This window comes from Xiphias gladius, chromosome 1 (genome assembly GCF_016859285.1).
Source record: "Xiphias gladius isolate SHS-SW01 ecotype Sanya breed wild chromosome 1, ASM1685928v1, whole genome shotgun sequence".
Taxonomy (NCBI): Eukaryota; Metazoa; Chordata; class Actinopteri; order Istiophoriformes; family Xiphiidae; genus Xiphias; species Xiphias gladius.
In genome coordinates, this window is record NC_053400.1 from 16,083,131 (window position 1) to 16,227,309 (window position 144,179).

The 144,179-nt window shown below is 39.4% G+C and overlaps 4 protein-coding genes across 4 annotated transcripts in view; 3 read left to right on the forward strand and 1 right to left on the reverse strand.

Annotated features, from left to right (window-relative positions):
• Nucleotides 1-14,284, forward strand: part of LOC120789161 (CUB and sushi domain-containing protein 1-like) — a 298,034-nt gene extending 283,750 nt beyond the window's left edge. Inside the window, exons 69-74 of the mRNA XM_040125711.1 lie at nt 591-752; nt 2,165-2,277; nt 6,865-6,952; nt 7,265-7,391; nt 10,113-10,175; nt 12,724-14,284. Coding sequence (XP_039981645.1) covers nt 591-752; nt 2,165-2,277; nt 6,865-6,952; nt 7,265-7,391; nt 10,113-10,175; nt 12,724-12,883 — 713 coding nt within the window. The 3' untranslated portion in view covers nt 12,884-14,284. The remainder of the gene's footprint in view (nt 1-590; nt 753-2,164; nt 2,278-6,864; nt 6,953-7,264; nt 7,392-10,112; nt 10,176-12,723) is intronic.
• Nucleotides 14,285-44,871: 30,587 nt separating this feature from the next.
• myom2b (myomesin 2b) lies at nt 44,872-74,377 on the reverse strand. Its single transcript, XM_040131430.1, has 38 exons — nt 74,295-74,377; nt 71,481-71,538; nt 71,007-71,161; nt 70,654-70,740; nt 66,342-66,430; nt 66,017-66,067; nt 65,748-65,912; nt 65,151-65,312; nt 64,765-64,906; nt 63,996-64,195; nt 62,760-62,813; nt 62,493-62,620; nt 61,777-61,960; nt 61,440-61,614; nt 61,216-61,337; nt 60,874-61,061; nt 60,489-60,615; nt 60,091-60,269; nt 58,927-59,041; nt 58,462-58,624; nt 58,217-58,323; nt 57,076-57,120; nt 56,526-56,662; nt 56,144-56,288; nt 55,552-55,614; nt 55,069-55,136; nt 54,522-54,635; nt 54,127-54,214; nt 53,273-53,311; nt 52,128-52,233; nt 51,208-51,274; nt 50,668-50,764; nt 49,896-49,932; nt 48,580-48,602; nt 48,349-48,404; nt 48,177-48,266; nt 45,858-45,983; nt 44,872-45,445 (listed from the first exon to the last, which is right to left on the reverse strand). The coding sequence occupies exons 1-38, from the start codon at nt 74,375-74,377 to the stop codon at nt 45,257-45,259; spliced, it is 4,224 nt and encodes a 1,407-aa protein (XP_039987364.1). The 3' UTR covers nt 44,872-45,256.
• A 6,240-nt stretch (nt 74,378-80,617) lies between these two features.
• Nucleotides 80,618-86,883, forward strand: rnaset2 (ribonuclease T2). Its single transcript, XM_040131443.1, has 10 exons — nt 80,618-80,775; nt 81,988-82,065; nt 82,297-82,351; nt 83,659-83,708; nt 84,156-84,213; nt 84,623-84,687; nt 85,615-85,728; nt 85,959-86,004; nt 86,172-86,246; nt 86,436-86,883. The coding sequence occupies exons 2-10, from the start codon at nt 81,995-81,997 to the stop codon at nt 86,604-86,606; spliced, it is 705 nt and encodes a 234-aa protein (XP_039987377.1). The 5' UTR covers nt 80,618-80,775; nt 81,988-81,994; the 3' UTR covers nt 86,607-86,883.
• Nucleotides 86,884-89,741: 2,858 nt separating this feature from the next.
• Nucleotides 89,742-107,623, forward strand: rps6ka2 (ribosomal protein S6 kinase, polypeptide 2). The gene is made up of 22 exons (XM_040126952.1): nt 89,742-89,924; nt 92,971-93,087; nt 94,374-94,455; nt 95,228-95,308; nt 96,015-96,094; nt 96,967-97,073; nt 97,155-97,192; nt 97,301-97,443; nt 98,777-98,847; nt 99,346-99,434; nt 100,016-100,080; nt 102,730-102,832; nt 102,987-103,132; nt 103,487-103,609; nt 104,204-104,293; nt 104,460-104,618; nt 104,928-105,089; nt 105,338-105,414; nt 105,781-105,898; nt 106,023-106,079; nt 106,438-106,518; nt 107,456-107,623. The coding sequence occupies exons 1-22, from the start codon at nt 89,820-89,822 to the stop codon at nt 107,621-107,623; spliced, it is 2,262 nt and encodes a 753-aa protein (XP_039982886.1). The 5' UTR covers nt 89,742-89,819.
• The last annotated feature ends 36,556 nt before the right edge of the window (nt 107,624-144,179 follow it).

The following is a 144,179-nucleotide window of genomic DNA, read 5'->3' on the forward strand; positions in this document are numbered from 1 at the left end:
AGTGTTGACTCTATGGGTCTTCTGTCTGGACAAACAGTCTCGTTTCAGATTTATAGGTTGACAGTCAATTATCCCCTGTGAAGAGAGTGCAGGTAGGCTCAGAGCAAGTCTAATAAATCAGTGAGAACATTCACGTGTAATACCTTGTAATACCTTGTGATTTTGAAGTAGGATTTGATAATCAATATAGGCATTTAGAGGGAGCCAGTGGAGAGAGACTAACGTCAGAGGAAAAGATCAAAGTTATGCGATTTTTGTAAGAATACTTAAGTTACTGAGTGTTGAATAAATCATGATTATGTAACGTGCCAGTTAACATGCCAGGTTTGAATAAGTCATAATTCTGAAAGTGTGGGATTCAGACAGCCAGGCACTTACCCACTGCAGCGGTCAATTATGAGGGAACCAGAGGTAGGCATGTTTTGTCCGTGTTTTGGCAAACACAAGGGGGTAATCCTAACCCTGACATTTTTTTGGCTATCATCCCTGTTCAGGACCTCTTAACTTGTCCTCTTAACTTGTAACTGGGAAAAGTTGTCTGCAGTCTGCAATGCTGCAGTTTATCTTTTTTTACCTCCTCTCCATTACAGTTCCGGTGGATGTTTTCTCTCAAAACTCTGAGTGGAGCGGTTTCTACGAGTATCTAGGGAAGCGACAGGCCACCACATTTACAGTTACTGGGTTCAATGCTTCCAGTGGCAGAGTTAACGTCACATTACTGGAGACCAGCGGAGTGTCAATCAGACTGTCAGGTAAAACAAGGAAAACACTGATATTATTTAGAGTCACTCTAATCAGTTTTGCTCTGAAAGATCCATCATTATATCATTTTCATTTTTCAGACCTTGAAACACGGATACATAAAACTAATCCAGTAAACCAATTTCTTGTCAGTTTTATTTTCTTAGATTTAATTTTCATCACCAAAGCCTATCTTGATTGTTAGAAGTCATAAAATGTATGCAAAATTGAAAATAATTACCCCCAGTGACATAGAAGAAGATAAGAGCACATAGAAATGGGTGGAAAATACTTAATTTCATGTGCTATTAAATGATAGCTAAATGAAAATAAAATGGACCTGTCGAACTGAGAACCAGTCTTGTAACGCCAACTTTATTTTCAGCAAGATAAAAAGAGCAATCACATCTCAAAGGTTTAAGAATTGCAGACTTTAAATGCAGTGTAAATAACACGAGTGGAAGCACTACTGTAGGTGTAAATACACAGTAGGATAATAAAGATCCAGCTTTCATTCACTCCTATCAGAAATGCATCACTGTAGGTTTGAACTGGCGCAACTCTATATTGCACCAATTCTTACCTACATGTCAGCTCTCAGTCGGCAAGGTAGGAAAAGGGTCTAGTGCAAGAGCGGTAGAGAATACAGAGAATAGAAACAGGTCATTAATACCTTAAATAATAAAACATGCAGAGGCACTGGGGGGAATTATGAACAAGTTATGTGCCTGGGCCCCTCTACGCCAGTGCATCTGCAGAATCACCACACCAGTCTAAAGGGCCAATTTATTACCTGAGCAACATAGCCTCCCAGAGCAGCACCCCAGTGCACCTGATCTACTGTTTATCTGTACCAACTGTGACGTACATAGAGTATATTGCAAAATGACTGGCAGGTTTACAAAGCAGGTAAATCTGCACTGTCGAATGAAAACCTTCAAAATAGTAGTGTTTAAGCATCTGACTCTTCCACTAACACTCATGTATTTTTTGACATTTCAAAATATTTCACAATCAGCAGTTCAGCTAGGGCTGCCATAACATAAAATTATTTCATTTTAAATCTGTGATATTTCTTTTACATGGACTTGTCATATAGAACAGCAACAGTTCGTTGCACTACAGTTAACCAGGTAGTGACATGTAGCTGAAGGGTAAACGTCTCTTTTTACCCAGTAATGTGTCAGGTGCTTGGTGAAGGGAATAGAGTATGATAATTCAAAACGTCAAGGTTTCTCCTTTTCTCTGAATGTCACTCAACCTGTCTGTCTGTTTGCTTGCCACCTTGTCTGTCTGTGTCTCTTCACCTTTACCTCAATGTCTTTCTCTTTTTCCTGCAGAGTGCCACACAATTTAGAAGCTAATGTGCTGTTATTGACACTGTACCAGGATCAGGCACTAATCTCTCTCTGTCTCTGTCTAGGTACCTATAAGTCAGAGGAAAACCAGCTGCTGTTGAAAGTCTACCAGGTAAAGGGACCGACAGAGCATTACTACAGCAAGTTTAAAAATGACAACTGGGCGATGGATGGACATGTAAGACAAACCTCCTTATTTTTCTATATCAAGCATTTCAAACTAAAAAGCGGTTTTGCACGTATCTTTAATAGTAATCACAGTCAGTATCCCAATATGAATGTGTATATTTCTGAACAACAGAATTGTAATAACAGGATATAAATGTTTCATTAAACTCCAAAAAATTACTACACTGAATTTTTGGCCTTCCCTCCTGTGTAACAATAATGTAATAATAATAACAGTACATCAGATGGGGTCAGGAGAGGTGCATTGAAATTCCAGAGAAATCCTCAGTCAGATTATGCAAAACAGATTTTGTAATTCAATGAAGTATAATTAACATTTTTTTTAGAAAGAGGAATGAAATGGTTTACCAAGAGGCTTTTGTTTCCATCTCTTTAGCAAAGAAATTTGTTATTGTATTAAAAATTCTCACCATTAGGTTAGTGTAGCACAGTATACCGAAACCAAAAAAACATCGCAATACCCTGCCATTTTATATACCCCATTTTATTACTATCGGTATTTTAAGAGCAACAGTGTTTTAATTAGAGGTGCATTTCCTATGAGTTGCGTCAATTTGAAACAGCGGGGCAGCGTGCGTGTACAGCGCTCTGCTTCCACTCCTTCCAGGCCAAGTGGGTGTGCTAACTGTTTTTAGCTTTCATGGTGACAAAACCTGAGGCATGGCTGCTAATACAAGTCCTCTTGGCCACCGTCCACGGCTTGTCAAGAAGGCAGACGCGCAAAGCGAATAACTGCATTATTTTCGCTTAGACCGCCAAAAGTCAGGGCAAGCCCACAGACGCCACTAAGTCGGTCCGTAAAAGATGTTTTAAACCTATGCAGACCAAGGAAGCCAGCTTGGCAAAGAATCTCGCTGACAGACATGCCGACCTGTTCAAAGAATTCAAAGGGCGACAAGTTAGCAAAGGTGATAGATAACACAAGTACATCATGCCTATGCCTTCAAAAATTAGTCAAACGAGTGTGAGTTATTTTGTGACAAGCAAACTTTTTTCACCATCAGAGTTTGACAAGGCAATTCAAGGCAATGATAACTGTTCCATTTGGCTAACTTACGGCGAGACACTACAGGCAAAAACATAGTTTTTTCATGCACTGGTCAATTTTAAGATTTTGGGCTATTTTGCTTCCATAAAATGTCTTCTTTCGGACTCGTGGAAAGAAAACATCCAAACTACACGTTTAATTGTTTATTTTACTACGTTCTGTGTATTTGTGTGTGTAGATTTCAATTACAATACCTATCCTTAAAAGCCATCTTCTCAAAATACGTTTTTTCTCATACACTGAGCCAGAAATCACCACTTCAGTAGCACCTGCATACACCAAATTTTCCAGTTTTATTCCTGTCTATATTCTGAAGGTTTTTAGTGAGGGATTTGTTCATATATCATTCATAGTCTGATTTATATAACATTTTACTCCTAAAAACATGGCAAAAACAGATTTCTTATGGCAGTGATATATGTAAACATAACATTTATGAAAACGTGTAATACAAACTATAATTGTCTTAAAATAAGTAATCAACTAGGGAAGTTTCATGGTGATATCTATTGGTTCAAATTTTTATCTTACTCACCTGCAGTGTCTTGTCTTACCAATGTGGCAAACATCTCTATTAACACTGACTTAACCATAACTTGCACGCTGCTAAAAATGAGGCGTTCACAAGTATGCAGATCAACAACACTGTACTCGTAAAGGTTATCATGGGATGTACATTTTTGTCAATAATTATTTCTACTGCTAGATAATGTGCTCAGTAGAGTGCAGACCTCAGTAGAGCGCAGACCTCTGCCAAGGAGGTGAACTGAGTCATATCTGAGTGTTTTCTGTTGTATAGTAAGTATAGGGGAAGTCAGATTACTGCATCCCATGTAAAAAGCTTCAATAACACTATGACCTTGATCTATTTATTTACAATAATCCAATTATTAATGTTATAAATTTAATAATCCATAGTACATACTTACACGTATGACAAAAAAGCAAACAAGAAAACACAGCGCAATCAACAATTTTAAGTTTTTAAATTTTAAGTGTGGCACTTGGTGATGAAGCTCAAACCCAGGATTATTAGCCTGCACACTACAGTAGTGCACTAAAGTAGATTGAACACAAATGACTCAATATACCTCCTTGTTGGAAGTCTGTGCTTTACTGAGTGCATTTTCTAGTTTTCCATTTAGCCAAATTAGATTTAAAAATGACAGTTAATGAGGACAGGGTCTCTCTCTTCCATGTTCAGTCATCTATTATTCCATTACTTTTCCTGATGTTTTAGGTTTTGCCGTGGTATCGTTTCAGTATTAGGATCAAGATAGTGTATTTAGGCAGGTATCATATCAAAGTCAGAATCTGGTATCATGACACTACACTACATTAGGTGACGTTGCTAAATATATTTCCATGATATGCACATTTGTTACAATGCACACAATGTACTTTGAAAGTGCTATCAGTTTTGTCTAAATGAAAACCTTTTTTATTTGCCAATCCACAATATTTACTTTCTTCTACTGGTTTATAAACAGTATAATGTAGTACAAAATGAAGACATGCAATAGTTAACATTTTGCTAAGTTGGCCACTATAGAGAATGGAGGTTTATCTCTTATCTAATTCGCATCTCTCATCACAGAACTGAACAGATTCCCCAACAACTTCATCTGTTTGTATCGTAATGTAGCATCTGCGACTTCACCCACTGAACTGTGAAGGGACATTTTAAAGGAACAGTTTACTTGCTTTTTTGCCGAGGGTTAGATGAGAAGATCAATTCAACTTTCATGTCTGTGCCATAAATATGAAGCTACAGCCAGGAGACAGTTAGCTTAGCTCAGTATAAACACCAGAAACCTGACCAATGATTAAAAAAGAGACCTTCTACCAGCGCCAGCACTAATGCTCACTAATTCAGTTATTTTGTTTAATTATCCCATATAAAGACAAAATGAAAGAAAAAACAGTGTGAAAAACAAAAGTTTGGTTTTGCCAGGTACGTGACTTCCTGGAGTCTTGGGCTGTGTCTGAAATCATACCATATTTACTATTTACTATACTACAATTTTGCACTGTATTTATCCTTTTCTATTTTATTTGAGTGTCTGAATTTTGGGGTGTCCTTAATGATTCCAACAATGGAATCAAAAAAGTAGTATCCATGGTATGTACACTACATTCTGCTAACAATCTCATAATGAAATGCGTTGCACTTTATAGATGAGAAAGTTACCGTTGTGCAATGCTACAGTTGTTAGTGATGACACAAAACGTTGATGATTTGTAAGTGTCTGAAATCTTACTTTACCGCTCACTACAGAGTGACCTCCTACGTGTCTGTCACACAGACAGTAGTAAAGGAGTTAACGAGGGAGTGATTTCGGACATGGCCTTGTTGTGACCATGAGGTTGCCAGACATCCCACAGAGACCCCAGGAAGTTACTGGTCCTCATAAACTCCTCATAAATCCACAAATCTGGACAGAGGTGTTGTTGAATTACTGATCATTTGCTCTGTCCATTCATCATTTCTCTTCCCTGGTATGCAGAAACCTTTTTTTTCTTTCTTTAAACTGTGAATGTATTCAACCAGGCACATTGTAATATTGTATCCGTGTCTAGAAAAAAAGAAAGAAAACAATATATAGAAAGAAAGTCGGCTTTGTGCGATGTTCCATGTATTTAACTTGGTCTGATGTCATATTTGAAGTTGAGACTTCTGATCCTGTTTGAGTTGTTGACAGAGAAGACCAGAGAAGGAGGCACGGAGGAACCAAGTTGGTAGATTGTAAAAAGATAGTAGCAGGCAGGAATGGAGGAAAAAAGGATCTAAGAAAGAAGGAAGGAAGGAGACACGTAGACAGCCAATTTATCATCTTGTGAATGACAGAAAGAGTGGAGGAGGAGAAGAGTCAGGCTGATGATGGCCAAGTTGTGTAGTTCCTGAAAAGCAATCTTTTCAAAGTTAGAAGATGAAATTTCGATTATGGATTTGTGGGTAAAACATTGCTGCTTCAATCTCCAAACAAAAAATGGTGGAGGGGGCAGAAGAAAGAGGTGGGGAGTGCAAGAGGTGGACAGATGCTGCTGATGAGGGGAGAGGGAAGGGTGAAACCTGGCACTCAATTGTATACGGCATAATGTAAAATAATTGTTTATTGAGTTTACGAAGTGAATGCATTTCGATTATTAAAAAAACCCATTACTTTATACATAAATAACATTTGCTGACTAAGAGCTGAACCCACTTCTTACTAAGAACTTGTAAATCCTAAGCATGACAACATTAAGCTGATTACTGTTAGCTTGATGTTGTCATCCATCTGTAGTCAACTGTAAAGAAAGATAAATACATATCTACCTGTCGGTTATTTAAATATTTTCACCCTATAACCACACCTGTCTCATACATCCAATTTGTGATCCATAAGCCACTTTTTGACACTTTGTTTAAAATGCTGCACTGTGTTCATGGTGACATAAGAAAGAACTTCCTAGATAGAGAAACATATGTAATATATCCCACCGTCTGTGCAAAGTGCTCATATTCAACTCTGTTTTGTTTTTTAGGTTACAGCAGAATCAGACCAGAAGACTTTTGTTTACCAGGGGCATATTCACAGTAAAGACTTTGGCAAGTTCCATCTGACGAGGCAAGGTAGGTCTGTCTGTAACACCAGCACCGATGCCGGCCACAACGAGCGATACAGACTCTATGTTCCTGTAAAACATACTGAAAGAGGAACATTGTGGAAGCAATATTCGGTCAAACTGAAGAAACACTGAAAAAGTTTTTTTTTATCTGTGTAGTGTAAAATAAATTTGAATTTCAGACTGAGTAAACATGTGAAGCAGAGCTCAAGTATACAGAATGAATGAATGCAAAAAGAATCTATTACACATGCGCAAAAGGGTGTTTATGTATCTGTATTCATGCATTTGTGGGTTTTTTCTGTGTCTGTATCCCCAGGTCTTGTAACCATTGCAATGGACCCACCTAACCCCTATACAAACAGCAGCTCTGTTGCAGCAGCCATCTTAGTTCCTTTCTTTGCCCTCATCCTGTCTGGATTTGCCTTCTACCTCTATAAGCACAGGTAGGCTATATCCTCGACCTAAATCCATCAGAGAAGACAACCAGCAGAGTAGAATACAAAACAGCTGTTTTTCGTTCTGGCTTTGTCTGCTATAAAAAAAAAAATAAATAAAAAAAATAAAAATGTCAGGTTTGATGCCCTCATTCAAAGTAATCGAAGTAAATAATGTATAGTAAGTATAGTAAGGTAAAATGTAAAAATAACACACATAAACAACATCTTGATCATCTTTAACGGGTTCCGCTGATGAAGAAATATAAGAAAATATCCACCTTGAATTATTTGCTTATGTGACAATGATTTTCAGTGCATTTGAGGGACTTCTTTGAATGTGTAATTTTCTTTTTTTTCATTGCACCACCATTCGCTTTGTCTAATTCAGTAATTTATTTTACACATTTCACTGAAACACACACTGTGACTTATTTAAAATATTTTCATTGGGTTGCGTTTCATTATGGTCTCTTAAGGCTCCTGTTCATGAAAGTCTTATTACTGCAAACTTTATCTACCTTTTGTTAAATGTGAGTGGAAATGGTGGGACCTTTAATTCTGAGGGTTTGACACCAAAATATTAGTCTGTATTTATCAAGCTTCTCAGTGTGAGAGAGTAGTCCTAATAAGTTTTCAGTGTCATATTTTGTCCTGCTTTTAAGCTTCGGGGTAAAAATATTTTATCAGCTGTATGAACTTTAACTTTGGAGAACTATAGAGCTGCTCTAGTCATTTAGGGGTTTACAGTAGGTGGTGACTGAATTAAAAACAAAACAAACTTCAAAGATATTTATTAGATTAAAACGCCTTGTGATTTATTTTGTTTGGGATGTAAGGCCCTATCTGCATAACTCCATAACATGTTCCTGTCATTTACTTTTTAACTGACAACAAGGAAATACATCTACAACAGAGGTCTTACAAACGCAATGGCAGTTATTGGACCTGAAAGCATCAATTAAAAGAAAATCTTACTGAGAGTCAGTGTCCAAAGCTTACTAAATAACTTCTAAGTCCCAATTTGAAGGAAAAATAATTGTATAACTTTTTCAAACATACAGCACAATTCCTCTGAGGGATTCTGAGATGCTTGATAAATATGAACACTGATGCGCACTTTATTATTTATGTTTTAGACAGCAGAACATTTTCTCCTATCAGTTGTAGCTACACTTGAGGTATTTTGAGGTGATAGGTTTATGTGGCTTTTTTGTTATCCTCAAAGAGAAGACGAATCAACCACAACACAACAAAAAACGCCCATTAATGCAAAATACATGCAGAAATAGCCGTTTTTAAACAGTTTGCATGTTTTACGCTGGATTATTCTAACATTCTTTGAACGTAAGCATATGTTACACTAAGGACATTTGGTACACTATACAAAGAACTAACGCAATATTGTAATCTTAGACAATACACTGTTATCCTTTTCACCTTTTCCTTCTACAAAGCATATCATGCCCTTTTATATTTTGAGACACATCGCTCTAATTTAATGAAGGTGCAAATGCAGGGGTGCTTGCCTATAGACTTATTTTTGCTAAGCAGAGGTGCAGACGCAGCCTCGGGGAAGCACGCACAAGTAAGTAGGATAAATTGTCAGCAGGTGGAGTTGTATTGCACCTCCCAGCCGTGACACCCTGGCAGTTTCTTTATGGGCCAGGCCAGTTCACCTACATTACAAGAAAACGGTCCAGGTACAGAGTAAAAAGTCAAATATACATCAGTCTTTATGCAGTAGTCCAGGGCAGATATTCTCACTTTTCAAGAAGACAGTAAAATCTATGTGATCATTTCATCTACAGTGTGAATGATAATGCACCGTAGTTCTGTAAAGGACAGTATTTGTACAGTTAGATGTAATCTTGTGATCCCTATAGTTGTTCAAAATCTTGAAAATTTTGTTTGTTTAATCCATGCTTGACTGGATGAGTACCTCCTATACAGATCACATTTACATGACCAAAACTTATTGTCATCCTAAAACACAATAGAAATATATACTGAGTGGACCAGATATAAGTTTTTTGGAAGAACACACTGGTTTACAGAAATTTGAAAACTCAATTATAGCTCTAAAACCCCAAACACACCCTGAAGGTTTAATCTGTTTGACCTTAGATATTAATTATTGTTCCTAGAAAGTTCACAAAAGATTTAAAAAGCCTTAAGATGTGAGATAATTCAGAATTATATTGAGGTTAAAATGTCATCACTAATGTTTCCTGTTTAAGACTTGTTTAAGATTCTTCATGTTCTGAGTTCTGCACTTCACTATCACTTAAAAGTTTTCAAAGTTTACAGAGTCATCTTACTCTTCTTACAATAGTCATTATTACAGGTTAATCCGGTGGCTTGTTATTTATGGCACCTGTATGCTACAGTACTCTATATCTAGTGAGCCTTTTAGTGTCCTGACCTATTGATGTTATTGAGAAAACACAGCCAGTTGGTAATGTGCTTTGCTATGTGCTAACTAGATAGTATGGTAAATCCTGTTATTGCTAGGATGGTGACTGCTGTGTACAGGGCCATGCAGACTTACACAAGATACTGACAGCACACTTATCATAGTATACATAATGTATGATCGCTGATGAGGCTAGTAGACTAGTAACTCTCTCATTAGATTACTTTACACTTTGATACACAGCCTGCTTGCCAGTTAGCAGTGTGCAATGCTAGTGCTAGTTGATGTATATTAAAGCTGATGGTTGTATGCAGGACATTGTCTGCTGAGACAGATGACAATGAGAGACCAAAAGACACCTGGGGGCCTGGCGGCAGGTAAGACTGACACTTGTCATTCATCTGGTTTGAAACAGCAACCAGACCTCCGCCCGCCGCCACATCCTCCGTCAAACTGTTCATTTCTTTTAATTTTTAATTTTTAGATTTTTCTCATTCTGTTTAGTAAGGCTGCACAATTGAAAAAATTATGAAATTCTGATTTTCTGATCTGAAATGGAATTTTTATCAACGTAAATAAAAACTAAAACTTGTACACTAAAGTTAATATTAATTTTGTGGTACACGGCACAAGGAGAAAACTTATATCAGCTAAAAGTAACTGGGTTGACATTTGTACTCAGGGAAAAAATGACAATATCGTTTTGATTTTATTCAAAAGCAGTGCAGCCCTACTGTGTCATAACAGCAATCATTAAAAGATAGACGGAGGACATTTTATTTTGTCTTTGATCTCATTGTCACCTCTCTGTCAGCATGATGCCATCAAGAACAAATATCTGACCTGCTGTAAACTGGTCCAATCAAAGCAAGTGATTTATATACTTCTCTTTGCTGTTCATTTTTTATCATTTCCAACTGTTACTGTCATCTTGACTTAACAGTAGGTGTATGGTAAAGCTAATTTTGCTAACATAACAATGTGTAGCCCAACATAATGGCAAACCAGCAGAAAGGGAAATTATTTATCACATAACGATGTAGTAGCTTTAATGAGAAACTAAAAGCAAGGTGTGAGTGTGTACACCAGTTTTTTTCCTGCTTTGGCCCATACATCTGCACGGTATCTATAATACTGTCAGAGCAATTATTCTACCAGCAAAATTAAACAATTGCACCTACAGCCACAACCAGAAACTACTGCAGTGATTTGAACTACTGCCATGCAAGGAGGTCTGCTGTGTTTTTGATGTGTGTGCATTTTGTAAAGTAATGGGTTGAGCATGTAGGGTAGGCTTAGTGGTTCCCCAGGGTTGGATTTTCTACCATTGCACGCACGCACAAACACACACACACACACACACACACACACACGCTCTCTTAATGAGGTCAGAGTCAAGCAGCGTTTCAGCTGCAGCTCTCCTCCCTACTAATAGTTCCACAGGGTTTGAGAGTAAGTGATTATATCTAACTGGATTATAGGGCCTGATTATCCAAAAATGTAATCTGCGACAAACAGACAAATTAGGAGGGGGTAGTCATATTTCAATGTGTATCCGTTTGAACCCCTGCAGTACGTTTCTTAAAATCCTTATGCAGGCATATTGAGTAATAATATAAAGTATTCTTTTGAACTAAAACCATTGGAAACCATTTGCAGGATGATAACAGGTATCATGCATGCAGACAAACTCGCAGCAGCAAATAGGCACTGGGCAGCTGAACCACTGAAGTAGGCAGTTGTTATGGTTCATGTCCTCACTCCTGCCGTCATTTTTAAAGCAATTTGTAGGATTTTTTTTTTTTTTTGAACAGAAATTTGCTCTTGCTAACTTTGCACCTTTAATCTCAAGGGTAAAGCTTCAGATCAGCATGATTAACAAGCTGACAGTTTACAGGACATGGAAGGGTATTTTAAGTGTACTTTTTTGATTAAACATTGGTTTTGGAATTTGTTAATGAACCAATGACAAATATAGCCAATATTCTTAATTGTTAATCTATACCCTTATAATTACATGCAGTTTTCTCTCATGCATGAGTACTAGGACATTGTACTGTCCAGTAGTTCTTCACAATCACATTTTCAATTACTTCAAATACATTGGTCTATCTTGCAGTCAGTTGAAATATTTTCTCTTACAGTTTCGTTAAGTGTTTTTTGAATACTTGGGGGCACAAAGGCTCCAAAACAAACTCACAGAAGCATACGAAATCCAGCAGATGCAGAGCAACACGAGCATCCCATTAGAGTCAAGTTTCTGGCCACATGACAAATGTTATGTAATGTGCCTTGGCCTTTTGGCTCTGCTTTGAATCATCGACTCCTTTTTTCATCAATCACTGATTCACTAGGGCTCATTGCTGTTTTGTGCTAAGCAAGTACCATACACCTGGAGGATTAGAGCTTTTTTGTTGGAGTTGACTGCCTGTGATTTAATATTTTAGAGCTGGTGAGAGCTGTGAGACTCAACCGTACAGTCTATGTGACGGAAGACCAAAGCATTGATCTAAAAGCTGCATGGAACTGCAGACTTCTTTGTTAATTCTCACTGGGCTCAGCACTAAAAGAGACAATTTACTTGACAATGAGGCAATTAGAAATATCACTCACTGCAGATATAAGATTACGGTGTAGGTACTGTCACTGCAAGACAAGCTTGGCTAACCTTGTCATTTTTTCACTGTGTCCTTGGTGACTGTTCATACATATTGTATATTAAAACATCAGCAAATCTGGGCAACTTAACTTTGCTTTCCTAAAATGATTGCATTTTTTACTTGTGACATTTTGTCTCAGAGGCCTACGCACGATTGGTTGAGATTTATGTTTCCAAACATTGAATGCGATTTTGCTATGATATCTTTTTGAAACAATTCTTCTGTCATTAACACAGTGTTACCTCCTTCTCTTCCTGTTTTTCAGGACACGTCCCAAGGTCCAGTTCAATGGCTATGTCGGCCATGAGAGCTCCAACGGTCAGGCATCATTTGAAAACCCAATGTATGACACCAACATGAAGCCCACTGAGGCAAAGGCAGTTCGATTCGATACCACACTCAATACAGTCTGCACTGTGGTATAGTCCAGCAAACCCGCCATTAAATGGTGGTTCAGTCCAACTTCCATGTTGCAGTCTGCGGTGGGGTTTAACCAAACAAAAAAGAACAAACTTATGATTTGGACACGTCACCGCGAGCAGTCTGTGTTGTAGCATACTTGTCCTCTGCCAGCTTAATAAGCATAATAATGCAGTTCTGCTCCACCTTTTACCTGAATAACAGTATGATCCACCTCTCCCTAGAGTCTGAAAGAGCTAAATAAGTTGGAACCAATAACCAAGGGAGTAGACAATGACATCCTCAAGTAAGATGAAGTCTGTTGTTCAGGGAATCAATGCTGGGGGCAGAATTCTTCTAAAGCACTGTTGCAATTCAAACATCAAGGAAAAACACAATGAAAGACGGTACAATTAGTTGAACTTCCTCCATGACGACAACCAAATTGAACAGTGCTCGTCCCGTGTCAGCTGACTGAAATTTGACCCAACCTCTTTATGGAAAGGGCTTTTGTATGACCTGTGTCATACAGCTCTCGAATGCCCTCACTGAAACCTGAACAGTGGTTTACTTTCAACCTAACCCCATACCCTCAGGCAGAATTTGCACAGTAGTATAGGCTTACCAACTCCCCCTGCTGTAGGCCAGATATGAGTTTGACCAATGTGAGGTTCTACCTTCAGGGGAAGAACATATGCTATTCCACCCCTCAGCCCCCTTCAGACATTGAATCGTAATTGGACAATTCCTATATGTCAACACAAAAACCATCACTGGTTCCAAAACCTCCTACTGGACTTCCATCATGCTGGACTTGACAGGACTGGACTCTCTGATGTAATGACAGCTTACACAGTCCGTTTTAATGGAATCTGATATGATTATACAGGCTGCTGCAAAGCTGACAACCGAATTCAGTCATTGCAGTGACAAGTTCCATCACACCAAATCCTTTAAAGAAAAGGATACTATCATCCACTACTGGATACTAATATTTAATTAGTACTAGGAGTGGTGGACTATTGGAATACACCAGGTACAAATAACATTTGCAGATAAGTTTGAGTAGTTTTAGCCTAGTTGGAATGAATGGGTTAGGTTTAATATAGCAGGACAATCACAGAGTTAGGTACGTTGAGTTGTCAATTAATCATGGCTTTTCAAATAGGTTACTGTGATTGTCTTTACCTTCTGCCACTTGCTGTATTGCCTTTTATGACACTGTCTACCTACAGTCTTTGGCAACATTTAGGCTAAAACATACCAAATCAAGCATTTGCAAATGCTATTTTGCCCAGGTATAGTACTAGAACTTGTGAACTAGTTCTAGATGAGTTTTGGACATTTTAACATATTCTATAGTGCTACTACAGACTAAAAATTAGTCAAATACACAATATTCTACATTAGCACTAGGCAGACTGTGCTGAACCAGAAAACCAGACATTTGAGTTGCCAGGCTGGTAAACACAATGGACTGGTTTCCAGAGGCCTGTCTAACACAAAGAGTCAGACAACCGATTCTTGTTCTTGGACTAGCCAGGATTCTGTGTGGAAGCCTGGAGACAATAAGCTGACAAGATCTTCGACTGCTGCAATCAGCTGTGGCCAGATCCAGGAAAATGATTTGTCTTCTCGTAACTCTGGTCGGGATTATCAGTCAGTCAAGTGATGACTGATTTTTTTTTTTCTACAGTATACTCTCCAGCTTCAAAATCAGAAATCAGAAACAGATGAACAGATTTACAGACAGACTGGTTGACTGACAGAAATTAGACAGACGGACACAGACGAATGGACAGATAGACACCTCTGTCAGTCATGCTGGAAAAAAAGAGACAAGGACAGGTTGCTATGGAAACAGAGACAAATAGTTGTCTCCAGTTGTCTCTTCTGGCATTTTTCTTCAGTGAAGATATTGATGAACAGACTCTATGTTTAGAAACCCAGTGGCCCCCTGGGACTTCCCAAACCACTGCTGCTGGGGACCCCAAAATATAAACTTTATATAAACTCTTAAACCGCACAAATTTTGCACTAGTGTGTTTTTCTGACTGGGTTATGAAAAAATGAATAATTTTTGGGTCTGAAGTGGGTTTGAAAAATGAGTCATTCAAAAAAGAGAATTTTATTCAAAAACTTCTATCTTTAAAAAGATGACAACATGAATAAATACAGGGTTACAGAGTGTTTGTATATACACATTTATATTTCACACTCCCTGTTAGCAGAAGGTGTGACCACATGCTATACCGCTGTTTGTTTTGTTGCCATGACAACATGTTAGCCAACCAGAAAGTTGGGATCAGTTTACCTGTGGACCTCTGAGCTTCTAGTGTCACATTATGGCGCCACATTCTGGCTGTTTCTGAAAGCTCATACTGAATGTTGCTATAACTATAATATGTGGAAGAAATATACAAAACAGCTCACATCAATAATATGCAGTGTGGCTCCCAACAGGTACCACACTGCTGGTTTTATTTTCTGAGATACGTCACTCCTATGATAACCTAAATAGTACACGGTTTGAGAGATTTTACACAAAGATGAAATAGTATCTGTATGTGGACTCATTTTTCTCAGCGAATGACTTGTAGTAGCAGACAGTATAGGTTTTCAGAAACAACATGTGACTGTTTCTCTAACTCTTTAAAAAGATGTGTTGTAAATGTTCCTTACTACTCACATTATCATGCATCATCTTTCAACACATTTTGCATATATGATGCACATAATCGTATTTCAACACACCTTTTTAAAGAGTACATAGCGGATGCGTGATCTGTTTGAGAACTGGTCATTTAAGGCAGAGGACAAACAGAAACAGTATGAAGACAACATGCACAATTATTGTTGTCGACGCTTATTGCCCCCGGAGCCCCTCGATTGTTTGAGAAATACCTCGTGTGCAGAGAGTGAGTTACATCCTGCTTATCAATGCTGGAACCTCACTGCAACAAATACACAAGCTTAGCGAGTGCGACCTCTCTTTCCGCCTATTTCCTGGTATTTTGAGTCAAAATGTCACACTAACACCGTGAGTCTGCAGGATCCAAGATAATTCACTTGTTCCAAATCACTTGCCAAGCTTGTTATTTCTCGCAGTGTTCTCTCAAAATATTTTTATTTTTCGAAAGATGCTGTACTTGGTTTCGATCACAGATGTAACTGCTTTCAGTGTGTGTCTTTCACTGTCTTCAGGCCTGTTTCCTGTTTGTTTCACACTCCATGCAAAACATTCTGGCATTAGGTTTACACTTAAGGCATTTGCTTTACCTGCATGATTTTTATTGTCCAATTGAATTTTCCTTTATGGTTCTCATGTTTTCAGTCATTAAACCTGTCCATCGTACTGTCATATACTCACAAACAATAAATCACACGTCCATTCATTTACACATACAATATCAAATGGCGAGTAGAATGTATGATAGTCAGATAATGAAAATGTCCAACTGATAAAATTATTATTTTTTCCATGAAATACGTGTTATATTACAGTGTTATTCTCCAGGCCAAGACTCAATTCACTGAAATCAGAGAGTGGATTTTCCTGAAAGCTCAAATACTGAAAAAACATTTGGCATGAGAAAGTTCTCACATCCACCTATTTTGAAATAAGCAAGAATGAATTAACAAGTAAATTGCAGTTTCTATTTTTATTTTCAGCTCATTTAATTGAAAATGACTCTACCCCAGACCTGAATGCTGCAAATGAAATGTCCTAAAAAAAAAAAACAATGGTGATTATGTTTGGAAGCATGACAACAGGATATTGTTGGTATTATAATATCCACTGTCAGTCTGACATTCACAGTCTTTGCTTTGGGGTTGAGGTCAGACAGCCACAATCACATACCCCAGATATGCAGAAGTCTGTAGTAGTCGCTAAAATACTGGCATTAGTTAAAGAGTGCGACAAGAGAGAAGACTCACATTCAAAATCCCTTCACAGGCATGAACATCTTTAAACAACAATAGAGTGTCGTCTCACAGGATTGCGTGCCTCCTCTTTTTTTATTGCTGGAGTGCACCCAGTGCCTCTATTTTAATTGATTTAATTAATTCAGCTGAGATTTCCTATGGAGTCAAGAGTGCATAATAGACCCTGAAAATTAGAGGCTGCAAGGTTTACATAAGCACAATAAAAAGTCAAATTTTTAACAATTAATGACATAGATCTGATCTCCTAGTGTGCCCGAATAAAAAAATCTAGACTCCTGCGTATTCTGGTATGTAAAGATCAGAGAGTTTCTGAAAGAGGTTAGATTTCAGATCTTGCGTACCCACAGAAACTCAATAAAATACAAAGCAAATATTTGTGCAGAACCTTTGTGCAGGTTATGACATATAGGTCATAATAAGATCTCAAGCTCACAGCAGAGCTCTAAAATGTACATGTGTAAATGGATATACAATGTTTCTCTTAAGGATGCGAGATGAGCTCAATTATATGACTGCCTGCACAGAAAAACTTTCATTTTAAGAAAGAGAGTTTGACTTTCCCCCCAGTAACCCTTCAATGTTTCCCTCAGTACCCAGCTGTGTAGTGTCAGATGTCATCTGCCACTTTGATGCCTGTTTTTGTCAGTAGCTGTTTTCACTCACGGTTTTTTCCTGTGTATAGTCGTAGCCCATTCAAATATAGATAGCGTCTGAGTCAGTTAAGTATTCGTTTATGTTTATGCAAAAGTTTGCCAGTGTACTAGTGCAAAGTGTATTGATTTGAAGATTAGTTGGTTTTCTGGGTGGAAGTATATCTTTACATTTCATTTCCTTGATTCTCTCTGGACTCTTTTAGAAAGACTATTGCCGTATATGGTGAGTCAAGGTGGAGGTGCAGAGAAAGTTGAAGTGAGAACGAAACCCTGGATTATTAGAATTACTAACCAGATGAAATATTACATTTTCTTATTTAATATATAACTAGAAAAATGCACTCAGTAAAGCGCAGCTCTCCCCCAAGGACAAAGTCAAATAACATACACCAGACGTCACAGACGAAAATTCAGATTCATAGTAAATGATCTGGACCTGCCCCAAAATGTAATGGGATCTTCCCTGGCCCATGCCCTATCCATCCACAAAGTTTGTTGCGAATCAAATCCTTTTTTAAAAATATTAATTCATCCAACAGGGTCATAAAAGTAGATCTCTGATATGTCCAGTTTAAACTTGAAAGAGACCGATCTTGACCTGGTAGCTGGAGATAATTCATTTTCTTGATAATTTGATCAAAGGAATGCGAATGATGGAAAAGACACTCCTCTATGAGGTCTACCTGTGTTTCCTCATATCACCAATAATTAGCAAGAAAAGGAGATCTGTTCTTGCGGCCCTGATTAAAATCTGTTGCGTAGACATGATCTTACAATGGACAACATTTTATGAAGCCAAAAGTGTGCCATAATGTATTTTAAATCCTAATAGGATCGGATTTTATAAAAAAGAAGGAACATTTCTGGTGTAAAGTAATTATCTTTTTTAGTATAGCTATTCGGTTTATTTCTGTTGGAAAACGTAGAAAACACAATGGGGGAGGCAGCACATAGTATAAGGCTGATCCAGTGCGATACAGTGACTTCTGGTGTCGGAAATTTATAGCAGCCCTAGTACGCTCTCTCACTCAACATTTTTAAACCAAGATTTGTGTTATATAACTAAACATGATACATCCCTGCTCTGAGACACCTTGACAATCTTGACGACTTGACCTTTGCGATAATGTTCTCTGCCTTCAAACTTTTTTTTTAATGATTTCTCTAAAGTGGTATTGTCAGTAGTCCTCATTGAAACAAATGGGCCTGGGAAGCTACAAGCTTGAAAAAAAGTACGAGCCAAACATGTAAATGCCACACATTGTCATTTCACACAGTGTCACATGGCACAGACAATCTTCTAGATTACATCTCCACGTAAACTAAATTACATAATCTGCGAGTCATTTAAACATCGATGCAAATGCACAGCAGAGTGATGGCGCTGAACCTTTCCTGTAGGTATGTGTGGGAAAATCCAGTTTAAGTCTTTGTTGGATAGGAACTTTGTCATACATGTGTTCATGTATGGCTCGGTGGCCATATCAACCTGTAGATGGACTTTTATCTGTACTGGAATTTTATTGCAAGATGGAAATTGAACCCTTCTGTTTGTGTCTCTACTACTTTCCATACCCATACACTACATATATCTTGGCTGCTCTCAGTTTCACTTTTTAGTGTAATCGAATCAAAATATTCAGCCTTGCAGTTCATTTGCCCTCGACAGGTATTCAACTTCTTCTCAGTAGCTTGGACAGGACAAACCTCTCATGCCGTACGTTCAGAGTTTGAGCTTTGAGGACAATCGACAACCTGGTGAGTTAACTGCAGCCCTGCTTCCTTTAGTGCAAAGGATGAATAATTGTCATTTCAGCACATGGCAGCTTTTAGATTGGGACACCAAACATGTTAATGCGATATTCACATTACAATGACAGGATGCATTCTCAGAAACATATATTGACATGCAGTAAATGGCTTTTTGTTGCTTATGAATGTGTATTGAAAAATATTGTTTCTTTTTTTGTTGTTGTTGTTACAAATGGCAGAGTCCTTTACCAGGAAGTTGCCATCATCATTAATGTTTTTGTTTATTAAGCATCATAATCACCATCATTATCATCACTCTCACCTCTCACCATCATCGTGTGCTGCTGAACTTGAAGTAGGTGCAAAAGAAAAAAAAAATTTTGTACAGAAATCTATTTTTTATGGAGAATTTGTAAAAAAACAAAACAAATTATTAAACATGCTGTACTTTTTATGATTAATGATGTAGGTACAACAAAATCTTGTTCATTAAAGTCAATGTTTTTACTGTTACACACCATGTAAAAATCTATGATTCAAACTGAGTATCAAATATTAATATGTCATATGATCTCTTTTGTCTATTATGGCTGCTTTTACACAGGAACAGAAAACTTTGTGGGACCTGGAGTTAATCTTCTTCGTGCTGGAGAAACACTCTTCTTTGGGTCCACTTGTAAAAAAATTGCTATTCACAATGTAAAACACTTTTGAGTCATAAAATGATGGGTTAATTCCAACTCCTCTACAGTGCGTGGCCGGCAGAGTATGTGTTTCTTTTGAACACTGAAATTTTGAAGTTAAAAGTCATTGCGAAAATATGGTATATAAGTTTTGATTGACTGCCATAAGAGTGAGCACTGGTGATTCCTCACATTAAAATATCTTGTTTATATACATTTTTGGAATTGATTTTAGATACACACACACTTGACACTGAACAAAAACACCAGGGGGGTTAGTGTCATAATGTCATGTCACAGTATGTCATGGTTGGGTTGAAAGTAGCAGTTCCTTTTAAAGACAGTGTTCTTGTGTAACAGCAGCCCTGTGTGACTGATCCTAATGTCTGTATCTGGTAGAGGGATGACTTCCACAGGCACAAAAGATTTTGGATGACTTGACCCCTTTACGGCCCAAAATCTGACCTCATGGCTGTCTAAACAAGGACGAATCTGGTTGTTCTTGTTTACACATTATGGAATTTAAAGTGGAAAATAAAGTTTAAGTACATTTAGTCTCAAGCAGCAGCATTGGCAAATCGGTAACCATTTTGGAGGCTTCTATGTTGATCGGTAAAACAAGACTGGTACTCTAAGTTTTGAATTAAAGGATGACATGAAAATGACATTTTTCTGTCCTCCCATGAGATCATGAAAGATAAACAACATGGAGTGTTATAAAGGGTTAAACAACAGATACTGTATGTGAATGCAGCCTCACAACCTGCTGTTAAAGAGACTCACAGTTTATCTATCAGTTATTTTGAAGACATTATTTGAGAATAAAGTTTTTGATACAATAATTCCCCTTTTGTACCAATGTTTTTGTCAATCGCTATCCTGATGAATGAACCCAACACATTCTAACACTGTCCTGGGTTCAAATCTGACTTTTCCAGCTGAAGCCTCTGGTTGTGGAGTTTGCATGTTTTCTTAGATTTCCTCCAGGTGCTCCAGTTTCCCTGCACAGTCCAAAGATGTATTGTTTGGTGAGTTTGTTATTGTTTCTCTAGGTTTATCACCCCTACCAGCCAACAGATTGCTGACCTGTCCACACTGTACACTGCTTCTCACTCAATACATGTTGGGATAGGCTATAGCATGGATGGACTAATTGCTTACTTTTGACTTTACAGTCAAACTCCTGTGCAGGTTGGTCATTTCAGTGAAGAGGATCTTGATCCTGATATTAATAAGGGATAATCCATGGCAAAGTGTGTGTTAAAGAACATTTGTTTGCCTCTGCAATGTGTGTAAAGTATAGAATAATCTACACTGACTCATTCAGTTAATGAAAACAAACAATGTGAAGATCAATAGCCGCTTATTAATTGTAGGGAATGGAGTGGAAACTTTTTTTCTGGCACTATCTTTGTCATCATCCGACAAGTACTATCACCAGTACACTAACATTTGTTAGCAGCCTATTCTCCATAGGCATACATACATGGTCAGAAATTTAAAATCAGAGCATTTACTTATCTTTGAAGAATGTTTGCCTTAAAAAGTCGGGGGGGAGGTGAGAAGTTGTTTCTTTTCTGGACTGTTTCCATGGTTACATAGTTTGGTCAGAAACTGTGTGATCAGCAGATCATATCACTGAGAAATTGAACATATGTAGTGCACACGTAAAGAGATTCCATCAGGGACTCAAATGAAACTACAAGAGGAGAGAGCTAAGAGCCTGAAGGGAGAAAGCAGCACACCCAGTCAGCCGCAGCATGTGGCTGGTTGGAACCACAGGGCAGAATGATGACTTGTAACAGTTGAAACTTTATTTATACAGCACCTTACAAAACAAAGTTAAAAACTTGTTTACAGGAGAATTCGGGATTAAACATCAAGACTTACACAATAGATTAAAAGAAAACAGAGAGATAAGATGCATGTTGCAAGAAATAAAACAGTGGGACATGTAATAAAAGCAAATAATTGAAAGTACAATGAAATTAAAAAAAGTAAAAGAGGAGAGACCAACTGGAGCGTTAAAATAAAAGCTAACACTGATGAAAGGCTTTAACCAATGAAGAGATGCCAGTAGATGTTATCCTTTCTCTTTGAATTCAATAGCCTCTTCAACCTGACTGATCTGAACAGGTGCTTCTTTCATTACACACTGATGCGGTGTGGATACACACTACCATATGCACCAAAACACCTGTGTTAGCTAGCTAACACGGAAGTGCATTGCATTCACGAAAGTTAAAAAAAGGACACCTTATCTGATAAATATGATTGTTCAGTGACAGTTGTCAATACATTCATAGGGAAAAGGAAATGTCAATAGCTATTTTGGCATACTTACTTTTTCAAAATGTAACAATAAATATAGGCTAAAAACCTAGGCTCAAGTTATAGCCCACAGTGTAACTCACACCACCGGTTTTACAGGTACAGGTTAGTTAGTTGTTTTCAGAAAATTACAGGCAAGGAGATCACACCTCATCAACATAACGCAGGGGAGCTAATTACTACCATGAAACAGGGCCGATATCCACCGGCCAAAACACAAAGTGATGACATTCAGACAATCACTTTCTGATACCATCACCTCAAGCTAAGATATACTGTAGGAATTCAAATTCCATCTCTGATGAAAATCTGCTATATGCTTAAGGGAAATAATATTGTAATACAAGATAAAAAAATACGAGATGTATCATCCACTAATTAAGAAAGAACTGTTTTGATTGATTCACTAATGGGAAGCTGCTATCAGTACAGTCGGAGATGTGACAGCTTTTTTGCCCCTTCAGTACATTTCTAGCAATCATTTGACAATGAGTTCTACACTCTTTCAGGGAGACAGAAAGTACATAAACAGAAAAGACATGAAATTGTAGCAAAATAAATCACAATGTCATTTTATCATCATCATAAAGCTGGCCAAATTGTAACAGCAACAGTTTATACTTGGTTTTGTGGGGTTGAACGCTACCTGTGCCTCTGTGATGCCTAATTGAACTTTAGGGTATCTTCTTTTCCAACAATATTTTAGTGGTGTGTGTGTGTGTGTGTGTGTGCGTGTGTGTGTGTGTGTGTGTGTGTGTGTGTGTGTGTGTGTGTGTACACTTTGGGAAACAGATGGTTTTCAATGATGCTTTATTAACCTTATCAGATAACCCAAAAACGTTTTCTGTCTTTTGAAACAGCATGAAAGAGAGATGGAAACCATTTGTAACATGCTCACATTTCCACATGCATGATTGTGCACATGCTCTCTGCCTTTCATATACACACGACTACACGCACTGATGCACTGTAAATGTTCAGTGCATTTCACAGGACATTTTCTGTGTTTCATGTCTTAACTAATAATGCATATAACATTAGTATTATATAAGTCACCAAAAAATAAAGTCAAAGAAGTGGAATGAAAAAGGTGAAGGGACAGGCAAAGTAAGACGCTCACACAAACTCACAGGAGGATTCTGAGTGTGTGTGTGTGTGTGTGTGTGTGTGTGTGTGTGTGTGTGTGTGTGTGTGTGTGTGTGTGTGTGTGTGTGTGTGTGTGTGTGTGTGTGTGTGTGTGTGTGTGTGTGTGTGCAGACCTGTGATCTAAATTCTCCATAGAAGCCAACCCTGAAATATCATACTATAAATATTTCTGGCCAAACTATGTCATGTAGGTTCGTATTCTTCGAGGGAATATACAGTTTCATAGTTCTATTGTTATGTCTCATCCACTGGTGCTTTTTCTGGCTGTGGAACACAGTTAAAATCATTTTAACTGTTAAGACTTTACTAGTAATGGTCAAACACCAGTCCTACAATCAATCAGTCAATCAAAACTTTATTACAGACTCACTGCCCAGATAAAAGACAAGACATTACACAGAATAAAACAGCTGTGGACATCTGTAATTATTGTGTGTTTCATGCTGTCAGACTGTATGCGGTGGTTTTTTCTCTCAGTTTTCAAATTGTTAATCTTCTTTAATAACACCGCACTCCACTCAGTTCTTACAATCTTAGTCACCAGACAGGACAAGCTCTTTGTTTGGCAGTATATGAATAGGAAGGAGGGGGGAGTTGAGCAGGGGGCACATTCAGGAGGAGTGATTCGTTTTGTGGGAGCTGGGCCAATTACGTCAACAGTTATCATAATTCCCATCATCAATGCCTCCACATAGTAGCTAACGATCCTTACTCGTATTTTTAGAGTATGCAGCAGTAGATAAAAACAAAGAAAATAGGTGGATTTTATATCTGTAATTTACACTAACTGCTTTACCATGTACAGTAGATGTGTGTGACTGAAACACTTTACTAAAAATACATTTATTTATGGAGCACATTTGAAAACAACAAATGCCGACCAAAGCACTCTACAATTGAAAATGTATTTAAACAATTAAAACAAAAATAGATAGGTAAATAAGTGTAATAGACATGGAATTTTAACATGATGATAGATAGGGAAGACCTGACGGTGAAGGGTAAACTTGTCCACAGACTGGACAAACTTAAGCACTACTGCCAATTTTTAAAGCAGAGTCAGTATACTATACTGTGATTCATCAATATCACACGAAGTGCCACAGTCAAACCTGTCACAAAAGCTCCAAAAAAACGCAGAAGATTGATATGCTGGTCTTTATATTTGCCCCGTAGGCTGCTTTGGTTGTCTTCTACTGTGTCTCAAAACATGTGACAAAACCACAAGTTGTCATCCATGAAGCTGCTATTCCCCCATGTCTCTCTGATCAGGCCATTATCAGGCTGATATCATGTAGTCTCGGTAGGCTTTAAGTGACTGTGAAAAACTGTAAACAAGAGTGAGCCAGTCTGTAACTCATTATCAGGGAAGTGGCTCCTGCATCTGTCTCTCGATAACATCACAGATTAGAGCCCTGCTCTGGGTTTAATCTTTGGCAGACAGTTGTTGATTTAACAGGAGAAATTTATCACCACGTGGTTTGCTGTCACAGAATTTCATTATTATTGGTTTCAATGGAGAGTTTTAGTATAACATCTAAATGCTGTTTCAGGGGCCTTTTCACACTGCCAAAAAACATATCTTGGGGAAACACTGAAATGCTATTATGTACTTATTGTATTGGCCAATCGCCTAAAATGGGAAATGGCAATGGATTTTGGCATCATTGCTGGGATTTGGGCATGATTATCATTTTGGCATCATCCACAGCTGGCAGCATGAGTGAATCATTTTCCCTCTTTCGCGCGCTCTCCCTGTCTTTGTGTATATGTGTCTGTTGTGTGTCTGTGACAAGGAATGAAAATTCAAGATTCCTGTTGTGCAAAAGCCTCCTGAGTCTCCTCTCATCTTCCACTCCCCTGCTCTGCTCAGTCTTTTTCTGCCTGTGTCTTTGCTCCTCACTGCTCTTGTTTTTTCTCTTTGGTTGTCTGAACAAGGGCGGTGTATGATGGTGGATATTCAACATGGCAGCAAGTTAAGGGAACACTTTTGAAGCACACACATGCACACACACACACACACGGCTTTGTCCCAGGGATAACAGACCTAACCAAGTGTATCAATCGTTTCACATGTTAGCATGCTAGACTGATGGGAATGACCTTAGTTTTGCAGGCATTTGGCCTTAAACCAAAATACTGGACCAATTAAAATTTTGATCTGATGGTGGCACTGATGTTAAGGGATCACCAAAGTTATTACATTTCATCCTTAAGGGGGCTTGAATGTGTGTAGCAAATTTCGTGGCAATTTATCCAAACGTTGCTGAGACATTTCACATAAAATCCCAAGGTGGTGCTAGACAAAAAGTCAGGGGATTACGAAAGTCATTAGGATTCATCCTCTGGGGACCGAGGGTGTACGAAATTTGGCAATCCGTCCAGTGATTGTTGAGGTATTTCAGTGGTGGACCAATGGATGGATCAACCATGCTATCTATAGAGCCATTCCACTAGCATGCCTAAAATTGAGACAGGAGAGGAGAGACAGGTAAAAGACATGTTAATAGGCAGAGGAGATAAAGGGTAAATACCTCCGTACAAAGACATCGGAAGAAAAGTGACATCAGGGTCAACTGTGCCACTAACACAAACACCTCTGCCAGGTGGGCAGGGCATTAGTGGATCGCAGCTCTGATAAGTAACTTTGGATTGGAGCTTTCAATGTAAAATCAATTCCACCACCTTTCAGAGGTGTGTGTGTGTGTGTGTGTGTGTGTGTGTGTGTGTGTGTGTGTGTGTGTGTGTGTGTGTGTGTGTGTGTGTGTGTGTGTGTGTGTGTGTGTCTGTGTGTGTGTCTGTGTGTGTGTCTGTGTGTGGTTGTGCGCACGTAAACCATGTGGGTGTTAGGTGCTATACTCAGGAATCTGTAGAGGTTATTATGACCTACAGACACACACACACACACACACACACACACACACACAGATGTCAGATCAGGTGTTTTGTGATAGTGTGAGCGTAATAGAATCTGAAGAGACAGAGACATAAAGAGATTTATAAGTGTATGTCCTTTCCCCTTGCCGCCCCAGCAGCTTTGTTCTCTGGTGCTTTATCAAACATTTCTATCCCTGGAATTACATTTGACCAGAGCCTGGCCTTTTTAAAAATCGTATCTCCTCTATAGTCTGTTCCTTTTTTTTTCCCATTCTTTGATTTTTAGCTCCTCTTAAGAAATGATAAAATTTTCAGTCCTGCATCTAAAACCCATTAGTACAATGAAGGCACCCATAGCCTGAACATCCAGTATGGCCTTACTTGCTTCCCTTATTACGCAGGGAGTAACGGTACCAAGTATCTAACATCGTTCTTTGTGAAACTTGATTCCCAAAAGAGAATCTGTTCATTAAATAGTGGGGAGACTTTATGATAGCTAAGCCTAAGTTATAGAGTCAGATAAAATCATACGTTGTGTGGTGTTGCAGGATTCTGATCATTTGCATTCTGATTCAGTTGAAATTCCAGCTAAAATCAGTACTGTTGACGAGCAGGAGAAATAACAATAAAAACAAAACTCACTGAACATGGCGAGCAAATGGCAAACTCATGCTTTGTTCTTCAGGTAGGGCTGCATGATTAATCGTTTTAAGATTGTGATTACAATTTATGCTTCTACGCAATCTAATTATTATGTGACAATAAGTCTGCATTGTTTGCATTAGAGGGGATATCAATTGCATTAAACCAAGCGTTCACAGTTTCTCTCCAAGCTTTATGAACAAATTACCCGTGGGCATTACTCTATGTGACAAAATGTGCACAGGATGATGAATCTAACTTGTGAGAGATGGGAGTAAAATGTGATGAAAGAATCAAAAATGTGGAAACACAGTGATGTTGAGGAAAAAGAAATATGTTTATCCATCCCAGTTCTGAAAAAAACGCTGTGCTTGTTCTGTAAAAAAAACTAAAGTAATTTACTGTGTGAAACCAGGTTCAAAGTTAGTGGTGAAAGTCAAAAGCAAACGAAACACAGCAAATTTGTAAAACCACCTGAAATGTCTCAAAAACAAAATGACCTAGCTATCCAGGCCAAAGCGCGACCGGAAAACCCCTGTTGTGCTGTTACCTTAAAAACAGTGCGTAGACTGTGACTTATCACTTAAGATAACCTAAGATATGGCTGTGGCCAACACTGCAAAACAAGGAATTAATGCTTAATGTTGGTTTTTGCTTTGGTACAGGAACACGCAAGAATTTGTGTTCTCTGGGATTTGGTAGCTATGTGATTGTTATCGTAGTCTACCTATTGCCCACAGTGTGTATTCTGAAATTTTTCTCTGTATTTATTCAGTCATTCAGTATGTGTTCCATTCAGTCTAAAAATGTGTGTATGATATGTTGGTGGAAACAGTCATTATTGTTGGATTGTCAAGGTTTTAATAATCTTTAAGTCTGTTTGCAACCCTAAAACAACCCTGGAGCTGGTAGAGATTCCAGCTGCTGGGGGAGGAGCTAATTTGAACTACTTCATCTATAGTTTAACATTCAGGGACACCAGATAAATCCGAAGTATCTTGAGATGATTTATGGTAAAGAAAAGAAGAGAAAACAAAGTTCTGATACACAAATCTGGTTTCAGTTTTTGGAATATATATAATATGTAATGTTTGATTTTTGGTGGGATATTGGATAATTTATACATTTACTGAAATGAAACCATGTTTGAAGTTTAGAGAGAAAAATCAATATTTGGTGGAGCTGTTAACTACTCATAGAGGTCTGAAATGTGACCCCGAAAACACACTGCTTTTCATAAGATGTCAGAAGCCGTAAAGGTTGGAAACCACTGGTTTAATCTTTAGCAATGTGTTATATTTTAAAAGCTTGGTATATTATCCATTGTGTAAAAATATAATCTTAATAATAACTAGTAACTAAAGCTGTCGAATAAATGTAGTGGAGTAAAAAGAACAATATTTCCTACTGAAATGTAGTGGAGAGGAAGTACAAAGTAGCATAAAATGGAAATACCCAAGTAAAGTACAAATACACTACTTGAGTAAATGTACTTAGTTACTTCCCACCACTGCATTGAGGTCATTACTAACATGGCATTGGGATGGCTTGGCACCTTTGGATCAAACAGATTATGTTTTCAAAGCAGGTACCAAAGTGGCAACATGGATAGTTCCACCTCCCCATGGTTCCATCACTGTTTAGAGTTAGTTAGTTCATATAGGGCTGCTCCTTCTCCTCCAGACACAAGCTATTCTAAGGGGTGTAGACAGCAGACCTTAAGTTTCCATTAGTATCTGCGTTTAGCGTGTCATGGACTGGCAGCCTTTCATGGTGTTTTTGTTCATTTTGTCCAGTGTATGCTGGGATAGACTCCTGACCCCACTGATATGCAACTGAGTGTGGAAAATTGAGGCCATAGCTACTTTAATCTATCCTCTATCTGTCCTACAGTGATGAGATGTGAAAGCATATTGTCAAGTGATTCTTATTTTACTCTTTTCTGCACCGTTTGACAGCAGTCAATGCATTTTTGCCACTTATGGCATGTGGACTCTTGAGCCTGACAGCATCTTGTAGCAAGCAAGGGAGGGATTATCATCTGATATACTTAAATTCGTCTTTGCAAGAGGTGTCCTGGAGTAAATCTGAAAATAGTGGACAGTGAAAATTATATTCTAAGGTTAAGGATTTCATTTAAACTTTGACACAATTGTGAAATATTGTTCTATGTGACACAAGGTAAGATACTATGTAACTGATGTATTTTGTAGGGAAAAACACTCAATGGTTGTTGTCAGAATGCATTTCAATCATAATTAAAAAATAGACATTTGTTTCAGTCAACAAAAAAAGAAAATTTACAAGGTGATGGGCCTCTTGGACACACGTTATTTCTGTTTATCTCATACAAGAACTAGAAGGGCACTCAGAGGGCGCAGACCTCTGCGAAGACCAATGTCAAACAACATACATCAGACTTCAGAGAAAAAAATCCTATTTATAGTGAATGATCCAGATCAGCCCAAAAATTTAATGGGTTCTTCCTTGGCCCATGCCCCATCCATCCAACAAGTTTGGTGCAAATCTGTTCAGTACTTCCTCCTGACAAATAAACCAACAAACAAACCAATGAAAAGACATAGGTAAAAACATAACCTCCTTGGGGAGTTAATAAAATTGTTTTCCTATCTTAGAGTACGTCTGTCCAACGCTAGTCCTATAGTAGTGTACAGTGGCATGATCAAAGTCCCTGCATTTGTACCACAGTCATAGAGATATAGAAGTCTTCATTATGAAATATTGATCTTAAAAATGAACAACCTTTGATTGTTTGTGCCTAATCTACATTTGTTATGCTTTAATATAAATTGATAAATCAACAGCCACAATTGAACATAACATGGGACGAGATTGGTGCTAGAAGACTATTTCTCAGTATCATAGAGGGTAATTTACCAAGCTTTTACTAAACCGCGAAGTCAAAACAAATGAATTGAAAATTTGGTAAGGCACAGGTGGAAATTCTAGTAAGGGATTCAGAAGTGAATATCATTCTTTATTAATTCTTTATTAAACTTCAGTATTAAATTAGAGATAGGATTCAGGATTGGAGCTTTTTTAAATTTAAAATATAATTGATTAATACCATGTCTACACAGGAGGAGAATGTTCGTAGCGCAGCAGCTTCAGTGCTCCGTTTGTCTATGCATTCAGGCGCAGTATTACATATTCCATAGGAAGCATTTCAGCATTTAAGTTTTTCAGTCATATGTCTCATTGTAGCAGCAAGTTTAAAATGGAAGGAAATAGACCTGAAGTGTAAAAATACGGTTCCTCTGTAGACAGCTGGATTGATTACAATAAGAACATATCTGTTCCCTCAGACACGCATCAGACGGCAATTTGAAACACATGGCTGAAACACATTCTGTGTAGACACGCCTCACTCATCATCCACAATCCAGGTGGCTCCTTTCTTTTCTCAACTCCACAGCCTTAAGTTTGATTTAAAGTTGCGTGCTAAGGGCTTAATAGCCGCCCTAGCCAGTGTTATGGATGAGCACGCTAAAAGAACGTGGTCATTGAACATGCTCATGTTTTTGGTAGACGGTGAACTAAACGCATCCATTTGCAACTAATGAACATGAACATGAGAATGGTTACAAACCACCAAAAGACATTAGTAGAGGAAGAACTGTGTTTTATGGTGGCCCCTGAGGATTTACAGTACCTGGCATGCATCCGCCATGGCTAGTACTGGTAATTCAAACAACAAAAGCTACCGGTACTGCTGAAGCCAGTTTGTATGAACATTTGAAGGACTTTTATGAACAATGATCAGTCCAGATCCCAACATTTTTATGCAAATTTTGACCACCATGTCTGAACAAACAAACCTGAATGTCAGCCACATCGGCAACAAATCTGAAATGATACATCGAGTTGAAGCATCCAACCAGTCTTTGGAAATATCCCCGAGTGAATGATCACAAGAAATCAATAACAAAGGGTAAGACCATGAGCCAACAGCCACTAAGTTCCTCCACTCAAGTCAAACTCATCAATCTTAGCATTTTGTTAAGGACCGGTTACCCTTGTTTCCCAACAGCAAGTAGACAGACTTATACTAGACTACATTGTAGGAGATCTGCAGCCTTTGTATATAGCCCAGAATTACATTTGTAAACCAATCTGTTTTGAGTTGTCCTGCTTTATGACGCGTTTTTTAAGTGGTAAAACATATACTCACATTGGTTTTTTCTTGGCTTTTAAAAGTCTTTTCTTTCTGTGATTCTATATTAGTATACACTAATTCAATTAGTTTGGGAAGTGGCAATGATTTGGGGCTGGGGATGGATGGGTAGGAGGAGGTTCTACTGAAAAAGAATAGGTCAGAGCAGCGCATTTTTAAAAAATGAAAAAAAAGCAAATGAACTAGTTGTAGGTAACCTATGCTGTAACCGTACCTCCTCAAAAATAACTGCTGCTTGTGTTTTCTCATAGTCTCAAGTCTGAAGAAAGACTAAGTAGTTTTCTCCTTATCAGCATTGCACATTTAGCAAAGACACCTCCACTGCAAACTGCTCAACTTGATCTCCATTCTTCATCACAGCGAATGAACAAACGTAAACACAACAACTCGTAACAGAGCATCTGCTGTAAGTAGCTTCAAAAGACTAATCTATACATATCAAGTCTGAATCAGTGCAGCTGTTGAATTGATAAATGATACAGCTCAACATGTTCCAGACAAAATGGAAACTCTGTCATTCCCAATCTGTGCTGGTACTTACTGTGCTTCCATAAAATGTATATAATTTATATTAATGCTATGAGAAAAATACACTAAAAACATTACACCTCAGGACAGCTTAAAATGTACTGGATACTGGCATATTGGCACAGCAGCAGTGACTGGTAGTAGTTACATGAAAAAATATGTGATTTCCAACACTATATTTCACTGACTATTCTATCAAAAAAACATATAAGAGATACTTTAGTCGCAACAGGTTGTAGCAACCATAACACTAAATTTATACCTGCTCCACTGAAGTATGCAGTGAAGAAGAGCAGACACCGAGACCTCATGGCTGCATGAGAAGCTATCAAAATCCCCCTTTAAGCTCAACAAATACTGCATTATCAATTCAGTATGCCAATACAGCGAGGAAATATGCTGACAGACAGGAGGAGGAAGAGGGAGAGAGAGAGACAGAGGGAGAGATTAAAAGGGTGAGAAAAGAAGATGGGGAGGGTGCAAGACCTGACAAAGGAGATGAAGCATGTTTGGCTCTTGGTGCTCTAGTAACTAAAGCAGCTTTCATGATCACCTAGCACTCCCAAACACACAAGCAGTTGCAAGAGAAACACACTGTCTCTTTACTTACTGTATCTACCTCCACACCATTAGGTAAGTGCTCCACATACTGGCTCATGCCTTTCATTGGGATCTAGGACATAAGAAACAGAGACAGAAGATTTTAAAGACAAACACACACAAACCAAAAACTCATACAACCCACAATTTTTAAAACCCTTATACATTGTATAGGATTGTGGGTGTGTAAATTTATACCAGTAATGTAGATGTTTTGGTCATTTAATTTTTTAACTTAGAAAAACTTTGCCAAAAGGACATTTTAACACACTAAGTGATAATATAAGACAGTGTCTATCTGTGGTAGGCCAAGGTGTTTCCTGATGTAAATATACTGTATATCACAATATGGCAAAGTTATATAAAATAACATAAATATTCAAACAGAAGCAAAGGGACTAACTGTGTCGCTAGGAGCTGGCGATATGGATAAAAATCTATCAAGGTATATGTATTTTTATATAATTTTATCAGTTTATATATATCATGATAAAAATGTTCTCAAAACTAGGTTTAAAAACTCTTTATAGATAAAATAACCGGACGGAAATGCCTGTTTTTGGCTAATCCAGTAGATAATAGCGGACAGATACTTCATCACATTGATGCAACACTCCCATTAATCCAATATTGCTATAAAAATCATGAAAGAGAAGAAAATCTATAGAAAAATCAATGATGGTTGACATATTATATTGTGTCACTGGATATATTGCCCACACCTACATTAGAGCAAACTCTTCTGATGTGTAAAACAAAAACTCCAATAAGTAATTTTGTTAGTTTTTTACTACACCATGCAAGGAAAAATTCATTTGGTCAGAAATTTGGTGAACAATAATATGATAAGTTTATATCATCAGGATATGATTCAGCTGAAAACTGATGAAAGAGAACTGAATTTAATTATTGCCCAGACCTTCTATATACTGCCTCAGCTGCCAAATGGCAACCACTGCAGTCCTTTCAAATATATGGATTTTGGATTTAAATCTGAAAGCTATCCCTGCTTCCAAGTATCTATACTGTTGTACATCTTCAATTTGTCTGTGTGTGATGATATTATATTTGTGCCTCATTCTTAGTGCACAGTTCAATGTTTTGGGTCCCCCCACTCTAGTTTGAAAAGATCGGTGCTGATCTCCTTTTATTCTCTCTCTTGACTGGAGCACACACTTGAAGCATATACACATTCAATACATGCTCACAAACATGTTTCGATTGTGTTGAGGACCACTGAGTATGTAACTTTGTCCTCAGGTTGAAATGTCTGAACATAGTAAAGGCCTTGCTATGTAAATGTTATTGCAGCTTGTTGATGTCTTCCACTCTGTGTGTGTGTGTATATAAAAGCAAAGACAACAACAGGTACGGGTGACTGCATAGCTGACCCTGATATTACTAGAGAGAGCAAGAAAGTGTGTGTGTGTGTGTGTGTGTGTGTGTGTGTGTGTGTGTGTGTGTGTGTGTGTGTGTGTGTGTGTGTGTTTGTGTGTGTGTTTGTGTGTGCATGTGAAGGAGATGCAGTCTTCTTGCTTCTTGACAGTGATTGACCATGACAGTGGAAGTGTACGGGCCTGCTGCCAGGAGCAACAGCATCCTGCTACCACCAACACACACACACAAACACACACGCACACACGCACACACATATAAAAATGCAATTCAGTCATATCCTCACTAAACAATATTTCTCGGCCTTTTAATGCTTAAATTTGCCTTACATTTTACATCCAGTGTCCTATTACTCCCGCTGTTCACACTCTTTCTCTCACTTTGTTTTTGTCATTCTCTCCAGTCCTTCTTCCTCAGCTTCTTTTATGTCCTGTTTGTCTCTTTAAATGCCACTATTGATTTTTTTTCCTCTAAATCCAAAATATAACAAGATGTCTTTTCGGTAGAATAATAGTATCTCATTGTCATGTTCCCTAATGCCACAATATAGTTTGTGGATGGGTGACAAAAAAGAGAAAGCCTGAATAAATGAGTGTAGAAACATAAAAGATGCAAATGACTCCATAAAGGGCACCGTGGGTCACTGAATGATTTGATGAGTATAAAAATGTAATCAGAAACAACCCAATTAAGTACCTATGGAAGATTTTGGACTTACACCATGATCAACACACGAAGTGAGAGAATGTCTGTTGGAAGAATAATGTTTGAGCTCTCCTGTAAAGGTACATATACATAAATACTATGGTGGCGAAACAACTTACCAAGACATTTTATGTTGGTTTTCCCTTTAGTTTGTCACGTATCTGTAGGGTTTCCCTCAGGACATTGCTTAGTTAAGGTCAGAGGCCACCAGCATCCTGACAGCTCTCATTTCATTTTTGATGTAGTGAGTAGATTACAGCCTATACATAGTCACAATCATTAATAGATGACATTTTTTCCCGAATGTTAATATTTTATGTCATAAAAGTTTATGCATTTTTTTATGATGTCAAGAGGTGGTCTTTGTTTCAGACAAGGTGGCTCACTTCCACTATAAAACATCATGGAAACCCTGATCTGTATGTATTTTCCATCCCTAGTAAACATGTAGAAAGTGGTATTTTGTGCTTTGTATTTCTTGAATTGAAAAGAAGACCAAAGAATCAAGCACACTGTCCATCACTTGGACTCACTTTATTACCACAGCGTTCGGGTCCTTAGACTTTTATTGCGACTATTACACTAGAATTTACATTTGCCCTCATTGAAAATTTGGGCACCACCTTCAACTGAAGGAAAATAGACAAACCAAATTAATCAGAACAATCAGCTTATAATCCGAACAAGTAAACTCTCAATACAGAGATTTCTGTCTCTCCTTTGAAGGAATACACAAGACAACGACTTGGCAATAAATGAGGATATTTATTTTTTACAGTAGCTAAATGTCTATAAGCAACTGAATAAATGAAGCATTAGTAACGAACACATGACAAAGAGGTCAGAGTCACACAGATGAATAAAGCTGATTTTTGAAAGACAAAATGAACTGATCATTTAGTTTGCCGATACTAAATGGAGTATGTGATTCAGAGTTACCGGAGAACAGCAGAACGCTAGGGGGATATTCAACTACTCTAGGGCTTAAAAATAAGAATTCAGGGAACTGACCAACATCAACTCTTATCACAGACAGCAGAAATAAAGTTTGCCTACATTTGCAGTGTTGTCTCAGAGCTGAACCCCTTTCAGTTGGACCCAAAGTGGTTGTTTTGGTTCTTGATTCATATAACGGTGGTCACATAGTGGGGCTTCCCAGCTGATCTTGAGACCTCACTCCAGGGTTCCAGCAGAGTTTTTAAGAAGGTCTATTCAAACCCACTGATATCTCTCAGTGGAATTCAGAAAAAGGGGCTCGTCGCTACACCTACTTCAGGCTAAATTCATGAAAGACAAGTCAAGAGTATTTGATCCTATGCACCTGTTGCTAAAACTTAACGTTTTGTAAAAACTTTTTTGAAATTATGATCTGGTGATTTGTAATTCTGAAATACAAGTATATACTGTGAGATGACACAAAATAGTCTGCTATCAGAGATGTTGCCATACCCTTTATTCTGTTGTAACTATCCCTGTAATATTTCTGGGTGTCTTATACTGTTGTGGGTAACAGGGCTTTCACTTTTTATTCAAAATTTAAATTCTCATTCAAATATTTGAACTGTAATGACTTATTCAAATTAAAAGTTTGAAGTATTTTGCTTTGTTATCCAACAGAAAGCACTCTTAAAATTCACTCTCAGTCTGACCTAATGCATGCCCTGTTGGCCAATCAGTAAACTATGGTAAAAGTGGAGGACAACACTATTGAGAAAAGCTATTCTGATCGGATGACCATGACACAAAGCATCTGAAAAGCAGTGTGTGGTATTTTGGGGTATAGACCCTAGATGGTAAAATTACCAAAAAAGCAGTTGCTTTATTCCATAACAACAACAACATACTGTGGACTCATCTGCTAGCTGGGCACTCAAGTGAGTCAATGGAGGCACCAGAAACGAGTGGAGCAATGTCAACTTTACAGCCTTGTCTGACTGCATACTCGAGACACATATTGCAGTTGCATGACACCACACAGGAAAATTGAAGGCCTATACTGAAGGATAAGACACTCTGTCTGACCATCGATGGACAGACATCTCTGGCCAAAGCACACTGTGTCTAAGGGTCATCTATTATATGGGTTGTGCAGGAATTAATTCCAAAAAAGTACGTGGTAGTTCTGATTGGTGCCGACAGTTTTATGGCAATATTGTAAGTAAGGAAGGAAGGAAGTACATTTTATTTATATAGCACCTTTCAAGAGCAGATGCCACAAAGTTCTTCACAAAAAACAGAAAAAAAAAATTTAAATGTAGCAAGTCTAAACAAATGGGTCTTGAACTGTGGCAACAGTATCTTGAGCCTGAAGTAAGGAACAACCTATAAACCCTGATCAGAGGACCTCAGGGTTCTACTGGTATTATATGGTTGCAGTAGGTCTTTAATGTAAACAGGTGCCTGCCTGGATTCTGATTTTGATTTTGATGGGAAGTGAGTGTAAGGAAATGAGGATTGGACTATTTGGGCCATTTTGGACCAGTTATAAGGGGTTCAGGGATGTCTTGCTAAGGCAGATGAAAACCGAATCACAGTAATTGAGCCTGGAGGAAATCAACGCATGTATAATCATCTCCATCTCAGCTACAGACACAAGTGAGTTTAGCAATATTTCTCAGCTGGTAGAAACAGGAGTGAACCATACAATTTAGGTGCTGGTCAAGTCTAAAAGACCGGCCCAAAGAAACACCTAGATTACAGAGACTAGGTTTCGATTGTAATATGATCTTTTTTTGCATTAGCATGGTGATTTGTCAAGTATTTTATTGGATAAGACAAAAGCAGACATTCCCACCTGGATATTTTATCCAAAAACATCTTTTTATTGATTTTTCAGAAAACTTACTACTGCTATTATCATTTTTTGCCCACTCCTATACTAAAAAATCTGAAATTCTACAGTCACCATCAATTTCAAAAAGTGTCAGAGCTCAAGTAGTAAACCACATGGATCACCAGGGCAATAAAATATTAAAAATAAATCTGGAATGGATATATTGCCTGCTTAACAACAGTTCAGAAGGTGAGAAAAATTTTACTCTTTAAAGTCTCTTCAGGAATTATTAAAGTTTCAGTTAATTTAAAACCACACAGCAGACCAGAGCAAAGGTTAAAACATTAACTGCTACCTTGTGACCTGGTTCTGCGCAGGTGATCTTGGGTAAAGCTAAGTTTTAGATGCACAAAATATGGTGATCTGTGCTGCAACAGGTTAAAAAGTTCAAATTAATTTTATCTAATATCATGAGATATCATGAGAAAAAATGCAGATCAGAGAGTGAGAGACTACCCAAAGGCTTTTATCTAAAATGTTGCAACACTTAAGTCATTTCTTGTTTATATGGAATTAATTCAGAGACGTGCAAGATTAAAGAGATGAAATAAGAGACAGAATGACATTGACCGTGAGGCAATCTGAAAAGAAGAGCTTGTTAATACATGGAGTGTACCTCAACCTGCTGCTGTGACATACACCTAAGCAGTCATGCAATGCATGGAGTGTCAGCAGGTGTGTCGCAAATTTGAGTTGTTCTCATTAGGCTGCGTCTGGGAATTTGATCCGTAGGAGACCTTGTGGGCAGAAGTCGTCTCCTCTAATTGTAAGGTCACAACCACAACCACCGTACTCTCATGTCCGTGCATGCATATTAAGACACACTTTCGCACAACAGTAATAGCTCTGTGCTCTCTCTTAAACGATTCACTTCACGTTACTAAAGGCTAGATTTGACGTCTTGGATTTTTGACTTAACACACTGTCCTTACTAAACAGGAAGGCCACTGTACGATTTGTTTAACTTACTGTATGTTTATACAGCTTTAGATCAGCTAACAAAAATTAATAATATGAACAAGTTTAGGAGTAGAACTCCCATAGGAGTTTATCAGCAGCAGGCACACCTTTGTTTTCATTATAACAATAATAAAAATGTGGTTAGGTTGCCGAACAGTCGTGGATAAAAGAAACAACAATGACTATCCTTTTACATGGGCAACAAACAGTAGTTTCCTATGTGACAGTCCCGTGTTTTGTCGAGTCATCCTCCTCCTAATGTGGACTTTGTTGCTCTATTTACTACAACGCCTAACTTCTTCCTTTGCTCCTGCTGCTAGCTGTCATCTAACAATAAAGCGTAACTATGGGTAGAAATAAGCTGACCTATTTGACCTAAGTCCTTTTATTTTTACAGGTCTCCAAAATGTCCTTGTTTAGATGTACCCTGGCGATAGTGCAAGTAATGTCTTCTGTCTCTGACGTGCAATGGCAGAAGTTGTTGGATAATGTTAATGAACCCAAAAACCTTTGAGAGAGGACATCATGATGGATAGTTGGGTGTATAACGTATCTGATTTTGACACTGGAAACTGTATCCCATCTCCTACCAACAGACAGTTTTAGGGTCCTTTAACCATGACTGCAGTTCCTATTTAACTTTAACCAAGTAGTTGCAGCTGCCCATAAATGAACCAGGTGGCAGAACATGAAAAGCTTACATGAAAACAATTTGTAATGATCATATGCATTTAAGATACAAAAACTAAATATTTGGTTCAAGAACTTGTTGAATGGGCTAACGCTGATAGGCATAGGAAAATAAGTTCTCTTTGTTGATCCATGATTACTTATGATAATATTGGCCATGTAATTTCAAAAGATGAAAAGGACTATAAGGACAAGGGTATTTCAGTAAGAAAGGAAAGATGTTTACAACTACCTGAGATAAGGCTGTAGAAACATTTAAGAGAATCTAACAAATGATACCTTATATTAAAATCAAGAAGAGAATGAATGCTCATGGCTCTTGGTGGTTGCCGCTTGCAGCTGATGGCTTGATCGTTTCTGAGGCAGTGTGAAAGGCTGAATTTGAAGTGACTGATTACAATGTTGCTTCTTCCTCATAATCCGCCCCTTAGCCCGAGAAGTTGCAGACACCTGTTCGCTGTGCCTCGGCAATTCAACACAGAAAGTCAAGAAGAACATCTGATGTATGGAACAGACAGGTGAGAAAAACCCTGTGTGCTGCCGTCACATAATAATCTCGGTGAGACAGCTGGCCCCACACATCAAGAAAAAATGAAAATTGCCAGCAGACTCGACAGCTTCCTTTGTGTGTGTGACTGCGACATGTTGACACGCATCAGAGACTGCGCTGTTTCCAAGGAGCTCAAAACTCATCCGCATGAGAGGAAATAAGGCACATTATTGTGAGACTGTGTATAATTGTGCATTCTGCAACACCGACATACACCAGGATAAACATATTACTCATGCTCTAATGATACACTGCTAAAGTGTCACTCCTACTATCTGCCTTCCCATCTTTGTCTCTTCCTCCAGCTGCAGCCTCTCCTCTTTTCTCTCTCATCTGTTCTCTGAGCTAACTAAAGTCACTGACGCAACTGTATGAGCTCCTGCCTGTTGGCACCTTGTCAGTGACACCACTTGCAGGTGTGAATTGTGTTTTGTATGTGTATTCTTGTGTGTGTATGCATGAGTGAAAGCGTGAGTGTGTACAAAAGAGAAAGAAAGGACAGGAGACTTCCAAAGTGTCAATGTGAGTATGTCTGGCTGTCTGGGTGGGTGTGCCTGTGAAGCTGCAAAATCATTTAAATTGGGTAAGGAATGCAGGAAATTCTCGGTAGTGATTCTGATCGGAGCCAAATTTCTCTGTCTGAGAAGTCCCCAACCAGCCGCCTTGCAATTTCACAGTGATTGGAGAAGGAGTGAAAAAAGAGTGAGGGAAGAGAGCTCTGAAAGAGAGGAGAAAAGGAGGAAGAGGGGGTAGACATGAATGGAGAGTGGAGAGATAGGAGTTTGAGGGAGATAGAGGCAGAGAGAAATACTGAGAATAGTATGGTAATACTGAGTTCATTTTTGTTGGTAATTCAGCTGTAGGGGGAGAAGAACAGTGCTGTCGGATGAGAGTCTTCCATCTTTTAAAAAGTCATCTTTCCAGGAATAAGCACCTGAAGTTAAAATCACACACCATTCTCACTGTCTCCCGTTCTGGCAGATTCCATTCAAACTACCCTGAAAACATTTTTCACAAACAACCATTCAGTGTCTCTGTCCACTCTCTCTGCCCCAGTCCCAGTGAGGGCAGGGTGACCCATGCCCAGACAGATGATGAGTCCCGTTCAGAAATGTGAACAAATTAGACTGTGCAGTCAAGCTAACTTTCATGATTGGAATGTGAGAGAATAGCAGAAGACCTGGAGGAAGCCACACGGAAATGGAGACAAGAGCTCACTTGTTCTTTTGGGGTTTTTCTAAAACAATGAGTCACTTACTATCCCTCCCAACATGGCTCCACTGAAAGCAAAGCACATCCTTGTGGTTCTTTCAGTCTAGAAGATGATTTATTGCATTGTTCTTAAACAAACAATTCCTCAGGATTTAATGTGTGCAAGGGCCCACAGTATCCAGTGACATTAGGGCTACAGAGTAGAATAGCAAGTAGGCACATTGTCCTTGGCCCAGAAATCCAGGATTTAAGTCCCTATGTTGTCAAGTATCCGCCCTGTTGTAGCCTCTAACAGTCAGGCACTGAGTCACTATTATACGAGCTCCAGGGGAGCCGCTGTGTAGCTGAGGTACCTGCAGATGTATGTTTCCCTGCAAAGCACTGCTTGATATAAGTGGAAATATACCAGATGTGAACATTAAGCATGCCTGCTTGCTAAACTGAATCATTTTCCACTTGATGCAAAGGCAGCCTTTAAGTTTACAGTGTGTTTTGAGGATGTGACGGTGCCAGAACACACTGAATTTCTGTCAAATAACATGCCTGAAGAAAATATGTCCAGAGACTATTAATGGATTCATTTGCACAGTATGGATGAATCTAATCTGTTCGTATCTCATGAAAATATTTCAATAGCCCCGCTAGCCAAAGAATAGAACAGCAATGTAGCAGCAGGAAGCATGAGAACAACTCATCTGCTTTATATTCATCTGACCCCACAATGTTGTCCACATTGTCTCTTTCCTTTCTCGTTTCTCTATCACACCATCCCCATCTCTGTCCCTTTTTCGTGCTTTACTTGCAATCAGTGAACTTTATAGCATCTACATTACTTAATTTGTTTTGCACAGAACAAATGTTGCAACAGAAAGGCTGGGGGCACCGTGCAGGGTTGCTGGGCTGATTTACTCTAGATCTGCCACCACTCTGAGGGGAAATTCCAGCCAGAGGTTAGACAGGATTGGTGGTCAGCCAGGATTATCCGGTAGTGTGAGAGGTTTACAAGTTCAGTCTTTACCACTCTGATCAACGAGTAGACACACTCCAGCTGTCTTAATTATGTCACATCGTATATTTATGAGACAGCATTTCCAGAGATGTTCTGATTGGTGTGTGAGCTCGTGTGCTGACATGGTTGATGAATCAGAAACAAGCTGGTTTATTTCAGGTCAGGCAAAGTGTGTGACACTTCAATGTTGTCTGATTGTTGTGTGAGGATGCTGAGCACAAGACAAAAAAGGTGAAACCCAACAGTGGGTATCTGATGCAATGCACTTTCAAAATCTTTTCCAACTTTAGGTTTAATCAACGCAACTTATTCACTTTTTGCTTGCGTCTCTCTTCTCCTTTCCTGCTTGCCCCCCCCCATCCGTCCTTCCTCCTTTTCTCTCCCACACCTCTTCCTCTTCTTGCTCCCTCCTAGCTCTCTGTCTCATCTGTCTTTCCCTTCCTCTCCGAATTACTAACAACCTTCCTTGCCTTTCTCCTATAGCTGTCCTTTTACTCACAGTAAAATAAAGAAATGATAATCTGTGCTGAAATAGTGAGACAAGCCTTGCAGAATAACATACGTCGTTTCTCCTCTCTCCTCTCGTTCCCCCTTCCCTTGCTCCTCGTATCCTTTCTCCTCTCATATCCCTCTGTCTACCTCTCTCCCCTTCTGGCTTTTAGCAGTAATCAATATCATCATCCGAAAATGTATCATCATTTACCTAAACAATGCAAACTGCAATTTAAAAAATGTGTGTGTGCTATGCACAGGTGTGTGTATGTGCATATATGAGAGCGTAATAGCAGTATTTTAGAATGTGGCTGTGTGTCAGTGCACACCCACAGAATGTCTCTGCTCCTAGTTTATCTCATTGTTTGAACAGCACTGCTTTAATTAGGACAGGCCTGTCTATCCGTGTGTGTTAGTGTGTGTGTGTGTCTGTGAGTGTGTGTGAGTAAGTAAGTTTGTGCATGTGCCTAAAAGTGAGTAACAGTCTCTGTGTGTGTGCGTGTTACCATAGTGCCCCCATGTGGAGGACTGTAGAAGAGCATATATTCTCTAGTCTTGTTTCTCAACACACACACGCACACACACACTCACACACTCCAATGACACGGTGTTATATTTGGAAACACAATTTCATGCTATCAGCACTGGCTAGCTATTCCATTTAGATAGCAGCCGTCTATATGTGTGTGTGTGTGTATATGTATGTGTGTGTGGGCATGCGTGCTAATGCTCATGTGCACGGTTTTGTGTCTGTATGTATGCATCTGTGAGTGCACAGGCTGTCGGTGTGTTTCACAGAGATGAGTCCTCTTCCAAGTTTATTGAAATTAAAAGTTTGTTGTCATGGCAACATTTGGATTCTGAGTGATTATGTTGATTAAAAATGTGAAAATTAATTAAAAGTCAGGAAAATGATCTCACAGCAGATGATCAGCGAAACATCAAAATGATTCAGATCTCTGTTTCTCTTTCTCTCCCTCCCACTCTCTCTAATACACACCAGTCTCGTTCTCATCCTGTCTTTCTCTGTTGCACTTCAGAGGTCCTTTATTGCCAACACTGAATTACATACACATTCCAAATTCATCTCTGACAGTTGCTTTGTCTCAGTCTGTTTCTCCTTGCCACTTATTTACACACAGTTTATGACAAGATGCCCTCCTTGTGTCCAAAAGACGCGAAAACAGCGATAGCAAAACAAAACTGTACACACAACTGCATACACAAACTGCACCCCTCTTACTCACTCAACTCATTCTCAACTTGTTAACAAGCATGACAAGACTTGTCTCATACCGCCAGAGCAGACACAGCAGCAGCAAAGTTACACAGAACAATAGCAACTTCACAGTCTCACTTTCTCTCTTTTAGTCTCTCCATTACTCCAGTTCTCTCACTCTCACAATCCGTCTCTTGTCCTCAGTCTCTTTCTCTCCGACAGAATGAATAAACAGGCTCAGCAAATTGTAATCTCTTCCTTTTATTAGCAACGGCAAACACAGAAACAATGAATTTACCCTCCTCCCCTCCCTCTTTCGTCTCCGTCTGCGCTTCTCCTCTCATCAGCTTTAATGAACCACAAATCTCATCAGCCATCTTTTCATCAGCCCTGCCATCACTATTTCCTGCACTTGGGCACAAGTCTTTAAACCTGACTACTTATAGTAAGCCTGTTTCTGCTGTTGGCTGATGACCAAGAGGATTGTACATGAGTAATATTTAGCTGTAAGGCAGAAAGCATATAGATTTTCCAAAAAATATTTCTGTGCTAACCATCAGAGTCAGTATTAAGCAGAGTCTGGTTATGACAGTTTTCAGCAACAGCAGCGTTGGTGTGACAGTCCTGCTCCAGGGCTCTGGTTTACTAAGTGGTGATCCACTGCCAGCTGATCTTCAGCATGTTCAATATCTCACCATGGTGATGTTAAGGAGGACGGTGCCATTATATTTGCAGCAATCAGTTGAACGTGTTGGAGAGGTGGCAGTATCATGGCAGCCTTACAGCCTGACCTATTTCTCTCTGTACCCGTGTTAACATGTTCTTTGTGAAAGCTAGCATGAATTTTCAAGGAAGGTAAAAACTACATAGTGTGAGTATTCATCTTGTTGGATGTAGCAGTGGCTGGGAGCTGTGATACTAAGCCTGTGTTTTGTTTTTTGTGCATCAACATCCTGAAGAAGCCAATTACAGGGGAGATATTTTCTGAAGCATGTAGAGGAAATCTTTCATTTATAAAACGCATCTCATGACCATGATACCAAGCCAACGATTGATCATATGCAGAGCCATCCATACCTATAAGAAGATTGGATCACCTCTCTCCACAGGGCCATGGCCTGGCTCGGCCCTGTCTTCAAAGTGTAGTGGTAGTGGTGTGTATGTGTGTGTGTACAAGGGGGAATTAAGAAATTCAGGGGTTCATAAAGGCAAACCGTCAAAGATCCAGGCATCAATGAAGGATAAGACATGTCTCTTCAGCAGGATACTGATGAGGGTACATCAAAACTAAAAGTTTAAAGTTTTTATATAGCATATTTGAACATCTTCTGAGACAGTGAGTATAGCTCTGAGATGCTTCAGCATTCTGAGCAGACGTGTCCATGGTGGTGACCAATAATATACTCTATATTATTTCTGTATAATTAGAGTGGATGAATTGATCTCTGTTTTTTTTATACCTCTATTTTAAAGAGATACAATAGATTTAAGTTGATTTACACACAAGGCTGTCTGTGAAAACTATGCATTTAACTGTTCTGCTTCGCTTACATTCCACTGTGAATTTAAAAACATTTCATTCTTTTTCCAGCAATTGTTGTATTCAAACTTCAGCTTTATTCAAGTTTCAATTCAGTTCATTTCAATTAAATTAAACTCATTTCCTAATCTAGTCACGTTCAGATATGAAGTAGTTATATATTTTACTTCAATCTTTTTTGGGGGGTAGGGGGATTTCATACAGTGATCTTACAGCAATACTTTTTTTTCTCTTTTTTTTGCATAGTATTGCAGTTATTTCTATTTTAGCTGTCAGGGTTTTCTTGATTCTTTAATTTAACACCAAAGTGCATTAGCTCCATTTCATTAAATGATTTTAATAAATTGACAATACCAGTAAAAGCTTCTAAACTATGTGTGATCTAAATGTGCACCAGTGTGTGAATATGTTTCTTCCTCTTGTATGATTTTCATGCTTTCTACTTCCTCCTAGTAGGAGTGGGGCTCTTCACCCCTCTTCCTGGTGCTGCCTTAGGAGGGGCGGGGCTAGGAGCAGGCTGGGTCTTAGGCTGAGGGATCTCAATGGGGAGTTTGGGAGGGATGATTGTTTTAGGAGTCAAAAGTGGTTTTGCATCTGGGATTTTCTCTCCATGGCGGTAGACACTCACCTGGAGAGAGAGAGAGAGACATTTGTATACATTCCCCATACATACAATTACGCTATTGTATATGTGTACGACAGTAAAATGAGAAGAAAAAACAGTACTGTAGTTTCAAAGTGCCACGCCTTTCAATTTACAGCATTTAAACACCTAATTTTGAGTCTTAAGCAAGAAAAATCCTAGGTCGTGACTTTGCAGTATTTTCCACGTTAAATCTATGAAATCACGGTCAAAAAAAAACCTCACAAGGTCAAACATCAGCTCTGTTACAGCTCAGAGTTGCATACAAGTGTGATCACAAAAACATCTCACTGTTAGGCCCCACTGAGAAAACAAGATCTGTGCCACAGATGGTCTGAAAAAATTTCATGGCTCTGAATAAATCCAGTCATTTGCAGTAAACAGCAGCGACACTCACCACTATATCCACAGACTCCCCTCCGAATTTGTTCTGGACAATCATGGTATATCTGCCAGAATCCTCCATGGAAACACCTTTGATCGTCAGACTGGCAAACTTGCCCTGGTCCAGGGAGACCACGTACTGAAATAGGAAATCAAAGCTTAAAAAAGTGATAACGGCAGCACAGGGACTTTAGCACGATTTAACATTTAAAATGCCTGCCACTTAAATTTTTATTTAAAAATTGATTTATCTTTTACTCAAAGCAGCAGCATGAGCTTCGATTACCACCTTCCTTTAGCAAAAACTGAGGACTGCTCACACTGGGCTTGGTGGACACAAGGACTAATGATTTATTCCAGTCTATACTCTATTCTATTCTGTTGAACCCTGTTAGCTCAATCAAAATATGATGGAATCAAATGACAACAAAAACATGTTCCATCTTTACTTCTTGAGACCACAAAAAGAAAACTATATAAGTTTAAAGTCCTCAGAGTTGTAGGACACTTGTATCAATGTTCTTCAGACACCTGAGAGAAGAGAGAGTACTTGTATTCTGACTCGTACCATGTGAGCAGTGCCAACAAGAATACAGTATTTTAATTTCCCTCTCTCATACCTGCCCACTCATTTGCATTTACATTAGTATATTAAACGTGTCACTGGTAGCAAGCTAATTAAATCACCATTAAGAGAAACACTTGCCTTTAATTTTGAGAAATAAAAACTCTACTAGCCTAAAAATCATATTAACCTAAAAAAAATACCATACTTGCGATTGATGGCCTTTTTCTAATTAAAAATGTTAAACGGTCTTGGATAATTGAATTCATTTACTAAAGCAATACAGGCTAATGTTTGGGTATCTAGTTGTCTCTTTTGTTTGACCACTGAAAGGTAGCTGCTGTATAAAAAAAACCCCATAATATTCGGTAATTATTGTTTTGGCAGTAACAATGGCACTCAGAGAACAAAAAGCTCACACATAGTGACAAAATGTACTATTCACCAAATGACCTCTATTTAAGCCTGTGTAGTTCTACAGTCATACCTTTTTCTATTCTGAATTTGAGTTCAATACTCTCCGGATCTCTGTATATTTCTGTTTGTTTCTCTGTTAATATGGTCAATAACCTCTGTGGTAATTTGGGTAGGGGAGAGGTCCTCCTGAGATTTGGGAAACACATCACCAAGGACATCAGTTCTGGTTTTAGACAGATTATTATCAGGTGAGGGAATTAATAAAGAAGAGCACAAACTTGAATATAGATTCCTCCTGGACCGGGGATTTTCAAACTTACATCTTAAAAGCCCGTAGGAGCCACAGGATGCTCATGTTGTTGAAAGAGCTTCCCCTGACAGACCGTAGACTTACACTTGTTGGCAAGTAGGTCAATGAGTTGTAAGAGGTAAATTTACCAAATTTACCAGTTACCAATCCAGGAGCGTGCTGATAATACTGTCCTCACTTAAAGTATGTAGGGATTAAAACTGGTGCCGAAAAGCCCAAAAGCAGGTAGAGGCCCTCTGTTATCCTTAATCCTGGTCACCTCAGCAGAACATTTATGGAAGGCTTTGGCTCCATAGTGACTTCCAACAGTGCAATCAGGGAAACAGGAAACTAAAGTGTATCATTCAGGATCTTGTGTATTTCATCAGTTTCAATTTTGTGTATTTAATAAATTTAATTGAAACATACACTACTTAGAAAATACTTTATTACCACCTCAGTATTTCCTCAAGTATTCCTGATATATCACTTTTCCATTACTTTATGTTAGTTTGCATGTAATTTAAAATTACATGCAATGTAATTTCTCATTCTGTCAAGAAAACTCACCATGATATCAAAGCCATTATTGTAGTCATGGTTGTATGTTGCATTTTGACAGTGCAGGTTCTGCTCTATAGGATAGGTCCCATATGAATCCAAATAGCGTGCAAAATATTTAAACACAGTGACAGCAAATGGGGGTAGCGCAACAGAATCCAATAGACACGTACTGAGTGTGGAAATTCCATAGTATCTCCAGACAAGTTAATAGAAACATACTATTGCAATTATATGTGATTAATAAGGTAATTAATCATGAGAGAAAGGAGGGGCCGGGTTTCTGAAGAAGCTAAACAGCTCAAAGAGTCATCAGTAGTGTGGGACAGGTAGAAACCAAAGAATGGAACGTGGCCCTGTTTGAAGTGGTGTAAATGATGCAGTGTGGTGCACGAGTCACAAGTACAATTTAATTATGTGCATATGCTTCGGTGACAGTTAAAACAACTTTTGAAATAGATCCTGACCCCCGTCAAGTCCAAAATAACAGAAGTATTTACCTGATCATCAGGTTCAACCTCTGTTCCATTCTTCAACCATGAGACCTGAGGCTTGGGGTCACCATTCACTTTGCAAGTTAAACTCAAGGTCTATCAAAAGCAAAAAGAAACTTATTAGGCAAACATGTACACATTTACAGGGACAAAAATATCACGCACAGTCAGAAACTACCTTCTTTTCCATAATGGTGACCACATCAGGCAGTCCTCCCACAACCTTACCACGATCTGAAACAAAACATTAATATTTTCATTCCCATTGCTTGTTACTGTATGTTGATGATGGTGTTGGGGCCCTAATTGTATATAACATATATATGCAGGATAATGTGACAGTGATAACTTTTAATCAGCCAACCATGGAAGAAGGTAACTGTAATGAAAAAATAAAGAATGCACTCACTCTTTTCAGCATAGGCTTCAGCCCTGAAACACAGAGAAAGGAAAGTTTGAGATGTTTGTCTTTTTTTAGTTTTTGACTCTAAAACTAGCCGTGTACATGTCATGACCAGTAAAATGTACCTCTAACTATGAAATCATCTTTTAAAATTAAAATCAAAGCCCTAATAACTCTACTTCTATTTGAGCATCAAACCTGTAACCCTACCCTCTATCGGTATTGTACAGGTGCAGGTACAGGGATGATATGTACGATGATATTGTCTTTCCCACTACCTGGCTCTGCTCACTGACCACACACATGATATCTTTCCCATTTTGGGTCATAAACTGTGGTCAGATGTTTTGCCACAAGGTACTCTGGGTTTAGAGCCAAACCACATGATGCTGTGGTTTACTGTGGGACTTTTCAGAATCCTTTCATGGGAAAAATTATATTTCTTTGCAAGAACTGGGCGCGGGCTGTCTGAGCAGCATGGGAGGACCAGAGGTCAGCCACAGGACCAGATGGCTTGGGGAACTCTGCTCTCCTCTTGGCATGTTGGTGCTCAATCAAAAGGGCAACAGCGTGTCCCTTGTTTCAATGTGTTTGTAAAATCTTGTGCTTAAATGTCTCTCTTTGAATGTTAATTAGAAAAGGGATTTGGACGGTTTGCACTCAGCATGCAGTGTTTAGTGTCTGGCGTTTCAATTGATTTTTCTAAATGGATTTGCAAAATTCAGTGTGAGGGGTTTCGCTTTGGCCCAAATAGCCAAAGGAACCCAAATGATCTCTGCTACCTGACTGCATCTATTTTTAGCATTGATTTTTATCTCCAATTATAATATACTGGACTTGTTCAGACAGCAAGACTCAGGGGTTGTGGATTGACTGTAGTTTTTTTGCAATTTTGAAATGTCTGATTTGTAAATTGAGAGATATCTTTTATCCACACCTTTTATTCTGTCTAATGGGATCTAGTAAGCAAAAAATTCTAAATGTGGAGATGGAGAATAACAATCTGTTTAATTGCTGGTAGATGTTATTTTAAATACTCAAATATAATGGAAACTAGTCAGTCAAAATATATTTATGCCAAACTTTGTGCTCTAGATTTTTTGAAACAGGGATACGGGATATGGTTTTCAGTACATGAACAGAAATTATCATGGGAAATCATTACACATTAATTAGAGATACCAGATGTCAAACTTGTAGTATTCAAGCCGTGTAAGTTAAAATGTAAAGGAAACAGTCACTCATCATTAGCAGAGGAAGTCTGAGCAAAATATAAACATAAAGGCACATTTAAGGTAACAGATATGAGAGTTTAGTCTTACTTGAGTTTCTGGAACTCAGCGAAGGCCTTCTCATACACTGTAAAAGACAAAAAAACAGTATTTCATTGCTACTATTCACAATATAAATTGTCTCCTTGCTTTATTTTAGAGTGATACTCCGCCAGAAATTCACCTCTTTTTAAGTATAAATACACGGTACCCTGTCTTAAAAGGTGGCTTTAAAATGGTTTCTGCTGCTTGCTTCTTCGTGAACAACTGCAATCTATTGAATCACCTTCAATAGATGTAACTAAAACATTATGGTGAAAATATAAACACACTACCTCTGGCATAGCTCCAGAACTTGAGGATGGGGAGTTGTGCAATTGGAAAGCAATGCACTTATTAAATATTTGTCAAAAATATAACTTTTTGGAACGTGCTCAGCATTTGGAGATAGGGGTTTGAGAAGTTTCTTTGGATATTTTTACACATGTTCTGCATGAAAATCCAGTGCTGTTGGAATCCATTATAACCAACATGACTTCAAGCCACACACCACAGCTGCAGTTCTTTGTGAAGGAGTAAACTTTTTACAGCCCATTTTCAAGTTTATGGTTTTAAAGGGATGAGTGTTTGAGACTCAAAATGGTAGATTTTGGCTTGGAGTATCACTTCAAAGCCTTAAACTACAGATTAAAGTCAAGTGCCCCATAAAAACAAGTGACTGTGTTGTTTGTAACCCCCTTTTACGGTATTATCAATAAAAAAGTGTGAGTGACACACAACAAGAACACTTGAGAGAAGTAAGACAGAGAGAAAAGTTACTGACCTTCACCACTGAGGTCCAGTGTACGTTTATGTGAGTTTTCAGGGTCGATGATCACGATGGAGTACAGTCCCTGGTCCTTCTCCCCTGGCTCAATCACCTGTGGTTAAATCAGTACATTAACCAATCAGTCATGTGACCAACAAACCCGTCAACTAATCAGTGTGTGGCTGTTTACTTCTACTAGTGTGTCAAATTTGAGGTTCAGAAAAATTCATTCATCTACAATTATGAAGCTTTCTGACAAAATGTAAAAGGTGCGCTGTTTAATTAATTAAGTTTAATGATTGAAAAATGTATGGTGTTTTCATTCATTAGCTACCCCTTCTGAAGGTGAGATTATCTATTCACTTGCTCTCAAAGTTGCCCTAGTATCACCTCTTCAAAGGCACTCTGAGGCTTTTTCTTTTTTTTTTTTTTAGACAACATTGATGGACAACAGTGCCACATCCTGAGGGGCTTGACTGACAAAAAAAACCCATGTATGATCCACCTAACAAGCATACAGTATAGTGTTCAGTGTTGCACAGGAGACGAGAATACCTCCATTGTTGCCATAGCAGGGGTTCCTCCAATCACAAACTTGTCACTGTGGGAGAGTTTAGTCTCACTGAGGAGTAGCGAGGAGAGGAGAGGAGAGGTTATTGTGTATACGTGTATAGTGTTTGTATGTGAGTGGGTGAAGTCTGTTTCAGAGGTAATGGAAAATCATGTTTACATGCCTGCCTAATGTTACGCCTAGGGATACCAATTTCTCTCTCTCTTGCTATCTGTCGCTCTCTTGCACACGCTCACAGAAAGGCCGGGGAAAGTTAAAAATCTAATCTCCATAATTTTTGTTCTTTGAATAATTGAATAACCGAAAAGCCTCCACTACCCTTGGTTATTGTTCTTTCTCTCTTTCTATTTCTCTTCATTCTATTCCTTTTGTCTTTTTTCAATTTTTCTTTCTTTCTATAAATTTTCCCCCATTCTGTTCCCCCACCCTCCACACTTTATTATCTCTAGGGTACAATAGAGTGCTTTTAAGTGCACAAAAACCTTGCTTCTCTATTGAAAATGATAAGGCTGCGATTTTTGGCACAAAACAGGGCAATTTTACTGCAATAACCAGGATAATGAAAACACTTGCCAACAGCCATCACAAGTTTTATTATGTGGCTTATTGTTTTTGCCACTACCGGCGGTTTAACTTGAGAGAAAAGAAACATAAAAAGTAAAATAATATATTTGTGGTCAGTTTATGGGCAGACATAAAAGAATACTCTTATTTCTCCTAAAACCACTGCTATGACTACTAATACTGGAGAAATTGTTATTATTATTATTATTATTTTCTTCTTCTTTTTCTTCATAATAGTAGTAGTTGTTGTTATTTTCATGTTCATAGTAGTAGCGGTAATAGTAGTAGTGTTATTAGAATTAGTGTTACTTGTATTAGTATTATAGATTTAATTTCTTACCCATGATACCACGTGATATTCATCTCGGAGGTATAATACTTCATATGACACTGTAGCTGAATGCCTGTTGCTGTGCAGTTAATCACCAGCTCTTTTGCACTGGCTCCTAGAGGAAGCGACAGAAGTGACAGAGGTTGGGGAGGGCACATTTGAAATCAAAATCAGAAACACATTTTCCACCTGGCCTCTCACTGCAGTGACAGCTACAGGATGCACCCCCCCCCCCCAGGATTATTCACATAAAGTCAAACATCCATCTGCAGCCATTTGTAGTGTTCATTTTAAGGCTTCCCTTTTTATGTTTTCTTTATCCAGCTTGGAGAGCAGATTTGTACTAATGAAGTTGAGTGCAGATTCTAGAGTCAAGACTGTTTATGTGCTGCCTTCAGTACAACACTTCAACCATCAGCGTTTATATTGACAGTTTTTTTTTTTTTTTTCTAAGCTGTTATATCTAAATGGGAGTTTTATACTACACTATGTCTGTGTGGGACATTGCTCACTGTAAATTACAACTGTACTAGTATGTCATCCACCTGGTCGCATCACCATGGTTTCCCATTATCACAGTAATGAACCGTCTTCTCCTCTGCAACCACTGCTGTAACAGTTGCTGCAGAGCTGTCAAGTGACTGTCTCTTAAAATAGGAGTAAGATGCTCCTCCACACTGTCACTTTGACAGCGCAGTGGAGTTTTAAAGTGATTTCACTACATGATGGCACGATGGCCAAATGCTTCTAGCATGACAACTTCTGCCACATGCTGATAAGTGTGTGTGTGTGTGTGTGTGTGTGTGTGTGTGTGTGTGTGTGTGTGTGTGTGTGTGTGTGTGTAGCAGTGGGATTTTAAAAGAGAAATGTATCAGCCTGGTGATGGATCTACTAAATCTCTTATCACTGTGGTGTGATTGTGTTGTGTTAAATTTAGATCATTTGCACTTGATCCCTTCATTGGGTAGAGAATTATGATGGTGATGTTTAGGACTGTTGATGTATATTGATATCAGTTAGTGAGCTAATCGATGTCTCTGTATTCGACTCTGTGCGTGTGTGTGTGTGTGTGTGTGTGTGTGTGTGTGTGTGTGTGTGTGTGTGTGTGTGTGTGTGTGTGTGTGTGTGTGTGTGTATAAAAGGCAGATACCTACCAGCCAGCCGGCTGATCTTATTTATGGCATCGTCAAAGACTAGAAGAGAGATAAACAAACATGGGGTCAGCCAAAAGAATGGAAGTCACAATGTTGCCCTCTGCTGGCTGCATTCAAAGCTCAGTAAGGAAATCTTATATTAAACGTGAGTTTCTGTAGCAGTCTGGGTGTCTGCTACTCCCTGGTTATAGAGTTAAACTATATTTGGGAGAAAGTGTCTTCACACCCTGTGACTCTGTATGCCTGTTGCCATTAACCAACTAATTAAGTGAATATTTCTATTCTTTGATGGTTTGACCTTAAATAAAATAGTAAAATAGTATGAAAAGGTGTATCTTCCTGCTAATCTCTCCTCAAGGGGCTGATGGAATACTTACAAACTTCTAGTAAACTGAAAAGTGTATTAGAATATACTCAAAAGGACGGTAATGCTTAGTCCTGCCATCGCAACCTAAGTACAAGCTTAAAAGACCAGAGCGTACCAGATTAGGTTAACTCCACACAAACTTTTACAGGAAAATTTAAAAAGGATTTTACTCAGGAACAAATACAGCCAGCAGGTGGGCAAGCTGTCACATAGTAACTACTAAGTTGATACAACAATGTTGGGGTTACAGGGTTTGTTAAAAACTCATTAGTTTGCCATCCACGGATACAGTATATAAATTTGGATTGTGTTTTTTCCCGTCTCCCACTTTTTAATGAGTGCCAAGCTCTTTTTCAGTTGTTCCCTTTTCACAGGCCATTATACTGTAGGTTATTATTTATTGTTGCTCGTTTAGACAACCAGCCAGCCAGTGAATTACTCCCGTAATCAATCAGTAAGATAAATTAAGTAAGAAAGATATCTTTACCTTTTCCGGAGATGTCAATTTGGCTCATATCTTTTCCTCTGTCATCACTGATGGTGGCCTTGTAAACTCCTGCTGTCTTCAGTGAAAACTGGAGAAAAAAAATAGGAGACACACAAAACAGTGTAGGGAACATAGGGAATCCTGTATTCTGTATCTGAAAACATTGTGAGGTTTTTTTTTTTAAAGTGTCCTTGTTTTTGGATCCTCAGAGAAACACTAAAATGTGCAGCGGTTTTGTAATTTGCCAAATCACTAAGCAAAATATTGAGTTAGTATATCCACCAGACAACACTACAAAACATCCTGATATGTAAATGTATAACACCCATAGAAATAGTAGTCTTGTACACGGTTTTATAGCATTCAGAAGAGCCACAGTACCAAAGTGCAATTACCAGTTTAATTGGCAGTTTGCAGACTCCTGATCCAAGGTCAGGCTTCACATCAGGGATGATCTCTGTGTCTTCTCTGTACCAATGAAACTCTGATTCCTTCTTCAAGTTAGCAACCTACAATGACAAAAATGATCACACACCAACTACAAACAGAGCCAAATTTTCTGCAAAAATGGCTCACATCACATGAATTAATTCACCCGTTTAATTTAATGCGTATATTTGCTGTGTTTCTACGTCACATCAAAATATTTGGGCTAAACTGACGAAACAGATTAAACGGATGTCAGCTTCAGAAAGTCTGGAGCAATATGAACAATGCTTAAATTTTGATATTGTCTTAATTATATACTTCCCACTAACAAACCTAAGACAAAACTGAAAGTATATTTCTGGTTATTTTCAATCTGGACCATATCATTACACAGCATTGCTGTATCATCCTGCACTCACCCTCCAGAGAATGGCTAATCAGCTCCCCACAAGTACGCCTCCCATTTGTTTGGAGTGTAAATATTCAATAATTATTGAGTTTGGGTGTGTTTACCTTGCAGACCAAAGTGACAGAGCAGTCGTCTCCAACGTGAAGTGACAGGAACTCACTGAAGTGGGGACCTGTGGTGGATAAAGGCAGGAGAGTAAGGCCCAAGGACGGGACACGAGTTTAAATGAAATTACTTGTGGACCTTGATTTTTTGAGCTTTATTAATTGCCTCATGCCTAAGTGAAGTTTGATTTTAAAAATGTTCAACCTAAATGCCACTGTGGAATCTTCACATGCACCTACATTATCTGTTCTATACATATCTAAATTTTGAAATGATTTTGTCATGTACTGAGCCGTTTGAAACGGGTCAATTTTGAGTTTTCAGGTCCCAACTCGCATTTTAAGTAATGTTGGTCCACTTCTTTCCTGTGCACTTGCTGATTCTATTAGTTGTCTCACAGGCAACATAGTATCGTGCTGGTCTCACACCCAGTAGAGTAAAACTCATAAAAGCTTAAAAGTGAATGATGTTTTGTTTCTTACCCTCCTTGACTCTGATGTATTCTCTCCTCTGGAATTCAGCCTCAGCCAATGCTGCCTTGAAAGCTGTGTGCACATACAGACACACATAAACCAAAAATAATTAAAAGAACAAAGTGTTGCCAGTAGTTGCTATTGATCCCTTCAGTGTATTACCTAGCTAATGGCCTCCTGTGTGAGGGTGGAATCATAATTTATGAAATTAAGCTTCTTTATCTGAATCACACAGTAACTGCTTCAAATCCCCCTTTACATTTATTAACTGAATACGCTGCCATAATGTTACTTTCTTCTGCCAGAGATGTAGTAGGTCTACTGCCAAACACACACACACACACACACTAATACTACATAGGTCTCAAAAGGCCGTGTTCACTTTTCTTCAACATACTACAGCAGCAGCTACAATGGAAAAACAGTTTGTTTGTTTGTTTGTTTGTTTTTGTCCTTCATGTCTCAGTTACTTTTGCGGTTCACAGTTGAATCATTGGGTAGTAGATTTTAGTCCATTCTGGCAGGTTTGTACATGGTATGACCAGTTAAGAAAGACAGCAGAGATGCTGCTGAGTGAGAAATCAGACCTGGCTTTTCTTACCATCTCCAATCAGAACCAGCGAGCTCTGTGCTTTGCCACCTCCATCTGTGATCTGGCAGGTATATGTCCCCTCATTATCCGCAGTGAAATGGTCCATGATGAACTCAATGATGCCGGTAGAGACGTCATGACCCATCTTGTTGGGCTGCAGAAAAATGTAATTGTTGTTGTAAAAAAGGCTATAATGCACTCGAGGACAGACTTTGTGAATATGGACACTTTTTTTTTACTGTGATTGTGGCTTTCATTTTGCAACATGAACTGAATCATCAGACAGACACAGAGACAGGCACGCAGGGAAACATTTTGTTCCACTTAAGGCCAGAAAGTACTTTTTTGCATTTTTCCCTATGTTAATTTTTAAAACTACAGTGTATCTTACATCAGATCCAGACATTTCTTTGTTGTTTGCAAAGAATTTGTAGGTGACATTGGAAGAAATCTCTTCAGTTTTCAGCCAGAACCTCATTCTTCCTCTCTCCAAAATCTTATAGGCCAGCTCTGACTTCAGTGGGATAACTGAGAGAAGAGGACAGAAAAAGGGAAGGTTACGGGTTCAAAAACATTATTGCACTTACTTACTCATAACCAAACCATTATTACTTTACTACTAAAACAGGAGGAGAGGAGGGGGAGGAGTTAGTTGCGAGGCAAAAGACAGGAGAGGTGAATAGTGGTTAGGCAGGTGATGCAAAAGCAGGTAAGACTTTTTTGGATCAAATAAAAAGAGAAGTGCGCTCCTAAAAGAAGAAAGAAATCTGAAATGTTCAAAGCAAGTCAGAACAAAGCAAAAGAAAGGTAGAAACAGAAAAATAGAGCGAGTGGGTAAAAAAGATTAAAGACGCAGCAGAAAAAAGTGTTAAAGAAGAGAGTTTAAAAGGGACAAAAAGAGAGTTTATGAGACATCGAAAGAGTCGAGCAGAGGTACCTACTTGGGTGTCTGATATCATAACTGAGTGCCAGCATCTTTGCCAACTCTGAAACATAAAGAGACAACTTATTCATGTCATTCAGCTTTTTGCACAAACAAGTCTACACTTTATACATAGATGTAATTTTATCATGCACCTTGAAGGGGTTTTTCAAGTAACAAGTTTGGAGTCATTACTGTCATTGTGTTTAATAGGCAGAGGCAGATAGATGCACAATAATAATAATAAATGCAAAAATAGCCATAGGGAAGACATTACATTATGACTCAGTATTTTTAACCCTAGAACTAGACCAAAAGGCTCACTCTGAAACTCCTCTACCACTGCATTCAGAGTTATTATATTAAATAATCAGAGCCCTCCCTAGTACCTTGGACATAAGTGAAATAAATGAAACCTTGTATACTACGAGTTTAGAAATTATTGTGAGTTAGGCTGAAAAAAACTGTGGGCTACATGGGAAGCAATCAGTGTATGGCGCACTGAATAACATTTTAGAGCCTTGTAGCATGGTGGTGCAATAGCAGGAAAAATACTGTGAAACTCTCTGTCAGAAAGCCCTTTGCCATGAAGATGTGGTTTTAAAACACACATACTGCCCCAAGCTTGGAGAAATAATGTGAGCGGTGTGCTATACTCGTATTCAGCAGATGTGTAATGAAATTGTTTGTTGCCTACATGTCAGTGCGATGGTTGTTAAGCACAGTCTTTCTGATTTCATCCTGACTTCATCCTGCACAAAGCTTCAGGTCTTCAACACATTGTTTCCTTTGGAATTTAGCTTAAGCCTTTACTTTAGATTTACTTATCTAACTGTTGCTGTACAGCTGTTCAAACTTTCATTTTCAAGGCATGAAAGATATTCGCATGCACTACTTTAACAGATGGTGGAAAAAAATATTTTATGTAATTTAATGTAACGTGACTGCTGACGAGATGAAGATAATGATGGCAACAATTCAAATCACAGTATGTCAAAAGGAATAAATAATTTGTCAGTCTAGGCCGTAACTAACTGTAACTGAACAGACTTCAACAGTTTAGGTTGCAGATAGAATTTTTAATCACTATTAGATTTCTGCACATTTTGAAAGCTAGAGCTTGGCTTTGCCATACTTATACAGCGAGGGGTACATCCTACCATCAGAAGAGATTGTATAGCTGGATGAAACTCCCTCTGTGTTGGTGACAGAAACAGAGAATGTCCCAAAGTCCTCTTTATCTGGGTTCTTAAAGATCAGCTTCGAGCTAGAAGGCAGAACATGAGAGAGACACAGGCAGACGGAGAGATGTTGCACATATAAGATTTCAAAATGCATATTTTACGGTATCCGACTGTTCGCATGCACACACATCAATAAGTTGTGTGTGTGTCTGTGGTCTTACTGGCTGCCTTCAGTCTTAATCACCACTCCTTTGGTGAAATCTGTGACCTCTTTATAATCTTTTTTCCAGATGAACTGAGAGCCCTCATTCATCTGGCAGGACTCGAATGACAGAACGATGTCACCTGACTTCTTGTCCACCACACAGGACACCTCCTTGGAACCTTCAATACACAGAAACAAACACACAGAGTGAAAAAGGGATTACTGCCAGTCAATAAAAACAGCAAAGAAATATTTGATAGGATTTATATTTCAGTGGTTTTTATTATGTTTGTTATATTTGATCATATTTGTCAACTCTCTCTCATTTTGCCGCCGGCACTTTCAAAAAGAGTACGTAAGTCCAACAAAGCGTAGCCAAGTTGTGGTACTTTAAAATACAAAGAGAAATTTGGAACTTCATCTTTAAGAAATGTAATACATTGAATTTGTTAATCTCCCATTGTCTGTGATTAAATGTTACCTGCCACAGCCTTGGAAGTAATGGGATCAGAGGCCATTGAGGCCTTACCCACTCCTGCAGCATTGACCGCGCGCACTCTGAACACATAGCTTGTGTCCTCCTCCAGGCCTGTTACCTAGGAAACACAAACAGACAAGGAAACAACCCTGCGTTGGTAAGAGGAGGAGAGCTATGAACTTTGGCACACAGGTGTGTTAACAGTCATTCTGGGCAAATCTACCAGGTACAGTAACTGTGACACTAACATTGTAGCGGTACGTTTGTCCACAACATCAGAAACTGCTGCCTGTACATAACCCAGTTTCTTATTTGACAGATGAGATAGTGAAAGCAAAAATATGTTCTGCAACCCAAGCAACCCAAATTTATTGTCCTATACTTGCAGCCAGACCTATTATTATTGTTTGTTTTTGGTAATAAATGACTTAACCTAATTTTTATTCATTCATACTTAGTCTGTACTGTTTTGCAGCCCATGTTTTAATAGACCACTAAATACTCATTATACTACTGATTCCATTATACAGTGATCAGTAAAATGCATATCATTTTCATTTGTTGACTGAGTTGCCAGTGTCACATGTGAGATGAGTTGCCTACTTTTCATTCTAAAATCAATCAAATCAGTAATTGTTTACTTTAGCCACTGGGTGTCAGTGTCGCACAATTTAATGTAAGTGTATTACTCCATTGTTCATTAGGGTGAATAAAGCACCATAGGCTGCAATGTAATGTATGGAAGTTTAAAAAAAAAAATTGTGCAGCTATTAGGAGCCAATAGAAAGATTTACAGAACTAAACAAAAGTAAAGAGGAGCACAGTGCTGAAGATATTAATAACATTTAGCAACATACACTGAAGCATCAGGAGCACAAGGTACCATAGTTGTAATTCGTCTCAGCAGTGCTGACATTTAACACCAGCATCCAATTTCTCTAAAATAATATCTTAATAATTAATATAGTTATAAGTTTAGTTATTTTCAAAGATAAATGAAGTTTTGTGTTATTTGGTGTGCAGAAGGTACTGTAGTTTGTTTTCTTCTGTTCTAGAAGCTTTTTTTGCACTGTGACAAATGTCTGATGAAGAAAAACAGAAAACTCGAATTACTAGAAGTAAAAAACTCCACATGGAACCCTTAAGAGCCTTTAGAAATGCTCTCACCTTGACGAAGCGGTGACTGACAGCTGTCTCATTGGCTGTGGTCCAGTCAGAACTGCCCTGCTTAGCATATTCAACGTGATAGCCTGTGATTGGTCCAGAACCACTATAGATAGGCTTTTGCCACTCAACCACCAAAGAATTATCTCTCACTTCACAGAAAGTTAAGTCATAGGCAGGACCTTAAGGACACAAAGAATAAGAGAAGAACAAACACAAACACACATTTACATCTGTCGTTGTGCATACATTTGTTAATTCCTTTCCTCATAATTCTCAAGGCTATTTGGTAGACATGAGCAGGATTACCATGAACCTGTATAGGCTTCATGTTTTTTGGGCAAGTTTCAGAGTTTGTCAGTGATGCTGATCAAGTTGGTCAGAAGACGACATTTACTAACCAGGTTCCGGCATAGTCCAGGCCTCACAGGTAAAGTCGGCCGAATGTTCGGAGGCTGGTCCGAGGCCAGCCAGGTTGGCTGCGTGCACCTGGAACTGATAGACCGCTCCCTCTGTCAGGCCCTCCACCTGTCAATAAAATGTTACCGTGGTTGCTAAAATGCACGAAATACTGGATGGGTGTAGTAAATGAGTGCTTATCCAATAATCCAAACTGACCCAGGTATTTTTCTTAGAATGTGTACCAAACCACACTAAAAACAAAACAAAGTAGGCATGTGACTTTAAGCTTTGCTGTGGGATCAGAGAACAACCAGTGTATGCTAAAATTGTAGCTCCCACTTCAGTTTATTTTGATGTTTTATGGTTAGTTTAATTTTATTGTACCTTATAAAGTCTTTCTGCGAGTGGTGGGATATGAACCTCCCTCCACACGGCTGTGCCGCTGCGTCTTTTGTCAACATAATAATCTTTGATCTTTGCTCCTCCAGAGTGAAGAGGCTTCTTCCAGTTCAGAACCATTGAATGGCCATCACAGTTCAGCAAAGCAATACCGTAGGGGGCAGAGGGGGTGTCTAAAAAGGGCCGAATTGTAATACTTATAATTACAATAATATTACTTCACTTTCATCAAAATGATGATTACAGCAGTGAGATGTTGCAAAGCAGGTAATCAACGTTATCACCATCATCGTCAATAATAACAACGAAAAATATGCCAATACTGACTGAGGGCAGCTTTGACAGTCAGAGGTGCGGACTCCTGAGATTCTTCACTGAGACCCAGCTCATTGATAGCCTGGACACGGAACACATAGGTTTCTCCTTTGGTCAGACCACTAACCACAAACCTGAAAAAAAAGAAAGCATCATTTAGGATCACTTTCATACGCTATAACCAACAATCACATTTTTGAGCAACACAGTGTGTTTTTGTTTGGTTCAAAACATACCTGGTGCTCTTGTGAGCCTTGTGATTGGCCGATATCCAATTTTTGGACCCCTTCACACACTGGTCGATGTAGTAGCCAATGAGATTGTTGGGTTCCTTTGGAGGAGCCCACTGGATGAGGACGGAGGTGTCTGTTTCCCTTGTAGCAATCACCTGACCGGGAGCTGATGGTACACCTGAAGACGGCAAAAAAAATTAAAAATAACAATGAACAACCATAACAGCGGCAATAAAAATAATAATGATAAAAAAAGTTTAAAAATGTTTACAGTGTGGACTTATTCAACACTTTGTAGAATGATCTATGTGACACAAAGACAAAATGGACAGAAACAGACCTTTGAGTTCCTGAGTCTGGATAGGTCCTGTTGGCTCTGATGGCTCACTGGTTCCATAGATACTGGCAGACAAAACTCTGAATTTATATTGTTTGCCTTCTTCCAGGTCAAAGACAGCATAACGTGGGGATCGAATAGGGACCTGAGTGTTAACACGGTGCCACGCACCGCTGTCTGCCATGCACTGTGGGGACACGGATAGAGAGAGATGGACAAGGAAAGCATATAAGCATGTTTTCATAACACATGAAAACGCATATGCTACAGAGTTGTGATGCTAGTAGTGTATACTGTTGTGTACAGTAAACTTGTTCTGTCACAAAAGCAATTTGCTTGATATCAGCTTTATTAATAATATGACTTGGTCAACTTTGGGCATTGTTTCTTTGAAACCAAAATTTTAGTGTTTCACACAAAAGATCAGCAATGTTTCTTTCAATTTTAGAGATTAAATTTGTATTGTTGGACGAAACACAGCAGTGTACAGAGTACAGTGTATTTGTTGTCAAAAACTTACTTAAGACATTATAATACACATTTTAAATGATTTCTGATTATGTAATCCTGGTTGTTGGCCTCTAGATTTCAGAGGAGAGAGAAGAGTACCATGCATTTACCATGACCTTGCGTTTGTAAAATACAAGTGAGATGCACAAGTTGTATCTACAGTGTAGTATTCAGAGTGACAGTGGCGGTGGTACAGCAGTGTTTGTTACCTTTTCCATGTAGTACCACATGGGCACCTTGCTGGAATATGCAGGAGCTTTCCAGCTCAGAACAACATATGTTCTATCTGTTTCTGAGGCATAAATTCCTGATGGAGCACCTGGAGGCTTTCCCTCAGCTACACAGAAACACACACACAGACATAGATTACTATATATACAAAACTCTAATATCAGTATTATTATACTATAAATTATAGTATGTAATAATATATTATAATATATTATAATATAGGTTAACTTTAATTAAAAACCCACCTTCAACTTCATCATGGTAAGACACAACACTCAGTTTTCCTCCGAGCTTTTTGGCTAAAGACAAAAAAAGAAAAAAGACATGATCATCAATCTGCCTCGAGTTGATGTTGAAGTTACTTCAAGTGGATTTCAGATAGATATTTGGATAAATTGGGTTCTATGGTTCTTAATCACATAAGCACACTAGCTTCCCAATGTTACCTTTCATCACATGATGTAGTCAGTTACACGTATCATTGATCAATTCACAGATCAATTTTTGATCAGTGATACATGTAACAGAAGTCTCTTTAAACGTACTGACCAAGGAAGGGCACGTTATTCAAACATAAACCAAACATTGTACAGTGACCCTTGAATGGACCAGAAGCCAAAGAAGCAGTTTAGTCAGTGAAGCAACATTATCAGACATGTAACTAATTCTGCACCAACCATGTAAAAGCACATCTAAAAACAGAAAACGTGAACAACCTGAATTTACAATGAATTAAATGTAAACTGTTTACGTTAAATACATTACAGTAATGTAGTCTTACAAGCAGCATGATAACTGCGCTCCATCCACTCCATTCAGCATCCTAACAGCAACATTACCTCTAATCATCAATAGCACATAAATGTAATTTACTGTGAACTTGCTCAGTGATTAAAGTAAATCTGATCATGTAGCATGGTATAGTATCTACCATACTATCAAACTGTACAACTCTCAAACTGGTATAAAACTTCTTTAGGATTAAACTTTATCTCAACATATTTCTTTCTTTATTTTTCTTTCTTTACTCTTTTTTATTTAACCAGGAAGTCTCTTAAGATATATTATGCATTATCTCTTTTACAAGAGGTGGCCAAAATGGCGGTGTAAAGTGGGTAGTCTATCACATAGTTACGTAACAACACACAACTTTAATATAAAACAAAAACATATATCACAATAAAAAAACCGAAGTAACAGGAATGTATTATTTAAAATCTGTGTTTGTTGTGAATAATGTGTGGATACATTCATGGAGTGGCTATATGATAAACTGCTTTTGAGCTATGTCAACGAAAGAAAGTAGCAAAGCAGACATTTTTATTATAATAATGTCAGAAATCATAACTTTAAATCCAAAAATCCCAAAACAGCACTGACATTTGGCATGTCACTGAGTAAAGAAGACATTGATCAATTCTTCAAATGATGTATCATAAAGGCAAGGATGACATTTTCTATACTAATCCAGTTAAACCCACCATACAGCCTCTCAAACTCAGTGGGGTCCAGTGCAGCGATAGGATCAGACATGCGGGATGGTTTGCTGATTCCATGGGAGTTGACGGCTCTGACTCTGAAGTAGTAGGAGTGTCCTTCAAACAGTCCAGACACGGGGTATTTACAGATCTTAATGGGGTGATCATTGCATTGGGTCCAGTTTTCAGTACCAACCTCACATCTACAAAATTAGGATTAAAAGAGAAAAGGAGAAAAGAGGAGAGGAGTTCAGAAAAGGAGAAAAAAAAAGAATGTTGCATGCATGGTTTTTGATTACCACAATATTGGTGATTAGTGACAGGTATCATGTCACCATGTACCTACAGGTATTTAATTAATGAAAAGTATAATTAAAGTTTTTAAATAGTGGAGGGTGAATTTGCAGAGGAGACTTTCAAGAGGTTCTTCCACAAAAGTTGTGGCAACTCTGATGATGATTACAACAATTAATCTGACAGCAAAAGCATAATCTAGGAACTTTGACAAGAATATTTTCAGCAGGGTAAAATAGGGTCAAATGTGAGGGATAAAATAAGTCAAAATTGAGCTTAGCTGTAAAATATTCAGAGAAAATCCTAAGAGGGAGTAGAGCAGTATAGAGAAAATGGAAGGATTGCCTGTCCCGAGAGACAGTAACCCCTTCATTTGTACAGATAGTCAAGAAAACTCTATGTGATGACATACAGTAATCAGTTTGTCTTTATGTTGGTCAGTTTATTTATTTATAGTGTTTATATCAGTAGCTCCTACTTGTCCACAAAGTATCCCAGGATTGGACCCTCTGTGGTGGTATTAGGAGGCTTCCATGACACAATGACATAGTCTCTATTGGCGTCATGGATCTTCATGTCCATAGGAGCACCCGGAGCACCAGGGACTGGGGGAGGGCCATCTACACACGAAGTGACAGAGTGACATTGTTTTAATAATCATGTTATGTAATGTTATGTAATATGTAAATAATAATAATTAAAATAAGGACGGAAACAGAGCTCTGTAAAATTCATAAAAGAGGCAAACATTATGATGACATACAGAAAGAAAGAAAAATCCTAGTACGATTCAAATTTCAAATTTGAACCATAGGTCCTCTTTAGCTAAATGTTGGATTTGTCCAGTCATCTAGACCAACTCACCTGCGACAGAGACAAATGCACTGTGCGCCGCGGTGCCTCCTTTGGTGACCATACGCAGCGTGTAGAGTCCTTCATCATCTTTGTAGAGGTTAGGAAGAGTCAAGGTGGTGACTCCTCTGCCAGTTTCAATCTTCACCCATTTAGAGTCAAACAGACGAGTGTCTAGAAATGAGACAGGATCCTGAATTCAGTGTCACTGCATAATTCATATAAACCTCTATACAAAAGTGCTAAAACTATATATTTCTATAAATTATACATGAGGTTGGACGGGATATAGCCATTTTGAATGTTAAAGATTAACCTATTACAATATGCTTTTATACCACATGGCACCTTTATGTAACGTCTAAAGACACACATAGCAAATTCAACTACTCATCAACTGTGGATATATATATTACTCGAGTCTTTTTAACTACTTTCGGTACAATTGATTTTCAGTAAAAAAATAGTGGCCGTAGAATTTGTCCACAGCTGTGTCTTTGGCTGCATGTCGACTAGACTGGCTTGGGTAGTCTCCGTGCTAGCCAGTATATATTACTAGCAATTACAGTGTGATTACTTTGTCATAATATGTTACTTTAAAACAATTACCATCTCTATACCACTGTGCCTCAGGCTGCAGGTTGGCCAGGTTGGGGTTCAGGGACATGGTAGCAGACAGAGTGGCAGATTGTCCCTCAACAGCAAACACTGGTCCAAACTTCTCCAGAAAAGTAATGTGGATTTTAGTGTAGTGGACCTTGGGCAGCATGGCCGCTGAGCGACACAAAAGAGAGACATATTTTATAGCCTAAAAGTGGTACTGATCTTGTAAATTCTGGACATACCTGGTAGGAGATGGAGGTAATCATGATGCTTACCTGTAAAAGGCAACCATGCATATGGACACGTCTCTTCCTCCTCCCTGAACCCTGCATGATTAAAAAACAAACACACCAAAAGTGAACCATATTTAGCAGCAGCCAGTTGTAATAACAAAAGTTAAGAAATTAGTGAAGAAGCAGACAGGTGGTAACAGATGGTGTTAATGGAAAACTGACTGCCTAAAAGTACATTCATAGAACCGAGTGCCTCAGCAAAATGTGGTGTGTCCAGAAATGAATGTATGTTTAGAAAGGAGCTTGACTAGCGGATAAAAATCCCGCTACAACATCAGATACCAGGTAACTGGACAGAAGGACTTACTCTTGACAATGATAGAGGCCTGGCTAGAGGCCTGTCCATGGATGTTACCAGCAACAGCAGTGTATTGGGCTGTGTCATCAGTTGAGCATCTGTAAAAACACAAGAAAGCACAATTGAGGTATCCCAGGTCAATATACCCATCAGGATTCTCAGAGACTCTTTTTTGATCAAAAGGTTGGAAAATGCCTACGTACCAGATGTACTTTATATCCATGAGGATCTCCTCTAACAGGGCTAACTGTAACCTGCTGATTTAATGCCTGTGTGGATTTGCTTTTACAAGGCGTATGAAATTAATGTACCAAATGAGTAATAATTTCCCACATGATTGCATTATGGTGCAAGGGATAATCAGCAGCTGAGAGGGCACAGCAGAGATTGAGCAAAGCCCCTATTTACAAATACTGTAGAACCGACAGCACTGCTGGGTTCAGTTATGTGGAAAAGGCATTGGTTTTGACCTCCAGCTCTCTTGTATGGGACACTGTACATCTGGTTTTATCCTACTTGACCTATTCTAGGTGGATGATGTAATGCTTTTACAAGACTTAGCATTTTACATACTGTTAATTCTATATCAGGTCAGGTTTGCAGTACTTTTTTTTTTTTTAACTTTTAATTTTAAAATCAAATCTCATACTGCAACATGCATTCCATGAGTTGCAGTTTGTAATGCATCAGAATACTGTATGTCTTTTGTGATTCGGAACTTGCTTGCTTTAAAGTGGCATATTTGCATGGGAATGGGCCTGATCGTGTCTGATACATGTGTCTAGTGTTGTGGTGGTGCTATCCATGGGTGAAATCTGACACTGGACTATAAATCAAAACCTATGTAATAGCTATTGACAAAAGGACTGCAGTTAACCCCTGGTGTCAAGTATAAACCAGACTGAGAGGCACAAGAGGGCTGCTACAGAAGCCAAAGCCAGGTTCCTTTCTCACAGTCATTATAAGCCACACGTTCATGGTCTGAAGAACAACCTTGAGTTTAAACTCCTTCTTCTTTAATTCTCTCTGTATCCTCCAGTATCTTCATCTTTCTATCCCTCCCTAAATTTCTCTCTATCCCTGATGCTCTTCTCACCAATGCGAATTTCAACCCATGCAGAATTCACAGGCTGTTGTAGTCATAAGGAGATGACTTTGACATTATTAGTGAAAGTGACTACAGTGAGTTTCAGCAGGGAGCTGGAGGAGAGTACCAAATGTATTCTTATTTTGAATCATAACATTCAGTAAATACTTTAAATGCACAGAAATGTTTTGCACTGGTGCAACTGTGTGTGTGTGTGTGTGTGTGTGTGTGTGTGTGTGTGTGTGTGTGTGTGTGTGTGTGTGTGTGTGTGTGTGTGTGTGTGTGTGTGCGTTTGTGTGTGTAGGCGGGGTTGCTGGGAAGTTGTGCACAGGAATGTCATGGTGTAAGGATCGCCAGGGATCGCTAGGGATTCTGCAGTTTCTCTCTCTGTCATGAGTCTGGCTTTAAATTTCCACAAGTTGCTGAGACCCTCTTGCTATTTTTTCACTTAAAAACACAAAACATTCATAGTAAATTGTAATTTATCTAACAGTCATATACAGTCTTGGTTGAAATTATTTGCACCCCTGAATTTTAAGTACAGAGCTTAGAATATCTTCAGAATTAAATGCAAATTAACCAATTTTGTATAACTAGAATTTTTTAATAAAATGTCCAAGGTTACTGAACAAGAGAAAATAAAAAAATAAAAAACTTGCATAATAGTGAAATAATACAAACACAAAATGTACCCCAGAGGCAATTATCGCCATCCTTCACTATTATTTGGTTGAGGAAACTTTGGCAACAATGACAGTCTCTAAATGTTTCTTGTAGCCATCTAGAAGCTTCTAGCACCTGTCTGCTGGTAGTTTCTTCCACTCTTCCATTACTATGCATTCAAGCCTTTTTAAGTTTGCAGGAGACCTTTTGGCAATGGCAGATTTCAGTTCTCTGCAAAGGTTGTCAATGGGATTGAGGTCAGGAGTCTTTGCTGGCCAGTTTAAAACAGTCCATCATTTCCTTTTCAACCATTCTTTTGTGCTGCTGGATGTGTGCTTTGGGTCACTATCCTGCTGAAAGACCGAAGACCTTTGCCTCAAATCTAGTTTTCTGACACTGGGTAACACATTTCGCTCTAAAATGGCTCGGTGATCTTCTGATTTCATCATTCATTTGATACATTCAGTGCCTCCAGTACCAGAGGCACAAAGCAGCCCCACAGCTTGACAGAACTTCCACCATGTTTTACTGTAAGTGGGGTGTTCTTTTCCTTGTGGGCTTCATTTTGTCACCTATAAACAAACTGATGCTCTGCATTCCCAAAGAGCTCTACTTTGGTTTCAACTGTCAATAGAACATTATCCCAGAAAGCCTGAGGTTTATCTATGAAAGTTTTTGCAAACATCAGTTTTGCCTTTTTGTGCCTTTCTTTCAGTAGTGGTGTCCTCCTTGGCCTTCGCCCCTGGAGCCCTACATGCTTTAGTGTGATGCATATGATACGGGCTGAAACCCCCAGATTGTTCCAGGTCAGCCTGAAGTTATTCAGATGTCTTGCATGGTGTTTTTTCCACAATCAGCATCAACCTTTGGAGACTTCTCTCACTGAGTTTCTTCTCAGCGTCACGCCCTGGAAGCAACTTAACAGTTTTATGACTGTGAAACTTCTTTATCATTACGAACTGTTGAAACATGAATTTCAGATTCTTTGGCGATTGCCATGTAGCCTTTGGAATTATGTTATTTGATGATAGCATTTCTGATGCTCTCAGACAGCTCTGTTGTCTTCACCATTGTAAAAAAGAAACTGGAAACATTCAGCCCCTTTTTGTGAGGTAAAACCATCATTAGTGGTTAATTAAGGTCATGTGAACACTGAAAATTAAGCACAGGTGAGTCTTATTTGTTTTTTATTTTGTTTGAGGAACTCATTTAAATTCAACAGAATGGGACCAATAATTGTGTCAAGTGTACACTTTATGTCTGTATTTTTTATTTCACTATATGAAAGCATTTTTGTTCTTGTAGTTCAGTAAATATTGACATTTTATTAAATATTCTAATTATACAAAATTAGTTCTAATTTTCATTTATTTATCAAGATATTCTAAATGATGTACTTAAAATCAAGGATGCCAATAATTTCAAAAAGGACTGTACAGTACACCTCTTCAAACCTTTTACGAGGCTCATGGAGCTGAGGAGCATTAATCTAAACTATTTAAGAAATAATGCAGTGAGTTTCATTGTGGGTTGAACTGTATGTAAGTAACAGACAGAGGGAACTCGAGGTGATTGGATCCAAGGAAGGAGTGATGAGTGAAAGAATCCTGGAGTATCATGTGGCACTGAGGTCAGCACTTGAACAGCTGAGCTTCCTAAGACTGGAGGGAGAGTGGGATATGCTCTTGTCCTAAATACAGTATGTAACCACACAGCCTACACACACAGCCAATCAGCTGACTCTGATGTTATTACTCTAGTCTGAATTTGTGTGCAGATCCTGTTGTGACTGGCAGGAGAGATTTTCTGATTGTTCTCGGCGTAGTCTTGAGCCAGACATTGGGCCAAGCGGGCAAGGATCATGAATAAGTTTTGTGTAACACTAAGTCATGAATTACAAACTTAGTAAAGGAGTAAATGGACAATATTAGTTCAAAACACCCTGTAGAATTTTCATTGTAAACAAGAATACTTTCTCATAAAAATGAACTGTATCCTTAAAGTCTGACAAACATTCAATGCATTACCATTTGAAAAAACCTTTGTTTTAAATTTTTATACACATGCATTGCTTACATCAGCTTGTGGTCTTCTTTTTATTCTCTTTTATCAGTGCATTGCTACCTTTAATAATGCATTTTACCGCTACAAACTGTTACTGCTCTCTGCAGTCGGAACAAATGTGTAACATATTACCTGAAAGCTTGTGTGTACATTGTATAAAACAAAATACAAATAAGGGATATTCAAGCGATTTAGTATTGCACATGCATTAAGTTGAGGGACTTCCAAGAGACAGATTAAGAACTAAAAAAAGGAATGGTCAAAATCAGGGCAGAAGAGACTACTATAGGTAAAACTTCAAAAATAATGGATCCTGTAGGTCGCATAATGCAACTCTACAGCATCATTTAATAAACCTTTCCAGCCTGTTCTGATACATAAACTGACCTTTGTGAGTAAAATCAGTGCAGTTCCTTTTTAACATTAAAACCTACTTATCAAGTGGTCGATAACTCTAAAGGACACCTGTTAAATAACGTTAAAGTTGTGTTTATGAACTGACTGTACCGTGGGATCTCCAGAGAATGGATTCCACCTTTGGTTTCAACCAGGTACCTTCCAGAGGACATGTCCAGGAGCAAACCATCTTTATACCTAAAATAGAGGAAAATTACGGCTCTCCAGCGTCAAGACATGTGGAGCCCTAATAGAAAAGTTTTTCATCATTATCACTAAGATCAATAATATTATATCTAAGAAAAGACACACAGTTGACAAACCTAAGTCATGAAACACAGTAAACATGTGCAACTGTTATGTGAGACATTTAACCAAAAAAATTCCACTTCTGATTCATAGGGTATAATTTTTAAATTTTTGTATTAAATTACCAGGGAATCAATTTTTCAGTTCTTACTCACCATTTTACAATAGGCATGGGGAAGCCCTCAACAGTACAGAAGAGTTTGATTGGCGTGTTTTCAAACACGGTGTGGGATCTGAGTCTGACCTGGAACTTTGGTCCCCTGATCATGGGCTCCTCACGCACATATTTGTCCGCCATCTTTGTCCTTACCTAGAAAGGTAACCAGAATACCAATTAATATTAAAAATAGTATAATAATACTATACAGTAGTGTAATACTTTATAATATTATACTACCATATACTATATTACTAATCACACACTTCACCTTATTGGCTTATTGCATAATAATTATATTATTAATAATAATAATATCACTGTTGTTTCAATGTATTATTATCATAAAATCCTACCACAACCACCGTAAAGTATCATTGTATTAGTAGAAGCTCATGTACAGGTAGTGACATAAGGATTTCATCCATTGTTTTAATGCAAGTCTGGATAGTGTGATTTCATAGATTCTTACCACTTCCTGGATGCGAGCTTTTGTTTTGTGCTCATATCTCTCCTCCATCGCCTCAGAGCTAAAGACAAACAGTAAGTCAGTTTCAGGAAAATAATGTTTTACCTTGTACATAGGCTGAGAATTGAGTAAATTCTTAAAATTATGTGATGTAACGTGTACCTACTTAGCATGTAAATATTGTAAGACTATGTAACATTTGTTAAAAGATGTTATATTAGCCTCAAGTAAGGGCGTATCACTGCCCAAAAAACATTTACAGTAAGTAGCACTGATTTTTTTTTTTTTTTTAAATATATATATGTATATGTGTGTGAAAAATGCCTTGTGCTGTTCCGGAGATATGATACATGTGAACAGCAGTTATGCAGGTGCCTGCTGGTCCAGATATCAAACAGTATGCTGCCTGTGTCCAGTCCAATTATTAAAATACATGAAAGAGTTGAAAAATGAAAGTTATCCATTATAATCCTAGTTCTATGAGCAAAGACAGAGGCCTTTAGCAAGCTCTTCAGGCCTGCTCACTGTTCTCTGCTGAGCAGCTGCTGCACTGAAATTTGCAATTAAGTCAGTCTTTACTGATCCACCAATCCAACCTAATACTTGCTGAAATATGGGCTGTTGTATCCCGACAGTGCATCCATGAAGACTGAAGAAGTGGCACTGTGACAAGCTTAGATTTTACGCCTGTTCTTACTGATTACCATCCATCTATCACTACACTCCACACAGAAAAGCTTCAGGTGGTCGGCAGGTTCAAACCACACTTTCTGAACTAGGAATAAAAAGAACAATTTTCTATTTTCCTTACAGATTTTTACCAGCCTCTGACAGGCTGTAAAAGCTTAAAGAAGTAATGTGCCATACTTTCAACCTCCGAGATGACACCAACATGAGACAAAAGGGTGTGAACCTGGATCGTGCGGGACACTTTCCAAGCCTCCCTGACTGAGCCTGACCTTACACAGCAGGCTATCAACACGCAATCATCTATGAAGAGACTCCAACTTAGGGAAAATTTCATAAGTGGGCTCATGTGGTTGACATCAGAGAGCCTTGAGCACCACAAAGAGAAGATTTTTCACCTGCGTTTGTAAGTTGTAAGAACTTCCTGGACAACACTAGCTGTTGTCCATTTGGAGAGCCATTTTTTGTCATGAACCACTGTGACTAACGGCTCTTTAAAAGATAAGAGAAAACAGACACCCTCCCTCTTTTTTTTACTGCTATACACAGTCTTTTTTGCGCATAGCCAAATCCCATATCCAGCAGACTATGCTACCGAAGGCCCAACCCATGAGACGCTGCCCCAGAGCTGACATTTGGCGCGCTGCATCAGAGCTGGAGATGTCGACAGGAGAGGTAAAGCCAGAAGTGGGAAGCTCTGAGTCTTTCATCACTGTTGTCAATAAAGCATCGAGGCCAGAAGTCATTCCACCACTGCCACCAGAAAAATAGAATGGAGTGTCCTGCATTCCAGAAAGTCAGCGGGGAAGTTGGCAGAGACAGACGAAACAGTTTTTGTGATGATCTGACGCTGTGATGCGACCTGGGCAGGAGGGGCAATGTTGCATGTTGAGGAACATGAAGGCAATTCTTGACCAAGAGAAATTATCAAAGTTTTTGTTTTGCAAGTGGATACCAGGTGGGTATTTGACAGCCATTTACACAGCCTGTGGGATTTGTGAGGGTTTACCTTAATTGGAGAAACAAGTAAATGCAAATTTCAGTGTGCTGCTATATAGAATAGAGAGGGTCAATCTACAGTATGTGAAATGAACAGACTCCATATGCTTTGAGTGTAGGTGAAGTAAAAATGTTGAAAAACAAATTCTTATGGTTGTGTAAATGTGCCTGGAATGTTGTCGTCTGAAGAGAAAATGATCACTTTCAACAGTTAACTTATATTTGCTCAGCAAATAAGTTATTGTTCGGGCACATTACACGTGCAAGCTTCATACTTACTTGAGTTTAAAAAAAAAGATAGGAAATTGGTTAGGAAATAAGCTCTATAGGGGCAGGAGCACTGCCACTAGAGTGGAAAAAAGAGCCCAACACTTGAACACTTTGTTAAACTTATTAAGTAGTCCTCATTTAAAAAAGGTCAGACTTGTGTGCTGGTTAGCTGCTTATTAGCAAAAAATAAAACAGAAGCAAAAAAAAGTGAGCAGCAGCAAGAGTAGAATGTGGTAAGTCTAGACATGAAACACAGCAGCCAGGATACCTGTTGGTATTCCTCATAAATCACACACACAAACAAACACATACATAAACATTCAACGTAGTTACTGTTAGCAAAATATTTTTTTCTCAACCTGCTCACTGATGTACACTCTCAATATGGGACCTTGTTAAAACTGTGCAGTACACTGACTGGCAAGTCTGTGCATTGCAAATACGTTTCAGTGTTTTAACAGAGCACAGAGGGGAGGTTTTTGACTTCTGCATAGGAAGTCAATAACAAATCAATTTTAAAAAGTGCTTTAATTAGCCCTGATATGGATTTCAAAGATGAACTTGGGACACCCCTTGTGAAAAATATTCACAAGTTTAGCTTGGCCAGCTCAGTGTTAGTTTGGTCTTGATGTTAGCCTAATGTTAACCAGGTTAGCTTTACTATTTCAACCTAGGCTGGGTTTTTAAGTGAGGTTGTTTTTGTTATATTTACTCGGACGTGGCTGAATTTTCCAGTTTAGCAATGACAAAGCTTACTGCTGTTACAATACTACTATTAGTAATAATATTAGAACTATCAAAGTGTTGCATTAGCTCTACATTTTAGTTGTAATTATTGTGGCGTTAGAGTCTCTCCTGTACCTGCTGTATTCTTTAACCACATATCGGCTTTGTTTGTGGTGGTATTCATGGTTGTAATTCCCACGTTTGATCCACACTGACATGATGACACTGTAGTTACTGACCTGTTGGAACAGCAACACACACACACACACACACACAAATACTGACATGGTTACAAAGAACAGTATATCCTCGCCATCAAGTCAGAGCAGCAACAGCGATACCAACACACACAAACAAAAACACAAAGGCTTCCACCCCTGAGGGATTATGTAGTCAAATGTAAAGAAGGAAAGAGATGATTAATTATGTGGAGGAGTATTTAGGGCATTTGGCAGCAAAATGCTGTCTTTCTCTGTGTTAATGACTCTGTGCTTTTCAACAATGTGTGGCAACAATAATGAACAATATATCTGTGTTTACTGCCTTGTCCCTTACAAAAAGAAAAGCCCTCCTGGAATTTGGACACATATAGCTGTCACAGACACTCACACACACATACATACACACACGCACACACACAACAGTCTTACTGGTAGCTTCAGCAATGACAAGGTGACACCTTGTCATTGCTGGTGGTGTCACCTTAAAGACACCACCAGGACACACAAACATGAACATACACATAAACAAAAGACATGGATGTAGACTATTGTTGGACCAGTAATGTATATCACCGACAGTAAAGCTGCGCCAAAGATTGTCCTTCAATTTGACAGCTCTAAATTCAGCACCAGCAATTATAGCATATTAATTTAATAGGGGTAGACTGTAAATGTTGTCATTTTCCACTTTAAAGACAAGTGAATGAAACAATACAAAATTAAATATAAAAGGATAGTTACTTAGTGTGAACTCTGTGAAAGTATAGCTCTTATCATAACAAGTTTCTATTATAAATCTATATTAATCTAATCTATATTATAAATCTGTACAAGCAGCAAGCTAAGACATAACATGACATGAATCCAGCACTGATAATATTATCACCGGTACAAAAAAAAGAAAAGAAAAGAAAGAAAGAAAGAAAGAAAGAAAGAAAGAAAGAAAGAAAGAAAGAAAGAAAGAAAGAAAGGGAAAGACTGCCACACACACAAATCACTGACAGTTAAGTTTCCTCAAATGTGTTATCACATTTATTAAGACATTTGGCTTTCTCATGAAATGAAAACCTCCAATATTTAAAAAACTAAATTACTCAGCCAAAAATGGTTTTCCTTTGGATCGTCTCACCAACCATTTGAGAAAGTGCATCCTTCATCTCATCTTCATAGTGTTTCATAGATATAAAATGCATTCACTTTAATTCACACCACATACATGAAAGTTTATAAGGTGAAATTCCACAACGGCAGTCCAGTCTCCATTTTACTATTCAGTATCTCACCCCTGAAGAATTCATGGACATGTTGATTACATTGCTGTGTGTTTACAGTGTGTATTTACACTTTGCCTACCCCTGTAGGGGGCATCTTCATAGCTAAACAGTAGAACCTTTTTGTAAGGAAAACTGAAATTAGTTAGAAGTGTTTTTACTTTCAGGTGATGACAGCATTCTCTTTGCAAAGGATTTGTACTCTTTCTTATTAGCTGGGTGCCTGAAATAAATAAATAATAAATAAATACAGTACAGACACCAAAGCAAGAACATAACTTTGTCTTACATCATGCACACATAGTGGAACATAACTGCCTTACATCACCTGAGTCTTCAGAGACCAGAAAGGGGGTCCAATGTAACATGAAGCTATTTCCCCTGCCCAACCTCACCCTCAAAGCTACTGAGACGTGTTGCATTTGCAAAGACATTCTTACCTCCACATCTTTGAACACTCGCCCCAGCTTCAGGGTCACTGTAACTATCGCCAAAGCCATGTTCAATTCAATTCTAACGCACCAAAACTGTCAATCAAGCAGTCAAGCAGATAGATGACACCATAATGCCCTAATCCCTGACCTCTAACCTCTGACCCCTGAAGTCAATAATGACTGTTAATTTCCTGGTTGTATCGCATGGTTATGCAGTAGAAGAGTTTAGGTTGAAATATGTTAATTACTCTTTTATATGTTCAAGTTCATACTATTTCACATGCATTAATGGTTGCCATTGAAAAGTTAAATAGCTAAGATACAAAATGCTTTACAATGGACGATCAAAACAACACACATAAGAAGACATTGCGCTTCCAAAGAAAATAAGCATTAAACTCAACTGCCTTCAGGCGAGTGGTCACTGCAGACAGGTCATATTCTAGTCCCAGCTGTCCTACACCTACACCCCAGTGGCAGTCCTCTGCCTCTGTCAGTCCGGCCAATACTGTAACAGCATAAATGCTTGCCAAACGACACCTGAGCCTTTCTCTCTGCAACAGTAAACCTGTAAAATTCTCAACCACATCCATGCAAACCTCCGAAATTCTGTAGCTTGACCATAAGAAGTTGCTATTCAGATAACTTGTGCTCTAACTGGTGACATGGTTGACACAATGGAATAATAATGTTCATTTTCATTTTCATTCAGTAACCAACAAAGTCTTTTAATTTAATATAAAATATTTGTTACTTAACTTATGCATAATGTCAAGTTCAAATGAAGTTGATACAATAAAAGTCCCAGGGCCACACAGCAGCAATTTTTCCAATGAAGCGGCAGTCCCAAGTGTCCCTACCAAATTTGTCCATTTTAATCAATTAGTGTTACTATGATAAACACACACAGACATGCTGTCTATCTATCTTGTCCCACACATACTGTCACTATCCGCAAAACACTGGTTAACTCATTTAGTCCAAATGATTTGCTGCACATCCTTAATGATTCATAAATCCTATATTTCACCACTTCGAGTATTATCAGCTCTGGTTAGGGGCCATACAACCCTGATCGTGCCCTAATCTGCTCTCTATGCCCCCATCCCACTGATTCCACCTGTTACACCTGAGATTGAAACGTAAGTAAATGTAAAGCTGAGGATACAGAAGGGATAGCAACAGAAAACAGAATCAAAAAATGCTTTTTCTTACCCCTTGAGATCCCCTTTGCAGTGACTTCGGTTGACAGCCTGAATCCACAGGGAGTCAGCCTAAACCAAGTAGCAGGCCAACAAAACCACCACCCTTCTCCAACTGACCCACACCTACCACTCCCTGAGGCCTTATAAGGAGAGAGAGCTGCCTATATATAACCAGTATCCTTCAAGACGCAGGGCTGCTAGAACCAGTACACTATTTGATTAGCAGAGTTGACCCATTACAGTTTTAAGTGTAATCCATGATAGCTCAACTGCTGGTTTCGGGCATGTTATCTTAACAACTGATGTCAAACAAATAGTTACTCAAGTGTACCAGCTGATCTAGGCAATGCAATGAATCCGACCATGATGATGTAATCGGGGGCAAGACATTTACAAGCAGCATTTAAAGCTTTATGAAATGGGCAGTGATATGTTGAGCTTTTTTTCAAGTACCAGTTTAGCAGTGGGCTGGTCACATTAATTCATTCTAAACCGCAATATTATAGTTATTGAATAATAAAACATATTTTTGGAGGCACTTCAGAGCTTAGGCAACATGCAGCTTCCAAACTCTGAAAATCAGTTTTAAATTCAGTGTTGCAATGGCAACATACATTCAGTAGAAAGTTTATTATTATTACAACAGTCCTGCAATAAATCCTCCCTTCATGAAGGTTATAATGTTCAGTTTTTATTGAAATTGTTTTAGGGAGATGTTTGTTCAACTGTATGGTTTTGGAGGATGTCGTTTGTGATGCTGTTGAATTGAACTGCATTATACAAAGAGGTGTATCTATTATTTAGTCAAGCCTCATTGAAATAAAAGCGGTGGACAAAATAATAGAAACCCCTCTCTGTATAACGCAATACAATTCAACTGCACCACATACCTACAGTATACAGCTGTTTCATTTATACATTTAAATCTAGCTGCACTTTAGACAGTACTGAAGTCCCTCTCCAAGATCTTTCTCCATCTGCACTCAGAAACGTCTTGAGACACCGTGTCGCATGCTGAACTTTGGCCAGAGCCTATTTATAAAACTAGCTACAGTTACAGCTAAACTATTCCTGACACAGTGGAGGAACTGTAGAACACATTTCACATCTGAGGTGAAATCATATGATGGGAAAACATGGAGTTACATTTGAGATTTGAGAAGAGGAAAGAGAGAGGGTGGCAGGGTGAGGGACTGGTGAGGACTGTGTGATGTGTGAGTCATGCAGACAGACAGACAGGAAAGTGTGAAAGAGCGCAACCAAAAAGGCAAAAGACAAGACAAAGAAAAGAACATGGCGGCAGATGCTCTCTTCAAAACTGAAAGGTGCAACTGTCTGCACTTTGTCAGAAATTTGTGGCTCTCTCTCCAATAAGAGCACCATCATACACCAAGTCCAGACACAAAGTCTGGGTGGAATACTGTGCAGTATATGTATGGGAGGTGGAGGGTATTTTGGCAACAAAGAGGGACTCTGTTTTGCATTAAGTAATGGTCATTTTTCTGTCACATTCAAGATCAACAGCACCTTTTACGGAACGGAAATAAATAAAGAGGCCATATTCCACAGAGGCTGATTTTTACTAGAAGCAAAGCTCAGGAGCCTGGGTGTTTGGACTCACAAGGTTTCATCCCCATCACCTACCCAATAACATGACCAAGATTAAATTACAAATAATGTCATATATGCACGAAAAAGCATTTGTAATAAATTAAGAACATGAAGTTTATCAAAAGCATGAGGTTAGCATTTTGTTGAGAGGTTAAACTGTGAGAGGGACAGGTCACCAGGAGTCAATCGGGTCCTACATTAAAAACTATATAGACATATATAGAGACATATGACTTGCTCATGGATGGTTTAATATGCCTTTATAAAGTGGATAAACTTCAGTCAGTCCATGTAAGACTAATTTTCTTCCGTGCACTACTTTAATCTTTGTTTTCTCTTTTTTTCTTTGCGTGTGTGTGTGTGTGTGTGTGTGTGTGTGTGTGTGTGTGTGTGTGTGTGTGTGTGTGTGTGTGTGTGTGTGTGGTAAAAACGGGACTGACGTGTGTCTGTGGTTGGAAAGAGACCCCTGTTGGTACGGCACTCTTTAACTAAAGCCCATTATGCTGCTGGCTGACAGTGAGATGCTGGTCATTTTCAGCAGTCTGACTGAGGCAGAAATACCACTGCAAAGAAAAACTTAAAAAAATAATCATAATTTTTTTGAAAACTGAAAACACGTGTTGTTTTGTTGTATGCTCCTTCCAATTGGATATTATGAAATGTTGACCATTCCAGGCGACACTTGCTGACACTGCAAACTCTTGAGACAGAGCTAAGATAAATTATTCGCTCATTTTACTCTCCTGACATGCTTAATTTTACACACCAGTTTATAATGAGTCATTATTTAAAAGGAACCCCTGGGCACTTCACATTTAATAAGTCAGGCCTGTGCAATTAACTTTAAATTAAGAATCATTACTGCACTGCACTTTATAAAGTGAAATGTCTGACTGCAACATGAAGGCATGCAATACATTTAGTTGACTGTTTCTATAAAAGACCATTTGGATTACATCAATTTCTGCCCAAAAAACAAAAAAACTGTATCGTAAATTTTACTCATTATACACATAGGCATTATTTTTATCTTGGATTTTCTGTGGAGCTTAGAGGCTTAGAGGACATAAACCTATCAAATACTACAGGAGCTGTAAGGAAATGAATGCACAGAGTAATCAAGAAAATACATAAAAATTCAAAACTAAAATCATTTCTTTTTGTGTGATTTGGTTGGTGAACACTTAATATAACTGGTTACAGACGAATTAAGTCACTTTTGTCGAACACATTGTCAAACCGACGTTCTCTGCTACAGTTATGAATACAGCTTCATAAACACTGTTGCACTGAAGCTATTCACAGACTGTTTTCATCTGGCATATTCAACTCAAAATCATTAAAATTTGTCTTAATCTAAGTGCAGTTTTGCCACAGAACTGATATCCCTGTCAAATCTGAGTTACTACTCTTCAGAGCTAATGATGCTGCAATAATTTCTTATAATTAACAATTCCTTCTGTAACTTGAAGCAAAAGGTGACGAGAACATGTCCTTAAAATTTTCATTCAAACCTACTGAGATGTTATTGTGGAAGTTCAACGTATTGCACGTTGTCTTGAAAGGGGCGATTGTACAATGTCACATCTTTGAACCGTCTTTCAAAACATCAATGAAGGGCCTCGGGACAAGGAGCCACCGGCGGGATCCGAACGTTAAATCAAGCAACCCATCCAGGCCTGCCACGTGACGGCGCGTGACGTCTACGGCGCTGGCGATTGGCTGAGTTGACGGGCAGGTAGTGAGGCGGCTGTGCGACATAAACAAGACACTGGTGCCTCGATACGCGCTAACGAAGTGAACATATCTAGATGAGGAACTTCGCGGCGTCCGGATAACCACGACGAGACTTTGTTGCAGTTGTCCATCACAAGGTGAGGCCAATATAAACGATACATTTGGTGAAACCAACTGAAGTTCAGTTTTACTCACTGTACGCTGTGTTATCAGGGTTTGCTCTGACTCAAGAGTCGGTAGTTCAGCTGGCTAATGTTCCAACGTCCAATCGCCGATATTATTTGGAGTTGTTTTTTTTTTTCTTTTTCTTTTTTTACGAATTTAGGTACGTACGTTAGCTTTAGATTAAGCTAATGTTAACTACAGAGAAACATGGTCATTCCCTGTGCCTGACCATTGACTTCAAAGTTGCCCGTTGACATCCGTTTGTTAACTTAAGTTACAGTTCAGTCTCTATGAGCGTGATCGACCAGGACAGGTCAGACATTTCCTTAAAATGTTTTTTTTTAAAAACCGTTCCATAAACATGCAAGTTATATTTAACACAGTGTCTCAACGTGTTATCGTAGGACACCATATTTAGTTTTCCTGCGGTTGCTGCACCGTGAACCGCACTGCAGTGTTGAGAGAGCTGCTAAATACGTCTTTGGCATTGTTGCTGACTTTGTTTGCTTTTTGCAGGGCACGTCTCCCAGAGCTTGCTTGGTAGTGTATCTCCACAAACTGCACACTTTCATCGTGATAGTGGGATTTTCAGCCTGAGTTAACACATTTTAGCACAGGTTCAGAGATGTCTCTCCCGAGCTAATCACTGCTGCCAGTTTCAGAATTAGGTCATTATGCTGCAGCATTGTTTTGTCAATAGAGTCGTCTCATCCATGACTGATCGGATTTAGGGTAATGTTTGCTAAAAAAAAAAACAAAAAAAACGGCCCGGGGATCGTGTGCAGGCATGAGGTTTCAAAGGCATTTTATATTATTGTTTGTGTATCTGAGGGAGAGATTTCTTAGTTAATTTTTTTTTCTGGATTTCCTAATTCGTTGATCACATGAAGTCCTCCTTTACAGCTCACTTCTTTCAGTTAAAGCCACTACCCCGTCTCTTGACAGTCATTGCGAAACAGACAAACATCTAAAATGTTTTGTAACACGTGGTTTAATCAAAATCTATAATTATAGAAATTTACTTTACTACAAATTCTCCACAGACACAAATGCTTTGCTAATTCTACACTCTGGATATGGTTTTAATGTGGATGTTTGCCGAAAACCTGGGGTCATTCTCATGTTCACTACTGAGTTCTGGATGAAAACAGCTATTTATTGACAAATCTATTATCTTGTTGTAGGTCAGACATGAGGCTCTGCTCACCTCTTCTGCTCTGCCTGGCAGCAGCCCTGTCCTCTGCCTTTGTAATTTCATCAACGTATGTACAGCAAAATAATAATGTAATGTATAATGTAATAATGTATACATTAATATAATTGTGGATGGTCCGATGAGCCCTGCTATTTGTTTTGTTGTTTTTGTTTTTTTTTTGCTTCTGCATTTGTATGTGTATTAAATTTACATATAGCTCAAAGTAGATAATGTATCATTGTCATACTATATAAATAATGATAAATAATAATAATCAATTTTGTGTGTGTATTTTCAGACAAATGTGGACCAAACTGATCTTGACCCACCACTGGCCAAGTACCTTCTGTGTTGTGAGTGTCTTCCTGCCTTTATATATATATATATATATATATATATATATATATATATGTATATGTGTTTGTATGTGTGTGTGTGTGTATATATATATATATATATATATATATATATATATATATATATATATGTATGTATATATATATACATTTTTTATTTTTTTTTCAAAAAACATAATGACCATTTAAAGACACAATCAGCCTTTTCACAGAACACACTTTGACATGTCAGTTTAATATTCAAATTAATCAATATTTATTGTGAAAGACGATCTGCAGTTTCTCATGATAATATGATCACTCAGGTTTCAGTTGTCACAGTCACAGTCGTCTCAAGTGCCTCATCGTTCATTATGGTAATCTTTAGGGTATTTACATTTGCAGCATTCTTGGTCCAGCATTAACCATATCTCTGTGCCTAGACAAAGTTTTATACCTATGTCTGGTGGTTAGGTCTATTTCTGCACCAGCAAAGATGAATATTCCCTGCACTAAAGCAGATTAGCCATGGATTAAAATGTGGTTTGTATGGCAGAGTGAAAACCCATTTTAAAAAAGGAAGATAATTACTTACTATTTCTATGCCTCTTTGTATATGATTAGATTAAGAGTTAGCCTATTATATGTTGTGATAAATTGAGATCACTGTAGATAGATAACTGTTTATCCAGAAATTATGATTAGTTGTTTAATAACATGGTATCCATTCCTAAGACTCTTATATTGCTCAAGAATGAATCCTATATACCATGTCACTCTCTCAATTTTTAATCCTTAAATATCATGTGATGTCTTTGCATGAGTCACAAGACTGGTTGTGTGTCAGCAGTCTGGTTTGATTAGGCAACATTTTCTTCATGGTCACAAGAGTATGCATTTTTACCTGTTCCATAAGTCACAACACAAAGCACATCCCTTATTTTGTGCTTTAGCATACTCTATGCTTTCCAAATTTACTATCATGGCATTTTGGGGAAAAAATTCTAAGGGATTAAGACTATACCATACTCTACACCAAGTCTCATCTTAAGTGGTTACATGTAGATCCTTAGCTGCAAAGCAACAAAACAGTTCCCACTTCCCCTTTCTACTCAACACTGTGACATGCGTCACTGGGAAATATTTTTTATTTTTTTATTTTAGGTGCTTGGCAATATAAATACAATATGCAAAACATATTGATTTTTGTATTACAGCCACCTGAGTATTAGAGAAAACAGATTACTAATAACAGAATTAAGTTTTAAGTTTATGTGTTCAGATTTAATTAAAAAAGAAAAATACAATTTTTTTGTAAATTCCAGATGGAACCCTGTCATCCCAACATTAGCTACTGGACACTACATGGACTCTGGTAAGTGTGTGTGTGTGTGTTTGTGTGTTTGTGTGTGTGTTTGTGTGTGTGTGTTTGTGTGTGCTTTTTTTTAAAATCAGATAAGAGTGTGTTATTTTCTTTATCAGCGTGGCAAATGTTACTTGTACAACTGCCTGTTGGGTATTACCACTTTAGGAAGTGGTTATGAGTAAATGTACCAGCTGAAATCCTTTGTTATCACAAAATGTTAAACATATACAGTATAAGAATGAAATCCAGCTCAGAACTTTGAAAAAATTACTGAATGATATATTACATGTTTGCCACTAATTTATTCAGGAAACTGACTACATGAATTCCATCTAGTTGTACATTACTTGTGGAAAAGAAATGCAGCGCATGGCAGAACAGCTCTTTGAATCATTCATTGTTGCTTTCAATGTTCATTGCTGCAGTGATATCTAATATTGTGAATCTGTTTTCCAGGCCAGATAAAGGGGTTGAGTGCAACTCATCATGGCATTTCAACTCTTCCCAAATAGAGGTATAATACTATTCAGACTGAGCATGCCTTTATAATTAGGTGTAAAATTAAAAAATGTCTTTTATCTTCTTCCTGTAATGTGTTCAAAATGTAGTGTGGTCTGTAGTCATTTTAATTTATCGGGAAGGAACATAAACAGATGCCAGTTTACATCAATGAAATAAAGCTTTTGGCAGGACAGAAAAGAAGCATAATTCTCCGTTCTCCAGAATAGCTAGATGAAAAGTTATTTTAATCTAAGGCAGACAAAACCGAGACATACAGTAAAATTTGGCATAAACAGAATTTGGGGGGGTAAATACATGCATTTCTCATCCTCTTTCTCCAGTTGATATACTGCAAACCAACCACCGATAGATTTTTTTTTTTTTTTTTTTTTTTTTTAATGTTTTTGGGTTTGTGTTTTCAGGACCTGCTTCCTGACATGGAGAAAAGTTGGCCTGACTTGCTTCACCCCTCATCTACTGGCTTCTGGTATTCTGTCATCAATCCCTCTGTTTTTCTGTCTGTCTGTTTATGACATTTCTTTAGTTGGGCCCGTTCTACTGTACTACTACCACATCACTATTATCTTACATGACTGCTGCTGCATTGACTGTCTGGTTGTCTGTTTTGTCAATGCATCCTCAAGGGGATTTGGATATGCAATATTCAATAATATGACATAGTGATAATAACTGTATTACTCAGTAGATCTGATTGTAGTAGTGGACAGTAATGTACTGTGCTCTGCTATACCATATGAACTTTGCATTGACTTAGAGGTATATGCGATATACATACATACTACTTTGTTTTCAGACCAACAGTATAGATTTTATTTTGGGTGGTCTGAAGGGATTTTATGTACTATACTTTTCATAAACTTCACTTGGCCTCTGAATTGCTGCAAACATTAACCCTTTATTTCTGTGACAGCAGCAATGGACAGTTGGTTTTCTGTCTTTTCTGTAGGATATAGTACATTTTACATATACAATTTGTTACCTCTCTCTAAACCTGGTACTAGACTATGACTATTCTAAAGCTTTAACTTTTTAAATTTTAACTTACTGTAACAAGATGCCGCATGATTCATTTTATAACAGTTGACAAGCACAGTTTGCTCAGACGGTCCTTGTTAACCAGCTTTATCTACACAATCATACTCATAGATTTCAGGAGCAAGAGATTTGGATCCTAAACCGTGGCACACTATGAGATGATACGTGTCAACTATCTATGATGAGTTTCCTATGTTTTAGAGACCAGTAAAGATGCTCCATGAACCCTGAAAATCAGTCATAATTTTCCAAGTCAAGATATAACTGCCCTTCATTATTTGTAGTGTGTTCCTGGCTTAAATTTTTACATCATAAAGTAAAACTTATTGCCTGCTTGTTTGTCTGTCTATCTCGACAGGAAATACGAGTGGCACAAACATGGTACGTGTGCAGCCAAAGCGGCGTCTCTGGATAGTCAACATAAATACTTCAGCAAGGCTCTGGAACTATACCACAAAGTGGATTTGGATAGGTACAGACCATGTACTTGTGAACGCACACACACCACACATCCTTGTCTCATTTTCTAGTTCTTAGTATTGCCTTGATGTTCCTGATTCCCGTCAACCCTGCGCATATTTGCCAACCCCCAGTGCAGCTGACAGAAACTGACTAGTGTTATATACTCATTTTAAGTCACTTTAGCGAAAAGCATCAACACCTCAAAGCCTCAAATGGAAATATGTGTTTCTGTTACTTTAGCATCCTGAAGAAGTTTGACATCACCCCTTCAGACAAATACTACACAGTAGGTCTATTTATATTTTAAACATCAAATTATAGTATATTAAACTCTCAAAGGTTAGTGTTATGTCAGGATTCATCTGTGGCATTATAGTGCCTTATACTAATAATGTGGCAAATATTGTCTCTCACTTTTGCTCTTCTTTCTTTTCCTAATGTGTTTGTTTGTAGTTTTCACAAATTGAAGGAGTCATAGAGAACTTCTACCGTGTTAAACCTAAGATCCAGTGTGTCCACCCATCAAAGGTAGAAACACCTAATTACATTGAGATAATGAAATCATAATTTGCTGCTTGTGTTTTGCATGGTCCAACTTTTCAGAAATGTTTACCTTCATTATTGTTTCCCATACTGTATAGCTTTATTTAACATGTGTTTCAAATTTTAGCTGACAGTCTATTAGATTGTTAAATGGCCTGTTTTTGTTTCTGACAGAATGCTGATGCCCAGATTTTGGGGCAGATTGAGATCTGTTTCAACCCTGACTTCACCCTCCTGGACTGTGATAAACATGGATACTGGGACAATCGCATGGCTGGTGATAAGGCATCTGGGTTCAGTGTGTGTGACCACGATACTCCAGTTTACTACCCACCTCTTCAATAAAACACATACATGTGCAAACTGGATTGCAGCAACTCACTACAACCCTACTTTTACACACATTTGCACAAAGACATAAAAAACAAATGCTTTTTTTGATAACCAGTCAACTTTACTGTAATTTAGAATGCACTCACACACTGAATAACTATGGTTTTATTTTTCTCAGGCTTCACAATGATCACCATAGCTTTAATGATGTCAAAAATAGCCTTACACAAGCAGTGTAGACTGAAAATATTTTTGAACTTCATGAAAATGTTGGCTGGGACAAGTGCTTTAAAAAAAATCCCCTTTAAGTGCATAGTTCTTTTTATATCCTACAAAAACCAGGACACACAGACACCCACTCAATTACTACGTAGTCCTTTAATGGAATTATGTCCCTTCCTGACCTTTACTGGTAGATGAGTCCAGGACACAACAGGAGGCATGGTAAGTTTAGGTGAAGGCAGGTGGGCAGTTTATGCACCGTATCTCTGGTGGCATTAGCAAATGAGTGGAGCCATGTATGGTATGTGTATTTGTATTGTATCTGCAGGTGTTTTCCTACTTCTTGTTATGAGTGTGTAAATGTCAAAATGCAGTGCCTATGTTGTGACTCTGCTGACTGTTTTTTTGTTTTGTTTTTTGTATACCACATTTGTGTACTTATCTGCCATCTGTTAATTCCCATCTTTTTCTTCTGGGGTTGATTGGATTTAAGTTGCTACTTAAATGCTTTTTCAGCATTATGATAATTAAGTTCATCCAATACTTCAAAATAGCTAGTGTTCAAAATATTAAAACGCTACACAGTTAATATTGGGTAATATACATACTTCTGAGGGCTTTTGGGGGAAAGCTTATAATTTTTAAACCCAGACTGCTGCTTTGCAACAACATCTATATCTTTCAGGCCTTATCAACTAGAGGTAGTTATCATTAGCTACCCTCTGATGTTTGCCAAAACATAAGCCATAATTCAATGCCGTTTTGTGGGCCTGGTTAGATCTGTGTTGCTGAAAGAGGACTGTTAATCACATTTGTGAGCTTAAAACCAATAGTTTTTTTTGACTGGAAAGTAAATAGATAGAGTATATGGGGTATAGAATTAATGCATCAGTTTATTTACGACTCACCCCAGAGAAAATACACTGCAAAAGATGTAAAAGGTTCATTAGGCACCAAACTGGCACACGCTCTAGGCCTGTACAGATAAAATGATTTTTTTCTCACGAATGTAGCAAATGTTTTGGTAAACGCTATTTAACTGTCGTACTTTTTTGTGCATAGATTAATTCATTCGGTTTAGGTTACAAGTTCAATTACTTGTAATTTTAGCTGCAGTGGACAAATGCTCTTGTGTTAAATTACTTTGATGAACATTTGTACTATTTTTATGTCAGTAAAACATTCGATATCTAGTCAACCTGCCCTGCAGTCGCCAGTGAGTCATTATGTAACATGCAATATTGATAAAGTGTGTCTATTTGCATCTTTAATTTATGTAATTAAAAGTGAATTCAACCTGTAAATAGAGCTTGGTGAATAAATATAGAAGGACCATCTACCACAAAACTGCGTTAACAGGATGGTTTTGACATGCATCTTAACTTCTGTCTATGCATGTAGTATACTATAATATAGTGACAGTATTACTGTATATTTCAGTCTTTCTGTCTGTACATATCTACAGTACCCAGTGCGTATGAATATTAATGTTTTGATCTCCTTACAGAGCCTTAATCCCACCGGGACAAAGACACCAGTCCATAATCCTGAATCTCCTCCCACAACACAGCACAGCAGACCAGCTAAACACATCTGATTACATTTTCAATAGGGCCAAAATGCCCTGAAACTATGTGCCAGCTATATTCTAAATATGGTCTAAATCCTGTCAAACACATGAAAATGGCACTGTGATCTCTGTTTGTGATGTTCCAAGTATGGAGATCACAGTTAGAGCATTTGGTGGGATTTTACCCTGGCTGAAGAATTTGAAACCATATTTTAGCAAAAAAAAAAAAATTTTTTTAAATTAAAGCCCAGGTCAGCTATGGATGCTTAACCCAGGTAGAGCAGTAGTCCTGATTTACCCCCTGCTTTCATCTAATAAAGCTCTCCCTTCTTTTCCAACTTCCCTTGGTCTCTACTTTCATCTCTCTCTGTCCCTCCCTCCCTCTCTCTCTTTCTCCATGGTTATGTAACACTGCAGTTCTGCAAAGCTGCTGATGTGACAGATCCAAGTACCTACACACACTCTCACACACCCATGCCCAGTGATCAACCAGATCAAGCTGTACTCTCAGTGACTGCCGTGCTTGTTTCTGTCATCATTATTATTTGTGGCATTGATTGCTGTCCTCAGTATTTCATCGAATTCTGATGTAATGTCGCTGAACCTGAGCCACAGTGTTCCCCAGCCAATATTATACTGTTTATTTTTTCGTCAATTGTCAGTTTCTCTTTATACTGTCTGTATCTTTGTGTGTCACTGGATGTCATGCAGGAACTAAATAGAAAGGGACAGGCAGAGGGAGAAAGAGTGAGGTAGCTGGGTTACACCATGTGACCTCGCCAGCTGTTGCTGTATGCTGGTGGGAGAAAGAGAGAGGGAGGTGAGGGGCAGGAACTGGGGAGAATAAGGAAGGGAGGGGTCCGCAGGGCACATAATGTGACTGGTGACAATCCCTTGCTCTGCAGAGAGAGACGGGGGATGAACACACACGTGCACGGGCAGAGATGTGAAGAGGCAGCTCACACACACACACCTCCTGATTCAGCGGAACGGATTCACTCGTCACCTCGCCGTGACGACGCAGCGATCCTGCTGCAACAAGCGGGACAATCCCAAACCCAGCAGCACCTGCCCCGTCCCTCATCCCGCCCGTCTGGCTGAGCAGATTAACGGCTCTGTTACAACTCCGACTGCGTGCTTACTGGCTTCCACTGCAGCTGAGAGACGGAGCGGGGCGGGGGGGGGGGGGGGATGAGGGTGGGGGGCGGGAGCGGGAGCGGGGGACGACAGGCAGAAACCCACCAGAGAGACGAGCGGCGAATGTGAATGATGGGAGAACTAAAAAGCGACCACTGCATCGAGGATGGGCCAATGGAGAAATCGCGGGACAAATAGATAACCAATAAAAGCTTTGTTTCTGCATCTCTACCTTAGGACCCCCTGCAGGGAGATGTTCATCATAATGGGATAGATGCAAAGGTCTGCCCGTTGCCATGGATACCAGCACGCGAAAATTCACAGTGCGGAGATGGTTTTCTATCTACCTGAAGAACAAGGCAGCGAGAAACAAGAACAGCACTGGGTTCTGTCAGCTCGAGGTTAGTCGGTGTGTTAAGCCGTAGCAAACTTCTATCAAGTAGACATGAGTACCCAGAGAGGGGGTTGCATCACAGGTGCACCATGCGTGTGGCTGTGCACATATAAAGAAGTAAACAAAAACAACAGCCGTCTCGCATCAATAGTAGATGAGGGTGTGTGTGTGATGAGTCTGCATGCGCATGGGAATGGGTGTGGGGGAAACAATGTGTGTTACTTGGATTGTTGTGGAGCGGTTCGGGAGTCATTGCAGCATCGTTACAGCAGCTGTTGTTCTGCCCGTCTGCCTGTCAAGAATCCAGAAAAACAGAGGGGCAGAGAGGCACTGTCTTTTAATAGCGAGATAGAGGGAGGTTTTATGGAAATACAGTCAGACAGACAGAGACACTAAGGGGCAAACAAGCAGCAAGGCGGGCAGGTTGATTGATAAATGCATGCAGACAGATTGATTCAGTGGATGGCTACAGCAGTGGAGTGTCTATTTATAGCCCAAACAAACCAGTGGGGAGAGAGAGAGAGGCAGAATGCTGTTTGCAGCACATCTACCTGTATGTCTGGGATATAAATAGAAAAGAAACTCCCCCTCCCCTCCTCTGTTCTTTGTTATTATGACCAGGTGCTGATGAATCTACGTGCCAGGCTCTCTGCCCGTTTGTGTGAATGTTAGTCTTTCTGGCTGGCAAGTGTCTGTCTGCTTGTGTTTGTTTACCTGTTTGGCTGACTCTCATATCTGCAGAGAGATACTTTGAATCCCCATTTGGGGAAGTTCTCTATTCACAGTACTCTCCCCTTCACGGGAAGGTCCGAGTTCAGGGTCAGCTGCGGATCAGCATCCCAGGAGCTGATGTTTGGGCCTTGAACCTGTTTCCTTCTGGTTGATGGACATCACTCCTGCTGCCCTGTTTAAAGAATAAAGCAGCAATGAATCCTATAAGGCAAACGACCACTCCACTACTCTCTATGGGGGAAACTGTCCAGCTGTTTCACTTCAAGCCACACCTCAATCAGTGACATTACAGCAGGTGATTGCTGTTGACTACAGTATATTACCATACTGTAACTTTGACTTTGGAGTTACAATGTACAAAACTCCAAATTCAAAGAGCTGAATTAAATTAAAACCACAAACATTGTGTTACAAAGTGCAAACCCTAACTCACACGCTAAGTGCTTAGAATATAGTCATCTCATGTTGACACTTTTCAAATGCTGTTCACTCTAATCAACTTTATACATGATGCATAACCTCATTTACATAATGTGATCACTATAAATTGATACAGTTCCACATACTAGAATCTGAGCCTAAAATTAGAAGTGTGGTTTTTAGTGTATTTGAAACTCTGTTGTGAAAAACCGAGTCAAAGCAAGTGTAAAAAATGTAACAGAAAACCCTTTGACATCACTGATTTTGCGTTGCGGGGTGTGGATCTTCACTGTTGCTATGCTGTCATGTCAGCAGTTGATATGCTTTCAGGTTTGTCTCCTCCATTGTTTCACTTCGGATGAATGTGTGGCTCTGCGTGGTTCTACACTTTCTTTTAGGATCTAGACTGCAAAAAAGTCTCTGTTTTAGTAATAACGTACCTCTATATTGAAAAGCAAAAGGGATTGCTATCGGAGTGTGACCATTTTGCTTTTATCCAGTATGAATCTATTTATATTTTATGTAGTGTCATGAACCATGTGTCATTTTCTTGTAACAAATGCATCAACCTGGAGATTCTGACTCTAATTTCTATAAAATTCCTGAAGCAAGGGAAACTTCTTTGGAACAATTGGAAATATCTCTCCCACTGGCAGATTTTGTTCATCTAATAAAAATAAATCTTTTAGGCTGAATTTGAGCCCCATGACTTGCTTTGCTGCATGCTTTTGATTAGGGTAAACTGAAACAGGAAAACAAATGTGCTTTGCTATTCACTCAGTCTCAACACTCTCATTACAGAGATAGCATCAAAGAACTTGTGATGGTTTGATTATTTTTAGCTTCATGTGGACTCTGAGTCTTAAAAATGACTCGCAAAGGAGGGATGGATCTCGTTCTATTATTAAAATATTGTATACTGTTGATGGGGTTGATCTTAATAAGGCCTCCGGCATTAGCATATATCTACTATAGAAGGTCGAAAAGTGTCTTTGGAACATTAAAAGATTGAAACCATATGTACAAGTCTAAAATACTGAAGTGTTGACAATACACAACATAGAAACACAAGAATAACCACAATAGGGAACACTCTGTTTCACTGCTCAAAGAAGAAAAATGGTCCCGTTCCTTTTTATTTCCATGAGCCTATTCAGTCCAACAAACAGGTAAAACCAGAGAATGTGCACGTAAGTAGATATGACATGTATTAACCCCCAATTCCCTGCCATTTTTACCATTTTTTGAACCATGTCAAGATGCACATGTGAATTTCTCAACCAAGGACCTCCTCCCTGAGGAAAAAACCTCGACGAGGGCAGAACCTCAAAAATCTACTAATGATGACACATTAAACTCATGGAAGCTATCAAAAGAGAATATAATTTAAACTATTACCTCTCTGGGTTTACCAGCTCCTGTTAGCATTTCATACTTGATTGAACATGGGTGTAAGGCTCTTGACATCTAAATGACACTGACAGTTTTGCAGAATTACAGTGTACTGTCACACTGACCAATCTGAGCTGTGCCTCAGGTTGGCAGTTGATCATTCGCCTCACTGAGCAGGCTGAATGGGCTGAAAAAGGAAGCTTTGACTATGCATCACTGCCAGTGACCTCAGCCCATACCTATCCAGCAATAACATAATGGCTCATAAATAACTGTCTCTCTTTGTGTGCGTATGTATTCTTGTGTTTTTTTAATCTGCATAACAGTTAGATTGACAATAGGGACCAAAAGTGTTTAGATGCACTAATTCTTTAATGTCTTTCACTCACCAAAGTTTTTCCATCTCTTCATCTTTTTCTCTCTGGTCTTTCTTGTTTTTGTGGCCCTTATCTCTTTTTGTAAATTGGTGTATAACATATATTTTGTGACTTTTGCCTTCTTTCCTTTAGGATGACAGCATACTGAAAGAGATTGACATCAGCCACCATGTTAAGGAGGGCTGTGAGAAAGCCGACCCCTCTCAGTTCCAGCTGCTGAAAGTGCTGGGACAGGGCTCCTATGGAAAGGTACAGGATACACACTTTAACCACTGAGACCTAAATACCTCAAACCAGACAGGGATCTTACAGAAAGTCATGAGGTCAGTGTTGACAGTACCAGACCAAAAGTAACCCTCCAGGCCTAATGCTGACGGCTACCTGCAGGCTTTCTCTATTAAGTATATTAAAGTATTAACACCACTTGGATTGTCTTTTAGATTAGACTACAACGGTTTCAATAGAACACCTCGACTTCACACATACACTCTGTAGCCAAAAGTATGTTCACACTAGTGTGATTGTTTAAGATCTCATTCAAAAACCATTGGCGTTTATATTCTGCTGTAGCCACAAAATTGAAAGTGCACTTTGGGCCAGGCCCCTTGGTTACAATTAACAACAAAACAAAACTGTGAAAAACAACCAAGAGTACACAAAGAGAATATGGTGTCCATTTACTTTTGGCCATAAAGTTTGTGTGTGTGTGTGTGTGTGTGTGTGTGTGTGTGTGTGTGTGTGTGTGTGTGTGTGTGTGTGTGTGTGTGTTGTCATTGCTGGAACTGACTGTTTTATCTATCATTTGCTCTTGACAAGTCATCCATTTTCAATTATTTCTAGATTAGCAGTTTGACAAGTGCCTCATGTAACAGATCACTAAGTTTATTTGAATTAGTATAGGCCCACGGAATTGTTAGTTCTTTTCGATTAGAGGTCTGCAGGAGGCAAACGTGACACCACAGCAGATGTTTGCGTTTGGGTTAATTTTCCAAGGCCAGAGGCGGGCACGTGAGGCCAGGTTGTAAAGTCACAGTGTGGCCTGGATAGCGTGTTTTCATAGCATGCTATACACGCACTTAATTACTATTTGGCAACCATGTGTGAAGCATAGCTGTTGTCTCTGTCACAGTGGAGCAGCATTTAAGTGAATCTTTTATGAAACACGATATTAGCCGGCTCTGACTTCGGCTTGGTAGCCTACCCATTGCAGATGATTGTGGCCGTAGCATTTGAGGAAAGGAGCAGGGGCAGCAGGTGGGCGTGGTCTCAAAGACAGGTGTGTGTGTGTGTGTGTGTGTGTGTGTGTGGCTCTTTAGTGTGTTAAAGTATATTAATGAAATGGTTTCTTCTATAAGCGCCACCTGAATCAAATGAATGTTAATATACTCTCTACTTTATGTTTTAATTTTTAACTAATGCTGCCTACAAAGGGTCATTTGAAATGTTACATTAGTGTTTTAAATTGTTAAAAAATTGTTACAAAATAGTCTATCTCAGAAAACGTGATGATGGCGATGATGGTGATGATTTCTCAGGTGTTTCTGGTGAGAAAGATCAGAGGAGTGGACAGAGGACAGCTGTATGCCATGAAGGTCCTGAAGAAGGCCACGCTGAAAGGTAAAAATGAAAAAGCTGAAATGTGAGCTGCAGTAAGTTAAACTACTAATACTTTGACATGATATGAGGCCAAGTTTAAATATGACAGATTAAAAAAAAAACTTAAAGAAGGTTAAAATAATAACGGTATGTATTATAAGAGTACTTTTATTTGTTTGTCCGTAGCATCGAAAAAAACTGAATAAATTACTGAATCTTGACAGAGACGTATTGCACTGGAATAACAGCCTTGTTCCCTATTGGGCTATGAGTGGTAATTTGTTAAGGTTAATACTGGTTTTGCACAGGAATGATAATGGATGTATTATTGCCATACTTCTCAGAGTGCCCTACATTCAGGAGGATTTTGGTAAAAGAGGTTAGTTTGTACTTTTGATTCAGATAAACTGGTTTGCGTTGAATGTGCTTATTGTAAATGAGGATGTACTGTAAAAGCAGGTTGAGATCTCATGTGCTGATTTAGTGTCTTTGTACAAGCCTTAATCCTCTTAACCTGCACCCCTGGAGTTTAAATAGTTCTGGTCTCATCCTGTCAAGGATACAGATGCTGCAATAGCACTGTCCCAGTAGTTTTCACTGCACAATAGACCAGCAACACTGCGGGAGGGGTCTAATTCCATTTACATTTCTGCATAAAGTAAATGCAGTTTCGTCCTAACTAAAACATACTAGTGGTATTAAAGGCTTGTCATGATTTATACACGTTTAGATAGAAGGAACTGGATGCAACAGCATACAACAGATTGCTCTCTCCCCACTATCTCCTGTTTAGTTCGGGATCGTGTGCGGTCTAAGATGGAAAGAGACATTCTGGCAGAAGTGAATCATCCATTTATAGTAAAACTGCACTATGGTAAGTCTGATGGTTTGACATGCTAGGTGCTGATATGAATATCTGTCTCTTGGAAATAGCATATCCCAGTATGTAACGAACCAGATCCTCTTTTTTGGACAAGAGAAAAACAGAAAAGGAAGATTAGATAACTTTGCGATGCCCAACTTGTCTACATTGAGAGTTGAAGTTATGTTTTTAAGCGAAATCTTTTGAGAAAAATGGAAAATGTAGAGGCTGAATGTTGTTATTTCATTTCATAACAAACACACACACACACCATTTTTGGGAATTGGGTGTGAGCTGAGCAAACATTACCCTTTTCTAGCAACCCTCTGGCTTCACATCCACAAACTTAACTGCTGGCTCATGAAAGACACCACTGGAGCATCTGGAGCTGTCGCCTTGGCTCATAAGTCGCTGCTCTGAGCTATTATTACACAGAACACTTTAGGAACAGTAAAAAAATTGTTTTGATTGGATACATTGATTGGATAAATCACAATGAGAAACAAAGAGAGCAGTCCACTTACTGAATGTGTGAAATTCTGTTATGATGCTGATTTTGTCCAACACCTGTGCCCTACTGAGGTTGGATATGCACAGTATACAACCTTTTCTACTTCGAATACATCCTCAAAATAACACGGGATACAATACAGCTCTGATGCAGCAATAAAGCCTCAATACCCTATGTGTTGTGTACCTCCTGTGTGTGCGTGTGTAGCTTTCCAGACAGAAGGGAAGCTCTATCTGATCCTAGACTTCCTCCGAGGAGGAGACCTTTTCACTCGTCTGTCAAAGGAGGTAGGTTTACTCCTCATAGGCTGTTCTTGCTCTATTTGCATCGCCACTAGGAAAAAATGAAAAGCCTTTACTTTTCAAGGTCTATTGTGGGCTGTTTAAAACTGACGCACAATCACCTCCCATCACTCTCCTTGTCGATGTTGAGTTGATGTGACCCTCACCTCTATTACTTTCATGCTGATGCATAATCCTGTCAGTAAACAAAGACCACACAGGGGGGTTGAGGTGTGTTTTGCTGGTTTACATTTTTAAAAGATAAGTGCAGTTGTGTTTTGTTTTCCCATAAGGACCAACAAGTCTAAACAAGTCAGTGTTTTTGCTGCAGCGACAAGCTATCATTTTCTGTTGTACTGCAGCTTTCCCAAGCTCCTGGATATCACAAACTCTTATTCTAGAGTGTAGAAAGAGCAAACAAATCAACCATCCTACTCATTAATGACAGAAAGAAAAAGAAGTAGTTTTCTATACTGTTACAGGAGGCATGAGAAAATTGAATCTTAGTATCGGCAATACTTCCATAATCACACTTAGATAGGAACATCCATAAGGGTGTTGTGGTTTTTATAAGATGGTAAAGGCGTATACAAGGAAGCGGTATATGCAGCTGTTTCCAATGAGCATTAAGTTTAAAGCAGTTTGTCAAATTTAATACTTTTTGACATGGAAATGTGGAAAAGGGAGAGGTTACTTCATGATTACTGAGAGTTGCAAGCAACATGAGCCATCAGCTGCTTTTTACACGTTTGAATATTTTGCTAATGTCGTTTCCCTAACGTTCGATCTGTTTTACCGGTTTGTATCCAGTTATTTCTTTTAGTCCTTCTTTTTCGTTGTTATGTATTACTTCTTGTCCACATCTTTATTTGTTCTAGGTAATGTTTACAGAGGAGGATGTGAAGTTTTACCTTGCAGAGTTGGCCCTGGCCTTGGACCATCTACACAGTCTGGGCATCATCTACAGGGACCTCAAACCTGAAAAGTACTTTTTCATAAAGGCTCCCTTTTGTGTATCCAAAAATGATTTTTATAGCAGATGTTAATATTCATTTTTTCCTAACAGTATTCTTCTGGATGAAGAAGGACATATTAAGATAACTGGTCAGTGCATCCAGCTGCAAACAATCTATATTTTTTTCTGTTTTTCTGTCTTTATGCGTCTTTTTTCTCACCTTGCCCCCCCCTTCCTCTCTGTCTCTCTCCGTTCAGACTTTGGATTGAGTAAGGAAGCCATCGACCATGATAAAAGAGCATATTCCTTCTGTGGAACAATAGAGTACATGGCTCCGGAGGTTGTAAACAGGAGAGGCCATACACAAAGTGCTGACTGGTGGTCATTTGGGGTGCTCATGGTAAGAATTCTTATATGTTCAAACAATCTTCGACAGTCTATTTTGACTTTTTACACGCACTTGTAATCTTTCTCCCGAGTATATCGTCACTTTAATTTCCGACATGCACTTTTTATCCTAACATGCTGTCAAAAACAGCGGGTGTGCATTTTCTATACAGCATCTTATGAGCCAAGGACTCAGATCTTAGATAATGTGCCAGTGTACTGGTTTCGTAATTTTGCTTTCTTCTGGCAGTAAAGCTGCTTAATTACTGTATCTGGCAGATTAGGTCCCATCACTTTCAGTAATCGTGCATCTGCTTGATTCCCCTTGTTTTGCTAGCCTGGTGGCCTATTTTACTAATATTGAAAAGGAGGTTAGCATTCACTGACAGCTTGCAGCTACATCAGAGCACCAGGGAAAAGTATTATACCCTATCTGCTCATGGGAGGTTTTAGAAATGTACTAAATATTAAAACAAAAAGAAAGAAAACAAAAAAAAAAACGAAAGAAAAACAAAGCCAAACATTTCAAAAATACTGCCTCTGAACTATACAGAATTTTGAAAACTCAAGACATTAGTGGAAGGAGCACAGTGTATAAATTAAAACAGTATCCATGGAAAAATACATAATTATGATTGCATTTAATTTAAGACATTGTACTATAATCTTTGAGACTGGCAATTCTATTAAAAATGTTGCTGGAGAGTATTGGCATGTAAGCGGTGGTGCCAGATTTATTGCCACTCATAAAAGTCATCAGGCTGTTTTATGTGCTCCATTAATCTTCCGCAGGAGAAGTTTTCCCTTTTGTGTATCTTGATTTTATTTCTATTTTCTGGTATTTTGATATTGTACATTTCTTATATACGTATCCAATCAATAACCGATGTTGTTTCCTATCAGAAAATGTATCATTGTATACTACATGTATTATTTTGCTTTTGCCTAGTTGGACAGTGGTTCTCTGTTTTAGACTGAGCAACTGATTGGATTATTTGTAAAAAGCATCATGATCTATAACTAGATCTACTATTATCTCTGCTGTATTTTTCTCTTTGATCATCGTTGCTGTGAAATTATGACTTTACTGTCTTAACATGTGACCACCAGCAACATTTATATTACAGAAACAGGCTGATAATATGACCGAGTTCATACAATAGTGCACTGATTTTAACAAAATATTAAGGCAAAGCTTTAACATGTGTTCCAGTTTCTAATGTCAGCATTGCCAGTTCAAAGAAACTCTTGCATTGAGCATCAAAGTTTGGAACACTGCACCTCTACAGCACCTTCCACTGGTCAACTGACATGTGTCCTGACAGTTGTTATCATCTGTTTTCCAGTTTGAGATGTTGACAGGATCATTACCATTCCAAGGAAAAGATCGTAAGGAAACAATGGCACTAATTCTAAAGTAAGACCAATTCAAACTGTTATAAATATATTGCTCTTATTTTTAAAGCCTTTTATTTATGACCAGCTCTTAATGGTCTGGACACAGATATTTTAAGTTGCTAAGTTTAAAACTGTTTAACGATATATATACTTTTTTCATGTGTTACTGATGTTCCATTCATGTCTTGTACATTCTTGTTCTTTGTTTCTGTGTGATGTAACATGTTTCCTCATATTTTCTTGATCAGCTTCCTCTTTCCCTCTGCAGCTGAGTCATGTCTCACAATATTTGGAACAATGATTCGGTGTTCAGTTATGGTTCATTCAAAATATGCTGCTCACATGACCCTTCAATTATCGATCTCAGAATATCCCACGATACTTGAATAAACACAATAATACAGTTGTTACTATGAAAACAATGAAACTAACCCAATACTAAAAACGATGCTGATATGCGCGTGCATTATCAAACACCTGCGTGTGCATAAACCTGTTTCTTGTGTTGTCTGTACAGGGCTAAGCTGGGAATGCCACAGTTCCTCAGTCCTGAAGTGCAGAGTTTATTAAGAGCGCTCTTCAAGAGGAACCCTGCTAATCGACTAGGTACTGCATACATAAACCTTGGAAAGTGACAAGAAACTATATTTTCGAAATAATGGTAGTGCATCTACATACATTTTTGTGCTTCTTTGGATTACCAATTATTCAGGTCAGTTCTTACCTGGAGGGACAATAAGGCTGCACATGATAGCAGCCATCTAATCTGAAAACAGTCATTTTGAACACTGACTCCAGCCAGTTAACATGGGACACTTCGCACATAAAGACCTTGGGAGATAGTACTATAAAACCTCATCCTGATGTGGTAAAATAATATTCTACAGATCAGGTCTGATCACAGCAAGCAGTAAGGTTGTGAGAACAGCAAAACTGAAGCTACGGCACGACTTTCGCAGCTGCCACAGTCTTCCTGTAGTAAGCCAATAATGTTAAGTGAAACCATTTGTGTCACAGATGTCCAAGCAGCCAAACCATCATGGAGGTCCATTGGAAATAAAAACTGATTCACTGTATTCATGCTCCCTGAATGTTCGATTTAGTTTTTAATTAACAGCTGTTGTCGCCTAATGGATGTGAACCATGACACTATCCTCTCACTCTGCCTCTATCCTGGTGACTGATAGGTGCAGGACCAGACGGAGTGGAAGAAATAAAAAGACATCGCTTCTTTGCATCCATAGACTGGAATGTAAGTACAATTTATGAGGAATATTCTGCATGTGCAAGTGCAGTGCTATCGTTCTTTTTGGGGAAGGACTGAAAAATACAAGTTACAGTGGTTTTGTTAACCTGTATTATACAGTTGTACACTCATTGACATTATACATATGCTGCATACAGTGTACAGAAAAAAGTGATCATAGGCTTTGTTTTGAAGTGAAACAAGGTGGCTTGCTAGCACTGCTAGAGAAAGTGAGAACAGATCTGTACCTGTATCGTATGCACCTATTGTATTCCAGCCACAGTTGTGGAAAAGGTCTGGAGGGAAAAGTCCTGTCCTAATACCAACAGCTGCATCCTGGTTACTCACACACCTGAATCACATTGTGGTGACTATAGCTGTTGTGTCGTGTCATCGAAACCCTGCAGCTGTTCATCCACTTCCCCAAGAGATGCCCCCAATCATGAATCATTAAACATCCTTAGAATGCGACTTTGCTCAGTGGCAAAATCCCTAACTTCCCTTCCTGCATGTCTTGCACAACTTTATTGTAACTAATCCTCTTATCTATAATAGCCTTTCTCACAGAAAGTTTGCTCATGCGCAAATGTTCTAGTTACAAACACTACCTGTGCTATCATAATCTAACCTTGACATTCTCTCTTTGGACGTGTGCTGCTGAAAAGGGATCATTCTTTCAGCTGTAAGCACTCTTGCCCAGAGCTTCAATTTAGGAAGCCTGTCAGACATCACTGAAACATGCTCTGAAACTCCATTTGTTTCTGGCAAACTTGAAAGCTGTTCTTGCAGCCCCTGGGTTACATGCGAGTAACATTCATGCTGCAGAAGCCTTCTACTGCATGATCTTAACAGGAGCAGTTGAAAGTTACTCAGTGCAAAGCACTTATGTAACTAATGTATATCCTATACAGGATACTGTCAGGGTTTTATTAACAATAATTATCACAATAACAGACATTGCGTTCAAGAGGACCATCATACGTACAGTATGTACTGTACATACAAGAAGTGTTATTGTGAACAGCGTGTTCCCGATGCAAAGAGGAAACTTTCTTGCGCCACACAATTTGTGGACTGGACTGAGAAAGCAATTGTTTCTCAACAAAAACAAAAGAAGATGCAAATTATTGTTCTGAGGCACATTTACATTTTACAGGCTTATTTAATATTATTAGTTACAATCAAAATCATGTTTTACAGTATACCCCTATAACAAAAATGTGCATAGCAAGAATGTATGTTAAGAAAATTCAAGTGGTCAGGAGTATCTTATGTTTGTTAACCTTAAAAGATCGACCCCCTCATTTGTAGCTTCATCGAACTTAGATGTACACACAATCGTGATTTTGCCAGAGTTACAGAGAAAGTTTTTTTTCTCTATCAAATCAGTTGCGAGAGCCAGAAATCTCAGCTAAGTAATCACAGATTTTTTCGTTTTATTGGTTGTAACAAGGCCCCCTACATACTGTATAGTAACTATACTGAACAAAAAAATATTTTTTAGCACTCATGGTCACACTGTTGCACCCATTCTTTTTTCTTTTTTTTTTTACCGGAGATGTTCAAAGGGCTTGTGATTGTTGTTTATCTTCTGCTGTGAGTAGTGACGCTCTCATTTCTAACAAAATCCACTATTATCTGCTTTATATGCTCACTAATCTCTGCCTTCACCACTGGCTCTCACTGTACTCCCCACTACATTACTACCTGCTCGCTTCCTGCCAAACACTGCATTTTTCCTATTTACAGATGGTGTTGCTGGCTTGATGTGACAAGCTATCAGTAAGAGGCTTATGTTCTCCTCCACACTATGCTAATTAAATCAGTGTGCTGCATCAGGCAGAATTATTCCTCTGTGCATCGGCATCATCACGTTCATCGGAATTTCGCTTCACTTTTTCCTCTGTGATACTCCAGTCTTCAATGTTTTGACATGTGAGGCGTCTCTCTCACAAAGCTGCCAAAGCTGACAGAACCGGCAACCTCAGCCACTCAGCAGCTGTGCATCACAGAGAATGTCAGTTGCAAATCAAATAGCAAATCAAACAGGAAATAAGAGTGTGCATTAGTGGTGGCCATAAATAAAGCTTTAAGAGTCTTTTTTTTCCCAAGGCTGCTGGCCTCTGTTACAGTTCTTTAATGTGTTAACGACTGACATTGCAAAGGTGACACCTGCAGCCCACACTTGGTAATACACTTACTTAATTAAAAAATATATATTATGTGCATTCTCTGTTTGACAGTACATTTGATGGGCATAGACAGTTTTCAACTGGCATCACATTACATTGCATATAATATAAGTGTCCTTTTTCTCGACTGTCTATAAAATGAGGGCTTTTCATTTTCCAAACAGGCCAAACATTATTTTCCAGTCTAATTTGAATATTCATCTTCTTCATTTTCTTCTCTTCTATTCTAATTCATTAATTCTAATAATTCCCCATGTTCTTTGACCTCCTAATTATATTCCAAGATCAGGCTGTATTACTGTTGTGGAACACAAGCCATATTTCCAGGGACATTAAAAACAGCTATTTAATGGAAAGAAAGCAACGTTTTGTTGACATAAGTCTTTTGACTGAATACTACTATGAACACGACTTTTAAATTGTGTTGTAAAATTGCACCAACTGTTGTCGTTGTTTTCCATAGAAATTGTACAGGAAGGAAGTGAGGCCTCCTTTCAAACCAACTGTTGGAAGACCCGAGGACACTTTTCATTTCGACCCTGAGTTCACCTCTAGAACGCCAACTGGTAACTAAAACATACACGAACACACATACCAGTATAGTTTGCATATTAATACATAAGCATACATGCGTAGATAAAAGAAGATGGATTTTTATACACTAGAAATCATAGAAACTATTGTGTTATGGGTTGTATCTTTGTGACTTTGCATATCCAGATTCTCCAGGCATCCCTCCCAGTGCAAACACACACCAGTTGTTTCGTGGTTTCAGCTTTGTTGCAACTAATCAAAATCAGGAGCCAGGTGTTGCTACAGTAGCGCCTTCTCGTCAGGAGGTGAACAACATCAACCCCATGGCACAGGTATACGTCGTGAGGAAACAGCTCATGACCTGACTCTACAGCTAATTAAATGGTCACGCTCACGCACTTATTACATAACAAGTTAACTCTGTAAATAAATCACTGCCTTCATCACGGTTTTATGACTTAACTGACACATAAACAGGCTAAATAATTAAGAGATTGGCTATTTAATGATGCTGACCTTTCTAAACATTACCCTCATGAATCACAGCCAGCTACTGTGTCACTACAGCAACTGACCGAACAAAGCATTTACTCACGCACCTGATATATGACTCGGACACATACATGTTATATATTGGTAAAAATGTTAAGAGTGTGTGTGCATCGGATGATTTGTGTTCCCTGTAGCATCTCCATAGTGATGTGGCCTTCAGTGATGTTTACGAGCTGAAGGAGGAAGTCGGACAGACTGCGACTTCTGTCTGCAGAAGATGTCTGCACAGAGTCACTGCTGTGGAGTATTCAGTGAAGGTAGTGGACACTTAACACAAAGCGTACAGACGTTCTCTAAGCTTTTCAGTTTGGGTCTGTGTTGTGGTTGAAAAATGAAGGCATTACTCTGGTACAAGGTAGAGCATCTTATTGTGGCCATAACGCAACAGTAATATTCTATAATATTGTTAGTATACATCACTGTCCGATGAAAACCATGTATCTTCAACTTTGGTGATTTTTACATTTTCGGAGAAACTGAAGGATTCAATTCTTCTAATTCTAAAGATAAATAAACCATTTGAAACCCATTAGATTATCTGAAAAATGCATTGTCAGAACAGTGTAAACAGGCCTTTTTTTTCTTGGCTCATGAAAAGTTGACTATTTGGGGATACATGGTTTTAACAATGGGCAACAAAGATCACATGTAATGTTTGACATAAAACACACCACCCGCTAACAAAATGTCCTAATCTCATAATGACTATCAACTCTCCAAATGCTGGATGAGCGATGCATAATGGGAAGACCTTTGACTATTAAATAAAACCACCCAAACCACATGCTTTGTGCGTCCATGTCTGTTTAGAGATTTAGAATATGTCCTTTGTGTGTCTGTGTTTTTGTCAGATTATTGAAAGAGCGAGGAAAGATCCATCAGAAGAGATTGAGATTCTGTTGAGATATGGACAGCATCCAAATATTATTAGCCTGAAGGATGTAAGTGTAACACACCCACCTCTTACATAACACAACGTTGTAGCGGACCGAAGCGAAAGTTAATGCCTGCTAGAATCAGAATGTTCCTTCAGCATCTCTGTGACAGTTTTTAATAAGCCATTTTTGTGTGCGTGTCTGCCTCCCGTGTGTCCATTTCTACCTGTAGGTGTTTGACGACGGCCAGTGTGTGTTCCTGGTTCAGGATTTACTGAGAGGAAGCGAGCTGCTGGACAGAGCTCTGACGGTGCCAGATTTTACAGAGAGAGATGCATCAGACATCATCTGCACACTGGCCAAGACTGTGGAATATTTGCACTCACTGGGGGTAAGACCAACGCCCTGAAGGAAGAAAAAAATGTTTGTTGAAAGCCTTAACACAGGACCTTTAGACTTGAATGTTTTCACTTACTTGCAAAATACTGTCTGTCTGTCTTGGGTTTTAAAGATTCAGTAGCAGCTGAGCAACCTTTTTGTGTAATCAGTTGTATGTCCCTTTTAAAAAAAAGGGAAAAAGAGATGGAACACTGAGACAGCTGCTAAAAAAAGCCCATTGGTTGCAAAATTTACGCTCTTGGGTGATATTAACCTGCTAATCGTGTGCGTTTTTGTCTGTGTATGTCTTACCCTTTTTCAGGTTGTACATCGAGACCTGAAGCCCAATAACATTCGCTATTCTGATGACAGTGGACGCCCAGATTGCATCAGAATTTGTGATTTTGGATTTGCCAAACAGCTCAGAGCTGAAAATGGCTTGTTGATGACGCCCTGTTACACAGCTACGTTCATGGCTCCCGAGGTATATCAGTAATCCTAATCATAAGAAGTCTCTAATATCTCACCAACACTGACACAAATTATGAAACAACCATCAAAATACATCAAAAAATATTACTCACAGAAACTAATCTCACCATGCACTCTTTTGAAATGATTACCGGGTGTGTGTGTGTGTGTGTGTGTGTGTGTGTGTGTGTGTGTGTGTGTGTGTGTGTGTGTGTGTGTGTGTGTGTGTGTGTGCGTGTGTGTGTGTGTGTGTGCGTGCAGGTTCTAAGGAAGCAGGGTTATGATGCAGCCTGTGACATCTGGAGCCTGGGGATCCTGCTTTACACCATGATAGCTGGGTCAGCTTATAGTCTAAAAGCACTTAAAACTACCCGCATTGACAGACTGTTGCAGTACAGCTCGCTGTTTTAGTACAAATGTGTAAACAGTATGTAACGTTGCCATTTTCTGCAAATGCTCCCCCTGCTGCCGTAAACAGAATGTGTTCTGAATAAACTCCCTGAGGAGGCTACTTCTTTCTATCGTCTCTACAGTGGGCTTTATAGTCTCTGGATTTTGTAATGGTAGAGGTTTTAATTTATCAAACGTTCTTCACACCAGCTGCGGATTTTAGAAGGCTCGCTATCGCTGTGACTCATTCTCTGTTGTTGTAATTCACACAACCTTTGGATTGCACTCTGTAAATTTCTGTTCCTATTGCCCAGTTTCAGCCCTTTTGCCAGCAGTCCTGAGGACTCAGCAGAGGAAATTCTGGCTCAAATCGGCAGCGGGAAATTCATTATCACAGGAGGGAACTGGGACCTGGTGTCAGATGCTGCCAAGGTTACCTTTTAATATTTTCTTTTGGAGATGGACACACATAAAATGGTTCTGTTGCTGATATCGTAGTACCGTTACTGTCTAAATGTACTAACATCACCTGAGTGTGTCTGCATATGTTTGACAGGACATTGTGATTAAGATGCTCCATGTGGACCCTCACCAGCGCCTGACTGCTCCCCAGGTACTATTAGTCCATAATATGACTTAGTATGCCTTATTAGGCTATAGGTCCCCCTTGGTACTTTTTTTTTGTTTGTTTGTATTTGGGAATAGTTTTGACTGTAGTATTGAGCATTTACACTCTGTTGACAGGAAACATTATTATAAATTTTATACATGTAATATTCTTATTCATTTGTACAGAGACAATAAAGAGTAGAGGAAATAATTCGCCATTTCCCTTATCCCATATGTTCTCTAAGCCTTAACAGTATGTACTATATGTTAGCTAGGCTGCATAGTCTGTACTGAATATCACTGTTAGGGTTAGCTGTTGAAACAGTACATTAGTAAATCATCATGACTGTGATGCTTTTCAGGTTCTTCGTCACCCGTGGATCGTAGAGAGAGACCAGCTCTCGGACAGAGCTCTCACCAGACAAGATGCACTCACTGTCAAGGTCAGACCCTTAGTGCATATGTGTGTGTGGTGTGTACTTGTATGGCGATACATTGTGAGGACCCGTTTGAGTTTTAAACCACTGGGGTGAGGACATTTTGGCCGGTCCTCACTTTCCGACACTCCTTCGAAGGGCTGTCTCAGGGTCAAGACTTGGTTTTAGGGTTAGGGTTGGGGTTATGTATTTAAGGTTAGGGTAAGGGGTTAGGGAGTAAATTATGTCAGTGACTGTGCTTACAAAGATAGAAGTACCAATGTGTGTGTGTGTGTGTGTGTGTGTGTGTGTGTGTGTGTGTGTGTGTGTGTGTGTGTGTGTGTGTGTGTGTGTGTGTGTGTGTGTGTGTGTGTGGATTAGCATAAAGACAAGCAGACTAATCTATGATAGATACAGAAAAAAAAAATATCAGTGTAAATCTGAATATTTGGGACCGAAAATATTGGTACAACAACAGCACTTCTACTTTTCAAACTGCAGATAGTTGAGTAGAAAATCATAGTTGGGCAGAGAGATGACTGTTGCCTGAAAGTTTATATGAAAATTGTAGTTACAAAACTTGGATACTTTTTAAAATATATCGATATATATTAAACCTTGCAAGCAGAGACCAAGCTTTGAGACTGTTTATATGCATGTAAATACATATACCCTCTATGCCTAGCTGTTGCAATGTTTGTATCTAAACCCCATATCGTTTTAAATATATTGATTTTTAAAAAGTGTGATTTTGAGAAGTCTGCAACCCATGAATAGAACCAGTTCAAGGCAGGGTCCATGTTCTCGCGGGGTAAATGTATTGCGAGGTGATATATACTGTAATGTGTTTCTCTGAGTGTCCATCGGGTGGAGCTGTCTGCCGCTTATTGAGTTGGTGGACAGTTCAGACCAGAATTAATAGGATATAATGTAGTGGGGTTTTTTTTTCTTCTTTTTCCACCAGGGGGCACTGTCTGCCACCTACTCCGCTCTGAGACGCTGCGCTCCCGCTCCGGTCCTGGAACCCGTTCAGTCCTCGAGCCTGGCTCAGCGGAGAGGGATGCGGAAAGTGGGGAGCCCGAGAGTTAGTTCAGACCCTAAAGAGAAGGAGTACCCTCAACAATGTGACTGAAGCCCCGAGGAAACGAGCCGTAGCCGTAGCCGTGTAATTAGAGGTGATGTACTCTCACTTTGAAAAGCACACAACGTTGTTAGAAAGTGCTTGTAGGCCTGTAAACTGAATGTAGCAGATCAGAAGAACGAGGAGGTCCACCGATGTCCAAGGCATGCGAGAGTAAACGGTGCTCCATAGAAGGACAGGGGCATTGTGGCAGTTTTGTTTTTCCGGCTTTCAGATCTATATAAATCTCACCCCTAAGGGGACTAAGCCCAATTAACTAAAATAATGAAGCAGTTCTGGCATGGAGATTTGGTCTGGTTCATTTTAGGTAATCCGATTCTCAATTTAGTTTTAAACAACTGTTATACCGTGTGATCTAAAATCCATCACGTGCACTTGCACAGAGGGAGCTTTGGGTCTCCTCCGGTTGTCCCGTGGGCATTACAAGGTTAGTCTGAAAGTTTGAAAAAAGAAAAACGTTTATCTATGTTTTATTCCCCCTCTTATTTTGAGACGACATTTTCATAGTCTGATCGTGGCTATAAAATTGCCAGGAATCGGACTGATTTGAGACTGATACTAAAATCAAACACGTGGACATTTACCTGTCTTTGGTCATACTTGCCAGAATACAATTAGAGCTGTATTGCAATATACACAGATACACTGTTACCTGCCTTGATCCATATCTATAGTAGCTCCTGGAGCTCAAAGTGGAACAAATTAGTCTGGCCATCAAAATCCGGGAAAAAAAAACAAAAACAAAACAGTACTGGGTGCCACAGACAACATGCCAAGTAGTCAGTTTACTTTAATTTACATATTTAGCACATATATATATATATATATGTCACCGGGAGTTCATGGACAGGCGAACATTAATACCATCTTCCATAGTCATGACTCTAAAATATATTTGAATGAGGCAGTGACACTCAGATTATAATATTTTCGTCCAATCGATCTCCTGAATTCCACAGTTATGCGTGTTCAGAATACAAATAGCCTACCAAAGGGAATTATTTCTTAAGTCAGCAATGCCATTGAAGTCTTACTGTTCATAATATGCTTAATCATTTTACCGTGTGTATTGTTGTCCTCCATAAAGAGCCTTTGCCTCTTTCAAAAAAAATTACTGTTACATGTGTCACTGCTGCACTTCCCAGATCAGACGGAACAGTTAGGTATGAAGATATTAATGTGGAACGTAGTCTCTTGTGTTTTTGCATAACATGGTCATGTTATGTGGCTTAAGAGTAGGCAAAAAACTGGAGAGCATCGTGCTGTATGGCTCTCTCGCAAATGTCACACTCGTAGCAAAACTCTTCAGCCTAAACTACTTTGTATTATTAAATCAGCATTCAGTGAGTTCACCATTCTGTGTGTGTGTGTGTGTGTGTGTGCAGTAGCTGCCAGTAGGCTTCGGTTTGCTGTAACCGCCCGAAAGCCAAAATGTTTGAGAACCACCTTGTCCGAGGTTTGTATTTACTGTCTATTGTTGCTCCCCTGATTGTATATAATACGTGTTACGATCACAAGTACGAGGTTAGACTGAACTGCGTGCTCTGCAGATATGAGCAGCACACTTTGTGCGGCACAGTTACACTGTTGTACAGTTTACCAGTAGGAATGTAGATTATGATGCTCCGCAATTAATACACTCACACTTACCGGTCGGAGGTAAAACAAAATATATTGTGATGTGTAGCCTAAAAGTACTGTGGCAACAATACGGTAATTCTGTACATATTCTGTTCGCTGATACACAAAATGCATTGGGTGTATTGCACTGCACAACTGTAAGAGGTGGAGCTCGGACTGATGCAACTATGAGTATGCAGACAAGGCTGTAGATACTGTGTTGTACAACCGTGGGGTCGAGGTTAAGCTGTAAATACTGTATTGTTTACTAATTTAGATTGTACATACTGTCGTGCAAAACCACCAGTAAAGAGGTTAGATTGTGTATATATATATAGCGCTGTACAAGTATTGGCAAGCAGTAATACTGTACATATTGTGTTTGCAGATACATTGAGATTGTACATATTATACTGTGTTGTGCATCCATTGCTCAGTGTACATACTGTCTATACCTGGCCAATCATTGAAATTATTGGCTAGAATGCCAAAGTTTTACAAATAAAGGAAAAGGACAGAAAATGGAAGGGAGGAGAATAAAGGTGTTTTTAATCATATATGTCTTTTTTTTTTTACACATTTTTATACTCACGTGTGTGTGTGTGTGTGTGTGTGTTGTGTGTACGTCTTAGGCATCTACCTGAAGCTCTTACCCAGGGTAAGTGCATTACAAAGTGCATTACAGAGAGTAAACTAACATTTGTGGATAACAACTAGTAAAGTGCAAGTCAACATTACAACGCCTGACAAGAGACGACTTTTGGCCCAAAGCAGTTCCACTATTTTTGCTTCGCATTGCTTAAACCATAAAGCAGAGACGGAGTTGGTAAGATGTAGTAAGACTGTTTGATCAGGGGATACGCATATGATAAAGCAGAGTGAAGGTGGGACATATCTGCATTACGTTTTTGGATGTCACTATATGTCTTCATTTCAGTCCGACATTCTCGAATACATTTTTAATAATTAGTAATAATATATATATATAATTATAATTAGTAATAAGATAGTTAGAGTAAGCCAAGCCCATGGAGACTTTAAGCTTTTTCAGTTCTACAAAATATGAAACCCATATCTATCCTATTATCCCGTACTATGATTCTTTTATTTGTAACTCTGGAAGGACATCTCCTCATAGCCATGTTTGAATGCCCAGCTGCAGTTTTTTTTTTCTGTTTTTTATGTTACCCCTTCTGTGTTTACTTGTCTATGTTTTAACATTTTTTTAAAAAGAATTGAAGAAATCTTAAGGGACGTTGTTAGGCAAGGAAAAAGGTTGGAGAGTTAGAGTTCCAAGACAGGCACAAATAAGAAGACAAAGACAGATAATGCCAACTTTCTTTAACATACAATAAACCAGTCGATCACATTTTGTGCTTGAAAATTCGATCCTTAAAAACAACATGAAACACTTCATATTCGGTGTTCACATGGTGTAAAAAGTTTCTAAGATTTCACCTCCAGCGTGTCACAAAGTGTAAAAAACTCATGGAAGGTATAGCCCAGTCAGTGCATTTTCATGTCAAGAGTAGTTTTACGTTCAGTACGTAGGGTCACACCCAAGAGAAACTGTTTCCTAATATGAATAGATTTATTTTGTCAGCAGTCAAGGAAGAAAAATGTTTCACCTACAACACTTAAACACAGATGTGTAGCTATTAAACCATTAGTTTAATACTATACAGTTAAAAATGAAATCCATATGTAATCAATATGAAAAATATAAAATTTGGAGTAATTTTTTAACACCAAAGCAAAATTTTGTCTTATTTGCTTTTTCTTTGATCAATGCTAATTGTAAAAGAGTTTCGGTTGGTGAGAGGTGAGTTACTGTATCTAATCTTTCTCTCTGTCCATGATAGTGTGGTTGCAAGCACTTGTTAGAGCCATTAGATGGCAACCAATCATAGTCTATGCTCTCACTCTCTCTTTCCGTTTCTTACCAGAACTTGTCCCTTTAGAGCCATAATCCCCCCCCCCCCCAAAAAAAAAGGAAGAAGAAGAAGAAGAAAAAAAAAGGACTTAATTTATATCAACCACCAGGCTCACACTCTGTTCCATAAAAGCTTTTAGCAGGTGCTGAGCTGATGTGTCAGGTGGGTGTGGCAGGCTCATCAGCCCTGACATTTAAGTGCAGTAGTGCTCAGAGCAAAAGGGATTGTAGGATATGAGTAGATACAGATGACAAGCCCCCCTGCGAAGATGATTGCAGTGGAGTGACAAGAGGAGACCAAACAACAGATATAGGAAGGAGAACATGTCGGGAGGGGAGAGATGAAAGGCAAAAGAAAGAAAAAGAGCTCTGAGAAACAATAACTCAACCCAACAATTACAGCTTTGTCAGAATTTAGATTATCTTTCATAAAGGGAGAGCTTCAAAATGTATTTAAAAAATTGGATTTTCTCATTACAACTTCTTACTGCAAGTTCAAATCTCCACACTTGTGTGGCTTCAACAAATCATTTAATCTTACTCTGACATACAATCAAATTGTTCTGTTTTCAGGTTTTGGTCTTTAGTGTTCCTCAAAAGTTACCACGGACAGGTGAAATTAATTAAAATCATGAGCAGGAAACCCGGTTTGCACCCGGCAACCCTTAAACAGACAGCCATGGTTCAGGTCCCTGTAATACCAAACTGCCTAAGTGACCTTGAGCAAGATACTGAATTATTACCCAGGCTGGAGCAGTTGTTTTGTAGCAGGATTTGACCTCTGACCTTCCTCCAAACAGAAAGGGAAGACATTAAGATTTACTGCATTTGACGAGTGCTTTTATGCAGATAAAGTTAAATTGCTGCCTAAAATCCGGTCCACAGTATACAAAACACTGAGCTGGAGGTTACCACGAAAATGGCACACATCATGTATATTTTTCAGTACTAAAGGCTAAACAGGTAATGCTTAGTTTGAGATCATCAGAGGACTGTAAAACATTTGTACATGATGATGAATTAAAATGCTGCAAAATGTATTGAATTTATCGTGTGATTACAGGTGAAAACAATGTTACTGGGCCCAGTTGCCCACGAGTCTGCAGGAATTTTTTTGTTATCACAGCCCAATGTGATTTTTTAAAAGCTGCTTGCAAATTTACTCTAGGGGCAAAGCAATTAATGAGATGCAGTCTTGTGCAGAAAGCAGAGCCATCTAGTGGAGGGATAGTTGTCATCGAAGGGAATTATAAAAAAACTTCCCATTTCATATTCAGCATGGCTGACACAGATCACTGATGTATATCTAATCATATTCTCGTGAAGATGAGGAAAGACAAGGATGGACGCAATGAAACAAAAGAGAGTGTGATATTAAAGTGGATATGAAATGTTACATTCAAATTACGTCGGTGTTTTGTGAAGCTATATCTGCTTGTCCTCTGCTCGGCATTCCTCTTCTGTCACGAAACAGAGGTCTGAAGACAAGCGACATACAAACTCTGACAAGGACGGAGATCCCACCACCTATGGCACTGGGCGTGCACACGCGGAGACCCTCGGACACCCTGTGGCACTGCAGCTAGACCTGCCACTCGGACGTTCACCGAGTCAGACGGACAAATCTCTAACAGACGGCTTCTGACAAAGAGATTATCACCGTGACAGGAGAAGTGTGTGCAGCTGTGGGTGGTGGAGTTTACAGAGGGGGTGATGGGGGCGGGGAGCGAACTCTGTACATTCACACATTTGGCTCTTCTCTCTCACCATACAAGGTTCGGAGTCAAAGTTACTTCGGTCTTTACAACCTACACCCGCCTATGTACTGCATGCCCGTCAATGTCTATGTGTGTCCATGAACATGTGTGTGTTTCTGACAGACATGAAGAACATGAACCTACACACGTGAAAACTGACACTGGATTCTGTTACTGCACGAGAGGTGTGTGTCTGCTGCAACATTTCTGCTGTTTATATATATATATATAGCATTTCATAAGCTGGCTCGGCTGCCAACAGTCCAAACATCTTTAAACGGCTCCACAACGGCTTTGCGGAGGAAAATTCAGGTTGGTGCTGCACTTCCTGTTGCTGCTGCAGCTGTTCATCATATCAGTTGTGGTTACGGTGGCCAAGAGAGCGTCAGTGCACTGCAACTTTAATAAAACATAAGCAAATGAAATACATGCCATTCATTTTGTATTTAGAAAAACAGCTACAAATGAGAAACTCAGTCATCAATTTGACTGTACAAACATGGCATAAAGAAAAGCAATGCAAATACTGATACTGATGAGCATGCTAGATATTAGTTAAAGGATTAGATGTATAGACAATATCTCCAGTAATGTTGCAACTGATTATCTTTTAGCTCATTTTCTATCATTTATGAATGGTCAATGTCAGCATTGGTATCCTGGCATGTTCCTAAGTATCATAGGTGTCCACTGTTTTTTAGTGTCCCCCGCAAACATCTTTTGTTGTGTACAACTTGCAACATCTTTGTATTTCCTTGTGGTTTCTACATTTGCAAAAGGTGCATTTATTTACATTTTTTTTTTGAAGACATCAAGACGTCTTTTCTTTATTTGAGCGCGTTTTGTTCATTCCTCGTAATTAAGGAATTTTACAAATATCAAGAAAATAAGGGGCAGGCAAAATCAAGAGATAAAAGCAATACAAGACTCATACAAACACAAAAAAATGTATATACACACAGAATGTCTAACCCATCTGTTTCACTGGGACTTAAGATTGATAAATCTACAGAGTTGGATGAGTTCTGAATTTCTTTTATTACATAAACTATTTATAATCACAACATATTTTACAAAGAACGCAACCAATATTTGTTCTAATAGCATAAAGGTTCCGAGCAGCCACTGTGGATGAAATGGTTGATGGGACACAGTTTGATATTTCCGGACACCGTTTTGAACAAGCTACAAACTGCCACAATAATGGTGATATAATCATGTAATCCAAACACAAATATACCCATAAGTCAAAGGTGCCAGTGGAGGATAAACGGAGCTCTGCAGAAAGTCAATTAATCTTTTCAGTGGCCCCCCTTCCCTCCGCCCTGCTTAAAAGCTTCATTTACCTCCTATGGAGAAGAGATAGAAACACCATTAGTGAGATGATGGCAGGCCTGGAAAGGGGAAAGGAGAATCTCACAGTTGGATGAGCTGAAACAGTATAGGCCGCCATCTCCTCAAAAAGTGTGTGTGCACGAAAAGGCGAGCGCATCTTCTGCATGGGTGAGCTCAATTAGGTTCTATCTTGATTATCAAAGGTAGTCGTGTACAACTTTTAAGGCGGAAGTGTGCCTCACATCCTGGGAATGGCAAAAGGTGGGCTGACCTGCAGAGTGAAGCAAGCTTTGGGCAGACAACAGTGGAGATATGGCTGAGAGGTTTTCTGCTGCAGAGAGGTGCTAGGCAAGGGGTACATTAGGGGATAAGACCCCAACCATTATTTCCATATCTAAGCTGATGTCTGTGTGTGTGTTTGTGTGTGTGTGTGTGTGTGTGTGTGTGTGTGTGTGTGTGTGTGTGTGCGTGTGCGTGTGTGTGTCGCATGGGACCCCAGCTGGATAAATGATATTCATGTGTGTTTACATGCACACGTTTGGGTGTGTGAAATGCCAGTGAGCATATAGGCTCTGCTTCACTGAGCTCGGCTGGCTACTGGAGCACAATTGGGGTTCTTCCTGTGTGAAAGAGGTCAAAACACACACGCACACACACATGCACAAACACAAATAAGGAAGTTTGGCTGAACACTCAGGACTCCAATAATCAAACCGTATGTAAATTAGCAAATTGCTTCTTCTATGCAGGGACAGACAATTCCCATATGAATGTCCGAGTTAGAAATAACTTACACTATGGAAGCTATTGAAATTCATATCACTTATACATTACAGTATTGTTGGCTTAGTTTGTATATTTCCTGACATTTAAATTCAAGCCACCTGAGTTCACGAGTTTTAAAATTATGTAAGTCTAGGTGCAATATGCTCTTTCCTCTCCCCGCTGATCTTAATTAGTCTAGGTCTGATCCAAGGGCAGCAGGGTTTTACATGGGTTAATAAAGCTGCTGCTACAAGAAGGTCAAATTGAAGTGGCAGACAGAAAGAGGACAGAAAGACCCAGGGCCGAAGACATGAAGGGGTAACTGCAGGCAGGAAGACCAGTCTCCATCTTCTTAATTACAAGGAGCTTCCAGTGTCGACCCTGAGGACAAATACAAGCCAATAACGTCCAAGCAATTCAATACGTGCTCTCTTACATGCTTCATCCAGCTCAGATTCCTTCAGGGGATAACAGGCCCCAGGCTGGCTCAAAAGTCAAACTCACGAGTTAGGAGTCTGCAAACAGTACCAATGAATACAGTATGCTTTACTTTATGTGAATATAGCTACGCAACTACATCTCCTGCCATGAGAATGTGTGTGCGGCTCAGTGTGTCTGTATGGCTGTTTGTGCTTGTCTAGTGTGTAAACAAATGTTTTGTCCCAGTTAACTAGGTCCCAATCGGACCAAACCTATTTGGCATCGGTCCACTGATGCGGGTGTGGATGTGTTTGAGTTGCAGCAATATATACGCGGGCACTGCGTTGTGAACGTGGCAGCCAGGGGGATAGCATGCCGCTGCTGCTGTTGCTGCTGACACTGGGCCTGTCTGCCTGGTGTGCCCCTTTCTGCACCAGTAGAGCTGGCACTGCCTCCTGCCTCTGCCCAGCCGATTCGCAGTGCGCCAGCTGGGCGCTACCAGGAGAGGCCCTGCAGAGAGAGGACGCAGGTCAGCCGTGACAGAGGGACAGAGCGAGAGAGGGGCGTGGAGCAAAGTGGCAGGGTTTAGATACAAAGGAGGGATACAAACATACTCGTAGGCAAGTTATGAAGGGATGGAATTCGAAGGAAAGGAAGATGGCGTGAAAGTGAAAAGAGAAAGAAATCTCTTAGAAATGGCGGGCTGCAGTTGCAATATATGTATATATATATATACACATATATATACATACATTTATACAGATAATTTTTTTTTCATTGGGTTGTCTTGGTAGAAATGTCTTGAGCTGTGGGAAAATAACTCTCCCCCTTTTATCAGGTTTTTTCAAGTTCTTTTATTCAATGAACCCAGTCTCATGTCCCCTCTTCTGTTTGCATATTTGTCGTCTCCTTGCAGCCTGCAGCGAAGTGGGAATAATTAGTGGTTGACTTTTCAACAGTTGATGTAAACTACTGCTTCAACAACTAGATTAAAATTTTTCAAACTGTAGCTGTAACGGGATTATGAAAGCTAAGGCTCCATGTGGCATTTTCAGATTATTTAAAAAAAAAAAAGGAAGTAAAGTAAAAAACATGAGCTTACGTTAAGCCCGTGAACACCTCAAGAGGAGTCATGCTCCGTTTTTCTCGGTTTGCTCATCCATGTGTAAATAACAGTTTCTGCGATGTACAGCGATTAGGGGAATTAGAGACCTGCTTGAGGAAATCACAGTGCAGCAATGTACAATGTCAGACATCGACGCTGGGCTGTGTGACTTTTTCACATGGTGAGAGATGCATGCTGCTCTTCGGAGGCAGAGAGTGAAACAATTTTTCTTTTCTTTTTACATCAATATTTCCTAACTTTTCATTTTCATCTCCTCGTCAGTTTATTTTATCAATGATATTGTTTTCAATAATCTATTTATCACTTGTCAAACTATACTGAAAAATTCACAACATAAACTAGGAGATCCTAAAGTCATGTCTTAAAGTTGCCAACTTGCTTTTAATTCCAACCTGCATATGAAGAGGAAGCAAAAGTGAAGCTCTCTCTTGTTTATCAAAGAAGTTTAACAAACACTGCCAGATTCAGTTGAACCACACAAGGTTGAACCACTTCCAGGATCGTGTGCCTTACGTTCTCATATCTCTGATTTTTTGGAACAATTTTTTCTATCCCTGATAGCTTAGCCAATGCGATAAAAAAATATTGAACTAACAGATCTTCTAAACGGCGCGTCTTCTAAAGTTAGTGTAGTGGGTACTCCAATCACGTGGGAGAGGCACAAACTGAAAATGTATCCAATACAGCCACACACAATTTTGTGCGATGAGCAAATTGCTCAGAATTACGTGAATATTATACTCTTATATCACGACAAATTGCTCAAACTGATTAAATCATTTTCACATCTATTACATTTGGATGAGACCTTGGTTAAGGGCTGAGTGACGTTTTTTTGAATGGGGTTCAAGAAAAAGTTTTCCACGAATTGATTAGTGAACCAGGCTGGCGTAAGTTATAGGAAATGTATCTTTTCTAAACTATTTCAAACTTCCATCTTTGTGTTAGGTGCCTTCTACAGAATCAGAGTAGAACTAAAGTTGTACAGTTACATTTTTTGAATTTTAGGATATAAATCTAATTTCCTATGTGTCTCTTGGGTTATTGAACAGACTTTAATTGCAGGTAAAACTTGGTTTGACCCTAAGGTGGCATTGATGTTCCACCTTTTTAAATCATACTTGTAAACTAGTATACTACCACTGCTAAACTCCTTCAAAAAACAGCCATGGAGACTTCAACCCACGTCCAAAAGGGATATTTCAAGGGTCAAGTATTGAAATAACTTAAAAGTGGAAGAAGATAGGGTAAAGGTTGCAATGAAGTATCAGAGGAGGATGAAAAATTAAACAGAACAGGAGGGAGTCTAGCTTAATGACCCAGATCTGGATTTAGACAACAGCACTCATGTCCCTCTAGTGATTTCACAAATGAGTTTAACAAGGTGACGAACAACAGCACAGCCATGGCAAAGGTCTCTGACCCTTTCACTTGAGCGTTTATCTGTGAGATTTGCAGAGGACTAAAAAGAACAAAATCCTGCTTAGGTTCTGCATAATGCAGCATTAAGAGTGTGCAAGACACTGACAGAACATAGACCGCCATGCATTCTGGTGTCATTTGCTTTCTATGCCGACCTGAGTAAGGTCATTGGGAACAAAACATTTCCGTGAATAAATGATTCTCTGATGAACTTAAAGAAATTAAATGTCTCACCCATGCTCAGTGTGTTCAGAGACGAGGTGGAAAAACTCCTAACTGAGAAAAGAAAAAGCGACAACAAGGGAAGACCAGTTTGAAAGTTATTTTTGGCACAATATAAAGCCCAAGTGTGCCGGCTTTGACATTGCAGAGCCACAGGGCCGTCTCTTAAGCACCGGAATCAATGGAGAAGTCATTACACCAGTAAGAGCAAAGGCCCTGAACCACCTCGCTTCCTCTCTCCTTCCACTCCCACCCTTCTGCCCCACCACAGACTCTCTGTGAACACCCCACCCCAGCCCGCGCCTTCTCCAAAGTGGTCTCTCTCCCGCCCCCTTCTCCATGGGCCCTGGGTCTCTGGCTGGGGCAGGCTGGCACAGCTGTGCCGGGAGCCGTGCTGTCACAAGCAGTTAGGGTGACAGCCACTCACACTTCATAATGTCCCTCTCACAGGTCACCGAGCGACAAGCTGGGTCACCTCGCTCCAGCAGGCAGCCCCAGGGGAAGCAGAGTGCCCCCCAACACCACCACCACCACCACTACCTCCCCCATCCCTCCCTTACCCACCACCTCTCCATCAAACCATCCCCGCCCTCCCATCCCTCCACCCTCCTATTGCCTAGGAAAATTGAGAGACGGGAGGGGGCAGGTGGAGGGAAGAGGTGCTCTATTCTGATGGGCAAGGCTACAAGAAGCTCGCCACGCCGGAGACTACGCCAGGCTCACAGTTCGGTTGGGCACACCACTGATGGCTCCTCTGATATAGATGATACTGGCTGCAGGCTTAGGGTCAGTACGAGCTGCTTAGATGGTAATTGTAGACCTCCAAGGAATAAGATGATGCACTTCTACTGTTGATACTGTAGGTCTCGGTGTGGACTGCAATAAAAAAGCTGTATTAATTAGACATTGTAGGAACCACAGTGTCTTAATAATGGATTTGATTTTGCTTGTCCCCCTCCCATCGCTGAAGGGATGGTATGAACTTGGTAATGGCCATTGGAGAGCACCATATGCTCCTGATGTCTGCCATCCAACTGTCATTAATGTGCATTACCTCTGCTCTCAACCTCACTGTGAAGTCTTTTCTGATAGCAATACGAGGTTGAACAGACAACATTAAGATCCACATTAATGGGCTCACACTGACGGCCTCTGTAATTGGTTTGCCATTTTCAACAAATGCATAGCTTTCAGGTCATCACTATTAAAACTGTCAATCTGAATATGTCACTTGAATTAAGAGGCAGGCCCTCAATGATTCTTATAATATCTGTAATATTAAATTACCCTTTAATGCAAGAGTTTCTTGTCTTGAAAGATGTGAAAACAGATTTAAATATAAGAGTTCAGAGATGTGTATTGTATGCATGACAACTGCACAGAGAACCAGAGAATAAAAACTACTTGCGATGTGTTGTTCGCAAAAATGTTTTCTTTCTTTACGCACTAACAAACGACAAGTTAAGCATGTGAATTTTGGGGCCAGATAAGCTAATTGGATGCAATGCCTGCAGTTGGCTTCAGCTGTGAGTGAGAGGCCTCATACCTAATTCCCGTTATTCAAACAGTCACACCCTGAGAGCGGTTAATTCACTGAAGGTGCGCACACACCCACTGAACAATGTGTAGCAATTAATTTCGCTCTCCCTCCCACATCTGGCGCTACGATGTGACCCTGCCTCTGCTGTGCCGTGTCGCTCAGCCTAGGCACGGCTCTGCAATTTCACACGTAAAGGACCCCAATGAAACGTGAAAAGAATATGTGGCACTGTTAAATTGCATTAAAGAGTTTAAAACTGTAGACCCCCCCTCACCCCACCCTTTCCAATTCCCGTGAAAACAAAGCAGTAAATGCACTCAAATGCTCAGTGACGAGATATGACATAATGTAATACGCACTGAGGGTGCATTTTCACAAGGGGAAAATTTCATCATGAGGCTCTATCCAATCATGATAAACATCTCAGGGAAGAGAGATGAACTGCCACAACAGGAGTCACGCCAAAGGGACTGTCAGGCCTCTGTGGATCATGCATCAATATGTCCCAATTTATTTTGAACTAACTGTATTCACATTATTCTCAGAGTGAAGAGCAGGGTGAATCTGAAAACGCTGAAAGTTCAATATAAGCAAAGAAGATAAGAGGAAGAATTAATCAAGAAGTTTTCAAATAGTAATTTAAGCCATTTATCAAACAAAATTGATACTCTTTTTGTTTTCAGTGCCTCTGATGTTTGTTTGCTGCGTTGTTGTCATTGATATGGTTGTAAATTAAAAAATCTTTGGGTTTAAGATAGTTGTTGGGATAAAACAAGAAATCTGGAGACATTAAAGGTGGCCCGTGGAGATTCTTACCACCCCAGAAGCGCTACGGAGCAAGGTTTTTATGGGTAGGTCTCTGTTTTGTTTGTACTGAGGACACACATGCATTCACATGACCATGCGGACAATTCAATTGATAGTCCTGCCGTCAGCAACACGCGTTTCTGGTACCTGACAGTTGGTGGCGATAACGTGCAAAGAGGTGTAGCAATTTACCAACAAAGGACTGCAAAGTAGGTAACACGGAGGTAAACAAATCACAATTTAAATTTTTTTTTTTGTTTAAATCGGGTTTTGCACATGTTATGAGAAGGAAAATTCAGTCAACGTATTTGTTTGACCCCAAGGATACACTTAATGTTGAGAAACATTTAATTTAAAGTTTTGATTGTTCACTAGAAAACTCACCAGCACACCTTTAACTTGGGGTCTGGAATTGGATTGTAATGGGCATTTTTCATTCTTTAAGGCATTTTAAAGCCCAACTGAATAAATGTTGATGAAAAAAACAATGATGATCATGAGAAATGGATAATGGAAACAATAGTTACACCTCTAAATGCAATAGGCTACTTTTGTAGACAGCGCAGGCACCTTGAGTATTATGCAGGTAACAGACAGCTCGTGTGTAGATATTGAAAACTGCATATGCTTTCCATATTTACTATATTGCCTATGCACTGAATACACCATCTCCCCCTCTACTCCCCCACAGCTCCTCTACTCCCCCACCTCTCTGTCTCTGTGCCACTGTGCCAGTCACCCTGCTCTAGGGCTCTGGAGATATTTCAAACATAGCTGGGAAATCAATCTTACAGCAAACTGAAGGAAAACATCGAATGTCATTGAGCAATAAGTATGAAGCCTGTCAGAGGTGGAGCTGAGAGCTGGGCCTGCGGCGAGCTAGGCTTGCCAGTGTCCCAGTGAGAGGCCTCGTCAGCTGGGCCCCCTGCTTCTTCTCACACACACACACACACACACACACACACACACACACACACACACACACACACACACACACACACACACACACACACACACACACACACACACACTTGTACCTCTATCTTTGTGAGGACACTCAGTGACATAATGCATTCCCTAGCCCCTTAACCTAACCTCAACCATCACGAATAAATGTCTACCCTAACTCTAACCTAAACCTAATTCTAACCTGAACCCTAAAGCCAAGTCTTAACCCTCAAACACCCCTTTGAAACTGTGAGGACCTGCCAAAATGTCCTCACTTCCAAGGTCTAAAACTCAAACTCGTTCTCACAAAGATAGACGTACACACACACACACACACACACACACACACAGAGAGAGAGAGAAACAAACTTCTGACGGAAAAAATTAGAATGCAGTTTATGGTATAGGGTTTTCAGTTCACACCACTTCCACCACCTCTGTTTACTCTCTTTGGTATATAACTTTACCTTCCTTAAATATGATTCTCATAATTTATGTTTTTGGCCGGACTGCAACAGCAGAGCCAGCCCTATACACGCAAATGTCTGTCGCTGACTGACTGGGATGAAGTTAATCCATTGGTCGGCTGGCCGAGTGTTGGAGTTTCCCCGTTCGTCATTGCTCTTTCAAAATTAATTGGTGCAAACAGTTTCTATTATGACATCAGGGGGGCTTTTACAGGCAGTGTTGCCAACTTAGTGTCTTTGTCGCTACCACTATGCGTCTCATTCAATTGACCGCACAGCAGCTGACACAGAAATGAATGAGCTTCTTCTAACTTTCTCTTGGAGTGACCAGTTTACAATATAGCCAAAATCACAGCACAGCCGTTGTCTTTAACTTATGTGTCTGGTGATTTTGTCAGATGACGTCACAGTAATCAGGATTTTAGCAGTGCAGAGCAGAAGCTTGGAAATGGCTTGGAAGTGACTGCTGGTTAACATGTCGTCTTAATGGGCCACATTTCAGTCATTATTTCATACTTGTTCTGTTGACTGACAACAGAGACAGAAAAACATGTACAGTTAGGTATACAAGTAATAATTTTGCCTCTGTACACCACCACAATGGATTTGAAACGAAGCCATGAAGATAGTCCCTCATAGTCCTTTATTTTCCGAGGCTCAAAAGTAATTGGAAAAATATAAGGATTATTTTTAATATTTAGATGAAAATCCTTTGCAGTCAATGCCTGCCTGAAGTCTGGAACCCATGGACATCACCAAATGCTGAGTTTCTTCCCTTGAGATGCTTTGCCAGGCTTTTACTGCAGCTCCTTTAATTTACTGCTTGTTTGTGGGATTCTCTTCCCCCAGTTTTGTCTTCAGTAAGTAAAAGAATGCTCAGGTGGGCTGAGGTCAGGTGACTGACTTGGCCATTGAAGGATATTCCATTTCTCTGCCTTGAGAAGCTCTTGGGTTGCTTTCGCAGCATGTTTTGGTTCATTATCCATCGGTACTGTGAAGCATTGTCCTATCAGTTGTGCAGCATTTGGCTGAATCTGAGCAGATAGTAGAGTCCTATACACTTCAGAATTTATCTTGCTACTTTTATCAGCAGTCACATCATCCATAAACACAAGTGACCCAGTTCCATTGGCAGCCATTAATACCCATGCCATAACACTGCCTCCAACATGTTTGATAGGTGATGTGGTATGCTTTGGGTCATGAGCCATTTCTTTCCTTCTCCATACTCTTCTCTTCCAATCATTGTGGTACAGGTTCATCTAAGTTTCATCTCTCCAAAGAATCCTGTTCCAGAGCTGGGCAGGCTTTTTAGAGGTTTTCTAGCAAAGTCTAATCTGACCTTTCTGTTCATGAGTGTTACCAGTGGTTTGCACCTTGTGGTAAACCCTCTGTAATTACATTCTTAAATGCTTCTCTTGATTATAGACTTTGACAATGATACACCTACATCCTCGAAGGTGTTCTTGACCTTGCCAGATGTTGTGAATGGTTTTTCTTCACCAGGGAAGAATTCTGTGATCATCCACTTCAGTTGTCTTCCGTGGCCTACCAGGCATTTTGAAGCTCACCAGTTCATTCCTTCTTCTTAAGAATGAACCAAATTGTTGATTTGGCTACACATAAGTTTCTACCATCTGTCTGACAGTTCTGTTTTGTTTTATTTTGTCAGCCTAATGATGGCCTCCATCATTTGCATCAACACCTTTTCGGACCATATGTTGAGAGTTCCCATGAACAGCTACCAAATGCAGATTCAACATTTGGAATCAACTCCAGACCTATTATATGCTTAATTTGTCATGATATAACAAGGCAAATGGCCACACCTGGACATGAAACTGATCAATTGTCAAATTACTTTTGAGCCTATGAAAATGAGGGTCAATGTGTGAAAATGGCTTTAATTCCTAAATGGTTTATGCAATATTTTTGTTGAACCCGTTGAATTAAAGCTGAAAATCTACGCTTCAATCACATCTTGATGGCATAATTTCAAATCCATTGTGGAAGTGTACAGAGGCAAAATTACAAAGATCATGTCACTGTCCAAATACTTATGTACCTAACTGTAATTGAGAACAGTTTTATCTGGGATTCAGCTGTATTAAAATTAGTGTATAAGTGAGCACAGACGGTAGGAGAGAAGGAAAAAGATAAAAGGCTAAAACCGGTTGACACTAGGCAGAATGCAAATATGATGATCTGTTGACCTCATAAATATGCAAATTGGCGTTTTACGTCATGTAGGAATATTTAGCAACTTTTCAAGGAGGCTTTAGCTCCTTTCCACCGAAAGTAGTTGTCTACAGTGGTTCAACAACAATTTTCAACTACGTCCTCAATTTAGCACATTGTCCATACACGGTCCAGCCATTTACTAGGTTTTGTCCTAATCTTGTTTCTTTTTTTTTTTTTTAATGATTCACATTTGAAAATTAACTTGCTGGGCATTTAACAAAGGCCATAGAGAAAATTTAAACTCTAAATGTTAAAAAAGATAAACTGTACAATATTTCAGTTAGGGCTGCAATTAACAATTATTTTCATTAATGATTAATGTGCCAATTATTTTCTAGATGAATTGATTAATTATAAATTATAATGAATTTATTATCACAGAACAATAACAAAACAACAAACTGTAATAAACTTACAAAATTAGTGATTTAAGTTTATTTTACTTTTTGTGTAATGAGTTTTTTTATTATGTAAAGTTTAACAATGGAACATAGTTCATTGTTTGTTGTTGTAGTGTGATTATTTTAAATGCAATTCTACATAAATATATACTTTTGCAATATTGCGATAACTACTGCTATGAAAAAAAATTCTTAACATTGTGATACAGATTTCAGCCATATTGCTAACCCTCTAATGAATGTGGACGTCCTCTAGTATATGGTTCAGTGTTTTCCTTTACATCTAGAAGAGGCATGCAGGCAGTTACAGAAGGACAGAAATGGAAAACATAAGAGCGGAAGATGGATTTCAGCAGGCAGGAGGGGAAAGGGCAGGAGAAAGGGAGAGACCGGGCCCAGACAGACAAGTGAAGGGAAGCAGAAGTTGATGAAACAAGATGTCACTGCTGATGGGTCATTACACCCAAGTAAGCATGGGACACTAGCTGGGCGTACACCGACCCCCCTCTCTTTGTTTCCCTCTCTGACAAGGAACTACAAAATGTGCTATTGCCTTAGTTTCTCACTATTACTTTCGAGGCTCGTTGGGGATTAGTCTCACGCTACAACAAATCACTGCAGCTCAGTGTCGCAGCACTCCTAATTGGCCCTCCTATATCCACATACACGTGTTTACATCTCCAGGTCAATTGAATTAGGTCTGATAATGAGCCTTGGTACTGAATATCTAACGCAGCTGAGCACATTGGGGCATAAACCGGCACAAATCAGGTGAATCCAGTTAAGAGTGTTTACACTTTCCAGCACATGCATCCAGTATTTGTCTCACAGTCCCATCCTGCAATCTTCTTGTTGCTCATTATCATGAGTCCAAGTCTGCATGAAGATCAGGGCAATGGTGTCCATGATGCCACATCAACGTGTCGAGGATATGAGATCAAAAAGCGACAGTAATCTACAAATCCCTAGTGTGAGAGTTTAATAGTAAAGCTCAACCATTATTGGTTTTAAAGCTTACTCATTATTTGGTGACTATGCCCACAATGTCCATATCACACAGCCACTGACCACATCTGAAATAGCCCAATTAGGACTTGGGGATGGAGGAGGATGAGATGTTAATGTTTGATAGAACTTTAGATGCTATTCTTCAAAAAAGGGTGTCTGGGATCAAGTGTTTGAAGGATGAATTAGTGATCTGCCAGTGATTTAGAGCAATAATGAAGTGTTTGTTTCTATTGATGAATGGGGGAGCCTGGATAAGTGCTGTGATGTGAATATGACAGAGTAGGAATAAGGATTTGATGGTCCTTAGGCTGTTCAGCGGCAGCGAACAGAGAGGTCATCGTTTAAGTAACAGCACTGGAACAGACAGAGCCACTCAACTGCAAAATGTAAGGTTTTATGTGTGCTCACTTTCCTGTATCAGTTGCTCATATATTTTTCTTATTGCACTATATAGTGCACAGAATAGTAGCAAAATGTACTAAAATAAAAGTTCACCAACAGTTTTATTTACTTACTTTACTATGTAATTAGTTGGACGACATAATATGTCTAATATGTCAAAAATGTGTCAGTCGTAGATGCAAATATATTATGTTCAATATATTATTTGAGTTTTCCACATCACACATGAGCCAACAAGTATTATTTTGGCAAAATAAAACCATTAGTGCATGCAAACATTCTGAACCAATTTCTCACCTGGGCCTCACCATCTCAATCAATCAAATAAAAAATGCCAAACTAATGAAGTCAGTTTCGAGTAAGAGTTTCAGATTTTCACACATGAAAAGGGGAGCGGCCTAGAGGGACCTCACATCAGCCTCCATGTGTGTATTTAGAGTGGAACTAAAACCTGGCCTGCAAACCAACACATTTTGGCTCCATTGGGACACACATAAATGACAATAACAACCAAATTAACCATGCACATGCAGGCATCAGCATGTTGAGCTGATAGTGGTGAGCCGTGGGCTCAGTCAGTGGCCCCAGGTCCACTCTGGTCCACTGATTCGAGGGACTACGACGAACCATCGTGCAGCCAGGATTCTGTACTGAGAAATTAGACTGGGGTGTGAAAGTGGAAAAACCAACTAAGCATGAGGTTGAAATACTGTATCACGCTCTCTCGCCCGTCGCATTCATGCGCCTCAACACTGTCAAACACTGTCAAGAAAATTGACCACGATCAGGAGTATCTTGGTTTCTCTGTTGTAACTAATGTGCCATCTTTGGCTCTAGCGTGTTGAAATATTGTCTCCCTTATCTCTAACCTGATTTATTAAACCATGCAAATACCACATATCAGCCAAGATATACTCGAAAAGAAAGAATTAAGTTTTTTTTTTTTTTTTTTTAAACAGGGACAAACTTATGTTCTAACTTTTTTTGAGTATTTTCATGTTACTTCAAGGCACCAAATGTCAAGAGAGTGCAACTAATTAAATAACAACAACCTCCTGCAGTGCCGCTGTAAGAGGTAACTTTTTAACTTCCTCTCAGGTGTATTCCTCTTTATTACTTTGTGTCATTTTTACATTTACTTTGACAATTTACAACTGAGGATCCCTGAGCTATATTCTCTCTGAAATCCTGCTTTGACACTCAACAGGCTGCTGCCTTCACGCTGGCAGCTCTAATAGCATTCTATCCACAGAGACCACACCAACACTCCTTGATCCACACGCACGTACGCACGTACACACACACACAAACACACTATGACATAGCTGAAACCTCTCTGAAACAGTGGTAACTGATTTCTCTCTTTCTCCCCTTCTCTCGTAGTCTCTCGTGTACAGCACAGAGATCATAAATGCATTAAAATAACATTTGCACAGGCATGCATGTCAGAGAGGTCACAAGTGATTTAAAGAGCAAAAAAACACAAAAAAAACATGAATGACCACCAAAGAACTTTTTCTTTTTCTTGCTCAAAACAAAACACATTATAAATAGCAAACAAGACACACAAATTGACACCTCTCCCTCTTACCTGAACCTTTTGGGCCTTGTTTGTCACACACACACACACACACACACACACACACACGTCACAGAGCAGCTGAAGTAGTCAACATGGGCTGGCAGCGGGCTGGGTCTACAGCAGTCTCACCACACCAGTCCTAGTTATACTCTGCCTGTTTGAGGTACACTGATTACTGATATTACGCACACACACAAATACACACACTCTACCTTCACTGCAGGGTATGTGTAAACGCACCATGCAGAAGCAGGTCGCTGCATTAACCACAAGCATATGCTAGCAAGGAGTCTTACTATGATCTTGCACACAGCACTCCACTAGACTGGGCTTCAGCACGCTACACTAGCCTGTATTCCACTGCATTACATTGGGCATTGTGGGCTAATGCTAGCTGAAGCACCTCCACGGCGTAACAAGTGCAGGGCCTCGCTAGCAGGATGCTAGGCTAGGCTAAAGCATATCAGGGCCTCCTGCAGTCATTGGTGTGAGAGCCCATTTTCACAGTTCACACCCGACCTGCTAATGGCTCATCATTCATTCACGCTCGCTGTTGATTGTGCAGGCAGGAGGTTGGCCAATCGTACAGTTCGCTAATGTACCGTACATAGTGAGGATAATCGGTGAGAGCAATAAGCATGCTAATGTTCTGTTGGCCATGAAAACTGTGGTCTGGTAATGTGGGAACACTTGAGAGCAGGGTCATCGAGTTGTGCTCTGGGTGGGAGCTGCAGGGTGGGACAGTAATGGACATTAAGAGCTGATCAAAACACACATCTGTTCAACTTTCAATCAGAGGCACAGTATTGAAAAGTGAACATCTCCGTGTTCAGAATATAATATACAATTTTAAGTTTCTACCAAGTCTGTAGTTTCCACTACTGGAGTTCAAATGAATTGTCAGTGATAATTGGTGCAGATGATACTGCTTTACAGTGGCTGTCCTGATTTATTACACAAAGGCAGGAACTTGAAGTCTCCTTCAGTTTCTGAAATTCCGAGTGTCTACAGTCACTGAAGGAGAGAGACCTTTAACTCAGAGTAAATGTTGAAAACATGTATGCATGTATTCCAGCTTAATCTATTTAAACTTGAAATTTTTTCGAGGAGATTGATCTCTGAAAGCTTCCGTGTTAAAGATCACACTTTTGCCTGTAAAAACACACTGAAGATAAAACTGTAGCATGACACTTCTATCACCTTTGCATCATTGTCAACTTTGGCTATCAACATATAGGAGGATAGTATATCCAGCATAATTTATTAGTTGTGTCACTTCTGATACAGTAATAAATATTCAAGCAATTTATTGCAATAACTCCACTGATCATTTTTTCACTTAGAGAAACGATTTGTGTACATGATTAGACAGACACATATAAAGCCAAAAATAATTACACCCACATATTTTAACACTTGTTGCAAACTGAAAAAAGGCTTTTCGCAAAATCTGTTGGTAAATAATCTCTTCTGAGAATCTCTGGTCCATGTAAAAAAATGAGTAATGATGATGAGGGTCCATAACGATGAAGCAGCTATTACTAGAACTGGCATTGGACGCTGTGATGTAAGGAACATAGTGAATTTTAACTTGCTGCACAGGCTGCCCGGACATAGAATCAACTGACTGAGAAACTGAACTCAGAAAATCCCATGCCACAGGCGACAGGATGCAGGCAGTGATCACAAATTATCCTTTTTTTTCACCTTTGTTTAAACTTTGCTCGCATAGTATTTGAAACTGGAAAGCATTCTACCTGTCATGGTTGCAGGTATGCTACGCTGTGTCAGTTCAGTTCACAGAAGGCCCAGCAGCCCCAGTGGTCAAAAATACATGATCTCTCAGCATTTCACTCTCCTCCGTGCTCTATTACAGGAATGAACAACCATGGAGGGCAGAGAGTATTGAGGTTTTCATTTTAACCACCACACCAGCTGATTTGCTGATTAGCATAACTTGAAGCAGAGAGGAGGAAGTGATGAGTGAAATCAGCTAACGTAGCTTAGTGAAAACTCACAGACTCTTGGCCCTCTATGGGACATGCTTATTTGAGCTGTATCATCTCAATTATCTGGGCCCAAAATACACATTTCAAATGCAACAAAGAGACTCCACAACAGTTTGGGGCTCTTCTTCACTTCACATCTATTTTTGGCTCATATAAATAGTTTTAATTTAATCATAAACTAAACCTCCTTTGTGTCTTTGTGACTGCTACAATGTTTTGAGGTGAAGTCCTTAATTGTAATGTAATTTGGTCTAAAAGAGATGTATTTTTTTAACCTGTTAAATGTCTTTATTCCAATGCAAATGAGTTACTTGTTGAGAAAAGCCCTGCTAAAATCACCAAAGTTTTTGCGTAGTTAGAAGAATGAATCTTTCTGTTGTGACAGACACTCAAGCTAATCTATGACATTTAGTAAACTGATTATCTTACTAATTAGCGAACAGAGGGGCAGGGGAACTAAGTCTGAAGGAAGAAAAAACCCTCATGAATAAAACCCTTCATATATTAAGGCAGATTGCCTCAGGCAGTATTGGGCTGTTCACAGTAAAAACACATTTCATTCCCTATAATTAACATCATTTTATACAGAGAAATACTGCACACATTCTCCACAGTTTCCTCGCTCTCACTGTATTTAGAAATTCTAATTGACATTAAGCCTGTATCGGTTTAGCATTTTCTGTGTCAGTAAAGAGCTGTGAGGCGTGCTGATGTGAAACATGTTGCATCTGCCTCCCTCACAGGTTTTTCACAGTGCATTAGGAGAACCTTGTAGAATCAGTCTTTGAGATCACACCGCATTTTCTGTGTGACTTCACATCCTTACCCTGTGGATGAGCTCGACTCTGCTACCCTGTCCATCTGGATATCCCAGCTCATCCCAGAAAGTCCAGTTCTGCCAAACATGACAAACTTCCTCAACTAGATCGGATCATAGCATGAGAGGGAGTGTGCAGCCACAGCCTCAAACTGAAATGCTCTCCAGGCTAAAAAGAGAGTGATAAAGATAGTGCCAAGGAAGCATAATTAATGTTCTTAATTGGGCCTTTCCTTACAGTGGCAAATGATAGTCCTCTCATGGTCAGCCATGGCTCCGGGGCCACTGCCATGCGCTGTCAATGATGTCTGTCCTGTGCTTGTCTGATCTCATACATTTGCTGGCCTTTTCTAGCAAGACTACGTCTCAGACAACATTCAGCTGTAGTCGTACGAGTAGATGCTCACAAACATCATCCAGCTGAGAAAATCCTTGCTTCTTTTTAGACAAAACATGGTTTCCATACTTCTCAAGCAGGTACCATTTCACCTCATCCCCTTCATGTTTTAAGATGATCTATTCCTCCTGCTGAATGATGAACTGGGTCGTAACAAGTGCCCTCTGTGTCCCTTCTGATTGAGCCTTTGTCCACTACAAGATGGATTTAACCTCCTGAACCTGCTCTCCCCCAGAGGTCTTACTTACAAGCACTCTCCTCCTCCCCCTGACCCATGGCTTAGTGACATTGGATGGGCAACGGGGTGTAAATCCATTGCTCTTACAGACCCATGCCACAGTTAAGTCAGGTGTGACACAAAAGCCTGTTTGGCACGAAAAATGCATAGTATATCCACTTGCGCTGAGAGTGTGCATGCACAAAGTGTTGCAAAGATTTGTTTTGAAGTTTCTAGTGTTGTAGAAGTTAAAAGAATAAATAAATTTAACTTGGGGCATCCTGGATTCTTGCTTTGATTCCAGCTATAGACCTTTGTTGCATGTCACACCACACTTTCTCTCCCCACATTTCCTGTCTCCATCTATACGTTCAATTATCAGATAAGGGCAATAATCCCCCTTGAAAAGTTTATATTAAAAATAATAATAATAATAAAATAAATGAAAATGTGCGGTTCATATATTATAAGTCCTGCAGAAAGCTATCAAATTTTAAGTTTCCAGCCGTTATTTATATTGAATAGTATGGATTTATATTTACTGAGAAATACTGTATCTTATATGACAGCATTTATTTAAGTGAGAAAAAAATGTCAATAACCTCTTGGAAAATCACAAAAAACAACCAGAAATTCTAAGTCAGGGGAAAAAGAATTTAGTTGACTTCATAGTTCACCGTACTGTGTCTTTTGGGAAACTTCAGACCAGCAGGGGTCAGTAGTGCACTGCTATCAAAGGCTCTTATCACCAGCTGAAAGGGCTTGCTCTCACAAACCAGCTGCACCAAGCCTTTACATAGGCTGCACTAATTATTTAGGATAATTATTCAGAACAAATCAAATATTTTTACATATTTGTCTATATTCTACATACAGTGGACAGTGGTGCTATATTTTGACTAAAGATCTGTTGAAATTTTGCAAAATAAATAAGACACTTATAATTAAAAATAATTATTTTCACGGTCATGGCTCCTATTAAATGTGGATGAGGGCCAGTAACTCATGGACAGCCATGGAGTGGAGAGCTCTCATTTTTAAATCATAATGAACGTAGAGTTAGAGTAAGAGGATGAGATATCGCTGATGCACAAAGGTAAAGACAGACGTTACCTTGTAATTAAAGGTTAATTTAATCAGCATGTATAATATTCACCTCAGTGAATTCGGATATCTCGTGACATTCTGGCCTAAATCTAAATTTACTTCACTTCTACATCTAATTAGATACCATTAGAGTGCAATGTCTAACTTTCTCTTTTTGCTGACAATTTTAAAAATATCAATAAATAGATAAAAATGAGACAGGAGCACCGACTTTAAATAATCCCTTCATGCTTTGGTAAATAAAGGCCATATAACTGCATGTGCACACAAATCAGTGTGCTGATATGCCATGTTTCTTGGCTTCCATGGTCAGAGCGATGGGGTGGCAGCTCAGTGTCCAACACAGGGAGAGACTGACACACTTTCTCTCTGTGTTTTCACCCTCAGGCAGAGAGCTAATTAAGGAGGGGCTCTGGTTTTATTTACTGTCAGCTCCTGGCCCCTGGGTGTGTATGTGTGTGTGTTCGTGTGTGTGTGTGTGTATGTGTGTTGTGAGCCGGACTGATTTTTCCCTATCTGAGACCATTCTAAGTCACACCAGTTTAGCTGGGCCCTCTCCATTTTGCCCACATTCAGCCAGCGGCACTATGATAGTGGTAATGCTGACCGTTATCCATTAGCTAAAGCCTCTCTTAGAAGGGTATCGGCAAAGCGATGCAGGGAGGTGCTGGGCATGGAAGCCAGTGCTGCAGGGAGAAATTTAATTACTATGTCCTCAATATGATACAGATATCATAGATATATCAGAGATGAGATGTGAAGATTCACTGTGCATCAGAGGTATTACGATGAAATCTGATGGTGATCATTCCATCATCTTCTATCATAATTCACTGAATGTACAGTACATAACATTAGGTATATTTTTGAAATATTCTAAATAATCCAGCTGCTTTTACACAGCCCACCCGATGGCTTTAATTATTAAACAAAACCTCTCCGTTTTGTCTGTATCACATTATTTATCATTTATAGTTTTACCATAACTGGGGAAATTGGGGAGTTAAAATGTCCTTATCAACCTCATCAGTGGACTTCCTGAATTGTGCCTAATTTACTTTTAAGTCAGTGCATGTCTAAAATACTTTATCACCATGAATATGTTGTATTTTAGATTCAGATTCAGTCATAATTTGGTCTTTTTGAACTGTCCTTTCATTGACTCATATGGAGTACAAGTAATATATACAGTACAATAATGACAAAACAATGGCACCAAGCAGGAATGAGGTGCAACAACAACCATCTAAATTATATGTAACTTTTGGCTTATCCAGTTGAGAAAACAAAATTAACTTAAAATCCCCCCTCCGCTCAAAGATGGGTTTTGCTTATTCATACTTCACTTGGATGTTGAAACTTTACTGTGCTGAATTATTGAATGCGCAGTGTTGGACTGTTTTCACATTCATCTGCTGAAGGGGGAGAATTTCTCTGTGCCCACCTTAAACCTAAGTTTACCACGTGAACATACGAGTGGGATTTTGTGACATCACAACCAGTTTGGGAGCCAATCGTGGTCCGAAATGCAACTTACACGGGTTTGATGTGAAAACCGGAAAACCCCAGCACACATATATACGGAAAATGGACTTTAAAGTAAAGAAGAAGACACCTTGAAGATGCTGGAGAGAAGGAGTAGACATATGCCATAATTAATTTCAACTTGTTCATTTTTTTTGCAGAAAAACAACAACAGACACAAAGTATTACACAATGGAGAGTTTTTTATATACCTTAAAGCGTGTCTGGAGAGGATCTTTAAACGTGGTGGATGGTTTAAATAGTACTTGGGCAGGTCATCTTCTCTGTTTTGCTTTCCTTCTTACATTTTAAACATAGTTTGATACAGGACTGGTAGACAGTTGTCATTACAAATTTATAGACCCTCTAATTCTGATATTCTTAGAACAGTACGTGCTAGTCTCTTGAACTTTGCTTGAATATACAGCCACTTATAAAGAATACCCACTGTCTGTGTTGACTGTAGATGGTCATTTGTAGTTAAACTGACAGTGGACATCCTCCCAACATCCGCTGATGTTGATCAAACAGAGCCTGCAGTCCCCCACTGGCCCCAAGCTGATTCAAACAGTACCTCAGCAGGACTCTCTTTACAGGTTTCCACTACAGCACCATTTGTTGGTGACAGCGCCACTGCAGAGGTGACACACCACAGTGACAGTGGAAGCGCCCCCTCCACCCACTCCACCACCATCCACTCACCCAGCGGTGGTGCCCCAGTGAGCCCTGTACCTCGCCCACGTCAGTCAATAAACCACAGGCGGCCACACACGCACACGCACGCACGCACGCGCACACACACAGACACAGACACACAGACACACACACACACACACACACACACACACACACACCATCGACATCCTGGAAATGTTTAGGGGAATGACGGAGAATGAAAGTAAGTGAAAGAAAGGAAGTGGATGGAGGAAGTGTTACACTGGTATCTGAACATCAAGCACAGCGAGGAGAACTCTCATTATCTGCTGTTGTGTCTGACAGCGACAGTGTTGTAGCGGTTATAGGGAGTTGATGACCCAAGTGACCCGGAAAGCAAGGCGTAGCCCACGCAGCTGTGGTCACCGTGGTGATCTCACACAGTGTAATTAATGCACACAATCAGAGGTGTCTGCGTACATGTGTGTGTGAATACGCATGCAGGGGTTTGCCTGCTTATTACAACCAAACAGTGAGTTACAATCTGACAACAGAGAGCTCTGGGTAATTTCCCATCATGCCTCATCAGGAACAGCGGGGAGCCAAGAGCCTCACCACATCAGCTCACACTCGGACCTGGGTAGAAAATTACCATCATTAAACAGCAATGTGCGAGAGAGAGAAAGAGGGAGCCAAAAAAAGAGAGCCCATGCTAGACAATGGGATAGTCGGAGACAGGCAGAATGGAAGCTAGACACTTCATACAAAATCAGACAGTCAGATGAAAGAAAAGAAGGAGATTGGCAGGGTCGGGCTTAAGTAAATGCCAAAATCATGATGCTGAATTGATCGAGGAAAACTCAAGCTCTCAGTATCTGTAGTTCTCAAAAGATAAATCTATAATACAATTCCACTGTGACAAAAAAAAAAAAACACAGAACAGAGCTTGACCAGTTTTCTGGTCTTTCTTCCTCTGTCTGTGTTTTCCTCGCTCTCATTAGTGAGTAGCTGTGATTGTATTGGATTGAACGGTGACTCTGTATCGATCCGGGCAACCCTCTGAGGACTAATGTAATCAGTGCCCTCTGCCTGTGCAGGCTGAGAGGCAGGTGGTGGAGGGCGAGATTAGAAGTGAGACAGGTGGGAGAATAGGCAGGAGTCAAGCACTGAGGATCCTTTATACATGACATATATTCACAGTTTGTACATGGTATTTTGCAAGGTTAAGACTTGAGGGGGAACGCAGAAAAGACGACAGCTTTTATGTAGAAAACATAAAAATCGGAGGAAAATTCACATTCTTTTCATTTTGTTGGTGGTTAAACAGAGTGAAAGCACTACTTGAGGCAAACAGAGGCAGTCTCCCGCTTGTCAAATTGCAATCTTTGTTTCATTACTGAAATGCTCACAGCATGATAGATAAAAGCTCTTCGGTGGAGCTCTAAGTTGAATACCAATCTCTGATGTCTCATCTCAAGTCTGCTTAAAGTAACGTCCATGTTTGAGTGGAATCTGTGAGGAGATATTAAAGTAGTGGTGCACCACTTAAAGATACAGTATCTGTAAAATCACAACCACACTGTGAGCTGAGGCAATTCTGGTTGTTCTTGGAGGGACGCAATGTTTCCCGACAGTCTGAAGTCCTGCAGCTCCCTGGCCATCTTGACAGCTCCACTAGGGCCATGGCTCTTCTTAGATCCTTCTGTCTTCCTATATTTTTGTGTTTACCCTCCTATCCTCTGCCACTACTTTCGGTGTCCCTGCACATATGTCTGCAGCTTGCTGTTACCCACCTTGACTCCCTCTTGCTTTTTTCCCCCTTTCCAATTCCACAGTGCTCTTTTATTTTCTCCTCTGTCTCTCCCCTGTTCCTATAGTTGAAAATCGCAAAAACAGCATCACTTGATCACTTGAGTGAGTGTTCACCTGGATGCTCTGCTGGCTGGAGATGAGAGGAATAAAGAGATAAAAAAAAAAACAAATGAGATGGAAAATAAACAGAGGGAAGAGAGAGACCCAGGAGGAGAGATGGACATATGCAGAACAGAATTTATGTTCTGTTGAGGAGCAGTCGTACTTCACCCAGCACCCCAAGCTCTTCTATAACTCATACTGTATCTTTACTAAAAGCACACACACACACACACACACACACACACACACACACACACACACACACGCACATTCCCCATGTAAAGGCCTACACAGATGCGCTCTTGGTGAGGAGGAGAGAGAGAGTCTTTGCATGGATGACCCAGTTGGGTTTGTGCCAGTTCTGGAAGAGCCTGGAGCCAAAGTGTAGACCACACACACACGCACACACGCACATTCACACATACACACACGCTCACACGCACATTCACACATACACACACACACACACACACACACACACCATCTGGTCCCGTGCCTTTTAATAACTGAAACAAGGCCCAAGATGTAGGCAGCATGGTGCATGGTTTCCCATCAGCCTGGCAGCGAGAGAGCAGTAAGTAACAATAGCAACAATAGCCCTGAGAACAGTAAATACACAGAGCATTACAGGTGTAGATGGAAACACATGGCAGTGGATAAGACAGTTGATAAGGCCTTTGTTTGCAGAAAATTGGAGAATTTGTTGAAGGGGCGTATGCTTCCTGGGTTTCAACTCACAGGATGTTCAGAAAGATGCAGCCGTACCCAGCATAAATTCTTTCTCTTCCTTTGCTCTCCCCCTCTCTTTTCTTCCACTCTGTCTTTCTCCCCTGCTGCGTACAGGAGTCAGTCTGACTTTTGATCCTGACATCTGCGTCTTGCAGGAATGTCTGTGTGCTCTCTCTGCCCTCTGATGTAGCTCCAGGAACTAATGGAATGTGAAAGAGACAGACGGGCTTCTCGTCTGAAAAATACTGCCCTCTCTCCGTACACGTGTGTATATATGTGTGTGTGTGTGTATATGTGTGTATATGTGTGTGTGTGTGTGTGTGTGTGTGTGTGTGTGTGTGTGTGTGTGTGTGTGTGTGTGTGTGTGTGTGTGTGTGTGTATGTGTGTGTGCGTTTATGTATGTGTGAGTTGAGAGGGCATTCTTGCTCCCACACATATCTTCTGTCTGCATCAATCCAGCCTTTTACGTAGCACCCCCCCCACCCAAAAAAAATGAAATGAAATGAAAAAGGGTGAGACCTGGGAGACAAGCAGATGATAAATGAATTGAACACCTCAATTCATGTTTTCGCACATGGCAATATGGAGCGTAATTTTCGATCAGCTAACCTCTGAGCTGTAGTGTATGGGTTAATCCCACAACTCTTTCACTTTCTCTCCCTCTCTCTCTCTCCCTCATTCTGCGGAGAGAGTTTGAAGGTCTAAAAGGGTGTTTACAATTCACTAATCTGACTTCAAAACCAGCTTAACTCTGGGAGACATCAAAGGTGCGCGCGTGATGGCCCCACTGATCCCAGTAAGGGGGGGATGTATGATAGACTGGAAACCTAGTGAGAAGGGGAGGGGGAAGAAAAAGGAACAAGAGGAAACTAGATATTTCTGAGATCTTGTGATGACTGTCTCACTTGATCCAAAAAACTTTTCCAGACTTATGATAAGGCTTATAAATTAAAAGCATTTCATGGGGCTGATGGGTTCTGGATCAATCATGCCAATAAAATAATCAATAGAATGACACATAATATTCAAATAAAAAGATTTGTAAGCTTTGTGACTCACCTTTCAAAGTCAAGCTTTAAATTGTTTGTACCCCAATAATGAATGCATCCATCTGGGTTTATCATCTTCATCAAAATCACTCATGATGAAAGGGCAGCTAAAGAATTAGCCTGTGCTTTTCATAAACATATTCATTACGAATTGATAGCTGGATTTTCAAATACAGTTCCAGGAAGTGGACAGGGAAGTCTTTGTCCTGGTGAGGCTAACTAATGATGAACAGCTCATTTAAACAAGACTTGCATGAATATCCGCACAGGAGAAAATGCAGGCAAGGTAAAATTAGCCAGTAATAAATGAACATTGTGGAGATACATCTGGCATTAATTGTCATCCAAAGGTCACGGTTCATTAAATTACCATTAAAGAGTTTGACAAAATATATTTGGTGCTCACTGAAGTATGCTGGCTTTGTGAAGTAAAATGTATAAATAACTGTAATAACTATAGCTGTGTTTCTAAGACCTATTAATATAAGATGGAGAGGAGAAGGCTATTCTGCAGGGACATTATCAAGGGATTCGCACTATTAACAGATGTATTTTTCCTCCTCTTTGAACACGTAGAAATAATGCAAATTATAATAAATTGTCATGTAATGAATAGTCAGGCCAAAAATGAGGACAGTATGATTTGATGGAGATGAACTGATCACAGTCCTATTAGTTATTCAGTATGTGTGCTGAATACATCTGCAAAGTTCTTTTGTGATTTCAAGTTTGTCCCACATTTCTATTGAGCTATCAGGGATGGACATGCGAGACTGCCCCAAGCAAACATCTGCTCGCACATGTACACATATGTATAAACATACAGAGGCTGACATACATGCCCACGCTGGACCCGTTAGAGCCCAAACACTTAAACAAAAGAGAAAAAAAAAAAAACAAGGACATAAAATGCAAAAAAGAGTGCATAGTAGGCGTACATTTGATTAAGACTAGGAGGAAAACAAGGAGAACGGAAAGAGAAAGAGAGAATGTGTGTGTGTGTGTGTGTGTGTGTGTGTGTGTGTGTGTGTGTGTGTGTGTGTGTGTGTTAGAGGGAGGCAGAGCAACATGAGACAGAGAGACTCGGGTGGACAGACACTGATTCCCCCAGGTGCATGTTGGGTAAGTCTTCAATAATCTGGAGTGACAAGGAACAGAAGGAGCCGATTTCTCCTCATGTCATATCCTCTTTCTCTTCTCGCTTCCTGCTTCTTGTCAACAGGACTTTAAACTGGTGTTTGTTAAATTGGATGTCAGGGTCAACAGAGGACTTTGTTACATCGAATACTTGTCTATTTGTGTGCACGTGTTAGCCTGCATGTGCATAAATGTGTGTGTGTGTGTGTGTGTGTGTGTGTGTGTGTGTGTGTGTGTGTGTGTGTGTGTGTGTGTTCAGTGTCGTTGTTTAAATGTGGTAACATGTTGTCTCTTGCTATTAGAGGGCCTGGGTCAGAGAATAAAAAACTGCTGAAATACCTTAACTTGAGAAATTCCAAGACCCAACTCTGATATGTAAAGTTACAATATAACAACACATGCAATTCAATTACAAAGCCTCCATCACACTGATTCACCGAGCTCACAACCACAGCAGAATCCCCGCTGTACTGGATGGCAAAGCCCCGGGGCCTCCCCTGTTCAGCCATGACACTGTAGCAGGTCTACCCTGCCTTTCCAGGAAGCCTCAGATGAGTAGGAAGCCCCTGGACATCTCTGCTAATCACTCATCCCTAAACAAGCACTTTCTAAATGACCTTAGAGAGAAGGAAACAAGAGACAGACAAACCACGCAGCCAAACAAGGGCCCCAGGCCTCTAACCAATTTAAATCCCAATTAGATTTTTCAGATAGTCTCAAGAGGTGAGTGTGTGTCCGTATATGTTTGTGCATGCTTGTGCGTATGTTTGCGTGCATGTGTGCGTATTGTCAGATAACCAGCTTTTCTGTATAAACAACAAAGGTCATTCCCTGTCTGAGTCGGTGTATGTTATTGTTCCGATTAGTGTGTGTGATTTTGTTTTGACTGTTATTGTTACAAATGTAGAAGCAGCTGACCTTTGAATGTAAAAAATAGAGGATCATATTATTGTCATTGTCAGAGGATTTTTGAAATTTCTTATCTTTCTAACAAAAATGTATACTGGTAATAACAACATGTAAAATAATAGGTCAGAGGTTATGCGCACACACACACGCACAAATACGTCAAGCGTCTAAATCGTTAACTACTGTAGCTCCCCACATCTCTTCTCAGGATGTTACCTCAATGCAAATGACATACAGAATAAATAGCTACACCAGATTTGCTGTGGTACACGGCGTCAAGCTGGGTTGCATAAAATAATACAAGGCAAAACAGGCAAACTCATCAGCTTTTCTTTCCATCTGTGCTCCCTTACTTACATTCTGCGCGCTGAAACACTTCACAGCCTTCAGCTCCCATCACAGAAAAGATGAAATTGGTTTCAGTTTTTCAGAATTTTATCAATCTAAATATACAGAATAAGAGAATGATGTCAGGTATTATGTGTTTGAACACTTCAACCCAGTCTTTCAGATTCAAATCACAAGCTATATAAAGTGTAGAATGAGTTTCAAATGTATTGGATGCATCAAATGCAGACTTCCTAATTTGTTATTCCGTATGTATTATGTATTATGTCATGCATTAATGAAAGCCAATTTCCACATTGTAGACAGCAACGCTTTAGACTATTTATTATATTTTCATGTTGTTTATGGTAACAGCTGCTAGAAAAATCCATTGGCCTATTAATACCTTTAGAAACATAAACAAAAGCACAAACGTACACTAACAAACACACACCAGATGGCCACCCCCCCCCCTCACCTCTTACATTAGGGTCCCCGTGGCAACAGGTCAAAACAGGTCCCACCTGAACGGGGCATTTGTGGTTCACAGGTGAGCCCTCTCTCTTCCTCTGCTTCGTCTTTTCTTTATAGTTATGTCCCGCGTCTCTGTCTCTCTGACAGCAAATGAGAGCAGGTCAGCATGTGCTGGGTTACTTCTGCAGGCCAGATGGGATTCAATGGAGATAACATTCGGTAGATGACCCACCTGATGTAACCATAACGGAGCCAGAGATGCCTTTTCCTATCCTTTTGATAACCACATCAGAGAGGTGAACACACCAATGCACACATGCATAAATAAAGCCTCGGCCTCATATTGATGATATACTGTAGCATTAAAACTCTGAAATGGAAGCTGCTCAACTATTCAGTGGAGCACTGTCCTTTGCCATCAACTGTAGCTAAATGAATGAGAATTTAGACATAGCCGTCTGCTCTCGCCTCATTCCTCCCCACGCCTCTAGGTGGTAGTATTGTCATTTCAACCTCTTGAACCAGTCTCTCCATGTTTCAGCTTTCACAACTCGACAAAAAATCTCCACTCCTCATCCACAGTAGAGTACTATGACTGCCGCTAAAAGCTGATCATCCGCCTTGCACTCTCTCAAGGCTGCACAAAATATTCACTTCTATATAAAATATTCCATCTCGCAGAAGTTGCCACAGGGCCATTCTGTGTGCATTTGATCCTCCATCAAAGCTTATGTTGTTGTCATTTGTTCAGAAAAATCTATATTTGCACAAAATCGACAACTTAACTTCCACTGGACTTTACATTAACAGAGCAGCATCTTTTTACCAATGTTATAGAGATTTATTACCAATGACTGTTTGAATGAAATATCCATCTGACCAGGTGGGCTGAAAAAAAAAAAAAAAAATTCTCTCTTTCCATTAAATCTAAATGTGAAAAATCATTTTCAATTGTTCAAGAGGACAAAGCAGTTACTGTACATGACACAAAGGTGAAGTCACCATGGTGCCGAGGGCAATAAAAGCAGCATCATCACAACCATGAAGACATCTACACTGGAGCATTTTTATCAGGCTTCAGCGTCCCGTGTGCGCAGCTCTCTCTTATGTTATATGGAGCAAGGTGTTTTGGTGTGGGGCCGGTGGGAGCTTTTACGTGCGGCGCAGCGGTTGTTCCGACACTGAGAGTCAGCAAGAAAGAGAGGCAATAACAGCCGCATGATGTCTACAAGTGAGCATCACACAATTAGACTCATTATTGTATCCTAGAGATGAGAGAAGTGCAACGCGGGCACTCCCCTGCTGTGACTTGGCACCCTTTGGAGACAGTGAATCGTGTACACATGTACACATTTCCCACAACAATATACCAGAAGCACTTCAAACAGCCGGCCCCAGTCATAAGCTCTTCATCAAGCCAAGCAAACAATTTACATTTGTCAGTCACTGGCAAATTGCATCTAACTATCTGGCCAACTCACCTATTCACACAGATACAGGTTTCTTAACTGCAGGCCCATTTTCCATCCTGTGATGTGAGCAGCGTGTCCTGCATCAGTCCTGAGAACACTCTGGTTTTAATTCTCCAAAAGGATATTTCTCCATGTTTGCAGGCCTCAATAACATGCATATGGTTGACAGTGTAGTACATACAAAGAAACTGTCGCTTAAACTAGCAGTCACCTTTAATACTGTAGTTTGGGTATTTATACACACAGGCTACAAGACACCTCCTTGGGCTTTTGATTTTCCCTCCTTCCTTGGCTGCAGGACCGTGGGTGCACCTGGTCTCCCCAGCAGAGTGCTGGTCCGACAGCTAACACTGCACTATGTCACGGTGTGCACTGATTGTCTTATCTGCCCATTTATCACAGTTGAATTGGAACCAGCCTTGCGGGCAAGGTTGGTTCCAATTCAACTGTGATTTCAGACTTTGTCCGGGTGACTTGGGATGCATGATGCTGCAATTGTTGAGCTTTCAGAAATGGAGGTTCCATTGCAAATGTATTCGGGGTTATTTTAACATACCGAGATACTTTGTGTGTTTCATGACTGTATTTCACTGGCCTGAGATAATACAGTAATGGCAATTACCCTGCCACTAAGGCATGGTGGGGTTACTGTTACACATATTAGCCTACATGCACAACGTCTTGTACGCCTGCTATTCCTGCAAACTGACACAAAATTACTTCCTGAAAAGTGTAAGTTTCTCCTGCTTCAAATAGCCTTAAAAGGGATCTCACATGATTGTAGAGCCTAAAAAATGCATTAGTGAGCGAGCAGTGGCTGGCTCCATGAGGCTGTCTACACAAGCTGTTTGCACACAAACCAGCACTGATGTCTTCTGTCAGCCCTCATTTTGGTAAACACTGATGTCTACATGAAGAAACGGAGTGACAGGTGCATGATTGAGGTACTTAAAAGAAGACACTCTCAGCAACTCTCCTCCTCTCTCCTGATCTCCCAGGGTTGCTGTGATTCTCCTCGTGCGTTTTCTATCCTGACATTATACTGTATGCATCACCTCTCTTTCAAGTCCTGCCACATTTTTTTGGTCCCATTTAATTGATGTAATGCACCTTTTGCAGGCTTTAGCAGTAATTGTAAGATGGTTTCAGCGGTTCATAATAATCACCTCATTATCATTCAGATGCAGAATTTCCTTCTTCCTCATTAAAAAGAAGAGTATCACTTCTTAGGAATCCAGGACAAACTTGTTTGATTCTGTCAGGCAGGCACTGGTTTCACAAGGATTCTGCCACCCTTTCAAAGACTTTGCTTTACGAACAGGTCCGCTTAGGCGAGATCTGTAAAAGATAAACATTAAATATGCATCCAGATCTTCTGCTTGGGCGAGTGGACTGAATCTGTATGAATGGCTAATGTGTTGCTGTGACGGGAAGCAACTAGATTGATCACTCATTATGATATCTGCTCCATTGGCCATTAACACCCGCAAGGAGACTAACCATGGGCCCCATCACACACCAGGGTTAAATTGAGAGTGAAGAAGTGAAGTGTGCTTGTGTGTGTGGCAGGGGGATGTAGGAAGATTGGTTGTTGCATGATCCAAATAGGGTCAGCTATAGGCTGCCACAGGCTGAAAGCTGGAGTGACAGCATAGGTGAGTGGGTTCAGGTGTCCTGGTATACATAAGATGCAAAATACATCTCTGTAGTTTCTCACCAGGGATACTGTCATCTGTATTTATCACACTCACTAACCATATTTGGCCACAATGCTGCAGATAAATGCATAACCATCTATCCAGATGGCTCTTCAA

Excerpts from the sequence above, each read along its gene's own strand:
- myom2b (XM_040131430.1), bottom strand. The coding sequence starts at position 74,377 with ATGTCAGTGTGGATCAAACGTGGGAATTACAACCATGAATACCACCAC. Across the intron at positions 61,961-62,492 it reads TGTGGTACTACATGGAAAAG|TGCATGGCAGACAGCGGTGC; the intron begins GTAACAAACACT and ends GTGTCCCCACAG. Across the intron at positions 49,933-50,667 it reads ACTGGACCTCAGTGGTGAAG|TGTATGAGAAGGCCTTCGCT; the intron begins GTCAGTAACTTT and ends TGTCTTTTACAG.
- rnaset2 (XM_040131443.1), top strand. The coding sequence starts at position 81,995 with ATGAGGCTCTGCTCACCTCTTCTGCTCTGCCTGGCAGCAGCCCTGTCC. Across the intron at positions 82,352-83,658 it reads GGCCAAGTACCTTCTGTGTT|ATGGAACCCTGTCATCCCAA; the intron begins GTGAGTGTCTTC and ends TGTAAATTCCAG. Across the intron at positions 86,005-86,171 it reads CTTCAGACAAATACTACACA|TTTTCACAAATTGAAGGAGT; the intron begins GTAGGTCTATTT and ends GTTTGTTTGTAG.
- rps6ka2 (XM_040126952.1), top strand. The coding sequence starts at position 89,820 with ATGGATACCAGCACGCGAAAATTCACAGTGCGGAGATGGTTTTCTATC. Across the intron at positions 105,090-105,337 it reads CTACGTTCATGGCTCCCGAG|GTTCTAAGGAAGCAGGGTTA; the intron begins GTATATCAGTAA and ends GTGTGCGTGCAG. Across the intron at positions 105,415-105,780 it reads CTTTACACCATGATAGCTGG|TTTCAGCCCTTTTGCCAGCA; the intron begins GTCAGCTTATAG and ends CCTATTGCCCAG.